General features: G+C 43.1%; 3 protein-coding genes and 1 long non-coding RNA gene across 5 annotated transcripts; all 4 read right to left on the bottom strand.

Moving 5' to 3' along the window:
• Positions 1-39,908: 39,908 nt before the first annotated feature.
• Positions 39,909-74,851, bottom strand: NSG2 (neuronal vesicle trafficking associated 2). The gene is made up of 5 exons (XM_072347957.1): positions 74,685-74,851; positions 74,126-74,276; positions 60,782-60,901; positions 43,399-43,509; positions 39,909-41,856 (listed from the first exon to the last, which is right to left on the bottom strand). Exons 2-5 carry the CDS (start codon positions 74,252-74,254, stop codon positions 41,665-41,667), a joined length of 552 nt encoding a protein of 183 aa, XP_072204058.1. The 5' UTR covers positions 74,255-74,276; positions 74,685-74,851; the 3' UTR covers positions 39,909-41,664.
• A 6,843-nt stretch (positions 74,852-81,694) lies between these two features.
• Positions 81,695-93,089, bottom strand: C13H5orf47 (chromosome 13 C5orf47 homolog). Its single transcript, XM_072348577.1, has 6 exons — positions 93,018-93,089; positions 91,681-91,708; positions 85,726-85,811; positions 84,123-84,225; positions 82,953-83,002; positions 81,695-81,992 (listed from the first exon to the last, which is right to left on the bottom strand). Exons 1-6 carry the CDS (start codon positions 93,087-93,089, stop codon positions 81,942-81,944), a joined length of 390 nt encoding a protein of 129 aa, XP_072204678.1. The 3' UTR covers positions 81,695-81,941.
• Positions 93,090-94,804: 1,715 nt separating this feature from the next.
• Positions 94,805-130,133, bottom strand: CPEB4 (cytoplasmic polyadenylation element binding protein 4). Of its 2 annotated transcripts, XM_072348697.1 has the most exons (9): positions 128,675-130,133; positions 121,226-121,307; positions 109,144-109,167; positions 106,948-107,121; positions 104,642-104,731; positions 103,886-104,004; positions 102,918-103,032; positions 102,521-102,702; positions 94,805-99,292 (listed from the first exon to the last, which is right to left on the bottom strand). In XM_072348697.1, the coding sequence occupies exons 1-9, from the start codon at positions 129,794-129,796 to the stop codon at positions 99,065-99,067; spliced, it is 2,136 nt and encodes a 711-aa protein (XP_072204798.1). In that variant the 5' UTR covers positions 129,797-130,133; the 3' UTR covers positions 94,805-99,064. The 2 variants fall into 2 exon arrangements, with proteins under 2 accessions (XP_072204798.1, XP_072204799.1); XM_072348698.1 differs by lacking the exon at positions 109,144-109,167 and having other exon boundaries at positions 128,675-130,127.
• Positions 130,134-130,830: 697 nt separating this feature from the next.
• On the bottom strand, positions 130,831-131,206 carry LOC140258443 (uncharacterized). Its single transcript, XR_011905255.1, has 2 exons — positions 131,067-131,206; positions 130,831-130,986 (listed from the first exon to the last, which is right to left on the bottom strand). It is a non-coding gene; the product is annotated as an uncharacterized lncRNA (long non-coding RNA).
• Between the last annotated feature and the right edge of the window lie 12,973 nt (positions 131,207-144,179).

The following is a 144,179-nucleotide window of genomic DNA, read 5'->3' as shown; positions in this document are numbered from 1 at the left end:
GCAGTTTCTCTTGTGCTGCCGCTATTTCATAATGTAGCTCCCAACCAAGATGTCTTCTTGTCTGTGGGCATCTGCTTGTGCCCTTCCTCTATTCCTTGTATGCACCATCGCCTGTTTGTACATGTTTACAGAGTTCAGCATCCCTAACAAACACTTCTGCAGCCTGCTTTTACCCAATGAAAACATGACGTGATCAGGCAAGAGATTTAGCTGAGCTCCGTACTAAACTAAACACCGTTTTATAGCTCTGTTTGAAACATTATAAAGCAACTAGCAAGAACCTCAGAAAAGCAGTGACAACATGTAGATGCTGCCGGATAAACCTTGCCCTTGTTTGCTGTGTTCTCTCCCTTCCCCCATGGATTTCACAAATCACTCCAGTGCGTGCTGCTATTATTAGGTAGAATTCTCTCTGATTCTTCAGAAGGCAGTTTCCCTTCTTTCTGTGAAAAAAGAGGGAATGTGATAGGAACCAAATTATGAGTGCTCTCAAAAAAACCTCCACCCTCCTGGATTAGCTGATTTGCACTTAGCCCCTTCCCTGGAAAACAACTGAAAAAATACACTTGAGCTGTAACCATTATTATCAATTGCTCTTCATGGTAACAACAAATGATCATTCTTTAAAAAGCATGAAAACAGAATTAACTCTTTCCTCAGCCATGCTCTTCCTGGGGTGGCACAGTCAGCTGCTGTCACAGTTATAGATTGACAGACTTTGGGTTGTTTTGTTGCAATACCCTGAACTGAGCTGAGCATGTGGTTTTCAGCAGTGACCGATAATTTGGAGTCCCTCAGCTCCTGCTGGGTAGCTTGGCAAGTCCAGGATTTGGAAGAAGGTTGCTTGGTTACAATCAGGACTTTTATGGATACTTCAGAAATAGATGCCAATTCCTGGCAAGACCTTTGGCTTTAAAGTGAAATGACCCATTAAAGTTTGGACATAGAAGTGTCTTTCTGGCATTAATAAAGCCCTGTCCTGGATTCACCCTGTCTCACATTCTGTAAGCACTGTGGAGGTTGCATCAGGAGCATGGTCACATCAGGCTTTGTGTAGGACCAGAAGTTCAGCACCTCTCCACCATGCATCCAGGACTGCTGTCACCTCCTCTGCATCCCATCAGCTTGAGTTCTGTCCTGATCTGCAATGCTTACTCTTATATTTGTGCTGTTCCTCTTCTCCAGAAGGTCCCAGACTCTCTGTTGTTGAGATCTGATTCATTATCCATGCCTGAAAGGAAACCTAGCATCCAGAAAATGGTGAAACAACTCTGAGAGGAAATAGTTCAAAGAAAAACAGAGAAACAAACAAAACAAAATAAAACAAAATAAACCAACAAAAACCAAACCAAGAAGGCCAAGCTGACAAGAGTATTATCTTCCATGATTATGAGCATCTTTCATGTCCCCAAGGATGGAGCCTTGGCAAGTGCTCGTTGCCCTCCTGGGATGCTGATGCCATTGTAGGACAAGGAAAACAAGTGAGGATGGAGGGAAGAGTAAGAGGTGGGGGACCACCAGCCCCCAGTATCTGACACTCCTTTCTGTAGGCAGCAAGAAAAATTGAATCGTGAGCCTTAAATCATGACCTAGGATGCTGTGGTTTAATTTATGGCTTTGTACTGTCGCTTTGTGTTATAAGACAGCCACAGATTTAGCTGGCTGGTAGGGGGGGCTGTAGCCCCTTTTTTGGGACTTCCTAATGCGGTGTTCAGCTTTCTAATTCATCCCCTTCACTGTTGTGGCTCCAAGCAGCTGCATAACCATGTGAGGGGTTCTTCAGCCTTGTTAACCCAGAGTTACCCACACCAGAATTTCTTTAGACACCAAGACAAATACATGGGATCAGAAGTTCATATTCCTTCCATTCTAAAAGATCTCACAGCCTTTGACAACAGGGAAAAAATCTACCAGGGCCATTTGTACAGAGAAGGCAACTGAGCCCAGAGGAACCAAGTGCTTCACCTTCATCCCCAGCCAAGCTGGGACGGTAGCAAGCTGGGAACAAAGCCCTGACCCCCACAGCCTCTGGGCCAACCCTCCTGTGATGGCAGTGTGTCTTTGGCAGCCATCCTCGTGCCGTGTGCTGGCATGGAGCATCGCCCTTGGCAGTACACAGGGGTGAGGTGATTGAGGGGAGGAAATGCAGCAGCACAAGGAAAGAATGCAACGATCAATAAGCACATGATTTTTAATCAGTTCAATATGTGTCCAGTGTCTGTAGGAAATCTGTTTGCAATCATTTCTTATTAAAGACAAATGACAAACTGTTTTCCAGGCATAAACCCATGCCTTTCTTCTCTAGAATGCCAAGACAATTATTTGTGGCATTACTTTTTTCCCTTGCTTTCTTTCCCTTTTCACAAATGCTTCTCCCACACACATGGAAACTCTGCATTTCTAACACATTTACAGTGGCAGGAGTTAATAAATAGAGTGTTATGCTGTTAAATAACAACAGGCTCAAACGTGGGGCGGAGAGGACAGCCTCCCCACTGCTCAGCAATGCTTTGATTCAAACCAAAGGAAAGAAGAAAAGTCAGGGAAATGTGCAGTTTCAAAGCAGGCATCTCTCTTGCTATCTTTCCCACTTCTTCTGAGAATTAAGGCAGAGTGCACTGTGCATCCCCAGAGCTTCCCAGGCCATGCACATGGTGTAATGGGAGGAGCATAGAGCACTGAAGTGGATGTTTAGCACCAAAAGATGAGCAAGAGAAGGAGGAAAATGGGCATTTTGTTTGCTCAAGGGATTGCTCTGACTCTGGCTTGAAATACTTCTCAGAGGTCAGCATTACACTTGCTTGTCCCATTGGTAAATGCATAGGCTAGTTCAGAGTCAGTAGGTCCTGTAGGAGACAGTGTTGCTTATGGAGACCTTTAAATGCTCTGCTTTGTGACTTCAGCTTCTATTTGTGGCTCCTGAAAAGGTCCTTACATTCCTCCTGTTCCCTATCTCTATTCAAGGCAAAGCTGTATGTAAATCTGCAAATCCAGAAAGTCAGATGCCAAAAAAGGGTCAGATGGCCCCCCTCAATCCTAAAAAGCTATTGCACACTCAGGCAAAGGGCAGATTCTGGCAGTTCCACTTGGAAGAGACAAAGACTTCACTAAAGCTGCTGTTAGAAGAATTCAAATAGCTAAAAGCAAATCTCTACCAGCCTATCCCAAATGCTCATCATGCTTGTTGGCTCTAACCTGAGGTGCACTGGCCACTATACGATTGTACAGCACGAGAACTTTGCCCAGGAATGAGCACTTGTTTGCTCAATTCCTATTCTTCAACTCAGGGGACCCTCCTGGCAGGTGCCTAAGAGGTTATGTATTGTTGAGGCTGAATAGAGTCATCAGGACCTGGCCTTAAAGAAACAATAAGGTAATCACAGCTAGCTTTGCAGAGTCAGTCTGATACTGAAATGAAGCATGATTGCATGAGTGCATTGGTTGCTAATATACAGATGGTAGCAAATGTACAGAAGGAATAAGCAGAGGAAAACTCACCAGTGGTGATGTCTTGGCTGAAGAAGCTGGGGCAGTCCTCACTGGTGAGCGATCTTAGTGGGAGTCAGCCCTTAAGAGAGGTCTCAGAGGGGATGGAGTCGAGCTCCACCCCTTCCGGGAGCACAGCTACATCACTCTCACCTGTGCTCCCACAGCTGACCCCACACTTGCCTCAGCTGATTAATCAGAGGTTCAGGCTGTGATTACCAATCTCCCATACACATGAGTAATTGAGAAACAGGTATACAGACTTTTGATAAGGTAGCATTTTTCTCTTATTTTAAGTACGGAGGGGACACATCATCTCAAATTATATTTACATCCTAAAATTGTGCATACATAGTTACACCAGAGTCATGACCGACTCATTCAATCTCCAGTGATTTCTTTGTAGTCCTAATTTTTCTGGTGTTGGTAATTGTAGCATTTTTAGGGACTGCAACCTGCACATGGATCTCTAAGAGACAAAAGGTTTGGGAAGAGCAAAGGGCACAGGACCAGTGAAAACCCACATCCCAAATAACCAGGAGCAATATGCATCAGAAACCTGGCCAAAAGAGAAACTGAGCGTACTGCCAGGGCTTGCTGCAGGATGCTCCTGCTGATGTCTCAGACCTCTGAGAGCAGGCAGCAGCCATTTCTTGCCTGTCTCTTTGCTACTCCTGATACATCCACACCAACCCACGCAGGGCAAGGAGTGTAAATCAGAAAAGAGAACGGTGCAACAGCTCTGTATCTGCAGGGTTAGTGCCTTTTCTTTAAGCAGCACTACACACGAGGGCTGAGATTAAAGACAGAGTAAACTGCAGCACTCACATCCTGCCTGCTTCTTTCCTTTAGATGTTCATATAGAGAGAGGGAGAGTGTGGACACAGGGAGACAGAAGCTTTTAACCTGTAATATCCTGATAGTGAGAATTGTCAACACAGCTCAGAAACAAAGGTTCCAAAATGTTACGCTTGACAACACCGTTATGAGCTACGAAAACAACTCTGAAATGGTGGGACATGAATAATCAAGTGAAATGAAGCAGATGGAGGGAGGTACCGACACACGGTTAAACATATATATGAGGATCTGTATCTCCCATGCAGTTAGGCAAGTAACTCTTAAAGAAACCAAATGGAATCATTCAAATGAATACCTTGGAAGAGCCAAATCTGTATCAATACAAAGAGCCAAAGTGAGATTTGGCATGAATTCCTCACCCTGTTACAGACAATAAGGTCTGCATCCCTCCAGGAGCCATAGTTTCATTCATCCTTCTTCTGCATATCTTGGTACTTTCTGGGCATGATAGGCTTTTCCAGAATTGATTGGCATTGACCATCTGGGCCAGATTTTCAAAGGAATTTTGTCTCCTTTGAGACAGGGAGCAGATTGCATGTCACAGTGCTCCTGGAGGGTATTGAGATGGTTTGAAAATCTGGCCACAAGTGACACAAGAGAAGCAGCTGGTTGCTGATCACTTACAAATGTGATTCTAAGCCTTTGTAAAAAATCCCATACCGGGCATTTGAGGCTGCATGCAGTCAGCTCCATCTTTTGATGTGGGGTCTTCAGCAAACGTCACAACTGAGAAATATCTTTGCTGTGTTAAGTTATTGACATCAGTGCTTTCCTCTCTGTCTGTCAGTCCTGCCAGCAGCCTATTCTCTGATTGCAGTCTAAGGGTCTTCCTGTACAATCACTTTCTTCTTTCAATTCTCACCTTCATTCCAGTGCAAATAATAGTGCTAACTGCAAGAAAGGCCTTTGAACTAAATGATTACATCCAGTTATAAGTCAGGGACCTGTGGGTATCTTAGATAAAAGTCTAATCCCAGATAAAGCAGGTTGTGTATTTCCACAAATTACTGCTTTATGAAGAAGAGGGAAAATTTACATTCAGAGAGAAATGAGGGGAAGGTTATTGTGGGAGTGAAGGGAGGAGGGGAGGGAGAAAGGAAGGCAAGCTCTGCACAGAACGGGCCAGCTATTTTTCCTCTTTTATTTCAAAAATCCCTGCCAATATGCTAGCTGTGCCATCTGGCATCCATGATAAATTTGACTGTGTGTAATTGCAAGCTGCAGAGAATTTTAGAGAGGCTGGAAATTTCTCTTTCTAGGTTCTTATGTGGCCATTATCACTGTAATCATTGAATACAGGAAAGTAAAATTCTCTTTTTTAATACTCTCCTGGAATGAAAAGCTCTTTAGTCACTTAACTGTCTTTTTCACTTCGGTTTGTTTCATTTGAACAGTAAAGCAAAGTTGATGTTGGTACCCACCCCATCCTCCATGAATATTTCATGTAATTTTAAAACTGTAATTTTAGAGAGACAGAGAACATAAAATTAATCTATTTCTAAACAAATTCCCACCACAGATTTGTAGATGAGGAGAAGAGTTTAAAACTTTTAATTTGCATTTCAGCTTTTCTCCATTTCTTCTGCCTCCGTGTTTTCCTTTCACATTTCATTTTGAGAGATGAACCTCCGTCAGTCATTTCCACTTCCATTTCCAACTATTTAAGCATTCTGCTTCTCATGTATTACTTTCACATTTCTGGAGTATGAGACTTCAGTAAAGCTGAACCAGAGAAGAAGCCTTCAAAGGAAGCCTTGCCAAGCTCTTTTCTGTATGTATCCATCTGGTTGTCTGATATTTTTTCCTTTCTAGCATTTACATTTACCGAGAGAAAAGGTAAAGACTTTATTCATCATTAGGTCAAGTGGGGGATAAGGAACCATCTAGGGATTCCTGTGCCCTAGATAAGACCTGGTTCCCAGATGGCTCTTGCACTCTGTGCAGCTGCAGATGTTCTCATTTGGATGTGACTGCTATGGGAACACATACCAGCTCTGCGTGCTTACAGCATGCCACATTCGGGTCATGGCTCTCCCTATCCCAATGCACCTCTGCACTGGAATTAAGTGGGCAGCAGCAAACTTATTAGTTCAGCACCACCTGCCAGTCTGCGCTGAGCCAGAAATTGATGGCTGAACAGGTGCTGAATGCCTTCCAGGTCGTGTGAATGATGGGACAGGGCATCAGAGGGGCTGTGGCATCCCACAGCACTCAGAATAACCAGGGAGTGCTTGTTGATGAGCAAAGAGAGAACTCTGCTGCATTCTGCCAACCTCTTTCCCTTTGCAGTTCCCCCCTCTTACAGAATCACAGGGAGGTGAGGGTGCTGTGGTGTCACACAGCCCATGGGCTCCTGAACAAAACCAGCTGTGATCTGAAGCTTGTGAGTGCATTTGCTTGTGCTCAGCTGCATGGATTTCCTACTGATTCCTACTGATCTCGGCACAGTGTAGGAACATTGGCATGGACTAGAGAAGCTGGAAAAGGGAAAACATAGCGTAAACATCCAGAGACATCCCCATAAGTGAAATGAAGTTCCCGTTGTGCAGAAGGTGCATGTAGAGTGCCTGAAGTAACAGCAGGGAGAGAACAAGCAGGCATACGTAGTGCAGATAACAAGATCTATTTGTGGGGGGAGCAACAGGTCTTCAGCCTTCTACTGACTCCTGTGCCAGAAATGTTAGTGCACCAGCAGATCATAACTGAGCTCTCACCTCTGCCTGCCAAGTGTTCATCTGGTTGCTCATCAGCTTATTTCAGTGAAGGGAGCCGAGCTACTTTAAATAGTAGATTGCTGCTAGCTTAATTAGTTTTGATCGAAGGTCATTAAGAAGTGACCAGAGCAGAAGCTCAGCTGTCACCACAGGGTGCTGAGGACAGGTGGCAGACGGTAGGGATGCATTCCTTCCCATCCTCACAGATGGTTCCAGAAGATGACCTGTGTCCACAGCACCGGTCTCAACTCCTCAGAGAGGAGAGGAATTTACCCAAACCATTCCCTTAATATCTTAATAGATCAACTGTTCTCTGCCTTCACAGCAAACGTCTTGCTATAAAAATAATTTGTTTGGTGGCAAAAGAAAAACCTGAGCAGGAGGGAAGGGTGTATTTTCCAGGGATTCAAGGGCTGTGCTGTGAGCAGTGGGGAGAAGGTGAACAAACAAGGAAGCTGAACCGGGTTTGTCAGACAGGGCATCAGCACCAAGCAGCCCAGAGCAAGCAGCTTTGCTCATGCAAATGCCAGTTTTGACCCTGATGCTGGTGCTGCAACTGGCTGTGGGTAATAGTACAGCTGGGTGCTGCAAAAGCAGCTGCCACTTTCAGCTGTGCACACCAGCACCTTTCACAGTTGTGCAATAATTGTGCAGCGCTTACCACAGACTGGTGTGGGAGGTCTGCAGCCTTAATTCCTCCCCTGCTAAGGCCACTAGATGCAGGCAATGCAGGAAGCACCCAGATCCATCTGTGTGGGCACACTCTGAGTGTGAGCATAGCCCTGCTCTTGGAGTGCCACAGCAAGCCCTTACCCTTGGGGAGCACAGCCAGAAAGCATCACGCAGCCTCGGTGGGGAAAGTTGGTATGGAGTTCAAACAATGTCACTGTCTCCTCACTGATAAAGGAGACACAGAAGTCAGGACTGGTTTAACAACCTCCTTTCTCAGAAGTTCCCAGCCATCAAATTTCAAGGGTTGTTCCTTTGATCTTGAAGGAACTAGAAAAGATGGTTGTGGGTTTTTTTTTGTTTTTTTTTTTTTTTTCCTTTTTTTCTTTCCCTTTTCTTTTTTAATTCCAGGAGCACACCCTGGCACAGTATCTAACCCGGCATAGCTCAAAAGGCGTCTGCTACTCTGAATTGTTTTTGTTTCTAGCTGGTCTCTAATTATTTGTGTCTTGCAGAAAAGGGAAGTGAAGGGGAGGATGGGAATGTTGTCGGTTTGAGCATCTCGCTAAGTGAAAATGAGAAACCTTAGAGAGGGAAAAAGGAATTGGTACAGTCTGTAATTGTTTTTGTTCTTCAACTGCTCAGGAAATAAATTGCTATAGAAAAAAAAGAAAAAGAAATAGAAAGGGTCTTTGAACACCAAAGCAGACAAAGAGCCAATAAGGGCGCTGCCTTTCCCTGAAACACAACCCCTTTTTCTCAGCCCACTTTCACTCCTTCTCATTAGTTCAGATAACTCTCCTAGCGCTAATTCATTAGGTTCTTCCAGGATTATTTCCCTTCAAACAGCTGCTAAGGAAATAGAAATAATCTCCTTGTGGCTGATTGAGCCCGTGATTGCGAGCGCCAGGAATACGTCTGCTGTGGAGCACGGGCAGTGCTGGGGCTCAGCCCAGGGCGGCTGCTTGATGTGCAGGGGAACAGAGGGAGCGAGGGTGGGAGACCTGATTTGGACTGAGTTCTATGAATTGCATTCATTCCATCTATAATTGGCAGCCAGGGCTGAAGGAGGAATCCATCTCTGAAAGCAAAAGAGAATCTCTTCTCATGACTGCAAATTGGGTTTTCATGGGGTGAAGTTTAAGTAGATCCTAAACCATGCGGGGTTTTTTTTTCCCCCTCTTTTTTCCACCCTTTCACCATCATTTCACAGCTGCAATAACTCTGAGTATCATTTTTCTGCCTGAGTAATGGCTATTTTCCAGCCCCCCTGTGTCTCTCTGGGAGGCTTTGGTCCCAGGCAGGCAGCAGATGTGCAGTCAGAGTGAGGGTAATGTTCTCCATCCACCTTGAAACTGAGCACCTCAGTTAATGCAAATATTGAGGGAGAAAGGTTAAAGAATCACAGAATCATAGAATCAGTTGATTTGGAAAAGATCACTGAAGGCCATCTGGTCCAACCCCCTGCAATGAACAGGGACACCCACAGCTCCATCAGTGCTCAGAGCCCCTCCAGCCCTGACAGCAGGTGTCTGCACGGAGGGTGCACCATCACCTATCTGGGCAGCCTGTACAAGTGATCCTTTGACAGTGCACAGTGACACTTTTTAAGCCTTTTTCCTTCTTCTTCCAAAGGCCTGAAAGCAGAATCTAGAAGCCTATCCTGTAACCCAGGATGCTGCATTCAGCAGCATTCATTTCTGCCCTTGGTCTGAGCAGAAATCACTTTTCTGCATCCGTTTTTTCACTTTCTTACCCATTTTCTTGCCTTCTTTTTGATGAGATCATTTGAATCCAAGCAACATGTAAAGACCTTGTGTCTGCGTGAATGCCAAGAGCCACACTTGCCAGCCCTTCACAGGTTTTCTGAGGCATCAGTGCATTTTGAAAAGCCTTTTCCATCTCTTTCCTGGCATTTATGGAATACAAGACAAATTATCAAGGACTCAAAATAGCACAAAAGTTGTCATTCGATATTCATTAGTCAGCCAGATATTTCATTATGGTCCCGCATATCTTCTACCTGCTTAAGCAGAACCACACACATTCATATTCACAAGCTTTTTTTCAGACATGCAGCAAAGAATCCGACGACCAGAGGATCCCAGCACTTGAATATCTTTTTCTGTTCTGCCTGTTTGTCCATCCATCCCCCATTTCCCCCCAAAAAGCTAAAAATAGCCCACCATGTGAGCTGCAATCTGACGCGAGGTTACCAGCAGCAATAGGGATTTGCAGAAGGCAGCCGGGTAGCCTAGCAACAGAGTGCAGCTATTTGAGGCTGGTCCAGGCAGAACGCAGCACAGGACCTGGTTTTCTTTGCTGTGGGGGCAGTAGTAGGATGCGGGCAAGTTGTGCCCAAAGAACAAGGATGTACCGAAGGCTGTGGGTACATTTATACCACCATCCTGTGACTGTTCTCCTGGATGGGGCTTGCAACTTATTGGCATGAATATAGAGGTGCTGACATCCCACTCGCATCAGTGGGGTGGAAAGCAAGACCTGAAATTTATTAGGACTGGGGGAGGGGAAGTTACACCTGAAGAAAAATGCCTCTGTTGTCAGAATATCCTATAATGGTCCCCTATATACTCTGTGTTAACGGGAACGTTTGTCTCTAATCACATCCTACGTGCACACAGAGCCAAGATTCACATGATAACTGGAGGGAATCTTGTGCAATTTATGGGCTCAACCTGCATCCTCATAGCCCACGGGGCTTTTGCTGGAAGCTTCAGCGGTGCTTCATCAAACTCTCATGTCGCATCCTGACAGGGCTGCCCTTTCAAACTGACTGCATGGCAGGGATTCAATGTCCCTTAAATAACATCTGGCCCTTCTTTATAAATGCTCGGTTCTTCAAGCCTGAAGCAGCAATAGCATCGCCCACCCCTCAATGTAACACTGGGTGACAGCAGGTGAGAGCTGAGTCGTTCCTCATGGGCTCATGGGTCACCTTGATTCAGGTCCTTAATCTCAGCTTTGGGAAGGAGGAACAATGATATTTACCATCCTTGGTGTGGCGTTCTGCAAGCTAGGCATGAAAAACACCTGTAAAAAATGCAAAGCGTGGCTGTAATTTATTTAACAGCTTTTCTACCCCAGCCCTCAGCCTCTTCATTAAAAGGATTGACAAAGGTGCTGAATGCAGAAGATGACCTGGGGGTTCCCTGAAACAAGACTTGGAGGAGGAAGCAAAGAGGGCTCAGCTGGAAGAGAGCTCTGGCACACCAGCTAAGGGATGAAAGCAGAGGGGACACCTTCATCCCCAGGTATAACTGCATGTGGAAGGGTGCTGGCAGGAAGGAAAACATACCAGAGCAGCTCTTGTGACTGCAAGGCACAACGCAGAGCAAGGCACGGCTCTGGGAGCAAGGCAGGGACGTGGCCACAATGACAGTGTGAGTGTGTGACGTGGCACAGGGTTTTGAATCGGGGACAGCATCCCTTTCCTGGGCACATTGGGCAATTTGTCACTTTCACTGTCAATTGAAATAGCCTGCTGAGAAGAAGGCTTGGCTGTCAGGATCAATAAGTGGTCATCTTCCCTTTCCATGCTTACTGTGACCAGTTTGCATTCATCTAAATGCAAATCTATTACCAGTCCAAGGTCTCAAATGAAACGGGAATGAGAAGCCCACAAACAACATACACGGGACTGATTCCCTGATGCCAACACTTTTAGTAACACCCCCATCAGCCAATGCACTTTGGTGCTGAATCCTGGTGAACAGCCTGAGACATCTGGTAAATGATTTCTGCAATCCTCAGCAGGGACTCCCTGCATTCATCTGTAAAGAGGGGCATTTCATTTCCATCATCCCAGGATAATTGATCTCGGAGAGGTTTCTCTTCTTGTTCTCTAGATGTATTTGCAGTCAGCTCTCGTCCGTATCTCAAAACGCTCTTCAGCCCAGAGAGGACAATTTGTAAAAGGTTTATACATCTATGAGTTTTGTGAGTGGCATCAGCCACAAAATCTTTCAGTGCAGGCTGCTGTGTTACTGTAAGCATTAAGTTGCACCTGGAGAGATTCCTTTTCTCCACTTTGCTGATCGTACCCAAGACCACGCTCTCACGGACATGGCATCCCCCAGCTGAGCAGCACAGCCTCTGAGTAGCATTTGCCCTTCCATTCCCTGCAAGATCTCAGCGCCCATCTTTACTTCTCTCTTCTTTCCTTCCCTCCCAACTCCTCTCTCTGCTGCCATTGAATAAAGCTGACACAGTTCTCCCTGCATATGGCCGTCCTGCGCCCTTCTCTTGAGAGCAGCTGTGACTTTTGGAAGAAGCAAGTTCACCTCTTCTGACCTGTGGAGAGGCTTTGGATATTTCATAAGAGCCCAAAAAGCACTGAAGCAGACCGTTCTGCAGTCTGTTTCACCCTGATTTAACATCAGATCTCAGGTTTGAAATGTCATCAAGTTAAGCATATAATGATAAAGCTAGGTCCCACAGCAGCGGATCACTTAAGCGTGTACTTTAAGCACGTGAATAACCTCCACTGAGTTGCAGTGGAAAGAAGTTCTTTGTCCCACTGGGGAGTTTGTAGCCTAAAATATTGGTGTGTAACCAAGAAAATGTATACATAGCCATCTCAAAGCTCTTACTGGGGAGATTACTCAAGTACGGATACAACTGCGGCAATGCTATGGGTACCTGGCTCCTGCCAGGGGGTCTAAGAGTTGTACAAAATACATGCATTTTACCTTTTATTTCCTAAGCTAAAACTAATGCTCTCATGCCCAAAGTGACTTCCCCAATGCATCCCTTGTACCTTCTGCTGTGGCAGATCCTGAAGGCTTAAATAAAACTGCTGCTTCATTCCCAGGGGATAGAGACTGATACGCAACTCAGTCGTTTGCCTTTTCCATATTTATTGCTTCAGTGCTCTGTCTGGCAAGGCTCTGCATGGCCAAGCTGCAGCTAAGAAGGATTTAGAGGCTTTCTACCTTATCCCCTACCCAAAAGGAGGACCAGAGTTGCCCGATGGATCTCATCCAGTACACGAAAAGGGGGAATTTCCTGATCCATTCAATACCAGTAGTGCCCCCTGGAGCTGGGAGAAACCCCCGTGGTTGCATCACCACGACCTCTTTCTCTGCTCTCAGAAGAGCTGCCCAGTATTTTAGTGCAGCATCCCCAAACCCCATGGAGGGCCCTGCTCTTGTCCTGAGCTCAACCCACACTAACAAGCGTAGTGTTAACCTGGGGGGCTTTGCATCCCCACAGCCAGCCTCCATCATGCCAGATTTGCTCTCCGGCTTTGTTTCCTAAGCCTTTGTTTAGCAGCACTGCTTCTGCCTCCTTTAGCCCCTCGCCTGAAAAAACTGCCTCCAAGCCCAGTGTTCGCTCAGTTCCCTGACGCACAGATTAGCCAACAGCTACATGTAAAGGCATCAGCTTTGCTTTTCTGGAAGGGATTAGTGTGCTTCCAGAAGAATATCAAATCCACAAGCTGGTCCTTTTGTTCTGCTCCACTTTGTACACATGTGTTTTTGTTGAGCCTTATAAAAAAAGAAATGAAAAAAAAATGGGGGGGGGGGGGGGGGGGGGGGAGGGAGGGGAAGAGGGACCGGGAGAGAGGGGGAGGAAAAGAGACAGATTGCTTTGCTATCTATTGCCTGGCGTTATCTCTCTTCAACTCTATCAGGGATGGAGAGGAGGCAGCAGCGTCAGCGCAGCAGTGGATGCTATGGATGGTGCAGCTCACCATTGTACAAGTCAGATGTTAATAATTAGCTAGCAGTTGAGTGTGCAGGGGGCAGGAGGGGGGAATTGAATTTACATGCATCACTACAGTGGCCTTTAAAAGTCTTAGTATGAAAAATGCATGGCTGCCCATGCATTATTTATTCAGCAATGAATAGAATTTCCCGAAGATCAGACTCGCAGGTCAAGGCTGACAAATTTGGCAGAATTAAGCATCGTGTCTATCAGCTCAATAGCAGATATGAAGGGGAACAGTGCTACAGCGTGTAAGGATGGCTGCTTTGTTGCATAAATCGGACTTAGAAGGACATGCAGGGTTTACCCCATCCAGCAGCGCCTTGCCAGCCTGTTTTCAGCAGAAGAGAGAGTTGTGTATTTCCATTCATCACGGATTCAGCTTGGTCCCACTCCCCCTTTCCACAATGAAAAGCTTTTGAACGCTAAGTATCTGTGGCAGAATCTCGTCTTTTTGATCCTCGAAGCACCATTTGTTTCAGGTTTTCCTGTCTTTATTCTGTCATCAGCAAGGCAGCTTGAATACAACCTTGAGGCTTTCAGCTGACAAATGCCCCCAGAATTCTCCCTCTCTCTTTTTGCCTTTCCAATTGTAATTCTTGTTTGAAAATAATTTTGTGCAGTCTCTAGCCTGGCTGCCTCCAGAATACCAATGAAGTACGTCTGAGACAGCAACTCTATTTTCGCTGGCTGGTCTGATCCAGTATCAGGCAGTATGCAGCCCCTACCAAATCTGTGCTTCCCGGACTGTACCCACAGGGAATCATCGCAGTGTACTGCAGGCTGAGCTGCTCAGCAAAACCAGCTTTGTCTGACAGCATGTCCCCACAGCAGGGAGCTGCTGGCCCTCACAGCACGGAGCGTGCAGGGCACCCAGCTCCGCAGCCCAGCCCAGCGCTATTAAAGGTCGTTAGCTAATGAACAGAGGAACTTCTGACCATCTGTGGGCTCTTGTTGTGGAGGGAGAAATTAGCAATGCTGGGAGTTCTCTCCCTGTCACAGCCAGAAAGCCATGCAGACGGACACGCATCAGGTTTCTTTGCACAGCTTAGCATAAAAAAAGAGCGTGTTTAACTTGCATGAGGGTCTCCTCACGCAGACATTTGTTAATAGAGACTTTGAGCTCTGCTGGGCATACCCTTGACATAGGGTGAGTAGCAGGTATTGAAGCTTAATAAATTCCAGCCCGTTGCTTAGTGGTGGGAGGAGTGGATCTGTAATCACATTGCTTTCCTTGCAGGTCTTCCAGCAGTTTTGGATGAGAAGAAATTCCCTTCTGGTGTGGCTGTTCCAGGAGTGGACAGGACAGGCGGACACTGGGCAGCCCAGCAGGACCTAGAGAGGCAAATGGCCGGGGGGGGGGGGGGGGGGGGGGGGCTGCTGCCTGCAGGTTGGATATCTGCCATGGGGATGGGGGATCTGGGAAAGGATACATCGCTCATCCACGTAGGCAGCAAACATCTTCTGTCCCACCACTGTGTCTCCCTCTTTGTGCGTAGGGTCTGTTTGAGCCCCAACTCTGCACTCAGAAAAGAAATGAAAACTGAGGTGTGAAACAGGCATAAACACTGCACACACTGTGGTGCTTATCAGCTTGGTTTCTCTATCAGGTCAGCAAGCTTCCCCATTGCTGCCCCCCTCGTAAATGCATAATACACATCCAACAAACAGAACATCTCAGGAGCAATCTATTCTGGAGCTTGCTTGGAAATTGCTGTTTGCTGTAACGGCACCCAAGGGAGCACTGCTCTCTAATATTTGTTTAAAGCAGACTGGTGAAAGTGAAGTAATGCCCTCAGACATCCGCTGGCTGCAGGCTGTTCCCCACAAGACTGGGCAAAATTGAATATCTGAGCAGAGCTGCAACAAAATGTTCTGCTCTGGAGGGAGGGGTCCAAATCCAATTGCAGCACAGAGGTAGAGGAGCGAAAGGCAAATCATCTCTACAGTTGGCATTTGATGCCTATAGCAATATTGCCTCCTGAAACACAAGCTGTCGCAGGGCTTGCATGGTCGTCTGGTTAGGGTGTCATTTTTTAAACAGCTATGTGATCTTATCATAAACTTGGAAGAAGGAGAAGGCAGCTGCGGTGGCAGGGGGTGACTTTGCCTCTTGCCAAAGCCAAGATGAGCAGAAGTATTTGGGAAGACTCGAGCTCTGAATGTCTTTAGGAAAGAATCCAATGGGACCAAGCCATCAAGGTGACAGCACTTGCCACTTGTGTAATGAAGCCAGAGGGAGAAGGAGGAGTACAATGCTGCCAGAGAATAGCTGGAGGCACCAAGTACCTGCCTGCCTCAATGCACACCACTGTGTTTTATCGCTGGGAAGATGGGAGGGCCATTACTGCAACACTCACACTCCAAAGAAGCATTATGGGAACCTGGGCAGATCCCACTGTCCCCTTCCCACCCACAGTTGTGCCCAGAAAACTATCACCCCCATGCCCTTGCCTTTCCCTGCCCAAGCAATGGTGCCTGGTCCTTCCACTATTGCACTCCCTAACGGCAGCAGCAAAACCTAGACCTGGAAATTACCCATGCAAGATGTGTGAATCCTGGCATTAATGTCTGCAACAAACTCGGAGATCTCAGCAGGGAAACTACTTTACAGTGAAATACTTAACAACACAGATCCCTACCACCTTGCAGGCAAGGCACCAAGTGACCCGCGAGGCTTTTTGTTCTTCCCCAGCCTCTTGGTTTCTCTGTACAAACTATGGTTCACTGGGTACAAGATCATCTGCAGTTCACTTGTAAGGAATATCTTCGTGCTATTTCCAGGCAGGAAGGAGGGCTGATAATAGAGTGTAATGTTGGCTCTTTTGTTGCTTGAGTCATATTTATCATTAATTCAGCTACCCTGCACAGATGCGAAGAGAGAACTAAAGTGACGGTCCTTAAAAATATATCGTTTGAAATAATTCCAGGCATTGTTATTCCTATTGCACGCTGTCGTGTTCATCGTTATCAGAATGGCTGTGTGAAATTGCCATGGATGTACAAGGCTATTTTCATAATTCACTCTTGACACGCATTCTGGGCTGCTGCTTTTACAGTGGACTTCTGCTTCTTGCCTTTAACCATTTGAGTTGTATATTGCTTTCTCTGTATTCTCATTGCAACAAGCAATCATCGCAGAACAGGTATATATCTCTCCTGAATGCGATAGTCGTTCGTACTGTGAGCTCATGAATTCTCATCATGCCTCGATTTATCCTCATGGATTGGAGCCCTTTGAGAGACAACCAGTCCTGCACCCGAAGCTTGCTGTGTTCTTTCAGAGCTATGCTTCATTTGGTTATTTGTGATCACAAAATACTGAAATCAACCTTTTTTGAAAGATTTCTTACAGCGCCTCGTGATTCCTGAAGTAACTTCCATATGAAGACAGTCAAATGTACATTACCAACGTAGCACTCCTGGAAATGTATAAATATTATGATTCCCTCTTTATAGGTAAGGAATTTGAGTAATGAAAAGGAAAGGCAACATAATTAAGGTTGTGCTGAAATAGTGCTGGATAGAATAGGATAGCATGAAATCAAATATAGCTCTGACCTCCTAAATCTCACTTCATTCATTTAACATTTAAATGGTGCGTCCTTATCCAGGGGGCTGTATATTGATGTACTACCACTGGGGCATTTCTCTGTGGTCTATGAGGATCAAAAGGGCTGTGAGCCCTCATGTAGAGCTTGGTTGGGATTCTATGTCTTGGCTACAGGCTCCATGAATGGAAAGACAGAAATGAGTTTTCTTTGTTTGAAAGCGTACTTCCTAACGCTAGAAAACTTTGTCGTACTAAAAGAGTTTCTTTCATCCATTTAATGAAGTGGGCATGCTGTGTCTCTGCTGCCCTGGAGACCTCTGGCAATGGAAACGTGGAGCTACCTGTGCAGATGGCTTTTTGAACTCCGCAGAGCTGAGACCTTGTTTATGTCCCTGGAACCAGAGTGAATTAGTGGACTTAAATTTCAAAGCTACTCCTTTTGTGTCCACCTCTCAGTAACCTTTAATTATGCCTTCATGCTCACTCTTGCAGGCTCTGTAATTGACCACAAATTTAGTTGCACGGCCCAAATCAAAGGCAAAGGCACATAACTGTATTAAGGTCAATTATCTTGTGCTACAGTTCTCCTGCAAAGTGAGCTGCTTCTGGTAAACCCTATTATTAAACAGGCGACTATTCAATGCTGAAGTTGCTTCGGTTGTGCCTTTTCCTCAAAGCAGCACTAACAGGTCATCAGCGTCACACAGAATTGCAGCATGGAGGCAAACAACAAGGCAATGAAATGTCTTTGCATGCCTCTGATCAAGGATTGAAATTCATTAAAAAGGAACAGTTGATGGTGGACTGTGATTTGGTCTGTTTTACATCCTGCTCTTCTGGAGAGTCTAACATCTGAACCTATCAAAGTCTTACTGTATTAATTAAGTCATCTAATACCCTCTTGAATTAGTAGGCATTTAACAAATGAAAACGAAGCTTTCAGAGTTCAGTTTGTCTAATGCCAGTCTGAACATCAGTGGCAAAGGACCATAAAGCCCAAAGAGGGGAAAAGCCTCTGAGAACACTGGATCACTTCCCTCTTAAAGCAGGATTATTCTTAAAGAATAACATGCTGTACTAAGTGCAGTAGAGGCTTTAAAATCCCATTTTAAAAGAAATTAAGACTGTTAGCATGATTTTGGTATGGTGTTAACTGGGAAATCAATCTACACCTTTGTTTTCCCATCCCTGGAGATGCCCAAGACAAGATGGAAAGCCTGAGCTGGTGGAGGGTAACCCTGCAGGAGTTGGAACTGGATGGACTTTAAGGTCACTTCCAACCTAAACCGTTCCATGATTCTTTGAATAAAGGACACCTTGTTATGAGCTGAAGGTCTATGAATAATCCATTAACTGAAATCTGCAGAGGATTTGGTAGGAAAGCTATTGTTGTGTTTCCTTTACACTTGCTGGAATTCAATTTCATTTTGTATTCTTCTTTGACGTTAAAATATTGATGTTTACATCACCACTACACCTAGATGCCGAAAACTCATCATGGGAAGACAGTCAAATGCAGCTAACATGAAAATCAGGGGAAAAATAAGTTCTCTTCTGGGAGATTTATGGCTCCCAGCAGTTTTGCTGTGTGAGGTGGCTTGTACTGCTTCAAAAAGGATTTTATTATTATTATTACTATTTTTTAAAACAGCTCAGGGTCAAAAGCAGTTTAGGACTTTAAACCCTGACTAAAATAGCTTGGCTCTTTCTTTTTAATTTCCTTGTAGCCAGTGGCCAGGATAGTCCTTGAATCTACAGTGTCCTCACCATTAAAAGTAAATAGATAAATTCATCTCATTTCTAATTGAATCTTCGTTAAATTGCTGAAAGATGAATTCAGTGTTTTTTTCAGTTAGAATAAAGAACCCTCTTACATCAAATATTCTCCCCATGTAGGTACTCACAAATGGTGATTAAATTGTATCTTAATGTTCTCTTCAATAAGTTTAATTGAACACCATAGTATTGCTTGAATCTCCTCACAAGGACCACCTCTTGGAGACTGATTTTCCAACAAATCCTAAAGCCACAGGAACTGATGAAGTGCCCCTTTCTCTCTCTCTCTCTCTCTCCTCTTTTTCTTCTCCCTCTATTAAATAAAACCAAAACAAACAAAGGCAAAGAATCAGTCTCCCTCCTTCTTAGGTGAAGCTCATTTCCAAGGCAGATTGATGAGATGACAAATGAAAATGTTAGAAGTCCTCTATGGCGCTCCTGGCTCTGAGTTCAAAATGAATTTGTATAATACAAAATATTGAATGAATTCTTAGATACGTGGATGAGAGATACACTCCAAGATATGATAGAAGAGCTGTTAAATGGTTCCTGGTTATCTTTTGCTACTTTCACAGGACAGAAATGCTTTTTGCTCTTTATGATCCTCACCTGGCCATACTGCAAGCAGGATTGCCATTCCCCAGTGATTGCAGGGGCCAGGAGTGGAGCTGGAAGGCTCAAAACCTTTTGTATCAAATTAAATCAATAACTGTGCTTGTGAGACAAAATTTAGAGCCCTGTTAGGGAGCACGTGGCAGGGAGGGTTTGGGTCTGCTGTCAGCTACAGTAGGTGCTGAGAGTGTGGGGCAGCAGGGCACCTGGTGACTCTCCAACATATATAGATCCAAGTATGAGAAGGTGCTTTCTTCCTCTTTCCTGCTGCAAGATCTTCACAAAACTCTTTCCTTTTCTGTTGTCATTGTAAGCAACACCAAGCCATCAAAAAGCAGATTCCAGCTCTGGCAGTCCCAGGTTAAATGCACATGATCTGTTGTGCTATTCCTCACGGCACAGCAGGAGAGCTCTTATGCCCAAGACAGTTAACAAAGCTCAGCATACTACAGCTTCCAAGATAATCTAAAGCTTGTTAGAAATTTTGCAGACACCTTGCAAACAGAAGCTCTGACCAGCAGCCTGCTAACCTGTTCCAATCCCACATCATGCTGCTAATAAATCTCGCAGGAATCAAGAGCTACAGGAAAGTCTCCAGAGCAGCTGGAGGGCCAGGAGCTTATCATGCATGAGTACAGCTGGTGCATGCAACCTCCTCTCCTGCCAAGAAGCTTTCCCAGTTTTTCTTCAGAAGCTTTAATTTTAAGAACTCCAATCTGAGTCCATTGCACTGCAAGGGATGCTCAGTCAGCAAACTGGGGGTGTCCCCACACTCTTGCCTTGCACAGTCCGTGGCAATACTGTGAAACACAGTGTAGTTATCACGTGAGAAACACAGAAAATGAGCATTGGTGAGTTAAGGCCTGGGTATCAGCTTTGCCATTCCTGCCTTTGTATGTCATCCTGGCGAAGTGTCAAAAGCTGCAGCGTTAATGTATAAGCAGAGTTGCACCCTCACTGTTCACATGTATGTCTGATCTGAACACATTCTGCTGAAAATCTGCTTCTCTGCGAGTCTGTGCACATACATCCTCCTGCTTTAACCACGGGTAGGATCTGAAATAGTATCTGTATGACAGTTCTGAACAGATGGAAAACATGAGTGTCAATGTCTCAATTATTAAGCTTCTGTGTCTTCCCAGCACTTGCTGCCATGCTCTGAAGATCTAAGTATGCGCAGTAAGCCTCTTGCCTACGCTTCCAGGTGCTGGGGTTTCAGTTCTTAGCAGTGCTTTGCAGAGCTAAGAGCAGCTGAGCTGAGTTGTAGTGTTGTTTTCACTTTTCTCTCTTAACTTCTTCCCAAACTTCAGACACAAAGGCATCCCCAAACAAATGTCTCTTGCTCATCCACCACTGTTTTTATGTACTGCCAGAGGGCACGCTGTGGGCCACTGCCAGAATAAAACATTAATTGCATGGAGATACTTTCAGTACCGAAGCTTCAATGATGAAAAAAAAAAACAACCAACAAAAAGAACAGTTGGTTGTGGAATTGTAACCTTCAGGTCTTGCATCCATACAACCACATGCAGCTCTAGGGGCATGCACACACAGAATGGAGAACACAGTCCTGTAACCTGGTTGTATCTGATACCCTAATGCTAAGGAGTTGTGTGTATTCCCGCTGTTTTCAAGTCTGTGGAGCTCCACCATTCTTGGCACACGTGTATTACAATTAGAAAGATTAGTACAATGGAAAGGCAATAGAAGAATATAACAGAAGGAACTAATGTGGATAGAATGGTATTATAAAGGAAATGTACTCACCTACCTCCAGAGATCCAGGCTTGCAGAAAAGACTCCAAAAGGGAAGGATCTCCAACCAGAGATGCTTCCCCAGTGGCAGTCAGCCCTTAAATGAGGTCTAAGAGAGGTATAGCCAGGCTGCAGCCCTTCCAGTCACATGGATGAACTGCCCTCACCTGTGCTCCCAGGGCTGACCTGGTCCTTTCCCCAGGTGCTCAATCAGTGCTTCAGGCTGTGACTCAACAGTTACCATAGAACATCCATGACAACCCAGTTGATGGCAGTGAAACTCTTCCTGACTTTTAAGTTAGGCTTGTATTTAACTGGGGGGGTACACTGGGAAAACATCCATAAGCATTAAAAAATACAAAGATGTGTTGCTCCGAATGGCTGAGGAATGTTTAGAATAATTTTCAGGAACATATGGTCTCTGCACACTGGTTCCTTTTCTTCTCGCTAATATGTTTCTGGTTGCCCATTCATCTTATAATTAACAAACCCAGTGGGATCAATCATTGTTTCCAGCAGCTTAGTGTATAACTGGCCTGGAACCATAGCACAGTACAACATATATCAGCTAGTTCTCATACTCTGGCAGCCAAAAAAAATATCTCTTCAATGTAAAGTTGTTCCCAGCACTTTGGTGTGCTGTAACCTCTGAGCTGCCCACGCTGTGCCTCACAGGGCTGCTGGACCTGGTTTGTTTGTGACATTCAGCCTGTGCTATGGGGATATTGATTATTTATGCCCCAGCTGCCTTGCAAAAGAGAAAAGCAGCATTCCCAGGAATGCAGCTGAAGCAGGTCCAGCTCATGATTGGTTCACACAGTGATTCTCCTTCAGGAAATGAGTATTTGAATCTGTTGTTCTTGAGGGAAGTGCTTAATCACAAGCTTAATCCTAAGCAAGCTTGCATGGGTGGGTGGGTTTTTGGACCAAGGAGACAAGCAGGTGGGAGGAATGAAAACAAAGTAAAAGAGCCCAATAGGAAAGAAAAGAAAGCAAAGGTGAAACTGAAATAACACATACACAAGAAAGACAGAGCTGTAATAAGTACCAGGAGAAATAAAGGAACAAAAATTAGATGCTAAACTGGGAGGTGGAGAGGGCGAATTCAGAAGTTGCTTATGGAAAATATGAGTGGCACAGACCAAAAAATAGGAGCCCAGCTTTCCAAAAGGTTTGGAAATGAAAAGCAAAACCCCTATACACCTTTCTTAAAAATGAGTTAATATTCCAGAGATAAAAAAATTAGTTGTATTCTACAGCCTGCTTTTTGTTTTCCTGATAGACAACTGGAAATGTTTGTTGTTATTATTGTTATTATGAAGAGGAGCTGTTCTGGGGGCAGGCTCAACAAACCAGATCTGTTATTTTCCTTTCCCCTTCCTGCTCTCTTGCAAGATGACCACATGTTGTGAGAGTTCCAGCCCCATCCTTTGCACCATGACATGGTGCCAGCTGGGTATTTGCAGCAGCAGCAGTGAGGTGAGGATGCTCGGTGCTTCTCAGTGCTGCATTCAGAGGGAGCCAAGCAGCCTCTCTTCTACTCCTGTCTGTGCAGCCCTTGCCCAGCAGACTCAAGATGGATGTTAGAAATGCAGACTGAGAGCTGGAAAGCTGCTGTGTTCTGGGCTAGAGCTGCCAAGTGTACATCACATGTGCTAAATTAAAGATAGTCATGGAATTCTTACACTGTGTGTTAAAATACATTTCTATGGTAGCATGTTCTATGGGGAGGTGGAAGGTGCATGGGTGGTTCGTTCAGGGCTGTACCAAAGAAGCAGAGAGAGAAGAGTTGCTTTTGTCCCTGCTGACTGCAGGGAGTGCAGGAGGGAGTGAGACATTCATCCTGGATAACAAAGTGCCTTATTACAGTCTGAAATGTATTCTGTTCCATCAGACACCTTGCTGTTCAGTGATGTAGGTGAAGTGCTCAGCTTTGAGACTCAAATCCTCACCCCTCAAGTGCACCTGCTATTGATGCTGATTTGTAAGCCGTGATGCCAGGAGGAGTCACTGAACTTAGGAGGAGGGTAAACTCAAATCCTTCACCATTCCCTGCCCTGCTGGGTCTTCTTAGTACATCTGGGCCTCCTAGACTGGCCTTGCACTGGGGTTTCTCTCCTTGGGTGAACATAAAACTCAAAAGGTGGCCATGGAATAAAGAGCTGTCTTCCAAAAGATCTTTCCAGAGCAGATCTCACTCTCCCATCTCATAGTACCAGCCAAGTCAAACTCCCACACAGCCTCTTTGCCCCAGGGAAGGAACACAGAAGGACAAAAGAAAGCACTCCTCTAAACCTTTTCAGTTCATAGCCAAGAATTTAATTACGAGCCGTTTTTGCATTTAGTACATACCTTGCTCCCTCCGGGGATTTCTGTTTTCTCATTGTTGAAATTAATTCCTATCAACTTGTTTGGATGGTTCAGCCTCTTGGCTGGCCCAGGTGCCTTATTGCTTCTGCCAAAATACTGTTCTAAAATTCACAGTTTCGTGGCAGTCTGCTCCTGATGATACTGTTGATTTTGTTCAGTGAACAACAGCAATCAGGACATAAGGACGTACTAACAGAGAAGTGTCAGTGCAAGCCACGTTTTTCCTACAGGACCTGAGCTCTGAAGATTATGTTCTCCTTGCAAAATAGAAGGTCACGTCCGGGGACCTCTCCCTTCCAATTCTGTGGCTTTGGAGTCATCCTTTCACAGCTGCTAAGAAATAATATCTTGTGAGCATCTGCCAACAGCATGATTTGCTGGTCTCAGCTCAACAGGATGTATATGTAATGCCAGAGATCTCAGTAAAGATGTGCAGTAAGTCTTTGTCATGAAGGTAGATCTGAGAGATCTTCAGTGATATCTCATAGGCTGACATAGCTGGAATGGCACTGCCAGGGCCCATTTCTTGAGCCTTGTGACTGGGAGATTTTGTATCTTGGGGCACAGCTTTTAAGTAGCAAAGAAGACATAATGGCTTACAGACAGGAAGAACATACCATTCTATCTCAGGTTTCGGGGTTGGCTGTAATGTGGGTAAACAGTGGGATACAACAAAGCATGCTATCCATAGGCCAGGGACCGTGTGTGACCTTTGCGTTGTCACAGCAGCTTAGAGAAGAAGATACTCAGCTTGCTTCATAAGCACTGAAGTACCCTTCACAAGTGGTTAATGCATTCCACCAGCACATGAAAGAATAATTGGATAGCCTCTTTTTTAAGCTGTATGTAACCAACCATACCAAGTTTATCACTAAATGTCACAGTTTATCATAATCTAATCACCAGAGAGCAAGAAAAATGAGCATACTTGTCTCCATCAATAAACAAGCGATTATTCAGACAATAACTGGGTTTATTTTCTTTATTTCCATAATGTTTGAAGTCTTATGAAGATGCTCTGGAGAAAAGATTATTTACATTGGCATCCGGACAGTAGAATGGTAGGAGGTTTAGAAAAGCAATAGAGAGAGATGTTCAGCTAGGAATGATCCTAAAAGACTTAATGATTTTCATTCTGCAGAAGGAAATTGGGACAACAGATTATTTGTCAGATTAAAAATGCACTGCTTGTTCCATCTTGTAGCATGCAGACACGATGCACAATAGCGTCGAGCACTGGAAAGCCAATAATAATGAAAGAACCAGCATTTCTGCTTCGTTTTTTGTTTCTGAGTTCTCCTGCCAATTGGCCCTTCTTCCATGCCCCATTTTTGGAATCAGATGCTGACATGTTACCACTCCACTGACAACAGCAAAGACTGTTTTGATCAGCATCAGCAAGATAAAAAATAGAAACAAAATCTGGCCCCAAGTCTCCGCTGTGTTCTAACACGAAGAAAGTTACAGCTTGTCCCTAGGGGGATGACAAAGTGCATCTCTGATGGCTGAGCAAATCTAATGCCACATGACACCTGCGCACCCACGCATGCCGGGAGACAGGTGTGTGCTGTAGTATTTCATACAAACAGATGTCCTCGGAGAAGGCAGTGGGTTATCTGAGCCTCATATGAGAAAATAGAGATGTCAGGAAAGGTAAACAATTTCCTCCGTGATACATTTGCCCTTGCGGCTATTCCTCACGCCTCCAGACTTGAGAGTGAGCATCTGATGGCCGCTCTGCAGAGGCGCTGCTTCTAGGGCTGCGAGGAGGAGGTGACTGAGGGAGAGCTGGGAAATGTTTTTGTGGCAAAAAAAAAAAAGAAAGCAATCAATCGGCCTGAGTGAATGATAAGAGATAGGGACCTTTTTCTCTTCACTCAAGTAGGAAGATCAGTGTCAGCAGTCTGGGGGAGTTCTGCCCAGGCTCTGGCCATTGGAGCCCAGTGAGTGCCTGCAGCACAGACCTGGTTAGTGACATCCCTGCAGCGAGCTGAGAGCATCTCCCCTCCGTCTCCTTGGAAACATGGGGACATCCCAAGAGACAGGAATTTCTCTGTGAGAACCTCCCCCCAGGGATGCAATCAGGATGATAGGCCACAATCCTGGAGCAGGCACCCAGATCTTTGCTTATTCTCACTTGCCTTGACTTTCAAAGCTGCCACATCTCTTTATTTGTCAGTTGCCCAATCTGACTGAAGGGGAAGAGCCAAAATGCCTTTTCTCTGTCCCTGCTGTTTTATCATATTACACATGCATGAAGTACTTTGCAACAATAAATCTGGATCTTTTCAGTGCTGCTGTGATGTAAACAAGAAGTCAGCTCCACAAATTTCCTCCTTAGATTGCCAGTGGCCTACTGTGACCCTATGGCCAACCTGGTTTAACTGGAGGCACTGAGCAAGGGCTTGTGCTGGAAAATACTCAGGGACGTTAGTCCCTGTAGAAGGGTTAAATGTGAATTAAGGGAAATTGAACTCTATGGCTTGATGAGGATTGGCTGCTTTGCCTGCACAGTGGAGGACATCACCTCAGCTGCACAGAGCACCACAGCGTCACTACACTCCTGGATGTGGTTAGAAAAAAAAAGAAAGAAAAATCACCAATAGAAAAATCACTTGTAGGTTAATAAGCTTTTGGATGATAGCAGAAATGGTAGCTCAGAGCTGGTAAGTGAGAAACTAAACTCATTTATTTCTGTTCTCTCCCTTCTTATTTTAATGCACCACAGTTGGATTAGCCCTGGCAGAATTTACAGCCCTCTGGTCTATTGACTTCTCTGAGCCTTTAATGTCCCAAGTGGTCCTATGATCTGTTAATTACCTCATTGCACGCAAAGCTCTATAGGGCTATTTCTCTACAAGAACTATTCGTCAGGATCAAATTAGTTCTGGGGACCTCTCTCTGTGTGATGTGGAGTGTCCTCAGCTCCGCACAGGGAGCGTAAGGTCCTCTGCTTATAGCAGGAGGCACTCAGCCCTTTGCAGGATGAGACAGCGTGTGAAGTAAGTGATCAAAGTGGCGATTCGATAAATCCACGCTCTTGTCATTAACCATCCTGAAAGTTGCAGGGGAACGGTTTACATTTTTCATTTTGCAGTCCAAGCACCGTGATGAATTTTGATGTTCTTTCTCTTTGTAAGGACCATTTTGGTGTTTGGCTCTGAAGGGCAGAGCAGCCAAAGCCAGCTGAGCCGAGGTGGTAAGAGATCATCCTGCTTCTTTCTAACACTGAAGAATTATCACAAGCAAGAGGAGATTTTGAATGATTCTATTTTATTTTATTTATTTAATTTTTTTTTGTAATGGACAGTGGAATTCAAAAGTAATATTTGAAAAGGCATGGCAGCAAATATTTCCAGGAGATCTGAGTTTTCCTCTTTACACACTATGTTTCATCCCTGCCTAGCAGAAACACCAGTTGAGTACAGGCATTTGCTGTCCCATCCCCTGAACCCTGTAGCACAGTTTATGGCATTTTTCTGCTTCTGCAAATAGCAAAGACCCCACAGCTGAAGGCTTCAGCCCCAGGCTGCAGGTCCAGCATCTATCACTGCACAGCTTGAGCAGACAAACTGGAACACATCTTGCAAGAGAAACACCGTTCCAGGCAGATGAGTACAACCAGGCATTAGGAGATGTTGCTGTTTCATGAACTGGGCAATGTCTTGCAAGTGGGGAGACATTTTGCCATCTCTTGTTTCTGCATGACCCCAGGCCTGCCATCTCTCGTGGCTTTATGTCCCTTCCCCTTTGCTGAAGTGTGTCTGTTGAATGTAGCTGACCCTGTTTCTTGTCGTGGGCTGCCTTGCTGCATGAAGTAGCTGATGGAATGTTCTTATAGCTGCCACAGTGGCAGTGTCTTCTGGCTTCTCCTGATGGCTTTATAAAGCTCAGTGATTGAAGGGTCTCCATTAATGACATCACTGTTGCATTGCTTCAGCTCTCTCTTCTGTCTCATCTGTGTAGGGGATATTCATAAACTTTCTCCACCTGAGGACTGTTCCTTAGGAGAAGTTCTTGCTGTATCCTCCATCCTGAGCATCTTTCTTGCCATTCCCTTCCATAAAAGGGGCTCAGGGCTCTGTGCCCCATCTTCAGCTCCCCCAGCCCAGCTGGCAGCTGCAGCAGTCCCAGCTCCTCATCTGGATTAGGAATCTGCTTCAGCACTGGATTAGTGCACGTTCAGCTTAGGCACCAGGGTCAGGCTGCACTGTGTGGTTTAGCAGAGCATGAAAGAGGATGTCTTTTAAAAGCTGCTGTATTTAGGCCATGGAGGGGGGAAAAAAGGATAAGAAACAGGCATCAAATACAGCTATCATTTCTTTGTATGTCTTATTCTTCAGCAAGCCATCCCTGGCTCACATTTGGGCTGAACAGCTCATTTTGCCTGTTTTCACATTGTCCTCTTTTTGGGTGTGGGCTGGGGATGTTACAGAGAAGGAGTAGGGCTGGTTTTCTGCATCCCTAAGTGAGCAGCATTTTCAGCTGCGTGGCAGTGCTGAAATGTGCCCTTGATGAGTGGATCTTATTCATATGGTCCCTGGCAAGCAGCAGTCATTGCCAATCACAATAATTAGGCTAACTCAGTTTACAGAGAGATACCCAACAGATCAGCTTCTTAAAGCAGTGAAAATTGTCTCTTGCTGCCCACAGATGGGGAAATGCAATGCCCACGTCACTTCTTACTGCCTTCCCAAAGGCAGCTGGGTCAGACCAACCTGATCCAATAGGGCTGTTCCCTCTCTGTGTTGTCTCCTTGCCACAGAACACATCACTCCCGGTGCTATTACCATAGCAATGGGTTGAACAGGAGTTAAATTATGCCAGGAATAGAAATGGGTAGGATTTTTTCTTAACTTTCCTTGAGGGAAATAACCACTTCAGCAGTGTTCCTAATAGCAGCATTTGTGCAGAATTGAATATGAGATTCAGTGCTGCTACGTGCAAAGAGAGAGTATTTCCTTCCTAAAAATAAGGCCAGTTTTGCATTTCTTATGATAGTGAGTCTGGAATTATGGGGCTGATGTGATTTTTATGGATAAAACAGCAGACATTTTCCTTTTAATTTCTAAAATATATAGGAAGAGTATTGACATGAAGCAAATAGGGGCAGTCTGAGGTGTTGGTAAGATCTTCACCAAAGCAGTGGAAGACATGGGCAGTTAATGGAATATGAGGTGACACTGAGAGAATGCACTTGTATCATCACTTAGAACCTCCTCTAAGGGGAAAAAAGAACCCATAGAATATCCCAAGTTGGAAGGGACCCATAAGGATCACTGAGTCCAATAAAATTAAGTATTAAAAAAGAAGGGTGTTGGGGCACCAGTTAAACTCTGAAGTCCACCTTCACATTTAAAGCATAAACAGAGGGAGAAAGAGATATATAACATTCAAATGCGATTATAAACTGGACAGGGAAAACAGAAGGATGAAGAGGACATTAGCAACATAGTCATACAAGCATAGTCATGTCTGCGCTGATATGCAAAAGCAAAGATAAAAGGTAGGAAGATGTAATATGAATATGCAGCCATGCTGCAGGGTATATTGGTTGCATTACAGGAGGATGTACAAGGGGAGCCAGAGTGAGGTACGAAGCACAGTGTGACAGCAGCAGCAGGACTGAGTGCTGGACGCACTGCTGGTCTGAGATATCTGTTCCACCATAAGCCAGACAGAACGATAGGGGAATAAGATAAGAATGATGGAGTTTCCTGTTCACTGCAGAAGTCAGTGGCTGATGGTGACCATATTCTCGTTATTATGTCATGGCAGTGAAAGAAGGGAATGTCAGGACTAGAATCGCTGGAGCTTCTCATCTCCCAAGCATATTGTCACGCTGCACATTTATAGTGATTCCCTTTGCTCCTAGCCCAGCAATTAGATCTGCTTCAATATCTTGAAACTCCATACTCAGCAGTTTGTATTTTGCTGGCTGGTACAATTTACTACAGCCTTTTCACATTCAGCAGCCCACGCAGGTGTATGGAAGTTTGATTTGTAAACAAAAGCGCAGTGATGGTGCATCCTTTCCTTGGATTATAAATATCAGCCAAATGCTTTGGGGGTCAGAGCTTCCCACTGCACACTCTTTTTTGAGAGAGACTCTATTAAATGATGGATGTGCTTGTATAAAAATGGCAGGCTCTGGCTGCAAGCTGGGTTAATAAATAAGCATACTGTATACTTCAAAGAGTACATCAACCCTGCCTTACAGTTGCTGAAGGCCAGAGCTAGGACCACAGAGGTCTTGATTCTTTCCAGCAATGGGAATGCTTCCAGTGCTCCTGCAGCCATGCAGGATACCTGTTTGTTCCCCCATAGCAAAACTCAACAGGCTGCCAGGGGGATAGTATGGGAGATAACTGGGAGAGACACCAGTCCAAAGGCCTCCTGAGGTGATAAGCAGTGCAAATGGTTTCTAATACGCTGGGTATTAGTCTGTTTAACAGACAGGGGACATTAATACTAATGCGGTCTGTGCGGCAGAGCTGACTGGAACAAAGGCAACTACAACAGTCTTTCTCTGATTACTGAGCATCCTACCTGGGGTGGAAGTGCCAAATATCCCCATACCAGGAAAGAAAGAAATGATCAGATGGAAAAGAGAGTGAAACTGGTTGCCTAGAGAGGTTCTGGATGCCCTGGAGGTGTTCAAGGCCAGGCTGGATGGGGCTATGAGCAACCAGGTCTAGTGAGAAGTGTCCCTGCTTACAACAGAGGGGTTGGAACTGGATGATCTTAAGGGTCCCTTCCAACCCAAACCATTCTATGATTCTAAAGTCAGTTTGAAACTCCTTGTGGCCAGAGCAAGTGGACCAAATACAGAGGAAAACGTTGTGTGCCAGGCTCTGTCAGCACTCCTTTAACTACTCTGTATCTCTGGAGTTCCTGAGATGTAATCTTCAACTTTAATGCAATTAAGGTGAGATAAAAGTGTTTATTCCAGGTGCCTCGTGCTGATTTTTTGACAAAATGTAGGTGCCGAGAGTGAAAAGTAAAATACTTTAATGAATAGCTGAAATAGTTGCTCTTTATTTCAACATCTCAACATCTAAATTAAATCATCTCTTTTTCAGTATGCTTGGCTCCTGAGTAGGAAAATTGCTGAAAATGGACAAGACTATTAAAGAGAGTTATAGCTGGCATAAACAGACCATTGAGGAGAGAAATGGAAAAATAGATCTTATTGCAGCCCCGCAAAGCAACTGCCTGGGTTTACATCGTAATTTCCAAAACCTGCAGGTAACTGTGGGAATACAGACAGGTAGAAAAATCAGAGATGTGAGTTATTAAAAAGCAGGCATATGGACCCACCATTAATATGCTGTGGGCCCTCAGCATCTTTAGGATATATAGATAACTGTGAGTTCAGCTGGCCAGGTTTGAAGGCAGTGAAAGGATGAGACAAAAAGCTGTCTCGTTACAGTTTAGGAATGGCTGTGAGATAATTGCCTTCTTAAAGGAAATCATTTCACTGGTTATTGGTTCACCAGTAAAACTACCCTGTCTGAGCAGAGGAGATGCACACCAGCCCAGAGGCTCAAGGGATCCCACTCTGCCAAGCTGCTGCCAATGGGGCTTTGCCTTTCAATGTTAGAAAGGAAATTCCCTGGGAACTGTCAGCCTGAATTCAGATCAGGGAGCAGCCTGGAGCTGGCTGATGGATTGTGTAAGGCTGGGCACCAGAAATCCCAGGGCATCAGCATATCCCTCCTTCCTGCACCCACCCAATTCCCATTGTGGCAATTTGGAGGGGAGGTTACCCTGGGATACGTTTGATACCCTCAGCACACTCCATACTCCAGGGGATCTGACTGTTACACACTCTTATTTCTCCATCCAGCCAATTGTCAGCAGGTGCTTGCATTCATTCTGTGTTAGATATTATCAGGTCCTTTCTGTAGTACAGAGCCATTACACTGATAATTAATCCAGTAATGTCTTTACATCTGCTCTTATCTCAGAGGTGCAAGCAGTGAGCCATCAGCACACTTCTCCAGTCATCTCACAGCAGTGATGAAACTCCCTTAAACTTCAGTGACTGCTTCCAGCCACACGTCACAGTCAGGGTGAGATTACAGCCAGTATTTTACTTTTTAATTTGATTTATTATTTATTTTGGACAATGTAATCTACTCTTGGTTTTGAGGCTAATGGTGGCATTCCCAGTCCAAGTAGACTTGATCCTGGGCTGACAGATAAGTCAGAGAATCATAAAGGTCAGAAAAGACCTTTAGGATCATATAGTTCAATCACCATTTACCACTAATATTGCCCACATCCCTCTGTGCCACATCTCCACAGGGGTAGTGACTTCACCACCTCCCTGGGCAGCCCATTCCAGCACCTCACCACTCTTTTGGAGAAGAAATTCTTCTTAATATACAACCTGAACCTCCTCTTGTGCAACTTGAGGCCATTCCCTATCACTGTTATTGGGAGCAGAGACTGACCCCTACCTGACCAGAGCCTCCTTTCATGGCACTGTAGAGAGTGATAAGGTCTTCCCTGAGCCCCCTCTTCTCCAAAAGTGAGACATACTTCAGCTTTTTACTGAAAGCAGAGGGTGCAGGGGCTCCAGCCCTCACCAAACTAAAGCAATTGTAATGAGAGGACAGCATGAAAGTGATTTCTGCCAATGCCCATGAAGATGTACTGTACACAGAGAAAAAAAAATGGAGAGAAAACAAGCAGCACATCATGTCGAAGACAGAATCTAATGCTTTTCAGACAGCCCAAAGAAATAAAATAGAAATCTATTTTGTTTTACAGCCCAACCACACCAACTAACTTTCTCTCATCTTCCTGCCCAATTAGGTGATGCAAACCACATGGCCAAAGGCAGTCAGTTCACCAGCACAGCTCAGGTGCCCCTTCCTCACTCACAGATGGCACAGGTCACAGTGTGATCCCTGCCTCCCTGCCCAGCTGTGGCTTCCAGCTCTGCTGCCTGGCTCTGAACTCAGCAGTTTGCTACACATCTGTACAGAGGGAATGGTTTCTGCAGGCATAGACCATGAACAGCGGGCTGGGAGCAACCTACAGTCACAGCCAGTCCCAAGGATCCAGCTGGGCTGAGCACCTGGGCTGTGTCCCTGCACAGGGCTTTGTGGAATTGCTAGCATTGCACTTACCAATATGCAGAGCATGGAAAAGTGCAGCTCCACACCCCCCCACCTGCACTCTAGCCATTCTCCTTCTCTTTCTATCCCCCAAACTTCCCCCACTCTGCTGGATTTCTCTGACTGGTGTGAAATTTAAAGGGCTCCCTCAGGAACACTTACATTATCTGTGGTGCATAGAGGCAGATTTCAGTGCTCTCAGATGAGGTTGTAATTCAGATTCTTGGAACAGGCCACTTTCTATTACAGGGCTGTGAGTTCTGCTTGCATGGTGTGATTGCAGGGAGCCAGTGCTGGGATTTGAGGCTGAACTTGGTGCCTTTCTTTCAGGGACTTCAAAGGGAAGGAGGGGAAAATCTCTTCAATGAACCAGATGATGCGTGGCTGGGCCATGCTGCTCAGTGGTGATGCAGGAACGTGTGTGCGGCTCCACCTTTCCTTCCATATGGGTCCAGAATGCTGTGGGATTAGTGGCACTTTGCAGCCCCTGCAACACCAAAACTAGCAGCAAGGCTCTGCAAATCCTGTGTGCAGCACATCCCTGATAAAGACTTCTCTCACTGAGACTTGGACAGAAAGGCTTAAATAACCTGAGGAACAAGCAGGAAGTCAATAGGCACTGGAAGTACAGAGGAGCTGCCAAGTGCTCCTGACTTCCAACTGAGAGATGAAAAGCTGCCGGGAGCTTCTGATGTTGTTTGAAGGACTTTTCTCTGAGCACAGCTCAGGCACTGCTCCTGCCTGCTGCTGCTTTGTGGGGCAGTATGTGTGGCCTGGCTGTGCACTGGTGTTTGGCTGAACCCACCTGCAGCCCCCAGCCCCAGGACACCCCAACAGCACTGCCAGGACCCTGAGCTGTCCCCTGGGGCTGTCCCCATATCCTGGCTTTGCCCTCTGTGCTGCTGGCTGGAATCCATGCTGATACAGGGATGGAGCAGTCTGAAGGTAGATGCTTGTGGAAAACATCCCAATGGACACATGCACTATTCAGAAGAAGCCAGTTTGTAGGAAATGTACTACTTATTCTACCCTATGTTTATGCAAAAGGCTTAGGAAAAAAAAAAGGCATGTGATCTTACCTAATGGAGAGCCATGCTGTTTCTCTCTAGGTTACATGGTGCCTCCTAAAAACCCGTGACTCCTTAATGCCTTGTTGCTTCCCACAGGCACGCAGTGCCATAACACAAAGCCCACAACAATGCCTCCCAGTGCTTCAGTCCTCTGCATGTGGTTCACCAGCGTGAGCCCACCCTCCAGCCAAAGCCCAGCACACGTTACCTGACACACAGGGCTGCTGTGGGAACCATCCCCATCATCCTGCATTGCTCCATTCAGCACCTCTCTCTTTTTTACCAGCTGGAGTGAATATTTCCCACATGTTGATCTTTTGTATTTAAACCCCAGCTGTCTTCTAACTTCCTTCACACCTGAATCAAAGCAGTCTGTGGGCTCAATTACTTCAGTTCTTAATGCTTAAAACATCATCAGGCTGAAATCCCAAAGCAACTGGTGGGCATCTGTGTCTCATCCATTTATTTATTGTAATAAATGAGAACAAACTTTTGCAGAGAACTGGTCTGTGAGTTTCAACTGGGCAGAATATTAGCCAGTGTTGGTGGGCTGATAAGCAAGATCAGTCCTGGATACTCTTTGTTTTCTGAGTTCATCTCAGTCCGCTGCTTGCCCATGGACAGAACACCTGAACTCAGGTGCCCAGGGCTCACAGTGCCGGCAGAGCTTACTTTTTCCTTATGGCATTTAGTAGAGCTGCAAAATACTGATCTTGCTTTGGGCCTCCGGGTCTCCCTCCATGCTCTGACAATGCATAGATGCAAAGCAGTGTAAGTAATTTAGTAGAGCGTGACAGTATTTCAATAACACTAAATCTCCCTTGAATCAGAATTAGTTCTGGCAGGTGTATTATGGCCGCATGTATGTCCCTTAAGGTGGTATTAGTAGAGCAGCCAGGAGATGTTTGCTTGAAGATAGACTTACATTTTAGCAGAGTTTCATCTTCATTGTATGTGGAATTCTGTGGGGACTGCCTGTGTCTGCAGCTAGACAGACAGGCAGGTGTATGCAGGCAGTCTATACATGCACCTCTACAGGGATGCCAGCCCAGGTTTGCCCCCCTGAGCTCCCTTCAAACACAGCAGCTCAGCCTTCATCTCCCACCAGTCCCTGATGGTGCACTCACACCTCCCAGCCCTGCTGCATTTTTAATGTACCTCGTAATAACTTACTGCAGAAGCAACCAGTGATACCTACTAAATGTCAGCCGATGCAGGGACCTGGGTGTTTTATTTCCTTCTCCCTTCCTAATCTCCTGCCTTTTCTTGTGCTCCTTCTATCAGGCAGGTTATTAATGTGGGTCTGTGCAAAAAAGCAACAGCTTTTCCATCTGACACATACCAAAATATTACTGGAAATAAAAGGGCTGCAGAGGAGGCCAGGTGTCCCTTCTTTATAGATAGTCACTGCAGCACCTCACAGATTGAGCACAGCAGGAGAAAAGCAGCAAAGCCACTGCACTGAAGGAGAAGCAGAATAGCTATTCTGCCCTTCTTTGTATATTAAGTTGGAGGGGGTTAGAGTGACACAACTTACTTCTTTAAAACAAAACCTTCATAGTCAGCTTTTTAAAGCAAGGTCAAGGTACAGAAGTAAGCAGACAATGGGGTATGCTGTGAGCTGGGTGGCAGCTCAGCTGTGGAGCACGCACAGATTGCTATCATTTGAAGGTCCTGAAGACTTCAACATGTTAATTACTCATCTGAAGGTCTTGATGATGATGCCAATGGATCAAAATCATCAGCTGGCATTTGAAACACTGGCCCTGCTTAAATGTGCAGAGCAGCATTGCTCTGTGTCTTTGCTTGAGTTCTGCTTTTGTTCTAGGAGCACAGAAACAGTCGTGGCTCCTCTACCACTGTAAGGTCTGCAGAGCAAATCTCCTGAAGTCTGTGTGTACTCATATGGAAAAGTATACGGTATATGTATGGAAATGTTTTTCTAGCAGAAAACTTGTGAAAAAGAAAAAACAGCTGAAAAAAACCCAAAAGGTTTTCTCGCTGTTTATGTATTTTCACTCCTATTTCTGTTGTTTCATGACTCTCCTCACTTTTCTTTCCACATCCCCAAGACGACTCCAACAATTCCTTTTCTTCTTTGTGACGAGGGGAGGTTTGTTTTTATTCCTAGTGAGCTTTTGGCCATAATTCACAGAGTAATTCTGTTTGCTGCTATTAAAATAGCCACATCTTCCCAGTGGATTAAGCTGTCTTGCTCACCAGACTAGCCAGTCCGGACCACTGCCAAATGCTATATTTACATTTCCAAACTGGAATCTGTTTCTAATACATTTTTATAGGGAGTTTTGACCTCTTATATTTATTGTTAATGAGCTTTCATCTCTATAATAGGCTTTCATCCCAAAGGATACTGAAGAGTAATTGTAATAACCTGGCATACAAAATATACACAGAAATCAATTTACCCACCATTGATATGTAGCCACAACTGGAGGGGCTGAAAGCAAGCAACTGCTCAGCAGAAACCTGTGTTCATTTTAATGGCTGGGAGAGCTAATTACCTGCTCTGGCTGTTGGCCAGCTGATCAGGGTTCATCCATAGGCCTGCAAAGCAGCTCACCGAGAAGGTTTCAGTGACTGTGAGAACTGAGGAGTTTGGGTTTTTGGGTTATCTGTGCACTCATCCAGCAAAGGAAAGTGTTGTTAGTGAAGACCCCAGCACCAGTACAAGCGTAGACTTGATGCCACCAGAGCTTCCAAGCAGCATCTGGAAACTGCTGGCATCATTGCTGAGCATGGCGCCTTTTGCTACAGCAGGCAATGCATCCCACGAGTTTGTACCATGCTGTGCACAGCTGCACTTGGTGCAGTGCAAGTAGAGATGATCAGTGACTGTGTCCTGGAGCAGCCCATTACATCAGAGCAGAGCAGGGCAGCAGCCATGACAATGAACTGAGTAACCTGCTGCTAAGAGGCTTTTCCACTTCCTCTTTCTCTGCTTTTAGCAGCCATAGTCTGCCTACTGCAGGACAAAAGCCTCTTCAGGACTGATCCTGCTCAGCCCTGATGAGTGGGTTCAAGCATAATGCCGCTGCATTTGTCGCCTTCCTGTACTTCAGCTTATCGTAGATTATTATCCATGATGGAGCAACCTCGAATCCATTGAATGACATTTCAGCCATACACACTAACCCCTCCTCCCCCCCAGGTAAAGTAATATTCTTAATCATAAGGATTTTTATGTTTTTTGCCCCTGAAAGAGCACCAGCCCTGCTGAGAAGGGGGTCTGAGACACCCCTGAAAGTCACTGTGTGCTCCCAGTGGGATCCCAGCAACGCCCCAATACTTCATAGCATTTAAGTAAAAAATCATTGAGGCAAAAGATACAGCAGGAAAGAGCTTCCATTCCCCCATCCTTGCTCTGTAAGTCATCCTCTTGGCCTATTTTACAGGAACTGGAAATCTATTAGAGCAATAGCTTAATCCGGTTTGACTGTAATAATTAGGGTGCTTTAAAAAGACCCTGACTAATCGTATAAAAAGTGATTGTAGACAGTTCAGTGCATGACCCTTACACTTATCACTTGAGGTATTATTGTAAACCAGAAACAGCTGGCAAACACGGAGGAGGATAAAGGGGGAAAAAATGCTCATGGGAAGGGACACAGACTGCTCATTTCCCAGTCTCATAGCAAGGCACTGCCAGCACTTCGGGCTGTCTGTCAATGCAGATCCAGAGCATGAGATCCCCTCCATGCCCATCAGTTGACATTTGTTTATTCAGAAAGGGTCATCACCAGCCAGCAGGGTCCTGCATCAGCCCCTCTCTTTCTGACATTGCTTTTCCAGGCAGTCCAAGGGGACTGGCATTAGTGGTGCACTGATTCCCCTTGAGTTTGTTGCAGTCAACAGATATTCATAGCAACAATGGGCAGCTTTTCCAAAACAAGGCAATCTGTATTAGTCAAGCAGGATATAGTGCTTTGGGGTCATTAGGTCAGAATAGAAAAGCCGTACTTACTTCCATCCTGGTAGCAGCCCCTTTTTCTCTTGCTCTCAATCTTTCTCAGGCTCAGGCAGTCACAATTTCTTCCTCCTGCTCCTGAGCCTCAGCTGAGGGCAGCTGAGTTCCCATCATGGCATCCCCAGCCCTTTAGCGATTCCTTATCTTTTCCACGTGTTCTGCCAGTAACACCATGGGATGACTGCCTGCTTAGGATGCCCTTGTCCCTCCAAGTGAGCTCATTCATCTGCTGATACTTTTCATTCATCCCTTCCTAAAACTTCAGATAGGATAAATAGTCCCAGAACCCACCCCTTATCTTGGAGGTGAAATCAATTCTTCCAATCCTGGTGACTCAAATACAAATTTTGGCAGAGAATTCAACATTTATCCATCACAAAAAGGAGTCTCCCATGTGCCAGAACCAGCCACCATCAGGAAACAACTATAGAGAAGACTCCATAGGATGTTTTGAGAAGCTGAGCCCACTGCAGCTATCTAGTATAATGGAGAGGATTGCCCAAGGGGACTCCTGGCACAGACAGGGTCAGTCACAGATGAAGAAGCAGGAGATGATTTGCTCAGCACACACACGTTGGAGGAACACAGGGAAGGCTCGCTTTAGTCAGCTCCATGAAGAGCTGAGATGGAACTCCTGCCCAGGCCATAAACTGCAAAAACACGACTCTGCAGAGCCAGTCAGGAGCTGCAGACTTTGCAGACAGATAAGAGGCACAATGAGATTGCACTGTCACAAATACGCTACTATAATCACCGCTGAAAACATACGATCAACATTGAAGAAGGCTTTTAAAGACTGAAATTAGATATGCTACAACTTTAATATAACCTCTCCCTGTTTGTTACCGAGTTTAAAATATACTGTTGTTATTGGAAGCTCTGCAGCAGCTTGTACAAGCACCATAATAACAACATTTGCAGTAATGGAACTTTCAGCTGGGGTTGGGTTGTTTGCTTTCTTTTGCTCTCCCATGAGTCTTCCCTGGGTCTTTTTTTTCCCCTCCACTCTGCTCCATATAGATTTTGATCTTTCCTTTATTAAATAGAAATAGCTATCCCCACTGACTCACTTATCTAATAATAACTAGACCCTTTCAATTCAAATGAGTTATTAAAGTAAATATATGGTTCGGGTATTACTGGGAGAGTGGCAATAGAAATACCATGGTCAAATTATCCTGTGACTCAATTCTGCAAAGAGCGCTGGAGCCATTTAATACATTTCACAAGTACTCAGTAGTGACCTCTAACACCAGAGTGGTTTCTCTCCTACTGTAGCTCAATTTCACAACTCTGAATATACGTATTTATTTATTTATTTCCTTAAGGAAAGGTTTTTATAAGTCGTATTTCAGCCTTTGGGAATGAGCCAATTTAATGCCACAGTATCATTCCATTTCAAAGACTTGAAGGATCTGAGGAAACGCAATCTGCTTTCTGAACAATGCGAGATGAATAAGTTGCCGTTTCATTAGAAGCCAGGCTTTGGAGTTTACATTCTGAGCTCAACTTTTCCAAAGTTCAGCAGCAGCTCATGGCTTGTCAGCAGTATTTCCCTGCTGCGTTCCTTTTGCAGCAGCTCTCCTTCGTAAGCCTGCAGTAGGACAGGACACTTGTCCCAGGAGCAGATGCCAAAGGACACGTTGCTGCCAGCCAAACTTTCTAGCAGTCATTGGCCTTAAAACAGCAGGGGAAAGGAAGTCCCTCTGTAAAGTCGAGAATCACCAATCAAAAGCATTAGTCCTAATTTTCATCTGTTTTATCACCGTCTTTGAGAGGATGCTGGAGAACAGACTGATGTTGCTCCAAGCCTCGATTCAGTCCCAGATCCATCCTGACTCTGAGGATGTCAGAACCCATCTGGGTCTTTTCTCGGAGTCACAGGATAGGTCTGAGATGTGCCCTGCTCCACAAGGACCTGTGGAAAATTGATTTTGTAACAGCTGTATTTCTCTTCCACCACCTCTGCTGCACTGCAGCAAGTGCTGACATCCTGATAAGAATAGCACATAACAGCACGTGATGGTGCAGGCTAAAGAGAGGTATTTTTGCCTGGTTTCCGTATCAAAACACTGGGGAAAAGCAAAATAGGACTCTAATAGAGTAATGGGTTCAACCTCATTCTGCAGGTCCAGACATGCAGCCACCACCATCCCCACCACCACCATGTCACCAAAGAAACCTTCCCAAGCCACAGAGACACTCGGTCACATCTAACTTTATTTTAATCCCGTCAGAAAAGTTCAAGAATTACACCAAAAAATACTTCAGTCTCTGCTACCTACTGACAAAAAATACACCACAAAATTATAAACTGTTCAGTGGTTTGCTGGAGTTTGGATTTTTGGTGGAGGGTTTGTACATTTTGAGTGAGAAATGAATTTACAGATGGAAGGAGAAGGGAGGATAGGAAATCAGACAATGGCATTTGGCACTACATTTTTTAGCTACACTATACAGTTATTTATCATGATGCCTGTTAGGACTGAGGAGTTCTGCCCTCATTTACACCCTCTAGTGTCTATGTATGCGAAATGGAGGACAAAACTGCCCAATGCAGGGGAAGAAGGGGTCAATTCCTAATTTCCATCCCAGTCTAGCCACAAATCTGAAAAAAGCAGCCTTAGTCCAACATAAACCTTGCCCTTCGTGTGCAATCTGCTCCTGCTGCTCAGCATCTCCTGCTGAGTAACTCCTGCATCTCCTCACAGTAACGGGCCAAGTGGTGGCTCTGAATAGCAGAATCCCTTTTAAAAAAGTCCCACCCCCCTGTTCTAACTGCCATTTGTGAGGAGAAGATGTTTTACACCAGCTGGTATTGGCCTAAACTTGGGGTCTGGTCTGGGTATGCAAGCAGAGATCCAATGGGACCCTTCTACTCTGAGAGTATGCTATGGGCAACCCCTCCATGACTGCCTAGAGTGACATTAAAGACTTCAGTATTGGGAGCTGGAGGAGGGAACCTGGAGCATCTTTTTTCATGAGTGAGGGGAAAATTAATAGTTAGAGGCTTAGGAGTATTTTATACTATCACCACTCTTGGGAGACTCCTCATGTTATAATGGCATTTCTAGGTCTCCTTGTGACCCTCAGGACAGAGGCCCCAAAGGACGAAACCTCATATAACTTTAACTAAAGGTTGCTCAGGAAATCTATGCCAGAAGTAGATAAAGCCCTGATCCTCCGACTACCACCAGCCCTGCACTCACAACTACACTCCTCCTCCTTTCATTACAGCAGTTTTCATCCTGCTCCACATCCACACACCAGCCAGGACTTCAGAGCCCAGCTGAGATTCCCAGAGCAGTGAGGGCTCTTTAGGAATGCCTGGATCTTCCTGCATTTGCATAAGCCTCAGTTCAGGTGTGTGTGCATGTGCTTTCACACCTGTGTATGTTTTAGGGCGGAGGGGATACTTGTATGTATCAACAAATGCACACTGATACTGGGTTCAGTTTCATACCAGTTATTCCCTCCTTTGTCAAGTTAAACAACACTGTAATGTCCTCCTGACAGCTTCTCTCTACCCTGTCTCTTAAAAAGGGTTTCAGCTATTCTTCAACTGCACGTTCAGTCTGAGTCACAGCTTTCCAGCAACGGTAACGTTTTGCAGGATTCCCTTTGTTGCTTTTCTCCTCTCTGGCTGTTTTATCTAATTTGCTTTTTTTGTTTTTTAATTTCTTTTTTCTAACAAATAGTTAAGCAATGATTTAAAAATATTTTTACATCGTAAGGTACAGTCAACATCAAACATGCCTTTGTACAAGAGCTCGACTCGGTTACAAATCAACGAGAACAATGCACAAAAAGAAATATCCATTAAGATGACTCCCACACTCGGGTCTTATTTATTCCCATCGTGCTGCTAGCACAGCACCCACTCTCAATTAGAGCAATGCAGTATAGACACGGTGTTGTCCCCCCACCCTCCCAATTTGCCCATCACCACTCGTTAATTTTAATGACCTTCTGTTTTGGCAGCCTTGGCTTCATGGTTTACTGACCCCGAGGACAGCCAGGGTGATACAGCCCGGGAGCTGGTCTGCTTGGCCATGCTGTAGTGGCTGATGACGGTGTAGAACCTGCCCCGGGAGTTGGAATCCTGTGCAGAGTAGTAGGCATCCAGGGAGGCCGGGATGCACCGCTTATGCTGGAAAGGAGGAGAAAGCATGAGAAGTAAAGAAGGGTCCCACCAGCCTAAGGCTCTTCTTTTAAAAATCTTGTTAGGTGCTTGTATAGATGAAGTTTGAGTCATATGCTGCAGCGAGAGCATCTGCTGCACAACCCCTACGTGGCCCTCCAGCAGCCATGTGGGAATGCACAAAGTTTAGACTAGGCAGCAGCCTTCCAAGCCTGTTGCTACTAGCAACCCTGACTGCAGGCAGATTTCATTGCTGGGTTGGAAATGGGGGCTGTAAAATGAAGATTTGAGGGGTTCAGTGTGTTACTGGCACATACAAGGATCAAGCTCCCTGGCAGGAGTCCTACTAGAGCACATGGGGCACCTGATGGAGTGAGAGTTCAGGATTAATCCTCAGACAGAGGAGAAAACAGACAGAGGCAGAGTAAGCTGCAGATGCGTGGCTCTGTTGCTATGTCTTGTCCCTGACCTGTAGGACAACCACCTTGGAAGGATGGTAGGAAGCATGGCCCAACTGCCTGGCCCTTGTCAGAGTTTCTTGGCTGTGCAGATACTGCCAGTGTGTCTCCTCTACACTACTGTGGGCACTGGGTGCTAAGAACTGCACAGATAAATCAGTTCACTTTGCAACAGCTGTAAAAGAGCAATGAAACGGTAAAAAATATCAGACAGGTGGGCATTCACAAAGTAGCACCAGCAACACAAAGGTCCCCAGGTATGATTATTATTAAATGATAAGACAATCAGCTCCCACATCAATGGGATTAGCAGAAATCGGAGTTCAAAGCCTTTAATCTTTTCAGAAGTTCAGCTTTGGATCCAATTCTGAAATTCACATCTGAGTCCTAACTTCTTTTGTATACAACCTAAGCGAATAATTCACAATGGCTACTGTACAAATAAGCTTACTCTGTTTTCCAGCTCACAGACCATTCTCAGTGTGGTCAAGCCTCCTGTGTGTTTATGAGTTCATTTGTAGCACAGAGTGAGCGAACTATTTTGCAAGTATTATTATTATTATTTAATCTCAATAGAGCAAGCAAGTAGTTCTCTGTGAGTATTTGATGTAAAACTGCAGGGCAGAAGGTTTTCAGCAACTAAGGTTGCATGCTTTTGTTCTCGAGAGATGCTCAAAAGCACAATAAATGAACACAAAGGGCAAATCTGGATTTCTTCCAGAAAGGACACATGTGCCAGCACACTGGGAGCTCGCCTTGCATTAAAACATATGCTAGTAAACCTTGGTCTCTTCAGTGTGTGGGAATCAAACATGGGATATTCCAGCTGCAAAAAATCCATTCACAAATAGGAGGGATTGTTCCTGAACATCTGTCTGTAGTGTTCACCAAAGTTAATCCCAACAATTACAGTGTAACAGTAGCTGATGGAAGCAGATGCAACCCCACATTTCCCATAACACTTTTCCCATTTCAACACATTCTTGCCAAATGTTCTGTTTGGCCTGGTCAAAAATGCAGACCAGACTGTAACCATGTAGTCATTTAGAGTCTATCATTATCTCAGGCAATTCATCCATCTGAAGTTTCTTACCTTATAAACAAATCCATCTGGGCAACTGTGGTCGTAAGTAAAGGCTTTGTATACCACAAGAAACACTATGCAGGCAAGGAATGCAAGAGCCAGACTTATGAGAATAGTGACCTACAAAAGAGGGATAATGTTACTCTACATATGTTAAAATGGCATATGAGCAACCTCATAATTAAATGACTTATAGTAACATCCATCCTAACAGACTGCAGTCCTCACTTCACTGTGCAATACTTAACAAAGCATGGTAATTGAATGAAGGCTAGATCCAATAGCCCTGAATCATCACATCATTTCTATCCCCCCCACACCCCTCAGAATTTCAGGAGTGCATATTCCTGTGTTCTGTTTCTTTGCTGTAGCTCCTTCTAGTCCTTCCAAGCTCCTATTGGATTACCCATTTAACAGTGAGTTTATTCTCCCCATTCAGATGCCTGGATTGAAGCCCTGACCCTTGGTCTTAGCTGAGCTAAAACCTGTGTCCTTCCTATAGGCTGAGCAAGAGTCTCAAATACACACTGTTCAGATACACTGTGGTTCAAGATGATAATCGTTCCATCAGGGTGTATGCATATGGGTGTATGTCTGAAACACATGGGACAATACCAACTGCCTTGCCCCCTTGCCTGAAGCTTTCCTGGTCCCAGCTGGTAGTTCAGCAAATGTTGTGCAAAAGCCTCCGGATTTCTACAACCTATATTACAGTAATTCATCCTTTGAGACTGCTGTCTCACACCAACCCAAATTGGCATGAAGAAAAAAATCATAATCCCTGGAGCTTCAGTGTTACCACACAAACTAGGGCTCATAATCAAATAAATGCACTTATTGAGGTGATTGGGGTGGGATCAGCAGTAATAGATCATCTAGAACTGTTGCATGCATGGCTGCACGCATAGGCAGGAAGCTGGAGCTGGGCACCACCAGGCAGGATTTGGCAGAGTATTTGCCTGCATGAGGAAGGTGCTGCAATTTCCTGTGCTCTGTGAGCCTATGGGAGCTTGAACTGAGGACAATCCTACAAGAGGTTGAGATCAGGCATGAGTTTGGCAAGAGGGTTGAGGATTAATGAGGCTTTTTCCTACTACCAGCCTCAATCCGCTTGCTCCTGGCTCCAACTTTCCCACCAGGAGCAGAGCTCAAGCCTCCAAACTTTCACTGCATCAAAACCGAACCACTAAGGGAACTGCAATGGCAGGAAGAGGCACGGACTGTGTGCTTACCCTGCAGGCATGTTCCCACCAAACCAGGCACGTGCTCATCCTTATAGACAAAAGAGACATCCAGAATATGCCCTCTCCCAAGTAAAAGGGCTGCATTTTCCTGTATTTTTGTATTGTTGCAGCTATTGTCACTTACTGTCCTAGCAAGAAAGAGCCCCAATTTTTGCGTTTCTATCTAATTATTCAGCTGCTGATCCACCCACCCTTCTGCTGTTACAGTTACATCACAACTATTTTTATGTTCTTTTATAGGTGTCCAAGGCAATTCAATAGTTTGTACAGGCAGAAGTTGTTCCTTAACTATGTGTAGCAGACTGGTCGTAGTGCAGAGGGGAAAATCAGAGTTAATTCCCACTGTGACCAAGCTTGTAAAGAACAGCAGCTCATAAATAACACACTGGATGCATCACACAATTCATCAATATAATATAATTCATATATCAATAATGTAATATGTCAATACATGCATGCTAACTACTTAATATTGTCTCACACTGAATTTTGCTCCAGTTCCCCCCTTTAGTCACTGCAGTAGTTCTCATTCTGAGAACCTGTAAGATATGCAATCCCTGCACAGACTCAGAGGGACCACTCTCTTTGCTTTGCTGTGCAGAAGGGGACATCCCACACTCACCCATCCTGCAGAGGGTTGCAATGCTTGGTGAGATGCATTCCTAAGAACATGAGGCACTGGCACATTTTCTCATGGAAGCTAAAGCAGCCTTGGTGAACACTAGAAGATCCAGAGCTACAATTTTGGTGGCTCTTTTAAGGCAAAAAGTAAGAGTGAAGTTATGTCTACATGTACTAGGCCAAACCTGACCCATCACATCCTGTTAGAATCCCAGGGAAAAGAGAGGTATTGAGACTATATCTAGCAGGAGTGATTCGTAAATTTGTTGTTAAATCAGAGTATTTTAGAATAAAAGTGCAAAAAGGTACAATGATTGGGTAAGACTGGAGCTAATAGGCTTTTCTAGCAGTGAACAGTTCACTGAAACCCTGACTCTCCTTTTAGAATAACTGCTCATATTAACCTCCTCCTTAGGGCTTAATCTGCTGCAAATGGGTTAATTAAGCAAAAGACAGGTGCACAGGGAGAAGAACTTATTGCTGGGTCTCATCAGAGAACACGTGTAAAGTCCTAGTGTGCTGAAGAGATAGCTGGTAAAAGAGGAGAACAGCTGTGCTTCCACTCCAGCAAAGGACATTTGACTTTGAATGGACTTCCTGGAATATGTATGCCTACATTTCTCTACTCTTTCCAACAGAAGACCTGCAGAAAAGAACCCTCTCCAAGACCCTGATCTTGCAGGTCAATGTGAAAGAGCATGTCTCCCCATAGAAAAAGTGCCCATCAATTCTTTCTCATCTAAAAGAAGAGCATTGTAGACCCGGTAACTCCTCTCATAACACTGTAAGTAGTAATGCACATATGAAAGCAGCAAAGCAAGACATAACATCTTGGTCTACCAAAGCCAGTGTTTAGAGGCCAGTCTTGGCAACAGGCTCAGTAACTAAGAAATGCTCAGTTTTCCAGCTTGGTTGGTCTACTATAATTACAACATACAATGAACAAAGAAATCTTGCTTTGGTTAATCTGGAGGAACAAACTTGGGATCAGGTTAAAGGAAGACCCACTCCAAATCAAATCCTTCAGGGATCCTTCAGAGCTGATTGCAGCTAAAGAAGAAGCTGTGAAAGGGAAACATTCCCTGAACTGTGGGATGACTCTCCCATCCAGAACAGCTCCATGTCTGCCTTCCCCAAGAGCTGTTGCCAAAGTTGTTTTGAAGGCTTCTGACTCTAAGCTAGATAAAACGGCCAAGTTCTTCTTTTGGCCTTCAAAACCAGAAAGAACTGAGCTGTCTGGAGTTAGAATGAATGTCTCTTCTTTTTCTAAATCCCCTGTGCTCACACAGCCTGCGGAAATGACCATTAGTAATGTGATTTGACTGGTTCCTTTCCTCTTGTCTGCCCACTGAGCCCCTAAAATAATAAATTCCCATCTGCTCTGTCGCTCTGCTCCAGCAAAGTGCTGACACCCAATTCATTACCTCCCAGGAGCAGGTCCCTTCCGCTGAGCTTTCTTCTCCCTCCTGGGTGTAATTGAGCCTATTTTCACCTCCCTCCTGCCATTTCATGCACTTGCAAAATTACAGCGTGACACGATATTACACACGATGATGCATAGTGTAAAATTGTTCTGGGATGAAATGTCATGTACGATGTTAAAGCCCAGAGGAAAAGAGATATTTTGCCAAGTCAGAGCTAAGATCCACCTCTATTCCAGAAAATACAAAGCTTAATTAGCATTCAAACACCAAACAATCATAGAGCTGCAATATCTAATAAACCTCCACTTTTTTTTTTTTTACTTTTTTTTAATGATTAACATGAACCGCGGTGGTCTCTGAGCAATATAAACACTCACAGAGGGGAAATAAAATTTAGTGAGCAGATAAAACCTAGAAGTGCTACAGGCATGAATCTGTCATGTGTGACTGCTTGAGTGGGTAGCTGGAGGTGGATACTTGCCCACTCTTTCCCCAAAGTCATATACAGCTCCCAAAGCTTCCCCTAAGAGGGGAGTGTGTCTGCTGGAACAGAGCAGAGATAACATCAAGACCACGCCAAAAATCTCCCCATCCACCATAATACATGGAAAAAGATTTGATCTAAGCCCCCTGACATCACTGGAAGACGTTAAGCTCCCAGCAACACAAGCGTATTGGGTCAGTTCCTCCCCCTCTTTCCCATAGAAGTACACATTGTGTCTTCACAACAGCACAGACAAAAATAACACATATTCTCATTAAGCAAGATGAGGTGCCACTAAGTTTTTTCATATCATTCATCCAGGTAACCTTCCTGCTGGTCTCATTTTGCAAAGACAACGTGTGCACCCATTGCTCCCCAGGGCAGTCAGCAACACCTAGGAGCAGTAAGTCACTCCAAAACTCAAGCCTTAAGGCTCTGACTTGCATATGAGGATTTGAATGCAGTGTTGATGACCTGCTGAGCTACAGAGCCTTGGGCTGTTCCTGCCTGTGGCACAGATCAGGGACTTATTCTGGTGCCTCAGAGTCCTATGAAACCTAAATTCTCTGGAAGTACCTGAGGAAAACACATAAGGAAGCTGAGAAAGACAGATCCCGAGCTAAGGCTGATGGGAACACAACCACATAGAGCTTCTGAAGGAAGCTTCACCGAGATTCTGAAGGAACATTTTTCAGGCAGTGCAGGTGGGGGAAGGGTCTGTCAGCAGATGGCAGCTCCCTCAAATTTATGCACTGTTTGAACTGAGTTGACAAATATTTTTTTTTCCCAGCGGGGATTGGATGCAGACTGCTCTCCATTAGTATTCAGCATCAGCATCCAACCTGTGCTGGTTGAGTTGAGGGGTTTGCAGGTTTGCTTTCTATTTTCCACTTAAACAACATATTACTTAGATTACCAGCTGGAGAAATATAACTTATAGTCATGGTTTAACCATTAAATAAATAATTGGGTAGAGAGAAAACAGAACATAAGCACTCAACTGCAAGCCATCTCACCATGAACGTGATGTCTTACAACACTGTCAAGCAATACCTACTGGAAAAAGGACTTCTTTTTCCCTAACTCAAATAACAGCTGTTCTATGAAATTCATCATAATTAATCTAACAAACTTGCTCTGTACAATATGGCCAGCAGAGATCTCAGTAAAATTCTTGAAAGATTAGACATTCATATGGAGATCCTCCATGTAGCTTAAAGTAGGGCTTAGTAAAACTAAAGGGGCAGCTCCCTCTGTCCCCGCTGAGCTCTTGTATTTAATAAATTGAATGAGTCCTTCAGATTCAGACTACAAATGTTTAAATCTGCTCTAGCTTCCTACAGGACACATAAAGACCCGGAATGAGGCAAAGTTTGATGCAAGCAAAATTGGCAGAAATTCTGTCAAGATCATTTTTGCAGAGGAGCTACATAAGAGCTATGCTTGGATAGGCAACAGGGTTCTTTCCATGCTTTATGCTAATGCCATTCGACCTGGAAACCTATCATCCCATTGACAACCTTGTTAACAATCTACAACAAAAAGACAAAATCATCAGTCAATGTGCCACTAGGCCAGTCCCAAAGATCTTGCTACTCAGGAGAAATTTTTCAGCTGTAAAGGACATCGCCCTCTTGTATCACACACTCGTGATCTTGTTAAAAGAATTTATGCTTGACAGTGAAAAATTTAGGAGAGCAATTTATTCCCCTTCATTCCATAACTTCTTCCAACTGATAATTAGATGTAAGATTGACAACATTAAATCTTGACATGAAAGCTACAGTAAAAGTGAAAGACTCTGTAGCAGCTCCCAGCTCCAGATCCAGCTGTCTATCCTGGCTGCCTCCCACCTGCATGTCAAGAGGAAATCCAAATGTGAATCACTCCAACTTTTACATCATGTAAGAAAACCCAGAAACGAGCAGAGAGGGACCTACTGCATGACCCACATGGAATGACCAGGGAGACAAGGACTCTGGAGTACATCCTAAAAGGAGCTATTCTACTGTTCAGACAGCCAAAGAAGCAAAGAAGCAGCACCCTGTTATACAAAATGATTTGCTCCACCAATAAAATTCACCTGGCTGCACTTCTTCAAAAATGGCATTTCTGTCCTGATTTATAACAACCGTTTTCTAACACGTTGCTGGATTTGCTGATTGTTTGAGAACAACAGCCTCTGAAATTTTGAAAGGCTAACAAATAAAGTGGCAAAATAGTCTTCATATTTGCCTGGTACTGTTCAAGATGATGTAGGATTTGTCTTTCATTTTTACAGCCCAGCTTTATTCAAGATGGTGCCCAGATTCTTAAGTAGCCTCCAAGAGATGCTTTGTCAAGTGCATGAATCTTCAGAGTTCTGGGAAAATGCTTCTTGTGCTACGTGGCTTCTATATGTGTTTGGTTTTCTTTTCTTGTCTTTGAATTCGTGACCATAAAATAACTTGGCACCAGTTCTCCTAGGACTGCTGAACAACAGCCATGAGGATACTATAATCTTGGGGTGCAAAAAATCTCCCATCTGCTCAACTGTTTCATAGGTTTCTTTCAGCCCACACATCCCAACAGTCAGACTCCGAAGGACTTACAGGGTAGAGCCACCTCTCCAACAATCCTAAGCCTCAAATGTAGTCATTTGAAAAAGCACCAGCTACCTCCGAGCCAGGTTTCCTGTCTTTGCTACATTCCCTTTGGCTCTACCTATCACTGGATACACTACTCCACCACAACAGCAAACCTTTTACAGGCTCACAAATCTTTAAAATCAGCATCTATCTGCTGAGCTGACTAGATACCCACCAGCAATTCCTGAGCTCTGTGCCTCTTAATACTATGAGTGCAGCACAAGCGTGGAACAAGAACACTGTGTTTCTAAGCAATTTGTCAAATAATTAAATTATGTGTAGAATAACTAGCTGGCTCAATTATATTAGCCAGTCTCCATCATGTAATATAATTTCTAGTGGCTGTTTAGGCACTAGCAGCCTCAGATCTTTTAACTGCGCTTGATGCCAGCTGTGGTCTGCAGGATGTCTTTCCATGCCAAGTCAAGCCCCTTGAATGGAAAAATGATGGCTCAGTTTACAGCTGCTCCTTACGGAAGTTCTGAAATGCCATTTTCAACGAGGATGCTTTGATTGCTGATTAGTGAATTTCTACTTAAGTGTAGATAAAAAAGCTCTGTTTGTTTTGCTTTTCCTTTTCTGCCCTTTAGTGCCACTAAAAATGTTTCCTCCATTACTTTAATAAAAGTTCACTGGAAGACAAACCAAACAGGTTTTTTTGCTTGCTAACGAGCACTTTCCAGTATATGCTATGTTACATATGACACACAGATTCTCATCATTCAAACCATATTATGCATGTAGAAGTCTTGATGACCTCTTCAAGTGCTGCACTAGTGCAAACAGCCATATTTTCAGCTCTTCCTCTTAAAATGTACAGCACTTCTCCTTACAGTAGACTCCAAGAACATCCCTTATGCTCAGGATAGGCTGTGTGTATCAAGGTGATGTACTATTATTTTTAGGAACACCAAATAAATACATGGCCGTTTTGGAAAAGTGTTAAAAGGTCTTTTTCCCTTCCTCCTACAGGAATGATTCTTTCCTCTTTCAACTCCACAAGCCTCCTCTCCTTATTTCTGTCATTCTGCTGCCTTTAGAAGAACAGAGCAAAGAAGCAAAAACCTAAAAATAAACAAGCGGAATGACTCAGGAATACTGCTCGTAGTGGTGCTATTCTTCCCCAATCCACAGTCCCATTCATGAAATGGCACACACACTATTATCTCATACACATGCACATTAAAAACAAACAAACAAACAAAGAGCTGATCTGAGCAATCCTGGAAAAGACTTCCTTCCCTACCCCTAATTTGAAGTGTTTTTTCCATTAATGGGTTTTTATGATAGAAAAACATCTCCAAAGCTAACCCTTCCTCTTTGCATCATGCAAAGCCTAAGCTGTGACATTTCCTCTAGTCTCTGAGCAGAACATGATGGATGCCTTTTAAAATGCATTGACAGGAATACAAGAGAAATCAAGCCATCAGAAAAATGTCTCCTGGCCTACCCTTAGCCAAGACTTAACTTCCAAAGAGTTTTATGCACGCATAATCTTACCTCATTCCTTGCTTCCCTCAAACTGGATTTGGCACAGGGAAAGTGTTAGGAGCTCTAAGAATAGCTCCAGGGATTGGCACACGGCTGCAAACTTGAGAAAGGCCAGTTGTGTTCCTTCCTCCATCCCTGGCTTTCTGTGAGACCTGACACGCACTCAACAGAACCAGCCAAGCACTGACACTGTCCCATGGCCAAGGACTGGCCTGGCTCTAAGCAAAGCTGACATCTGTTTGCTTTATGAAATTATCTTCTTCTGCAGGATAAGTTTTGAAGCGAACCTTTCAGGCTCAAGTACTGACGTCCTAAGGCAGAAAATGGTATTCCTCCATGCCCTTTTTCCTCTCCAACCACTTTCCTACATTTTGATTTCGCATGTGGTGCTACTATTTCCACATCACAACAGAAGACTGGATTTTAAAATGTCCAGAATCATTTAAGCTCTTCATGTTTCAGGGAACAAGATAATTTTCCCCTACCACTCCACAGTCCTAAATGCTTCTTAGATAAAGTGAAACCAAAGGTCAGGTTTGCATATATTGAAACACATTCGTTCACTGCACCGTTGTGGTTAACATAAAATATACTGGGAGCTTGTTCCTTCAAGAAGGTTAACATATTCACATGCATTTCAGCTTCTGTGTCTACCATCACAGGTCAGGAAATAAAGCTAATAACATGGCAGCATTTGTGGTCCAGTACATCCACTTCTCTTTAAAAACTTATTCTGTGGGTGATATATAAAAGACAAAGTGAGGACTTGGAGAGCAAAGTGTTCCCTAGGTAACTTGTGAATTAAAAGCCTTTTCATTTTAAATTGGAAATATGAAGCTTTTTGCTGCAAATGACTTAGAAAAGCTATTCTTTTAAAAACAAACAACACAAATAAATAACCTTGCTGATTATGATGCCTTCAAAGGCATGAAGCCAGTTCCATTAGCTGGCCCAACAGGCTTAATACATCTTCAAGTGCTAACAAGAGAGAGCTCAGGTCTGTTTAGCATTCAGTCAGCAGCCTGTGCTGCTTTATAAATGGAGAGAATGAAACATTACATGAAAAAAAAAATATGAGTAAAGCATTTCACATCTCTGATTTTTGTTTTTATATTATAAGCATTCTGTGGTCTGGCTACAACACTCCAAATGCACTCTACAACTGTCAACAAACTGCCTTGGCATCAGCTAGCTGAAATCTCTTCCCTCTCCATTCCATTAGGCCCTTTTTGCTACAACAGCCGTACAGCATTAAGCATCTTTCATTCCACCTCAAACACTAACAAGAAAATTACTCAACAAATAGGCTTTACTGTGGGGCAGCAAAGACACCACAAGGTACCATGGCACTGGGTTGTGGAAGACAAAGATACAGTGTAAGAAATCATTCAAATTAAATAGAAACTGCAATTACATTTTCTAAGCAGAATGGGTATCTCCGTGCAATCCCTTATGAAAATCTTTTCCAAGCATTTTATTCCAAAGCAAAGGGTCAGTTGAGTTTCCTGCTCTATAGCTCCCTTTTTTTCTTCCAATATATCATGGTTTGGAAAATCCAGATTCAGCAGGTCTACTTCACAAACCTTTAGTCACGCGAATACTCTGTGACTTCCATTTTTAGACATTTTCTGCATTGCAATTAACTTCTTTCTTCCCTCCAAATATCAAGTAAAAAAAAAAAAATAATTAAAAAAACCCTGAAAAATTCTCTTCTGCTGATTACTCTGGCAGTGTTCACAGATGGCAAAAATAAAACATATTTGAGGTTGGGTTTTTTTTTTTGACTTCGCAAAACTGTGTGCTTTCTTCATTTTACTAGGCAGCACTCGAGCCAGTCGCAGATCATTCTAGCTAAATCAAAATGTATTGGTATTTTCTGTGCTATAGACATGGAAAATCTTTCTGGCTTTTCCTCAGACCTCATCTGTACCAGAAAGTTATGTATTACATAGAAATGCTCATAAAAACCTCAGGTTTTTACACAGACACGGCAGTGGGAAGCTTGCAGGGTTCATAGTGCAACACCTGAGAATGTGATTAGAAATATCTGTTTTCTGGCACAAATCCACACTAAGCTCACTGCTCTGAATTGTCACTGACGATCACAAATGTCCCCATCAATCTATTTCCATACAAGCTGTGAGACCAACTAGGACTGATATAACCTATTCTCTTCCCTTCCTATTATAGCCAGAGGAGGAGAACAACCACTGGGCTGATGCAGGAAGATGATGAGCAACATTTCTCATTTCTTTAAGAAGCACCACAAGTGGGATTCTGAATCCATGCAGGTGCTAGCTTACATCAGATCAAGACCAGGCCAGACTGGGCAGTGGATCTGTGAACAAGGAGAAATGGACAACCTCTGCATTGCAGTGAAAAACACTCAGCCTGAAGACAACTCAAAGCTCAGACACCACAGACAAGCCATGCTACAGAATCACTGAATCTTTAAGGTTGGAAAAGACCTCTGTGATCATCTAGCCCAACCATCCACCTACCACCACTTGCCCATTGAACCATGTCCTTAAGCACCACAGCAACACACTTCTTGAACACCTCCACCACCTCCCTGGGCAGCCTGTTCCAATACCCCACCACTTTTTCAGAGTTGTTTTTCCTGATATCCAACTTCTCACTGTCTGGTGAAGACTTAGGTGGAGGAGTAAGGGCTGCCTGACACCCCTTCCAGAAGAACACACCTGAAGCAGGGAATAAAGAACTGCCAATGCAGCCTCAGGTGGGGTGGAAGAGCACTTACATCCACCAGAAACTGAGATTTCCTGATGATTGTTGGGAACTTCCAAAGGGTTAAATAAGCCCCTGAGTCAGTCTCCTCATATAGACACCTGCTCAAGCCCCACTTTGAATACAAGATTAAATAGGAACCCACTGCAACATTCTCTGCTGGTGCAAGAAAACCCCAAATGCTATTGCCAGTGCTTATGTGCTCCTTTTTACACTGTCTACCACTTTTCCAGTTTTCCTCCAATTTGTCCCTTGTTCTCCAGGATCACACTGCCCACAGGAGTGCCGTGCAGCCTGGAAACAGCCACAGTAGCAATTATCACCAGAGTGAGAAAAATCTCTCTGTTTTAGAACATGTTCCCTCCCTTGAGCGCCACTCAGATTAGTCAGTGTAATGGGATCTTTCAGCAGCCACTCTGCATCTTCCAGATTACTGATGTGATGTGGCAGTCACCAAGGTAACACTGTTTTGTTAGCATTAAAAAGCAGTAAGGAAAATTGCCCATCTCACACTCAGATAAGCCATGAGTTGCTCCTGCCCTGTGGTAACTAAACAACTGAAGGAACCTCTAATTTTATTTAGCTGTTGAATGGACATGATTAAATAGCCCATGCCATTTTCCTGGGATTCATGCCTTTACAGGTCAGAGGAAGAACTATCAGCATAAATCAGCAACATACCAATGGAAGCAGAACTTACTATGGAAACATTTGCAGGAAAATGAGTTTAGGAAACTGCATTTGGAGTTAAGAAACAGGAATGCAACATTTAGTGAGGGTGCTGCAGAGCAAGGAAGACTTATCATCTATCCAGCTGCAATGATGATGTGTCCTTTAAAACCAAGGACAGGATGGACAAGTAGATAAATATATGCATACAGAGAAATGATGCATTTCTCAAAGCTATGCTCAAGGTGCAGTCATTTGGCAGTGTCTGTAGAGGTCACACAGCAATTCTCTGCACCACTCCATAAAGACACTATTGCTCACACCTCGGTGGATCTTACCCAAAGAGATAAAGCAATTCAGACCTGCTCCTGCTCATGAGTAAAACTCTACATCTTCCTCCACAAGCATCCAAGCCCAGAACCTGCCTTTCCCTCTGAATTTCAGTGCTTGTCACATGAGGAACCTCCCACTACAAGGTCAAACTGAACTCACTGGGATTCAATAGATTACATTCTGGTGGTGCAAGCAGGGAAAGCACCTTCCACTCCAACAAAGCTGTTACCAACATGAAATCAAGCCCTGGCTCTAGCCCAGAAAATCTTTCTTAATTAAGTGTTTCAGATACCGGCTTCTTTTTGATAAAGAACAAATATTGCATCACAGTCAGCTCTGCAGGGTGCGGCTGGAGACAAACACATTCTGTTCTACAACGTTCGCATTAGGTCAGAGGAAAATAATTGTTTCAGTATGAGTATTTCAATAACAGAAACATTTGAATGGGTTCCACTATATTTGAAGGACTCGATGTAAACTCTGTTGAATCATTACATCCACTGGATATTGCATGTGTTAGAACTGCTTCAGGGTGGAGAGAGGGGAAAAGATTGATCTGGAGATAAGAAATAGACTGACATTGCATACTCAGCAGGAGCAGATTACACAGCCAGTGACTTCAAAAATGAATCTTCCCAACTTGTAGCAAGAAGAGTGAAGCTCCCAGTATTCTTCAGTGAAGCAGTGATCAATGCTTTCAGCTGATTGTTCCAAGCAGATAAATTGCTTCTTAAATATTTCAGTTTCTCCCCCATACACCCACTCCCAACTTATTCTGTTGAAGACAGCACACGGTTTAATTATTCCATCTCTGAGAGATTGATAAGCTCAGCTTTCTTAACAAAATGTTCCAAGAAAAGGAAAGAACTGTGGAAGATTCAAGAAATCAGACAACTACAGTAGGTAACTATCACCTAGATGGTGGTCAATGAAGCACTGTCTCTCTGAAAGAGCTGTAATAGCTCTGTGGCATTTGGTGATAACAGAGGTCAAACTGGTTGCACATAACATTCTTGTGTAATAAGAAGTGAAACTTGCACAAACAAGAAGCTGACAAGCAGTTATGTGCAACAGTCCAGTTCTCTGTGTTGTAAATTCTAAGCCTATGCTGAAAGGCTGCTCGAGCCCAGCCCCTGGTGCTATTAGGACATAGACAAATTCAGGTCCAGGGCTAGCACATGTCTACCAACACTCCTGATTTCTGACTAAAAAATCCATCAGCAATTCTTCTCCAGCTTGTTTCCTCACAAGCAGGTGCTGATGTCTTGAACCCAAGCACGAGTTCAGTGACAGCCAAGAAAGTGGGTAGAAATCCGCTCTTCACCCCATAAGTCCATCTGGCTTCTGTAAAATCTGGGCTGCTTTGAAGAGAAACAGAGTGACTGGAAAACTCATCCTCCAGAAGTAATATGATTTTTGGTTCAATTGATAATTTGCTCAAAAAACCAAAGGAGATTTTGTTCTCATTTTGACACTGATATAAATTAGGGCAGAAACTCACTCGATTCGTGTAACTTGCATGAGATATTCATTCTTGAAATCTATAACATGCAATATAATTGGCAAAAAGAAGCAGTGAGATCTACCTCAAATGCACTTAGATGTACTGTTCTGCAAAGGAACATGACAGTCATCACATTTGCAGACCCTTCCTTGACCATTTCAGTGTCACTACTGATGGCAAAGCATGGCAACGTGCAATACCTTGAAAAAATGCAATGTGGAAGGCAAAACACCAGGTACTATTGCCTTCAGATAGAGAAACCTTGGTATATATCACTACTGCACAGTAAGATACTACTCCACAGTGAGCAGTTCAAAAACCCTCAGAGTGATGCACTCCAAAAGCCTGAAGGAGGCAAGGCCTACAAATCACTGCCATTCTGCTTATAAGAAAGTGTTGCCATTGCTTCCCTGTGGAGGAGTAAAACAATTAAAGAAATTTATTTTATATATAGATGGCTCGATCATAATGCTCTTTTACATCACTTTCTTGCGACCCATCTACGCACAACTACTTAAACACTTGTTATAAAGTAGGTATGGGGTGACTCATCCAGCTGAAGAATAAGCATAATTGGTCAGACTTCCAGGACACTGTGTGCTGAGCTATAGAGAATCATAATCTCATCTATTAGAAGATGTGACAAGTTGCAGAAGCTATCTAAAATTCCTGGAAGAGGTAGTGTGAAATAAGAGCTGTTGCCTAGGGACAATCTCTACAATAATTAAAGAGCTCAGATCTGTCCTGTTCTGGATGGATGAAAAATATGCATGCATAAGCTTAGATTCTGGCTTTGGCTCGCTCACGCTAGAAAGTTGCCTAATAATTTATTAGGCTCTTCAATAAAAGATAGCCAAAAGACAGAATAAAGGGCATCTGCAGATTTGACTGCCGTGTCCATAAGGTCCCATGCTTTCCCCAGAGATTCTCCTCTTCTTTGTAATGCAGCTATGACTCAGAAAAAGAAAAAAACAGGACTTTGGGAAGCATCCTTCTTCTCTAAGAATGTTCCCATATCTAGCAATCAGAAGAGCAGAAAGAAAAGTACTTCCCAGCTTGAAAGAACAGTATAAACTGCTCCACAGAGATACAAGCCAGTAAGGGAGCACAGTCATAAACATGGCATTATTCCACAAAGACTCATTAACGATAGGGACTCACTTTGCCATGTTTCTGTTTGAACTGATGATAATTTTACCTTTTGGGTGTAAAATAAAACACATCTCTCTTTGCACTCTGCTAGTTGCTAAAGTAGAGTAATAGCAAGCAGAAGATGACGTCTTGGCTATTTCTTCACACTGTCATACCATCCTGCCTGTTCCCCCATGTACAGGTACGAGGTGCAGAGACACATATTACTCCTCATACACAGAGTAGTAAGACAGCAGAATCAAAATGGTTCCTTGCGAAAAGGCTTGAATTTAAGCATTATGGTGAACTCACACACTAGTTGTACACTGTACGCTGGAAGAGCATGCAGTCCAATGCATGTTATTGGATATAGATCTCACATATTTGGAGTGCACTCAGCCAGTAGTGAGGCTCAAGAATAGGTTAATATTTTAATTCTAATCAGTGAATTAGCAAGAATGTGTGGATATTTCCAACACGTCTATTGGAAAGCTATACAAAGCAACCAGCCAGCAACAGAAAACATGGTGATCTCATTATATTATCTTTTTTTTTTTAAGCTTTTAAAACTGTAGCCAAACTGAGATAATAAAAGTTAAGTATTTACTATGATTTCCTCCTACAAGAAACAAATGTAATATGATTTCATCAGTACCAGGTAATAGGCTTGCTTATAACCAGAGGGCAGTATTTTTAATAACTTCACTAAAAATATAAACTGTTATAAAAATGCGGTGCAATAAAAAAAGAAAGTACAAAAGGTAATGAAATATTACCTATTATCTCAGCTCATTTTTGTCAGAAAATAATACTACAAACTTAATATGATACATGGAAGCCTTATGAAAAGCAGGCAGGGAGAGGCTTATAGTCTTATCCAGCATTAGACGAGAGGCTGACTGATTAATAAGTTGACATTGAACAGCAGTGAATGGAAATCATATGGATTTTAGGGAAAGGAAATAGCTTAAAAATGAAACTGTCATGTTGCCAGGCTGCATAGGAAGAGCCACAACTCCCACAGCCATCCCCACTGTGCAGCAAAGGGCAGCTTAAACCTTCACGTTGGTGCCACTACTGTGCATGCTCCCGGAGCCTCCTACTTCCCTGTGCTTGCTGCTGCATCAGTCCTTGTGCACACAGGGGCAAAAGCAATGGCCAAACAGCACAGAAAATAAGAAGGGAAAAGGAAAAGGTAATCCAAAGGAATCTGAATGCAACAGCAAGTCGAGGGCTTGAAGAAAAGGAAAAACAACTTATGGAAGGAGCTGATGAAAAGAAGTATATCCTTTTTTAGTTGATGAGCTACACTTCTACATTCTGGGCCTTCAGAGTGCATTATGTATAGGGATGAGATGAGATACTCTTGATTGCTTTTTTAACCAGCAGAGCTAGAACTTTTGATGTCACTAAACCTTGGTCTTACATCCACACTAACATTGTTCAGGGCTGCAGGATTAAGTTCTAAATACCCCATGACGCACCACCCCTTCCAATATCAACAATAATGCCATTTATTGAGGGTCAGAACCCAACCCTTCTCAAAGACTCCACATTTTACTGTTGTTTCTCAGGCACATTGTGTCTGGTTCTGATTTGTACGTTGTTCATGATGGAAAATGCCTGTTGTGGTATCCAAGACTGGGGATCTCAGCATAGCTAATTTGCTGTGTGCTTTACCAATGGTAACAATGAACTTGGCTATGCATGCAGCAAGATCAGCAAAGAATGTAGTCAAAATCAATAGCATGTAAATCCTTTGTAATTTAGATCAAAATATGGGATCTCCACTGAAAAAAATAAAATAAAATAGAAAAAGGAAGCCATACACAATTATTCACAGACTCCTTAGAAATAGATCATAGTTTTAAATGCCGTGGATGAAAGCTACAGAATTCTCCTCATGAAATAAATTAGTGGATTTCTGGAGAGAATAGAAACAGTTCCATTCTGTGGTGCTTCAGAAAGAGTAGCTGAAATTTCTTCCTTTCAATCAGCTCAATAAGCCTTATCCCTCGTTACAGAAAGGAAAAATGATAACAATTCTTCCCAGATCACATTACAATTTTGAAAGTAATACTGTCTTCTGAATTACTAGAAAATAATTACAATAAACTTCTCTACTCCTAGCAAGATTAAGAACAACTAAGGCAAATAGAAGCTACTTCAGTCAATTATTCAGTTACTTGGGAGAATTCCTGGTAATTGTTGAGGATCATGTTCTGTTCTATAAATGTATAAGCCCCATCTCAGTTTTTCAAGAACTATTAATTAGGCAGTGCCAAGTCGCTACAGTTTCTTACTTAAATCATTAATATTTCCTCTGGCTTTGGAACTGTGAAATCAGATCTTGCTCTTTTTTTTCCCCCAACTTATATGCTCTGCGCTTTAGTAAAAGCATCATATCTTTTCAATGAAAAGGCAGCAAATACGAGCTGCTACATGCTTGGAGTCTAATTTTAGGAGGAACTGAGCCGTTCTAATTTGCTTCAGTCAACAGGAACTGAAGGCACTCAATAATTCATGAGTTTCTTTCCATGTTTCAGTAGAGCCTGTTGAAAATTTCTCAAGGAAACTCTTTTCCTCAGAAAATTCTAATTCCTGCGAACCAGAACTGCTTACAGAACAAGATATGCTTGGATAGTTTCTAATAGCTCTTCTTTTATCCAGTTCGAGTTTTCATCTATAATGAAATAAATGCTAATAAAAAAAAAAAAACATATTTGAAATATTAACGGGGTTCCTTTACTACGAAACAAAAGGATGACAAACCATTTCAATCCACTGACGCTTCTTTTTTTCTTAGACAGAAATGTTTGAGAAGGAAAAGATTCAAGTCTATTTGGTTTGTCTTTTTTTACTTTCATTTTGTGCTGGAAAACATTTTCATCGCTCTTCCTGAGAGAAGGAAACCATTGCCTATATGCATCATTATAAAGGCATTTTCAAGCCAGTCCTAAGAAAAAAACAGCTTCATATTCACGCAGATAAACCTCTCTTTGACACAAGTGATGACAGGAGCATTAAATTTGTTGTGTCTTTACTGTCACTTTGATTCAGCATTTTGAGAACTCATGGCATTCAGATCAGGAGGCAGCAGGATAATCATTTCTTACCTTTAGTCTTTCTGTTACACCATCAGTGAAACTGACTGTGAATTCAGCAATTTTGGGCACTCTGAGTTTTCCTTTGTTCTTCTGGTCAGGCTGATACTCTGTTCTTGTTTTCACAATTACCTGGAAAATATATCAACACTTTTAAGGTTGCTGCACACAGCATGCACTTTTTTTTGTTGTTGTTATCTAAGCCATTGCTTTTCTACCCCAACCTTCCCCCAGACCTACAAAAGGATCTCATAACCATCAATTAATACAGGCTCATAACTCCCTCAGGAACTAAAAGACAGATAAACATACAAGCAGATGACAGAGACTTCGGATGGTGCATCTTAAAGTAGCTGAGAGCAAAACACTTAACACCCACTATGGTTTAGGGTCAGGCATATAATTTTTATACCATATTCAATGGGCAGAAGATGTAAAACAACAAACAGCTCAAACAAAAGAAGACTCGCTCGTACTAATAGCCCCAGCCTAACAAGTTCCACCAAACCCAAGTTAAAGTTAGGCTGTTTGTCCTCTCATTTATTCATGCTCGATATTATCAACATTAATCTCATTCTATCACCTTGGGTTTTCCCCAGGAGATCTCAGTGCCATTTGCTGACTAATCCAGTTCCTGCTAATCTTATAAAACCAAGGTGGCTTACGCCAGTGGAGCCATCTGCAAGTGGCTTTTAAAAGGGTATAGCCAAATTACCAAAACTGCATTTTCAATCTACGTTGAATCTATTTGTAACCCAGAACAATCCTAAATATTTTGGGCAAAACACATCCCACCACTGTCACCGTGACAACCACAAACACAGAAAATATAACACCTAATGCTAACTGCATTAATAATATTAATCAATAGTTCTTCTGATATATTAGTGTGAGCATACCCATCCCATTATACATGCCTAAAAGACTACTCAACCATGAGCCTATGCAGGTAAACAACATTGTGAGAGAATGCCAGCGCTGATGTGTAGTCTTAATCTGGCTAGGAAATGCTGGAGGAAGCAAAACGTCCATCCTCAGCACTGGGCAAGGGTTTGAGCTCATCCCTGCAGAAGTGGGGTTGTGGCTGTGAGCAACTACAAGTAATGGTGGATGCACAGCATTCCATCATCCAGGGTCCACAAGGTACATAACAGTTTGGAGTGAGTTCCAAAGGCTCGGAGAGACTGAGTACATTAAAGCTCCACATGACAGGGCCAACACTTCCACGTTTTGGCCTCCCATTCTAAATTGCAGAGCAACACAAGTGTCAGCCTTGCCAAGGTGAAAATAAAACACTAAAGGAGCTCACAGGGGAGAAGCAAGGTGGGTCCTAAAGCTCGGCATTAGAAATAAAGTCTGGAAGGTTTGCAGGGAAAGATTTTAAGGCAATGTATGAGCTTGAGTTACCAGCTAATGAAGATCTCTTATGCAAGTGAAGACAGCAAAGTGTGGTTTGGACCACAGAAAACCCCAGGTATTTAATTCTCTAGCACTTAATGCCACATGGAAATCAGAGTGAGAGAAAATCAGCATGGAGTCATAAGCCAATTTTCTGGATTCAAATGCAAATCATTAAAGACTAATGAATATTTACATCCTTCAGTAAATCCATAACAGTTATTGCAGCGGTATTTGCAACATTAAGTCTTTAAAAGAACAGAGAATAATAAAAAAAAAAAAAACAAAAAAAAAACCACACAAATAAATTTATATATATATAAAATATACCTATTTTAGCATTTTGGATCTCAGGACTTCTAATGACACAACATACATGCTGGGATATAACATATGAGCATATGAGGATAAGTTTGATTCAGCATATTTGGGATGAACCCTAACTGCACCATGACCCTACTACTGAACTGACTCCTGCTGTGCTCCGAGATGCAGCCTGACACACTTTGGACCAAACCAAACAACACTCCCTCTCCAGACAGGACAAGCTTGTCCAGGTTAGCTCTGAATTAACAATAAGCAATAACCTCATTCTCTTGCTCAAAAGAAGGCAGGTGCACTCAATAATGAATACAGCTGGGCCCTAGCTTCCAGTCAAGGAAAGGCCTTTTGTAACCCAGTACAGTAAATTAAAGTCAGCCATCAACACCTGCCAACCAGGGCTCAGAAATTGCACTCATTCTGCTTTTAAACCTACCAACCTCAATACCAAATTGTCACCAATTCATGCTTCCTGCTTGATAAATAATGCTGTTGCCAATAAGATCTTTAAATAGGGCTTTCCTACAAGCTCTAACATTAGGTCTTAAAGGAGGTCTGTGACACCAGCAGAAAAAGAAAAAAGACATTAAAAGCCTGACACGTTTTTATGTATAGTTGACATTTTCTTCCACTCTTTGTCATTACATTCAACAAATATCTTGTAAGCAGGCAAGTATGAAATATGCTATCTACATACATGCATGAGACTGAAAATAAACCCACTCAACCCTGCATAAGGCATCAGGTTCAAGTCCGGTAGCAATGTCTATCAGGTCTGGGAATAAGTAAATCAGATCAGCTCCCAGGCAGATCAGAAGCTGCTTGAAACCCAATGTGCTGATTGTGCCAGCAGTGAGATTCATGAGTATAGAACCACAGACATCATCGGTCAGTGTTTTGCAGGGACATTTGCAGAGGTATCAAAAGGCTTTAGGAGAGGACCGAAGAAATACCTTTGCTAAATGCCTTTTGGCACTACAAAAGCTAAATAGCTGCTCTGCAAGAAATATCTTTGTCAGACACCTGGTGGAATTACTCAGCAGAAGAAAGGGCAGTCAGTCAGGTCTCCTCTTAAAAGAGAGCACAGAACTAAAATGAGAAAGGAAAAACAGAAAAGTGAAGACCTGCAGCGTGGGGGTAACGCTCAATATTGTGGCAGTAAGGATAAAAATGCAATTTTGCTGAGGGCTCTGGGTGCACATTGAGAAGAAAAGAGCTACGTCTTGTTCAGTCACCTACAGTCTAAATAAATAAAGCAGAGCACAGATCCCACTTCTGCAGCAATGCGCACCCCCTCCATCCAACAAGCTGCCATCAGGAAGCCCACGCAAAGGCTTCTGGAAATTGAGTTGCGTTCATCAAATGCTTGTGCCTGAGGCCCTAGTGAGAGCACCCCAGGCAGGACTGCTCCAGCAGCACCTGGGAATAGGAGTGAGCACTGTCAGGTGGTGACACACAGAAAGAATAATGAGTCTCATACTGAAATATGTCCTATGGTGTTTTCTTGTGCGATTGCTGCTATTTTGGTTGTTCGTTCTGTTTTCACTTTCTGGTTTTCTGATTCAGGTTGTTAGAGTGGGATGGGATTTCTGCCTCCCCCCCCCCTGTTTCCCTTCCATCACTTCTTTTTCATCTTTTCTTTCATCACAGAGAAAATAAATAAATAAAAAATCCCTGGCAGCGAAGTCTTCCAGAAATTCTAACCAAATTGCTGTTGGATGTACAGTAATAAAATCCCCACTGACTCCACAGCCACAGCAATGATCAGAGCTCGTTTATCACCGGCTGCCCCAGAGCAGTTCCATCAGAGACCAGGATCCTACTGTTTCACTGCAAACAAGGCACATTCATCTCACTCCAAGACATGTTTCTTGGGAGAGGGATGAACGTTTATTACAAACCACAGCAAACAACAATCCTGATTCTCAGTTCTTGTTCATTCTTTCCTGACTTTGGTAGAGTTGCTCTTGACTGAGGAAAGGGGATATAAACTGGGGTCCTGTGTAGGTTACAAATCATAGCAAACTGAAGTGGGAGAAATACCCATCACTTCTTTCCTTTCTCTGCTATGCTATTACAGTGGAAATGTGCTGCAGTAAGGGAGTAAGTACCAGAGCTGGCAGCAGGGCTTGGTTGTGCTCCAGCCTCGTGAGAACAGACAACAAAAGCAAACAATCAAATCAGTGTTTAATTGGACAAGAAGTCACTTGAATACTCTCAAAATAGACAATTAGTGCCTTTGCCACCCCTAGCGCAGCAACACCATCCAGCCCATCTTCTGCACTTGGCTCCCTGAGTTCTCACCTCCTCCTGCACACTCCCTAAATCTTAACTCATGCTCCTTGTGATTAAAAATTAGGCTGTTCTGGGTCACCATCCATAACTGTGTGAGCTTCCTGTGGCAGAGAACTGTTACTCTTATTTGCATTCATCACACAGAACAACTCGCACATCCACATGGATATTAATTTAATATCCACATGGATATTAAAAAGCAAGAACTGTCCCACCGATCAGTCTTATGGACTGAGACTTTGATTGCCAGACGAATATCCTTAGAACAGTTTTGGATACCCATCAGCTTTCCTGTTTCTTCATCTAAGCTCCGATCCAGCATATTCTCATGCCTCACTTTGTATTGAGCTCATCCGTGAAGCAGAGCAGCCATCCTGCCAGCTCACCCCAGCCCAGCCTTTAAATCCTGCATTATGGATGGAGTCTGGATAAACATCATCTCAGAACATCTCCCTGCAAATTAGGCTGCTGTTACATCCCATTCTCAAAGTCTTCACACTGCTTCACAGAGAACTTCCACTTTGAAGACACAGCGCGCCATGGCAGATAAAATAAGGAGGACACAAACAAATTACCTGGGACTTTCTTCATTTTGTACCCGAGATCAAACTGTTCTTTGAAAGTTGCTTCCTAGAGAAGCTGACAGAGGAGATTACGAGAACACAAGAGAAAAGGGCATCCACAGAGCAGCAAAAAGACACATCTAATTACAAGAATCCACACGCCTAATCCTGGCAGCTTCCTCCAAAGCTAAGTTTATCTAACATTTGAACTCATTAAATTCTAATTCAGCGAAGCTTTTAAGCTTGCACGTAGTCTTATTAACATCGGCAGGATTAGTCAGATATTTAAAGTTAAGTGCGCATTTAAGTGCTTTGGCCAGATCAGAGCTTAAATCTGCTCTGACCACCTCCCCACAGCCAACTGTAACTATGAGGCATGGGGTTCCTGTGGCATTCTTCTGCAAGACCACTCCAAGTGCTTCCCACAGCAGCATGGGCTCAGTATCTGCAGGGGCAGCTGAGGGGAAAGCTTAGTAATGTGCTGAGTCACACCAGCAACCCATGGCTGCTGCTGACAGCACTCAGGTTTTCATTAACTGGGCCACAGTAGCTCCGTATGAATGTAACGTTCATGGGATTAAGTGTAGGTAAGTGACAGGGCTGGATGAGGAGGAAGCCAAATGCTCTACAGAAAATGGCAGTTCTCTGCAGAACTGCTCTCCTCAGTCATTCTAGGATAGCAGATGCAATTTCCCTATGTCTGGAAAGGTACTGACTTCTTATTTGCTTTCTTGAATCTTCTGCCTCTTCATTCCAATCCCTCAAACGCCCAGTAGCAGCCTACACAGAACGAGCTGTGCAAGTTACAAAAAGCCAAACACAACAGGACAAGCCACATCGATCATGCTGGCCCACACAAGCAAGATTTTTCCAGTGAGGCTGTTTGCTAAAACACTTATTGAGTACCAAACGTAAATACGGTTACTATCCTCGGCTTAACACTACTGACACCAGTGGAGTTATCAAGAAACCTTTCCTTCTTTGTAATGAATGCAGGACCAGACACTTTCTCTGCAGTGCAGCTTTGGAAAATTATAGGTGTGCTGAGGCGAGAAACAGCAGATCAGAGGCTGTGTACACCAGCAGGATACCCAACGTGGACAACCTTGAGACAGCAAACAGTGGGAGAGTCTGGGAAATCTAGACGTTCAGGATGCTGAAAGGAAAAGAAGGGCAGCTTCTCACCAAATGGACTATATTAAAAGCATTTGCTTTCAGGGGGAAAGGAGCAGCCCAGACGTGAAATGTGACAAATGGAAAAACGTCACACTGAGCGTGGAAACTTAAAGGTTTTCCTGCAGTGGGATGAAGTAAGTGTTTCAGAAAATGAACTGATATGAATTCGGAGTCTTGTCTCGCACTGGCTAAATGTAACATCATTTATTGCCACTTTATATTTGCGTTTGAGCTCAATGGTTTTCCCTGAAGAAATGAGTAATAATATTTAACATAACTGGCATTGTGAAAACTTTCAATTATTCATTTGGAAAAGGACATGCAGCCTTGCTGTAATTCCCACTTCACTGCCACGGTGCATGTAATATATTGTGGTTCAGGTGCTGCAAAGTGCAGACCATAAAAATTTAAAATACTACTTCCCAGGATTATTAATAATGAAGAGTCTCTCACTCAGAGTGGCTTTCAGATTGACAGAAGAAATAAACAAAATGCGCTTCTCCTACCAAGGAGAAAGGTTTCAACCAGGTTCAAAGCCTCCCTTTGTAGTCACACAAAATGGTTGTAACGTGCCCATCAGTTTCCTCATGGTTTAGTCATGCTCACTTTTAAATGACCATAAGGCTCTCAGTTTGCAAAGACATGCCCGTCCTCATAAAAAGAGAGAATAAAATCTCGTGCCAATGACATGGTGGTTTTCTTTGCTGTCATTACCCAACTGAGCATCACTATCTGAGAAGGACCTTCGACTGAGTCCCAGCTGCAGCGTGTTGTCCAGGTTACTGATGATAGCAAAATGGTGATCCCCCCAGTCTTGGCACTAAATCTGCTGTCACTGTGTCTGTTTCTATGTGTATGTGCTACGTGCCAAAGGATGGCTAAAATACACCACCTGCTCCCACGCAAAGATCTCCAGTGACCTACAAACTCTAATCCTCACACACAGCCAGTCTCAAAGGGCAAATGAGCTGTGCACACTGCCAACAGCAGCTGGAGTTAAAATACTTCGTAGTAAAAGAGAGTAAGAAAAGAGATGGGGGAAAAAAAAAACAACACGTTTTGGGGCTTAAAACAATCTCTCTCTTTAAAGGCTTAGGATGAAACATTCATGGAGCAGAGCAGCTCCGTATCTACCAGTGCATTGCCTGTATGTCCTGCTGACACTTGCACGTGTAGGTGCTAGAAATATAGGGCACGTTGGTCTGGATGGATCAGTGATCTGAGTCTACCTGGCAATCAACTATTGCTGATTCCCAGGTTTATAGCCAAGCAGCCTTTAAGAACTTTCCCAAATAACAGCAGCTGTGTCCCACCCCAGGGGACAGGCAGCAGTGCTTCCAAAGCTACAGGATGACATATCTCAGCAGGCAGACTTCCCAAAGATTAATGATAAAATTGGTGCGTTGGATGGACGTAATGGTGGTCCCCATGACACCCTACACACTGAATGCACAAAATGCCTGAAATACCAACCAGCAAAAGGGGAAGAAAAAAAAAAAGAAAAGGAAATAAAAAGGAAAAAGGGGGGAAAAAAGGATGTCCAAGGATCAAATCAGTGGCCTCCATAGTCAATAAAGAAAGCCACATTCTGCAGGAAAAGGCTGCTTTTTGCATTTCTCTATAGCAACTCACCTAATGAGTGTTGTGCTAGAAATGATCTTCACAGAGGTTGGTAGAGGAAAAAAAAAAGTGTTCTCTTGAATCAGTTCCAGGAGGATATTCCAGGCGTAAGGAACATCACAAAAGGACAAAGACAGCAAATGTAATCAGCCCTGGCATCACCAACGAAAGGCAGCACAGAATGCAGAGGCTGCACTGGGAGTTGAAAGCAGCTGAGAGGGGAAAAGCATAGCTCATAAGCACAAAGGCAATTGGAAATTATTCAGTTCAGTCTTCCTACAAATCCCCAGGTTACTACAACCAGCAGGAACCCATAGGAGGCTGCGAAGGGGTGACAAAAATTGATTTCTATAGGTTCAGATGAGGAAGGGTACAGCAAAGCAGACAAAAGAATCAATTGCTCAGCAGCAGTGACAATAAAATTGTTCAGGGTAAATTAGCAGAGCTCCATTGATTTCGTTTAAACAACACAGATCTGCACCAGTCAAGAATCCTTTCCAGTCTTCCTCATGAACCAGTAAGCAACGGGCACGTGGGGTTCAACCCACAGCCATGCTGAAATAACTTACACCTCCAGCAATGGCATTTCACCTCAGAACAAAGAATGGATTGCAACAGGCTCAACCAAACACCCGTACCCCAACACATTTTTCCTGTGTCCGTTTCTGCTGCTTCTGCATAACGCAGCTCTAAGAAACGCTGTGTAGATATAACCGAGTTTGAGAGAGGCGACGGAGCCCACATAAACAGGCATGAGCTGGCCTTATCCTGCCTAATTTAGACACCAACAGCAGTGCAGTTAAGGAGAGACATTTCTGCACAAGCTACACAAATCCAGAGACTTTCCATCCTCCAGAGCTGCAGCAGCATCACGTTATCTGTATGCAAGCAAGGTAGCTGCATGCTACCCAGTGTCTGCGCAGGCTGTGAGCATGCTGAGATTGCAGCACAGTGCTGCCCAGAGTAGACACAGAGACCAGAGGTGCTTGGTCTGTTCAAGAACAGCAGCCCAACAGCAGAGAAGAAGAGCACGAAGCACCAAGAAGGGCTGTCCAAGCTGAGCAGATGAAATCAGAAAGGTTACCCCAGAAACACAGCACTGCCAGCGCTGAGCGTTGCTGCAAATATTTATTATGGCTTAATGAGCAGAGGCGGTGTTTACATCCAAACACACATTTAGAGGACAAATGGATTTGCACAGTGCAGAAGGGAGACAAATGTCAGTAGGGAGGAAGGCTCAGGGTTGATATTTGTGGAGATTAGGCATCATTTCCCAGGTGCAGGAAGGGAAGAATGAGGCAGGACAGCCTGCCCATTCCTTCAGGTTTGCAATAAAAGAAATAACTTTGTTTTTTCTCTCCACACTTTCTTTTCCTTTGTTCCCTTCTCCTCCCTTTTATCTTCCTTCTTTCAGCTGCCAACATCTCTAACCCTGCCCCATCATTTCTTTTACCATTTGCTCCTTCCCACTGAACTCTAAAGCTCTCCAGCAGAGCAAGCAGGAACGAAACACCCAAAGCCCCCCAACCAGCAGCAGGGAGGGCTGAGTTCTACCCATACAAGGTGCAGCAGCACCCAAAACCAGCCCCACTGCTGCTCTGGCTGCTCTGAGAGCTCTGCAGAGGACAGGCAGACATCAGGGCTTCAGGACGGAGCTGCATGTATTCCCTAGGGCACAGGAGCACTCATTCAGCATACTATTAATTATGCCTGCTCAGCTGGCCAGGACAAAACATTGTTTTCTGTTAAACCAATAGGGGACAGAGGCAGCAAGCTCAAGGGACCCTCCTGATTTTCAGGAATTCTTGATTACACCATACAAAAGCACAGCATGAGCCACGGCCACAGAGGATAACTGAAGGACCGTGGGGTGGGAAGCACATTTGAGGAGAGCAGTTCTATCAATTTTGTTTCTTTCTTGGGCCGATGGCAGGAATTTGTCACCAGAGAAATGATTTCTCAAGCCTCCAGATGCATTCAGAATCAAGAACAATGGACCACACGATAAGCCTTCTGCAGCCTTCCCCACAAAAGACACTCCGGATGTTTTCTTCAGCCCTGACAACAGCTTTCATAAACTTTGCTATTATGTAAAATTCGGATTTTTACTGCCAGAACAGAGGCGTTTCCTGCAGGATTACACTGAAGCCGCTGTGACCAGGAGGTCCCGGGTTGTTGGTCTCATGTAAGATTTCAGTGAAGCATAGTGGGCTGTGAATAGCCGCAGATCGGTTTGCATGATCACTGTAGGGACGCATCACAATTACAGCCAAAGCATTTTGCATACGCCTAGGAAAACAAGTGAAACAGCTCCCCTCTGCCCTCCGCTCCTAAAAGAAAAAGACCTCTTTGTTTTGCTTTTTTGAATACAAAAGAAATTACATTCGGAAACACAAAAAGCCAGGTCAAAGGCTTGACACCAGCTATTATTCCAGCAAAAACGATTCAAGAGCATCTGTTCCTGCCTCCTGCAAACGCTCACCAGCAAGAGAAGGGAGGAGCAAGGGAAAAGCTTGGTGATAGTCAATAAATATAAATGCATAGCAGGCTTAGCACCCTAGGGGGAAAATTACAGTCCTGGGTACATTTTTCCCCTTGCAGCCATACAGCTGCAATCAGAATTTTGATGCTGCAGGAGGAAGAACATGAGCCTTTGCAGGAGACATCCACTCTTGGTGCATCAACACCAACAGCATCAAGGTGGGAGTCAGAGGGAGCTGCCAAGCTCATAGCACATCAGAACACAAACTTGTTAGGGAACCATCCCCAAAAGGACAGCCAGTTAAGTTTATGCAGAGCTTCAAGTATTTCTCCCCTACACCACGTGATTTCTTCTAATCAAGAATTGTCTGACAAGAGATGGGCTTCAGGAATTACACCACATGAGCAAGATGAGCAAGTCTCACCTTGATGGCCTTTCTCTGTATCCTTACTCTGAAAGCAGAAACAGACACAGAAAATCACTTTGGAAGAGGTCAAGCTATGGTGAAACACCTACAGAGGCCAACAGCGGTTAGAAAAATATTCGCAAAACAAGGGAAAAAAAATCAGATATCTAAAGCCCATAAGAATGATTTTCAGTCTGTAGACACCATGGGCTCTGTGGGTTGCTTTGACACAGGTTTTGCTTTGACATGCATGCATGTGTCTAAGACTCAGCTGCAAAAAATGCAGGGGTCTGTGTATCAACAGCGCTTGAAAATCTTTGCCACTCACCATACACACACCAAACAAAGGCATTATTGCACACAGCAATGTCAGCTGGACTGCCCAGTGCAGACCCAGTGTATCTTGGATCAGAGCCTTCCTCACTCTACATTTACTAGACTCCAGCTAGAGCAAACACACAGACCCAAGCTGCTGCCAAACCTCCTTGTTCTGGTTTTCATGCTCCCTGGATTGCAAATCAAAACAGGTTAGATCTGGGTTGAGAGCTTGCAGCATCATAAATGATGATATCCCCTAATGGCCAAGATAAGCCCAGAAAAGGGAATGCAAAGCAGGTGTTTGGGTTCCCCCCCCCCCCCTAGATTTCGACTACAGGAAAACGTCAGGGGGAACAGCCCTCTGTTGCAGTGGCACAGAAGATGTGGTTCCTTGTAGGGAGCTTGGAGGCCAGGAGCATTGCCTCCTGGTGGATAAAAGCGAGCAGCAATAGATTTGCATTTAGGAAAATGACAGCAAAGCCCTTCTGAGTTCATGCACAGAGACCCCAACACCAAACCGCTTTTACCTCCAGTGATTTCTGCAGCACCCCATGCAAGAGGCACAGAAAGCACCCTGGCTCATGTTCCCACTCTCACAAGTTAAAAATCAACTGCTGGCAGGTTTGGCAAATACACAGAAAAACGTCACATTGATTCTGCCTTGTGTTGGTTTTTTCTTTCCTTTTTTTTAAAAAAAAACTTGCCTCTTGACCACAGGGCAAGTCCAAACAAAAATTCATTCTGAAAGACCTGAAATCCATGTTTACTCTACCTCAGGCTCACGTCTTACTGAATTCAGTAGCAGCTTTGCTTTTCCAAGTACAAAGCTGAAGTTTCCCCCCACCACTTAACCTTCAGCCAAGCTCTTCACCTGAGGCCCCACTCATTATGAGGTCTTTATGTGAACCCTTTGCCCCAGGGTGAACTCACCCTCACAGCATCTATTCTACAAAGTGCAAAGGAAACAGACAGTGAATTATTTTGCTTTTATCCCGAATAATCTCTCCTTTTGGTAACAGATCTTCAGTTGCTGTCAACTCTGGGTCTGCTGCACACAAGAGCTGAACCACAGCCTGTAGGAATCAATACCATTGACTCTAATGAGTTCTGAATCATGCTTAGCTCTCCTGGAGATACATCCCACACTCCCAGCAAAGAAAAATAAGGATGTCAGTAGATGCCTTGACAGTAATGTATGCTAATGAAGGTAATGTAACCTAACAACATGTGAATTATTGATGTAGGCATGTTTAAACAGGAAAATCAGCACGGAATCACACTGGACCAATACACTCCAATATCTGTTCACCAACAGGCGATCGGAATGCGATGGCCATGAGAGCACTCATTACCACTTTATTAGCTTGAAAGGATTTTTGTTAGGTTGTCCACATCTCACCTCATGCATGAGCCACTTATATTTCACATCATGCAATATTGTGTGTGACATCAATAAACCGTTTGCAGCAGCATGAGTTACTGCTACACATCTATACTTTCCCCTGAGCTTTCTAGACATTTGTCATAAACCATATTGCTTTGCCTAAGTTATTTTGCCTAATTGTTTTCACGAGAGTCATAGACAAAGACCAGTTTATCCTCTCATTCACAACAAGTCATGGGAGCATATCTCTCCTGAATGCAGTAAAATTTCTCCTAGTTGCCATGAGGCCCGTGGGGATTGAAGCTAACTCCTTTCTCTGGTTTGCCTCTGGTTCCCAGGATGTCAAGTCATTTGTCTCGGTTCCATCATAAAATAAACTAAGTTTGTCTATCGAGTCGGTTTTATCACATCATCATCCCGTTCTCCTAATGTATTTAGAGAAAGTTCATTGCGCGCTACAGTAAAAACAGGATGTATATTCAATAATAATCAGTGCTAATTTTACTATTATTCCATTATCCTATGAGATCTAATCATTCTGTCATGTACTTTCGAGTGAGTTGGCTCCATCTCTGCGGTATCTGGGAACTACACTGCAGAAAGGCTTTGTTTTTACAAGTACTGCTGGGGCATACAGATTTGTACGATCTCATCATGTCCTCACCAGGTTGTATTGATATGCACCAGCGCTGCGTCAATACAGACAAAAGACTTCCTAGCATACAGACTGCATCTAAGAAACCTCAGCCACCAAACCTCAGCCAATCACTGGGGCACCTTTTTTGGACGTTTTGCTGCTGCATTCAGCACTGAGAGTGTTGAGTGGGTAGGGGAGAAACTGTCCCCTGGCAAGTGGGACCAGTTGGGGAAACCAAATGTGGGATAGCTCTGTCACCACCCCACGCATGGGGGAATTCATGGGTAAAAAGCAGCATCACAGATGCCCAAAAGAGCTTTGCACAGCCATAGAGAAGAAAACAAACCTTGAGTGAGATAATTAAAATAGCTTCTTATTTTGAAAGGGTCATCACATTACACTCAGCGCAGGCAATTAATCTGACTGATAACAATTACACACTATAAACTGCTCCTCAATTTCTCCAGTGTTTATAAGGGAAACACACTCAGCATTTTCCAGGTGTACATATGAGGGAATATTTGGATATTTTCTGAGAGGGGAAGGATTTGGGGACAGCTGTGTGCTCATTTACCACTTCAAAGCAGATAAACATGGCATGAAAGACAATCTCTTATTTACTGCATAGACGCTATGCCACAGCCTTTCTCATCAGAGACCACTGATTGACGAGGGGCAGTAGAACCCATGGGCATTAAACCCAAGGGGATGTCCATGTATGTGGCCATGCAGGAGTGCTGTTGGGTTTTGCTTTACCTTTTCCGGAGCCGGGAACTGCAGGTGATTTACTTCCAAAGGTGTGATCAAAGGAACAGTCTGAAACCCATCTTCACTGGATGGTGGTTTGCTGTTCTTGTCGTTCAAATTACTCCCCAGCTTCACCATGCTTGGACCTTGATTTCCAGACCTAAAGCCATTGAGACCATCAATGTCACAGGGGGCAGTGGGAAGAGGATTTCCACCTTGCCCAGCTCGCTCTGCCTTGGCATATTGCTTTCCTAGCTTTGCAGGCACGCAGCAATGCCCCACCGAGGCTGACCTCACCCATGGATTTTAGAGCGCCTCGCACACAAACACATCCCTGTGCGACACGGCCGCTCCCAATACCCCTCCATTGCCAACACCAGCCCTCAGCAGCACCGACCACCCCGACTCCTGCCCCATCCGTAGCACCGAAGCCCCTCCCGCTGCCCACCCGCACCCAGGTACATTCTGCGCTCCCGCACCCTCCCTTATTTCTCTCAGCCCCAGGGGTCACACCCAGCGGGCTGCAGCCGCCCTCGCGCCCCTCCCTTCGCCCCCAGCCCCTACTTACTGCAAGCCACGCGGTCACTGGCGGCGGTTCGGCGCGGGGGCGGGGAGGTTCCTTTTAATTCTCGCTCGCCGCAACGAAATCACTGCGACCGGGAGGAGCGGGCGGCCGCCGCGTGCCGGCGGTGCTGAAGGGACAGCGCTGCGCGCGGCTGCGGCTCCGCAAGCGCGACTGAGGGCGGGCGCGGGCGGCTGCTCCCACCTCCCTCCTCCCGCCGCCGCCGCCCGCCGTGAGCGCGCCCCCGCGCGGCCTCGGGCACCCCCTGGCGTTCCCGTCGCGCACGGCCGCGCGCCCCGGCGCCCCCTGCAGGTACCAGCGGAACCCGGGGTGTCCTCACTCACTCATAAGGATTATTACGCCGTACCCATTTTATCAATAACTCATCACTGATACCAGAAATCAACCAATCGTTACTCAGCTGGGATGGGATCTGTGAAAATACGTCATGGCTTGAAAAAGTTCACTAAGATCATCTCATCCAGCCGCAGCCCATCCCCACCAATACTGCCTGCTGAACACAGCCTTCCGTGCCACGCACACATGGCTCTTGAACACCCCCAGGAGCAGTGACTTCACCACCTCATTAGAACCAACATGTTATGAATCCTGAAATCCCTTTGCTCGTGTTCCGTGCAGAGATGAATGTCGTGTTGGTCATTTGGTTCAGGATGTTCTTTAGGGCCTTCAAAACATGGAGGTTGTAAGAAAATCTAAAAGCACAAAAAAAAGGTGTTGACAGGAGCCCAGTCTTGTCCTAGACATTGTCAGCTCACCATATTCTACAGCAGCCCTTAAAGAGCTCTGCAGTGCACTGGAGTAGGCTCCTATCAAACCATCCCGTATCATTCATACACCCCATCAATCACACTGTAACCCTACAGAAATGACACGGTGGTTTTCTATCTTTATCTGGCAATTGCAAAGGGACACGAGAGTGCTTTGTTGAAAAGCAAAGCAATGCCTTTCATAGCTTGAAAACGCGTATCATGACGTGAAAGCCAAACTATTTTTATGCATGTCAACATCAGTAATGATTATTCTGCTGTCCAAATACCATCCTAGCAACAAGCAGATAGATCCTCTTACTTAAGAAAATGTCCTAAGCAACAACTTTCACAAACACAGTCACTTCGTATCTCCAGAATCATTGTGCAAACCCATGTGAAGTGTGGTTGCACCATGGAAAAGGAAGTTGCAAGGAAGACACCTTCTTGTTCAGCATGTCTCCTCCCACAGATACGGCGATGTGCTTGCAGAATTTAATGTGTTGCCTTCAGCTGGTTATACCTGAGTACTCTTCTGAGTAACAACGCTAAGCAGCAATGAGGCAAATCCCATCCCTTCTCGTGCCTTACTTCCACTGCTAAATACTTTCCATGTAGCTGCAGATCTGAAAACTAAATAGAACTAAATTCTGCTGGGGATACTCCATATAGCCCAGAGAACGCAGATCAATCTGCCAGCGCTCGAGCACTGGCAGTTAGAGCCACGTTATCACTAGGAGAATCCCAGCAGTGAGGACCTGCAATAAGCGAGCAGATGCAGCTTCCACCTTACGACTTTATGGAATAGGAGCACATTTCAGGCCATGTCTTTCAGTGGCACCAACAGAGGGAGGTGTGCAGGGAGAAACCGTATCGCTCAAAGCTGTCCCTTGCACAACATCCCCAACTGCCATTATTTCCTCCATTAGACTGAACCATCCCTGTAACTACTTCAGGTCCTACGCTCGATTTCAATTTGAAAATACCTCTTTGCCAAATTGCAGCTTCACAGGCAGACACAAACTACCAGCAGTAAGTAAGAGCAGGGTGCGTTATGGAAAAATACACGCCTTTAAAGTTGCCAGCAAGATCCTAAAAGAGAACATTCTCTACAGACAGCATGAAAGTAAACCCAAGTGAATATGACAAGTGAATTTGCTCTTATGGAGCGAACACAGAGTCTGACATTTCCACCCACACAGAGCAGATCAGCGATGGCAATGAGACAAAGCAGCAGTATGAGCAACACGAGGCTCCAAAGGAACAAACAACGCATGCCTTTTGTCAACAAAAATACATCCCTCTCTTGATTCTTTTCATAAGACTCCCGTGATGCATTATTTTCTATTTCCAGTTAAACAAATCAAAGTGGAATTACTGTTTTCATTACCAGTTTACGTGGAGGATTATTGTCTGTCTTTAAGAGGCAGAGTGTTTGCAGCAAGGTTCAAGTAGAACATCTCACTGTATTCAAGAATTCTGCAGCCTGTAAACAAAATGTCAGTCACTCCAAGTCTGAACATAGAAATCAACTGCTCTTCAATGATCGTGAACATCTCTTTCCATATTTGCTCCGTGATCTATGAAATTCTTATGCTCATTATCTCTCTTGATCAGATATATTTCCTTCACACTGTGCACTTCCTTTATGCTGTTCTCGTAAATTATTACAGCTAACTTTGTTTTTACCTGCTTTCAAACACTGAAAAAGCGGCGTTAGGCACTCAATAAAAGTATTTGAAAACAGATGGACAGGCTGGAATTACCGAGCGGAGAAACTGCAAAAGTTGAAGGCACACCACAAAGACAGTCTCAGGAAACCAGAGCAGTGGAAGCAGGGCAATGCTAGAACACCAGCCACCTCGGGCTCTTCCAATGAAAGATCAGCTTTGTCTCTCAGACATTCCCATTAACTCCTTTCAAAATGAGTCCAAAAGAGCACTAACAACCACTGAGAGAGCTTGGAGACAGCTCAAGGCAAACTCAGCCCTGATCTGAATCATCTGACTCAAGAAACCTGTGCAGTCACAAATTCACATCTGAGTTCTCCTCTAGACAACACTATGGTGTGATGGAAAGCAACATTAGAGCACATCAATGTGGAATCACACCATATCCTCAACTAAAATCCCAAGTAGACCTGATGAGGTTACAACAGGGCAAGTCTCAGCACCCAGCTGTGCTCTAAGCTGCTCCTCATTCCACATTCCTGTTGTTCTGCTCAGTCTGGGATGACAGATTCAAGTGAGGAGTTCATCTGCATTCTTTTCCTTGGGAGATCCTTCCCTGAGCATCACAGTTTTTTCCATCAGATCATGTGTCTGTGATACTGCCATTGAAAACAGAAGAGCTTCACATGAATGTTAGTTAAAATTCACTGTGGCCTTCATATGTTTAACATGGTAGATTCCTCTGCCACCTGCGTGTGCTGGAAATGCTGTTATACTACACTCATTGTAGTATGGTCTCATCAGTTTTGATGCAAATTCCTATCATCGCAGTTATATAAGTGCTTATGCAATGAAAATATACGTGATACACAAACCTGCCTGTGTCACTGAGTGTCATTTACGAGAGCTGTAAATCAAAGTTGTATCCTGTTTGGTTTTATATTTAAGGATCTACTGCACACATACATAAAACATCAATTCTGCACAAAATTTGTTTTAAGTCCCCTTCTCCCTCCCAAAAGAATAGAATTGAATTGTGCACTGAAGGCTGTATTCTTTAGTCAGAGGCCATGGAAAATTGTATTAGATGTTTTGAAGTTAAAACATTAACATCGACCAGGGCCCTAAAGACAAAGACGTTTACTGGTATAAATGTTCCATCAACACAAAGGTCACCTTATACTTTCCCAAAATCTGACCATGGTAGAAATTCCACATCCTGCTCTCAACTTTTCTCAAGAGTTAAAAATCTTTTTATGGAAGGAAACAGCAGTGAAATACGATTAGCCTTGGTGATGGCCAAGTTATAACCTCACAGGCCATAGGATTGCAGAATCACTGCTGTTAGGGCAGCAGAATCTGATTCATCTCAACACCAGAGCAGATGGGGCACGAGTAGAAGAGCTGCCTGGCAAGCCAAGCCCCCAGTTTGCAGAAAGAGTTTTATCTGAACTGGTGACTTTGTTCCAAATCAGGCAGGAAACAAACTCCTGTGAAAATGCCCACAAACTGGAAATTCCCAGAAAGGTCAGATCAGAAACATCAAAGCACTTCCAAAACACAGATCCCAAAGTTTCTGAGCCTTGGCTGTTCAGTGGCACTGCCTCTGACAGCAGCAGCTCAGCACAGTAGCACTGAGAACCCCCAAGCTCCCCCTGGCTCAGTGCAGCCCTATCACTGAGGTCAGTCCAGGGAAGCCTGCCAAAAGTCACAGCTCCTCATCAGGCCTGCCTCTGGCCTTCGAGCACTTCCAGGCATGGAAATCAAAGAGAAGATCAAACTCCCAGGATTTTCCAGTAGTTTGGAAGCAGTAGCCTAACAGCATGAGCTGGAGTTTCAAGCCTTGTAGCCTCGGTGTCTCTGGGCAGACATGAGAGGTTTCAGCTCCCAGGATGACAGACAAGATGTGCTCCAGGAGTCAGGGGACCTCAATCTGGAAAGAACTCACTAAGCTGAAAAACTTCCAGTCAAAACATTCCAGGCCCAGCAGATGTGCTATTTCCCATTAAACTTTGTTTTACCAGTAAATTTCTAACTGAAGACCTTACCCTCCATTGCTTAGTTTCCTACGGAGTCATCTGTATTTATGAAAACATGGTACAAAAACAATGGTTTTTCAGACCAGATCTGAGATCTTGAGACAAAGCCTGGCACTGGTGCTTACTGATAGAGGAATTCAGCAATGCCTCCAGCTACTCTGCCAGCCTCTGCTGTTCCCACTGACCTCTATATACAACGTACCTCCTCAGATCTCCTGGCAGCTGTTCACAGGGCTTAAAGAATTGTTCTTGAACTTTCCTACTAGGTTAGTTTTTGTTCTGTGTAGAAAGGTAAATTACATCCAGAGACAAAAAAAAAAGAAAGAAGGCTGCAGAACAAAGAAACATCATGACCTCTATACTCACACATCTGCTTCGGTTCACACTCCAAGTGAGATCTGTTATTAAAAACTTCAGGTAACTGAAGTATGTGTGCTGAAGAATGTGAAAGAACAACACTGCTACCCAGGATCCACAGCAGGATGGAACGACACTTGGTTTTGCTTCTGCGGTGGTGATTAAGGATGCAGAGAAGGGTCAGCTGCTTGATGAATCTCAAGTTCTTCCTATATAAACAACATATTTTTTTTCCATGCCATTTACTTAGATCACATCAGCATATTTTAACGCAACACAGCAGCTATTTTTTTCCTTTTTGGTAGTTTTTACCTAAGTGATCACATGAAGGAAAAGAAAGAATCCATCACAAGAGGGATCTGAGAAGATGGTGACACTGTACACATCAGCTGGACTGCTTCACACATCCTGAACTCAGTTCTTCTCCGGGTTGGTTTCTCAGTAGCGTAACTGCTCTGACTCAGAGGTCACAAAAGTACCTTAGAAAGCTGGTCACAGAAAGCTAAGAACGAGCTAGAAACCAAGCCTAGAAAAATTAGAACTCACACAGAGTTAGAAATAGAACCTAAACCAGCAGCTTTCTTTCTGTCCTGCTGCATTAGCTGATTTATCCCACAGCAATTTCAAACATAAGATCCCTTTCAAAGTACCTCCAATCAGAAGTTATTTTCTACTAGCAGACCCCGACCAATGAATTATATTGCCACCACCACAGGGGTTTTGGAAGGAGGTTTCTGGCCCCTGCCTGTGCTATCAACACACACCTCCTGGGCTGGGAAAGCACTGCTGCTCACCACCCTCCCCTCCAGACACAGGCTGTGTTCTTGAGTGAGCTGGAAGCAAGGTGAAGACAGAACAAGGGCATGCTGGAAAAGAGCTAAAATCAGTAAGTAAGAAGACAGGTGTTGACAAATATAAAGTCATACAGCCTGTTAATGCTGCATAGTCCATCTCCTCAAATCACCATCACACCAGGATGAAAAAGCTGCAGCACAGCAGAGGCACTAAAGCTTCATTTCCAGCACTACTTCCATCTGTGCAAGCAAGGGGACAAGCTGCAGCTTACAAGGAAAGAAACATCAGAGCAGCAACTCTACAGTTTACAGTCTGTGACTATAAAGTACTTCCTCATGCAAACAATTGCACTGACAGGGCTGGAAGATCGTATCTGCTATTAAATACATAAATAAGTTCACGCAACTCCAAACACGAATTCTGAAAATACCAAAGAACTGTGACATTTTTCCTCTGCCAGAAAAATGATCACGTCTTGATTGAATACTTCGCTTTCTCACTTCCTTTTTCAAGCTGAAATGTCAGCTATTCCAAGTCAAATCGGAATATTGCTCAACCACAAATCAGAACTAAAAAGAAACCTTGATGCCAGAACTGCCGTCAGGAGGACACATGCCATTTACATGTTTGCAGTTGTGCTGTTAAGTAAACGGAGATAAAACCCTTCCAAATGCTTTGCTGCTCAATGACGCAAACACTGGCATGTTATTAAAGCTCAACACTCCGACATTCCAGTCACAGAATCATAGGGGTTGGAAGGGACATCCAAAGGGACATCAACTAGTCCAACCCCCCTGCCAAGGCAGGTTGTTATGCCTGCAAACAGTAAGATGTTATGCAATGAGAAAACCACCCTTCTATTGAAGCCAGCAGTTTCTAATCGTGACAGGTGAATGTTTTATCTATGAAGTTTGTATACACATTCGTATACACACTATTTTTACGCTGTCTTTGTGTTCCATTCACACAACTTGCTGGTTTAAAAGGTTATAACAGCCAAGAGTCCAAGTGTAAAAGCCCCAAACAGAAGAAAACGATACTGCGTTAATGAAGTAGATAAAAATGCCTTCTGGATATGATGATATCATTATGGCCATCACAATGAACAGCGAGGCAGAAAACATTCACCTGGTTTTAAATTCAAAAAGATTCAGAAAAAAAAAAATTCATTTAAATTCAAAAGATTTGCCGAGATTCACGTCTAAATGGATGAATGAGCAGAAAGGTAATTGTGTGCTATTTTAATGTAACAAAACCAAAATTGCTCAAACAAAAGTGTTTCTATGTACCGCGTGGGGTTCTGCTTTACTGAATTTATGTTTATGACTCTGACAGGCTACAAAAAAAACCACAATAAAATAGACATCAACACTAAATGTGCACCTTTATTCTTTTACAAGCAAACTGTCACAATGCTCACTAAAAAGCTTTCAAAAACTAATAACTAAGTGAAATATTAGACTTAATGACTTCAAATATCTTGCAACAAGCTATTTAAGCCACTCTAAAAACAAACCTATTGAACAGCAGAAACATATATGCCAAACAAAGAGCAGAGAAATGGTGTTCATCCAAATCATTTGTAGTCTTCTCACTAACTTTAGTAAGATCTAGATAAAAACAATTTTGCTAGTTTTATATTTCCTTTTGGTCTGAATCTTCCTTTATTTTCTTGCTACATTTCTCCTAGAGAAAAAGAGATGGCAAAAGTGAAGCGGTACATTCACTTAAACAGGAAAAAGAAAGTTAGATGTGAAGTGGGACAAACAGACTCTGTTCGGATCCTCAGCGCATGTATAGGCATCCCAGAGAGATACCACTTGACTACAAGCAGGAGATTGCTCTAAGGGGCCAGCTAGAGCTCATGAGACCCTTCCACAGCACCTAGATGTAAGGACGGCCTTACACAAGTGTTTCTCCTTCCTCAAGCTGTTGTGCCCACTCTTCTCACTCAGCTTCTCCCTGTAACAGACCTACATGTATTTCTTTTGATAGTGTTCTCAGCGGCAACGACCAGCACTGCTCACTGGATCACAGAAAAATAATCATAGCCATAGAGTTAAACATGAAATCACACAAGCATGTAAACCCAGACATTAAACAGCTCCTAAATGCTGCACCTTTCTGTCCTCTGCAGACAGCACATGTCCCCTCCAGTATTTGCTGAGGGCAGACATAAAATGCGCGCATGCATTTGAATGTTGACACCATATGGACATTGACCTGAGTTTTTAAACACACCGTGATTAATCTTTCGGGGTTAAAGGAGATAAACTGTATGATGAAGTATTTCCTCACCCCAGTAAGAAAGCCATAAATAAGCTGCAGAGGAGAAGCAGCGAACAGCCCTAGTAGCAGACTTGGTCTAGAGCAGATGAGAACAGTCATTAACACAACATGCACGAAGAACTGATGGGCAGGAACACGGACTGTACCTTCATAATGGAAAGGCCACTTCCCTGTGCTGGGAATGCACACAACCCTTCCTGCTGAGCACATACTGCTCCAAATCTTAAAAAGCAAATGAGGCTTAATACTGAAGCGTAAGGTTGGCACTTATTAATGACATTAAACAATATCAGTGCATCTTTTTTTGACTATTTTGCTTATTATTTAACCTTGCTTGGCAATTGACTCCATACATACCCTGTCCATGGGGAGTGCCTTCTTCTGTGAACTTTGGTTCACATCATTGCCTGTGGGATAATATCAGTTATCACATCAGTATTTTCACTAACTTAATACATAACCTTGCAGCATTCCAGAAGCTGAATAGGCAGCATTAATAGTTTCATAGATTGTTTCTCTCGAAGTAATTTATTAATAGGGGCAATAAAATAAAACAGCATTAATTTTCTAAATCTATTAATCTACACACACACACAAAATGCAAATTTATTCAGATTTATCGATCCCTATCTAAAAGTCTGCCAGAATTATTTCCTTTGCTTCTCATTCTATGAAGCATTCAGGCTTATGTCCTTGATTTGGTGAAGGGTAAAATCTACTAATTAGAAAGAAGGTGTTAGAATTGATGGTTTCCAGCTAAATAGAGCTCAATAGTAGATTCTCAATTAAAGCTCCAGAGTGTTGAGGTGGTAAATCCAAAGAGGAGATTTTGTTTTAGCAGCATTCTTGGTTTTGGTGGTTTTTTAAAATAATAATTTGAAATTTTGGAGGCAATCACATATTAAAGATTTATACTCCTTTTTCCCTGTTCTCCTTTTACCTAAAAGCAAGCAAATACAAACCCTAGAAGACTTATTCTTCATTACCGAAGTCCCAAGCCTTTTGTTAGTAATGGAATAACTGCATTCAGGGCACAGTGCGAGGACAGCTTTGATAGTTACATTAAATTGTATTGCAGTTACCTTCGGGGAGCTGCAATTTGTTTATTGCCAGTATGAAACCAACTACTATTCTCCACCTTACCAGTGTGAAGAAAGAAATCATCATTCATCCAAGTGCTGCCTTAGATCAGTCTGAGAGCAGTAGTTTAATTATATACTTAATGTGTTCAGAAAAAACGCGTGGATGTTTTGTGTTCATATTTTTAACCTTACAGACTGTAGAAAACACTCCTCCCATCCTTCTTATAAAGTCATATGCTTTTTCATAAGCCCTTCAATTAAACACAAGTCTATCAAATGTGGCTAGAGGCATTTAAAGGTTGTTGGGTTCCGTATCTGTGAGCTGTAAAGCATTTTATCCAAAATAAACAGCTTAATGAACTTCAACCTGGACATCTCAAGTCAAAGACTTGCATCGATAGCTTGTATTCTCTAGTACAACAAATATTATGAGTTCGTTACTTACCTTCTCCATTGAACTGACTGAAAGTCAACAGCCGATGTCTGAACTTTTCATTTTCTTCGAGCATTTTTGAAATTACTTTCCAGACTTTAAGCCAGACTTTGGACTGAAAGATGAAAACGAATTTTCTCAATGAAGCATATAAAGAAGTTTGTGCAAAAACATCTCTCGTGTTGCAGAACCTTGAATTCCTCAGCATGAGCATGAAGGCTGTTTATCAGTTAAGGGTTTGGGAGGGGGGGAAGGCAGGAGGTGACATCAAAGGGGAGAATTGGAAGAAGGATATTTCAATGGAATATACGGGAAGAGTCACCTCAATTTAAAAGTCAGCAAACTTTGAATTACTCTGTGCTTTTCCACATGAGAAATCATGCTACTTCCTTGCCTAGCATTCTTTCTTATCCAGGACTTGTAAACTGCCCTTGTAGATAAGAGCTTATGAAAACCTGTGCAGAGACATTAAAATCTCTTCAAAGTCATTCAAAATGGGAGAAAAATTAGAATAACACAAAATCGCTCATTTTTTTCTGAGCGAGAACTTTCCTGTATAATTCCACACCAGTGTAATTCAGTTCCCATGCTTAAATTCCAGCATAGCAATGGCCTGGCCTATTTCATATCAAGTTGGTATTAATCTGTTTCATAGACGCTGATGACTTTTATTTTAGAGACATAAAACTACATCGATAGAGGGTTTATTTCAAGCATGCATTAAAAATACTAATTCAGAACTGTTGACAAAGGCATTCAGACAAAGAGGCAGACTAACTAATATAAATGGATGTTAACATGCTAACGTTATGACTTTTGCTGGACCCCATCCGTGAAACTAGTTTAAATCTAGAGATAATTCCTTGCTCATGGACATTTATTGCTAAAACGTAATGCATTTTCCTCGTTCTTTTTGAAGACTATTTAATGTACTAGAAGAGTGATATTACAGCATGTTATTAGCTGTTCCTCTGAAGTCCATAATATTTTTCTGGTTTTCAATCAAGTATCTGTAACATTGCTATATTATAGTCGAGCTGATTACTTGCACCTAACACATTACAAAATCTCATCATGAGTTGCTCTTTTAATAAATGTGCCTCTGTAAATTTCAAGCATTTGTTGAACTACTGAACAGGAACAGAAGCGCGTTTATGAAACAGAGAGTAATTTCGCATCTCTGTTGCTGCCATGTTTATTCCCATTGTTCTTGCCTTCATTTCTTTCTCACCCGTGGAATTTCTTTGCTTAAAACAAAAAAGGGAAGAGGATGTGCAGAAGTTTTTACCTGCCACATTTCACCAACCGAGGTGTGCAGTGCCCTGGCCCCAATCCAGCAATGCATTTCTGTACATGCTTTAAGTCAGCAGAACACTCTCAATCCTCAAGGTAAGCACACACACTTAAGTGCTTTATTGAATGAGAGCCAGAATTTTAAAGCCCCCAGAGAGGGAAAATAATCCCACTTTTCTTTTCAGTAACTGAGGCTTTCAATAACAGACTACGAGTTCAATCTTCTAATCTCCTTTATGTACTCACATAGACTTATACAGAACAAGCAGGAAGCTATTATCTCCCATGCAAAGGCAGCTAATTCAGCTCCCACATTTCATACCTTCTTCTTTCGTTTAATTACTTTTTCAACGTTTCTTGAAGGGAAGGGAAAGTCAAAGGCATCAGCCTTTTCCTCTCGAGGGTCACCTAGGAAGAGAGTTCAGAAAGTGCTTACAATAAATCCCCGAGGAGCTGCTGGGCAAGCAGTGCAGCTGAGTGAAAGTGTGAGCCACGTGGTGATGCTGAACACATGTGGGCATGTTCCCTCCTGCAGCAGGGCTGCAGGCAAACCAGCATCCTACAGGCCACTATGACCCGGGTGCCTGTTGTGGGAGCAGGGCTTCCAGTTCCCAGCAGGCTGCCTCTGAGCCACCAGCTGGCATCACTTAGAAATCAATCCAGCAGAACCGGTGCTATTAATTACAGACTAAAGTAGCATTTCCCTTTGTCATCTTTAGAAAAAAAAATAGCTTTTAAGAGGAAGAAAAGATACAAAAAAGAAAATATCTGAAGATCAAGTTAGTAACACTCAGAACCACCATACCTTTATCACTCAGCATTTCATAGGATCATAGAATGTCTTGGGTTGGAAGGGACCCCAAGGATTATCAAATTCCAACCCTCTGCCACAGGCAGGACCACCAACCTCCAGATCTGGTACAAAACCAGGCTGCTCAGGGCCCCATCCAACCTGATCTTGAACACCTCCAGGGACAGAGCATCCACAAAGAGTAAGACAATCCAGATTGTGGCTTTCCGGACTATAACAAGACACTGAATCTTGATGTCAATTTAAATCTAGTCTGATGCTTTCTATTCTTTTCCAACTCCCAATCCCAGCTTCTCCTCCAGAAGCCGGGTCACGCTCTCTGTTTTCACTCCGATTCATCTTATGCAGCAGAGCTATGTTTCATAACAGATTGCAGCCAGCGGGAAACTACTCAATCTCTTTTTCTGCACTTTAACTAAATAAAAGGCACCCACACCCATGCCCATCCCAACTTTGCTTGGTCCCAGCCACACAGGAAGAAAATTAAGAAACATCTTCAAGCAGTTGCAGTGTGGAAGGAGCGAGAAGCACAGCAGCACTCTGCTTAGACAGAAATTGCTTGAGGAGAGGCAGAAAGAGCCCAGAAATAAAGTATATAACACAGCAGCTCTGTGGATATCACTTAGGAGTTGGACTTTATGATTTCTATGGGTCCCTTCCAGCACATTACAAAAGCTTTGGTTCACCTTCTAGCATACACGGTCTGACTGGGCTACCATGTGGCAACGGCCTGCCCCAGAGGAGGACATGGCGGAGACCTGAGCACAGCCCACACTTCCCTGAGCCATTGGGGTTCCCCAGGTTCAACAGCACATACCACAGCGCAGGCTGACGTGCTTCACCCCACCGCAGCCCCCTGCGGCCTGCACTCCATCGACAGCAGTTGTCAGCCCAGGGTCAGCCTCATCCCTCAGCATCTGGGCGGCCCTCCGCCCCCTGGTCCTGTTGGTGAGACTCTGATGGGAAAGCAGGCTCCCAGCCCCTTCTCTTTCAGCCTGCTGACAACCCTTGCCATAGCGGATGATGGTTCCACAACGGTGGGAGCCGAAGCTGTGGACATAAACATGCTGCACGTGCAGCTTCGCCTTGCCACGGCCTGGCTCCATGCTGGCGGGCAGCCTGCAGTGCTGTGAGGTGCTGAGCAGCTGGCAGGAATGCAAAGCACCCTCCTGCCCTGTCCTATTGGCTGCCACTGCCCCAGGGTAGCATTCTGGCTTGGCAATAAGAAACAGAAAGGATGAGCAGTCTGAGCAGGAAGGAATAACGGAGGACAGTGCAAAGCAGGCCTTTGTACCATCCAGTCACACCAACACAAAATGGTTGCCCACAGAATTCCAGCAGTTCAGAAAGCATCTTTGGTTTAATGATCCCGCTCCAAGCTGGGTATAACCCAGTTCCCTGCCTCAAAAACCATCCCCCTGAGATAGTAATTTACTAAGTTGTCTTTGGCCACCATTATAGAATCACAGAGTGGGTTGGATGGGACCCTGAAGACCATCTAGCACCAACCCCTACACCATGGCAGGGGTAGATCCCACTTGATCAGCTCACTCAAAGGCCCATCTGACCTGGCCTTAAGCACCTCTAGAGATGGAAAACCCACAGCTTCTGTGAGCAGCCTGTGCCAGTGCCTCAGACCCTCACAGTAAACGATTTCTTCGTTGTCTAATCTTAACCTACCCTCTAACTTTAGTTAAGGTTTAGCATGATGTGTGCAGCCTGAAGCCATACCCCAAACTAACAGCCAACCTGTCAGTGGATGGGTGAGTTCCCAGCCACCTGGTGAGCATATAGGAAACATTAAATACATGTTGTCATTTCATCCTTCAAGCAGCAGCTTGAAATGGACACAGGCACCGTATGACATTATCACAGTCAGGAGCCCTTCCCCCCAAACAGTCTTTCCATGGGAAGATTGCCACTGCTGCACTGGGGCTAGGAGGTGACAAGCAGGTTTCTGAACCCACTTAAAAGCATACACCCTACTGATGTTTGCTTAGGTATTGACACACCTCTCCATATTATTTCTGGCCATCAGAGGAGGGTGAGAGCCCTCAGGGCTGCTGCCCCTCGCCCCCTTGGCAAGGCAGGATGCTGTGCAGAAGGATCCCACCAGATGGCAGCGTTACCTACTGAACTGGAGACTCCAGCCCTGCAGGAACCTGCAGTGGTACGGGGAGCCAAGGGGCGGAGGAAAACACTCGATGAGAAGCATCCCAGGATTTTCAGCTATTTTATACACTGTCAGAAAACGGCAGTTTGTGTACGCAGTTGAAAAAAGAGGGAAATAACTTCCAGAGGCACAGCCTGACCGTTCGCCAGGGTATTTTTTTCCTCTTCATTTCCCAGAGATAAAGAAAGGGGCATCTTTAGCAGTCTCTAAAGCATAAAGAACAGAAAGGAGGTTGTAGATATCTAACATAACCAACAAGCCAGTCACCTCAAAAAGATAAAATACAATCCATCAGGGATTGCCTCTCTCTGTTTCAAAGGTCTGAGCTGACATTCTGGCTTAGTGAGTTAACCAGTGCATCTAATTTGAGGGAATTAAGCACAGAATGAGGTAACCAATTAAAAACTGGTCCTGCAGAGCAAACTTCATGTTTGTTAATCACAGAGCCTGGGTAAGAAAGCACATCTCTTGCTGAAGTACACAGGTCTTGTTCCACATCCCCCCCCTCAAGCACAGAAATACAAACCTAAGCAGGACCCATTTCAGTACACGCTCTCATTACACTTTGCATGCACACTTGCTGCTGTATGTTCCTGAACAGGAGCTCACCTTGCCAGCTGGCAGGCTGCTCCCTTCCTATGGCCCTTTCACAGGGCATCAGAGCTGCCAAATCAGTGGTTCATTCATCTGTATTTGTGGCGTATTCTCTCACCCTATTAATACAAATGCACATTCCTCGTGTAACACATTTTGCCTACTTTCCACAGCAGTGCATTGCCAGGACTTCAATGTCAAAAGCAAATTCAGCTGAGACCCCATTTAGAAACTACCTCTGCTGACAAAAATCAATGCCTCCCTAAAACCTCTGAGAAATCTGCAGAACTGGGTAAATTCAGCTATTTTCACTGTTCTGCACCACCCCACCCCCCCTTTCCACCTTTCCCAGTGTGAGCAGGCCAGCAATCAGACCCTGCTTTGCTACTCCTTGCTGTGAACAAACTGCTCAGCTTTTCACCACGTCTTCAACCACGTAGGTAAAAATAGAGCAGGCAGCAGCTCTCAGCCTGCACCTCGTCACACTGCTTGTTTTGTATTCAAATGTCAGCTTCTCCAGCTCAGAACTTGCATTGTTTCCTGAATTCTATTGTTTCGGTTTTACTTCGGCCAAGCATGCATCATCTCCTGCTGACCTCAAATACCAGTTTAAAATTAGATAGGTTTGGTGGTAGCACGCCTTTCCATTTATACCAGGAAGGAAGGAAGGAGCCAACAGGGCATTGTTGCATGTGCTTCTAGTGATGCATCTCATGTCATCACCCTGCAAAAACAAACCTTGCTGTTGTTTGAGAACTGTTCTTCTATGAGGACTCTTCGCAGTGGGCTACAAGGAATTATTCAACACAATTCTAGTAAGGCGGGTGGTTGCTTATTAAATATTACATTAACCCGATCAAATTGTGAATTCATCTGAAATATGAATTTTAACCTTGTTAACAGAGAGTTTCATGTGAAAAATACGCTAATTCTGAGAACAGCTCCAGTCAAACCTTGTTAATTCTATCCTTGACAGCAGCACAAACAATAACAGTATCTCTGTCATCCTCATAGAAGACTTGATAGGAGTTGCTGGAGTGAGGTATTCCATCAGAACGAGGTGACTGTACAGAACACTCACTGGACAGCATTTATTAGTATAACTGGGAATCATCATCAAAACAAATCTTGCCTCTCCAGGTAAATGCAAGCAATGTGTTATGCCTGCAGTTTTTGCTTACCTGTATAATTTGCAACAGATCTCACAGTTAATTGTGGAAGCGACAAAGCAGCACAGCAGAGATGTAAAATGGCCAGCTGCCATTTCAACACACCTGCACTTCATATTAATGAAGCCGCATGTCTCAGATTGCCTTACAAACCATACGCGTGGGAATCACTTCATCCACACCACTCATAAGGAGAGGCTCATTTCCCCATTTATTCATGCTGCAGATAAAAATATTTAGCAGACTATAAACTAAGTTTGTTACATAAAAGCCTGAGTCTCCCCTTGAGAGATTTTCAAGTCACTGAGAAGATCCACAGGCCTTATAAATAAAAGCCAAGTCAACAAGACGAGAGCCTTCGGTTTGGAAGAATTTTGTGTTAAGGTACTTGAATAAAGATTCCCGATCTGAAACAAAAGCATAGGGGGACCCAAAAAGGGGGAGGGGGTAAATCACTGCTGAGAATACTGGCTCAGTACCGCATATGAAAAGCAAAAAGCAATAAATCATCCTCCAAATTTAGAAGCGACCAAGGTCTTCCAAGTCTACTTGTCCCGGCACAGAAACTAGTGCTTTCTTAGCTTTGGAAATCCAACACAATATCAGCCCAAAGCATGCCTGCTTAACCACCAGTGCACCTGCCTGCACACAAGACAGCCTTATCTACCTGTAGTATAAATATCACTGAACACCCCCTTTAGCAGAGGGTCCATTCTGTAACAGTAGTTGGGCCTTTAGCAGAACTGTTCCAGTTCACTCACTTCCTATTCCCAGAGACACAAGGATGCTGCCAGGAAAGGAACAGAGCAAGGCTTCTGTCTGTGGGCACTGCCAGCTCTGCACAGAAAACCGAAGCAGTCGCTGCTTTGTTCTGCCATCAAATCCCTCCAAAGACACCCCTCTGTATAAGCAACCCCTGAGCAAATTTCCTTGCTATCGACTGAAGAACTGAGTTGATTGTGGCAGTGTGTACTGAGCAGCATCTGCCTGTGAACAGCTGGCTCAGTACAGCAGAGCTGGAGGCTACTGCCTGCTGCTTACAGCGATAATGTTCCTCCAATACCTAAAAATCACATTTAACTCACTGAAAGAAAATTGAGAAACACTTGGCAGGAACGTACTCCATACACAAATTAGTACTGGGCACATGCTTAAAGTGACAAGGATTGTCATGAGAAATGACACTTTGCTAAACTGACAACTTTATGCTTTCACATGCACAGCAAGGCATCAGCGATCACTAAGCAAACTGGTCCTGGCTAATGAGTCAATAGAAGTGAGAGATGGTGATTTTGGCATGAAAAGCACCAGAACTAATGGAAAACCAAAAAGTGTTCTCACGGTGTTGTGCCCAGAGGATTTAATTGCAGCCTTTGTCATTCACCAAAATTAACTTTGAGGAAGAAAAATACAATCAGGAACAATTGTTATCTCTTTTCCATATTTTATAGAGTAATGCAGGGTGGCAACTGAGAACGAGCCCAAACGCAGCAACTATGAATGCAGAAATAAAGGGAAAGAGCTGCTTACCTTTGGAAGGCCTCAGGCAGGCAAGGATCTCCAGCAAGAGATACCCTCACCTTCACTGCCAACCCTTAAATGAGGTCTGGGAAGGGGTGGATCCTGGCTCCAGCCCTTCTGGTCACTCAGCTGCATTTTGTGCACCTGAGCTCCCCTGGGTTGGCCCTGCCTCCCACCAGGTGCTCCATCACTCAGGCTGTGACTCAGCATTTCCACTACATATAGATACCAGGAGAACTGAGAACTTTTCACCAGCAAGCTCTGGGAGGGACCCTGAACAGCATAGTACCATGGCTTCTCAAGAGCCCTGAGAGAGTTTCCTTTAGTAATAAACACATTCAAATGAATAAACACGATTAAAAAACTTCTGACAAGCCATACAAAAAGTCAGCAAATTAAGAGTTTGGGTGTCATGAAAGTAGGCAATACCTGATAGCACTGTTGAAAGCACCAAGTTTTAGAATGACCTTCTCTCCATCTTAGGGAGTTCAGTAACACCTTTGGAGCACTGATTCAGCCTCTTCACACCCCTTCAATTTCTATGACTGGGAAGACAGCTGCAAGTATATTCTTATCCCAGAGGCTGTTTTTCATACTGGCAGACTGAATCAGCTTATTTTACACAGAGGAAGAGATGTCAGTGTTTTTTTCCTCATCTATCCTTTCTAAGGCTATTACTTGTCTTAGATTTCCTGTAGGCTAGCAATGTGCATTTTGGACTGCGGCTGAGCGGGCTTTCATTGCACTGAATAAACAGCAGCTGGAGAAGCAGGACAGACAGTAGAAACTGTCCGACAACAACTTGACAGCCGGGAGACTCTCTTTAAAACATACCTTAGCCTTCAGCTCTGTCCTAGATGGGTTTTATCCATCTCCACCCCAACTGAGTTCCTCCACTGATGCGGAATGTAGCAGTTCATTTAGCGAAAGCAGCGCCCTAGAGAAAGCTGGTGGCTGGCTGTGCTCAACGAGCAGTTTGTGCTGAAAGAAAGTATTTGAGATTCATGTACTGTGGAAATGCTGAAATTCTACCCTACAGGCAAACCTCCACCTTCTGGAGTCAGCTTGGAGCATTTATTTATAAGTTCGGGACAAACTGAAATCCAAAAGAGATTTGATATATTATCTTTCCTAGAATGTACTTCTCAGCAATTCAAAATCAGCCGAGGCCATTGCTAAAAAGGTGATCATTTTCAGTATGGAACACCCCAGACTTCTGGTATTTCACCTTATTAAGGTGATTTTTATTTTAAGACACTAATAAATTAAATCTCATTACATAGGCAAATATTCACAAAGTATTCTGCAGTCTCCAGAGGGGAAAAGCTCTTAATTAATTTACACACCAACCCGAATTTATCTTGATAAGCACTGGTGAACTCGAATGAGTGTGGGAGTGTCTTGTCTGTGGAAGGCATCGCTCGTTCTACCAGCGTGGCTCAGGAGACTTAAAAAGCCCATATTGGAGGACCAAATTTCAACTCCATCCTGCTTGTTAGAAACCATTACCAGATAAAGCACTGATAAGCACACGCTTTCTAGAAGACCACTCCGCACTTGAAAGCGCAGTCAAGAGCTCATCATCACACTGGGAGAGGCCAACCTGTAACTATTTCCTAGTAATAGGAATACAGAGAATGGAGAGATACTTCCCTTACCAGCCAATACTCTGTCCGATGCAAAATGCAGCAACATGGAGCTCAGCATTTGCCAGGCAGACCTCCCATCCCATCTCCAGCCTCCAAAGTTTACCAGCATTTTGTGATCATTTTTTAAACAGCCGTTTCAAGGGACTGAAAGTACCTCATGGAGTCACCAGCCATTTTTTTTTCCCTTGTTAAAAAGGCATTAGCTTCTAAGTTTGCATCACCCGAAGCCACCGGGAATGCAAGTGATTAGCACCTTGCAGAACTAATCCCATTACAGCTCGATTCTGCATTTTCTGCAGTGCCCATGGAAATAATTACACTCAACATCTATAAAACATTTACAACACAAGAGATTAGCAGCCCAGATGCCAACAAAAAAGCACTGGTCAGCACAATGCTACTTGTATCAAAGTTTAGAAAACAAACAAAAATGAATGGTGGAACTCCTATTCACTAAGGACAGCCTCTGAAGGCCAGATACAGTAGGTGGCAACTCTTCACAGGGCTCCTTAGATATTTCAGGATCAGGTATTTGAAATCGATGCTGACACTAACAAGCTCATAGTATCATAGTATCATAGTATCGTGCGAGTTGGAAGGGACCTTAGAGATCATCGAGTCCAACTCCCGGGTTTCGAGCTCATCTAAGAACGTTCTTTAAAATTCCAGACTTATTCCTTCTGGGAATATCAGATCACGACTGCGAGGCAAGTGAAAAGCAATCCTCGTCTGTCTGCGCCATGCTCGGACAGATCCTTGCCTGGTTATCTCTTTGTCCCAGCTACATGGTGGTTTCTGACTTATGCCATGCATTGCATGTGCCTCAGTTGTATTCTTCTCATTAAACACGTCACCTGCCCAGTTAGCTTGATTTCTCAGCTGCATAGCGTTTATCCTCTTTGTCCCTGTGAATTAATAGCAGAGAGCAGAAAGAAATGATCCAATTCCTGGTTAGGTTGATACTCTTATGGCTGTGAAAAAAAAGAAGAATAGAAATGGCAGCGCTGAAGCTGCTGAAAGGTTTTTCCAGAGATGCATAAGATTTCACAACAAGCACCAAATCCACAACACTTAAGTAGTTCGCATTCAACATTCCCTAAAGACAACATCTGCACCTAAGCAGTAAGAACGGTTCTTCTTACAGCCTGATTCAACGAGCAGCAGTTCTGCAGCCCTCCAGACATCACCCCTCCCATTTCTGCTGCGCCGCACATTTATCTTGCGGTGCTTTAACGCTGTGTTCTGAGCACTCAGCATCTCTCCGGTGGTTACAGCCTCTCTCACACGCCCTCTATAAAACCACGCTCAGTGTTCTGACCAGAACAGGACTGCAGAACACGGCCTTGTGTACTTCACACATCATACAGTCAGACACACGCTCACTCCATCAGAATCACCTCCGTAGCCCCTAGGAGCTGCAGTCACAAAGGAACAGCGATTGGCTGGAAGCTTAAAGAGACAAAAAGAGGTTAAGGGGAAGCATTGAGTTAAAAGTTTTATTCATTCAACATCTCACATTACAAATATTTAAAAATTATATGCATACTGGTATAAATAGTCATTTGCAAACTATTTAATAACATTAATTTTCACTAGCACTTCAACAAATGAACTCTTTAAAAAAAAAGTAACTTGTGTTATATAACTTAGAGTAGAACATACAAAAATATGAACTTAAACGTGAAAATGACTTTAATAAAAAATGAATTACCCTTATTTAAAATGCTATAATAAATACTACAACCTCCCCATACACAGTAAAAACTATATGGAAATTCAGCCAAGTAGTACAATTAACTGACATACTTAAATAACTTTTCCTTCTGATAATATGAGCAATACATCGGGGGGGGTGGGGGGGAAAAACATATTAGGGATTAGTAAAAACTAGACACCCACTTGCTAAAAGTTTCACTTCCAAAAAATATAACAAAAAAAATCTGATGAAAATTATAAAAACTAATTATACTTTAAGATTTAAAAATATAAAAAATAAAACAGTTGAATACAATATTGTCCCAATTCTTACAACGCTATCACAGTAGCTTTAAAATAATAAAATAAAGCAAATGACCAAAAACCTTTTATTCCATTTTTTTTTTCTTTTAAAAATAATCTCAAATTTACATTAGTAGAAAGATCGATTTCTGATTCTTTTTCTTTAGAAACGCCAGCAAGAAAGAGGATTCACTACAACAGTAGAAAATGACATTTTTAAATGTCTGCAATTAAAAACAAAGAATTACACTGCAAAGATCTTCCAGAAGTCTGAAATAGGTATTGCACATAACTTGAAGTTAACTTGCCACAATTCATCACATTCAAGTTTTAAATCACCTTTTTAACAGAAGGTTTCAACTCCTCTAAAAACAAAAGGGGTGAATTATCAAGTCTTTCCAACAGCATCCTTAGAAAACGCTAAATTCATTCACTGCAAGTTTTAGATTTGCATTCTGCAGAGGTCTGTGTATGGAGAAGTATATACTATACCAAAAAAGCACGGGGCAGTGGGGTTCCTTTACATACAAAATAATCAGAAACACTTTATTTTACATTGCAAAAATAACCATGTAATTACTCTGTAACTACACTGTAAATACATGGCCGGTGCCATGCTAGTGTGATTAAAACTACATGCTCATCAACCCCTTTGCAAATCGAAGTGATACCCTTAGACCGGTAAACCGATTACATGTCAATTATGTTTGGAGCTACACGGTAACCCCAACTACAAATCCCATGTAATCAGAAGGACACGTCGTCGCCATTGAAGTACAGAGTAATGTCTATAATTGTTTATGCCCTGTAAATCGAAGTGTAACCAAATAATCTGTAAACACGCTTGTCACACAATCACAAGTGAATATTAGTAGAGTAACAACTTCTTACATTAGTCATGCATACTAACATTACACACCTGCCACCTAGCAGGCTCTCTTTTATTCTTTAAATATAATTTAAAAGAGTAGACACATTTCTGCATCAAACACCTAACATCGATTTTTAATTAATATTAAAAATGGCTAAACATTCACCAAAAACGTCTGCATTTGTGTATCATCTTTAAAAACTCAGTAAGAAGCGGTAGACAATTTCGATGTTTCTTTGCTTTTAAATCCTACGCTATATCGATGCATTTAAATTTCAGGGTCTAAAGACAGTGTCGTTTGTCACTTTCATGCTTTTTCTTCCTTAATTCTCAACTTTACATAGACTATTTCTTAAATTATATGTACACCAAATACCTGGTGCTGGGCTAAGATGTTTAAGCAACATGCTTTCTTTTCTCTGCAGATTCTAAAATAGCATTGCCAGTGCACAACATCCATAATTCAAAATGTATGCAGAGCACTGAAATGTATAAAAAGCAGAATATAAGAAAATAAAATTTATTAAAATTATTTATATTAAAAAATGAAGTATATGAAGATCTCTCAGTAATAAAAGTACAAAAAGCTACTCTTTGCAATATGAAAAATTGAGGTATTGCATAAAGAGATATCCCGTCAGTGAAAAGTGTGCCTAAAAATGCTCACTGTTGGAAAAACAAGATATACAAAAGTAGTGCATAACAAATATACATTATGTGCATGACAAAATAAGTTAGCTACAAAAACACTGTACCGAAATTCAGCAGGTCATGTACAAAGGGAAAATTATTATTCAAAGCTAGTTCTCAAACAGTGTTATTTCTCGTAATGGTAACCCATCTCACCTGTTTACTGGGTAGGATCGGCACAATAGCACACCCCAAGCCACCTACAAGCATTAAAAAAATTAAAGGAACATTCCAACTCTAATTATGTACTTCAGAGAAAAAAAAGTCCCTGACAATCTACACAAGAGCACTCTGCATTTGCATTACTGTTGTCAATATTTTCAGGGATTTCATTAAAAGCAGCTCCCTTTCTATACTTGACTAATAGACAGCAAATGTCTCCATTTTGACCTTTGGAACTCGAGAAGGTATAGTTCATTAAAGCCTGTATTGAAAATAAAAACTGCTTCTCATAAAGATAATCTGGGCTGAGGGTTGGGACGAGGGGGCCGGCAAACGCTTTCAGCGCAGCAGATGTTTTCCAAGCAGTGCTGAGGCAAGTCTTTGGTCTGAGAGGATCTAAGATGGTACCACGCCAGTCGGGCGGTTTAGAAGATTGCCCCTGGACCTGTTTGGTTGCACACTGCTAAAGAGTAGTTTCACAAGTTGGCCGGGGCGTTAGTTGAAAAGCAAGAAAATAAAAATACTTTTCAGAACTACTCCTTCATTCAGCTATTTCAAACTAAACCCCTGCACCCACTCTTTGTCATTCCATTAACGTGTACTGTGTTAATGCTTCTCAAGGTAGAACTTGTTTATTACAAAGCAGGCATTAACTTCATAACGCTGGCACTTCATATGCCTGCGCTTCTCTATTTCTCCATATTAGGTTCTGAAGAAGAGGAATTTTAGCTGGGATTCTTTCTACAAGAAGAGTAAGAAAGGCATATGCATGCTTGCACCGTTTCATGCACAAAACAGTGCAAAACAAGACCTGGAAACTATGGAGGTTCATGCCTTCTGTTACAACTAAGTTAGAGAGTATTTAAAACTAACTTTACATCCATGACGGGAAACCAGTAAGCAGCTGATTTTACTTTGTGTGACACACTGGAATATCAAAACTTCAGTAAAAATCAGTGATATCCTTGAGGTATCTTAAGGTTTTCTAGTTTTTCATGTCAAAATGGAGAGCAAAGGCTGGCCCCTGATGAACGTTAGTATATTAGGATATAGAGTTATATATAGCCATCAAAAATAAAATCTATATATTTATCCTTCAGGAGAGGAAATGCCAGTTAACTAGTTGTCATTACTCTAGCTTTGGTTGGACTTCCAGGGCTGTAACCAGACAATTGAATTCTCTTCAACATATAGTAAAAAAAAAAAGTGCACTCCCCCCTCAGTAGTAACTTTACTCAACTTTTACATTCAGGAATTCTTAAAATGTAGTCATTTTGATGAAAATATAGTAAGCTCTGCCTATCTCATTACTGATTTGGACGTGGGTGGTAGTCAGAGGCAAGGTCAGATATATACCGAGCAAAAATTTCAGCCTCAAAACCCTTAAAGGATTAAAGAAAGAAAGAAGGAAAGAAAGAAAGAACTATCATTGTTAAAATGCTGCTTCAACTTTACTCATGCATTTTTTTTGTTGCTTTAAACATGCTCTTTCCTCTTGATAGGTAAATGCTAACTTCATCTGTTGCTGGAAAAATCCAAAGTCAAAACAAAACGAGAGGCAAAAAACAGGCTTCCCTGGGGAAAAGTGTCAGAACAGACTGATAGTGTTATTGTTACACGGTTATTTTAATAAAAGTATTCTTATGTTCTTTATTAACAATAATTTAATTAAAAAACCAAAATACTCTATTGTTTCAGTTCTCTTTTCTTAATATTTTTCTCTCCTCTAAGAAAATGTTGCATGAAATTAAGTGTTCTCTCCCTAGTAAAGACAGGAGAATGCAACTCACTTGCAACATGTTATCAATACGAAAAGGAGTTCCCAATACAGTTTTCAATGACAAGATTCTACAAAATACCCATATTATAGGTCATTCTTTCATTATACTATTGTTAAATTACAGACTACTACAAAAGGACATGCTATCTTGAATAAGAGAAAGGGCAGGGTGGGTAGGGACAATCAGGATAACAGAAGAGTGCACTTAATTTGAGGCCTGCATACGAGTGCTGCAGCGAGCATTTAGTTCCAGCGGAATGAAATATGCCTTGGGCGATCTCCTCCCTCCTTCACCAGGGGCTTGTGGAATTCCCTGCCAGCACGTGAATGGATAGCAGCCCAGCAATATTCACAGTAATACTGCAGACAGGTAACATTAGCACAGAAAAATGGAGCAAATTTTCCACCGCAACGGGCCCCCTGACATTCATCACAAAGCTGATCATCCAAGACATATGGCTTAACTTCCACCTGTATGCAGAAAATGAGAAGAAAGTTTACAATTTTAATTACAACGTAGATGAAGACAATTCCACAACATACGCTATGTGCGTTCTAGCAGGGAACAACACATACAAGGTTTTAATGCCAAAACTCAAAGGCACTTAATGTGAGAACAATTCTGCTCCCACAGCCTTCCTCGATCCTTCAAAAACCTCCAGAACCTCAAAAACCTCCGTCATTTGTTTGCAGAAAGGAACAATCAACACGTTGTTGCAGAACCGATACGCGCAGATTCACGTCAGAATGCTGGAGAATTCTGGGGATTTATTTTTAAGTACTGTGATGCACCATTAAGCTCCTATCCGTTCAGGTAGGAATGTAAACTGTTTACACAACACTGCCTGCAGATTAAACTGAGGTTGCAAATTTCAATGTCTGAATCCCCAGCTTTAAAGAAAAAGAAGCAATCATTATCTTCAATAAACAGCACAGCCCTGTTCTCTTTTCCTGTGGCTTTGCTCATTCAGCAGAAAGAGACCCACCTACTCTTGCTGGTATCAAATACGAAGCTTAAAATGGGACTGATGACCATCTACTCAGTTGGCATGAAGGGCCAGATGAGCAGCAGACAAGAAAGAAGAGACATTTCTTTAAGTTCTTAACTGATAATGACTCACAGGAACTTACCAGCTGGTGCTACGAGGATACCTCTACGCTGCAACATCTGCAGGCTACTAGCTTTTCATCTAGGCATTTGCATACCAAAAACAAACCCCTGCCCACAGTGCAGAATGCTGACTGTGTGACAGGAAGGAGAGGCTCGCTGCTCTCAGTATACAAGCTGGCTGGAGTACAGCTAGTTTAGACATGTCTACGTGTTCAAATTGCACTGCCATCCCCTACAGGCTGGGTTTCACCTCATAACCAAGAATCACCCCTGCTCCCACTCCTTCACTCCCTAGGATTATGAAAGGTCCATGCGCACATCAGCAGCACGACAACAAAAGACCTTAAAGAAGCATACAGACAAGTTCCTGTCCTGATTGTGTTTGCGAGCCTTCTCTGAAGCTTGTGCCATCAGGCGTTTTCACAAACATTTCCAAATATCCAAACTGCAAGTGGCATCTCTACATTGTTTTGCATCAGCTTAGGGATGGCTCCTTCTACAACGCACAGATCTCAGCTGTATGCCAGCTGATTCACAAGTTCCTAGAGTGTTAAACTCACCCAATCCTAATATGCCCCAGAGAAGGCACTGCAATAGGTTCGTGTCATTTGTGCGTACAGACTACTTGGGAGACAATACAGCAGCCTTTTCCCCCCTTCTTTTTCTCCTCTCCCACTACTATTGTTTCCCCAGCATTCCTCCAGACCAGCTCAGAAGAATGGATTCATAAAAGAGTAGCAGAAGACTGAAGAGAGCGAGACTTCACTTTCTCCCTTTGTCATCGAGTTTGCTAAGCAGTTTGAGGTTGGGTACTCAGCCATGAGGTAAGAGAAGAAAACACAGCTATGTTGTGCTGACCTTAACGTGGCAGCTCTGCAGCTTTACTGTGCTTGAACATACGTGTTCAGAGGCTGGCTTAGGCTGCAACCTAAAGGCCATACTACAGCACAGGTAATTATACCTCTGCTTGCTTTAGCCTGTTACTGCACTACTAGTTGCTAGTACTGGTTGCTGTGCAAGTTTATAAACCACAGGTATGAGTCAGAGTCCTCAGCACATTTATCCAGTGTGTGCTATACTGCACAGGACCAACACGGCCTGCATTTCTTACCCATGCTGGCACAAGAAATAGCTTATAGTACAGCAACTTCACCAGACACACTTAGGGTGGCAGCACACAGAAGCAGCTCGGTGACAGTAGGCACTGCAGGCCGCTGAGCATTTACTTTGCACTACCTCTCTGAAAGGCACATCTGTTAGCAGCACCTACTTGCCTAATTTTACAGGAAATCCCTTCTTGTTATTACTATCATTCTTATTAGTACAGGAAAACTTAATTAGGGAAAAAAATAAATTATAAATAGCAAGTAATTAGTAAAAAGTATTAGTTCCATGGTTGCCCTTTTGTATGTTTTATGCAACCAACACTCATAACGAATCCTCTGAGCATTATCTCCCCATGGTTTTTCTGAACACACAAAATGGGGAAATACAGAGGAGGAGAGAAGGAAGGGGAAACAGATTGCAAAATACTTGCCAGAGTTCACAATTACTTAAATTTCTAGTCCCGACAGCTTCAATGGACCTATTCACCCAAATGTCTGCTTATGCAAGCAGAAGTTGCACAAGGGCAGCCCAAATTATTTGTTCAAAGCCATACAGCCAACTTATTTCAGAGCCAAGATCAGAACAAAGACATTCCATCTCACAGGCCCTGAGACAAACAGTTGTTCTACCCCAGCTTTATAGCCAAGGGAAAAGTGAAATGATAATCAGCTCATCAGCCAAGTTTGGGGGTTTTCTTCTGTAGTAATAATAAAATTGAAATAGTGACAGTCATGTAAGGAAAATTCAGAGACAAAGCAACAGTGAGAACAACAGATATAGGGATCTCAGTTTCTCAAAACTGAGGCTCAAAGATCATTGCAATGCACTAAGTCACATCTTATATAGATGAGAGGGCAGATTACAGATCTTTTCAACATATTCCTTTAGTTTATGTTAGCAAATTAAGCAACAAATTATTACAGATTATCACGGAAACAATTAACTGGGCAGCTTTTACATGAGATGTGCGGGACGACTGGGAGGCTTTAATGCCTGTCGAAGAGTTCACAGTGCATTACTGTGATGTTCTTCAGAAATACTCAGCATACAATGCATTACAGCAGAGCTACATTCTGCCTATTCTCTACAAAAATGCAGAGCAGGAGTAAAAACTGCTCCACCCTTAGCAGACACCCTCCTTCCTGACATTATACAAACACTACAAGTGCAAATCCTTGCAGTGGGAGTATATGACGAGTGTAATATTCTTATAAAAGGGCAAAGCAGCTGACATGCTTCCCATTATGCTAAGCAATTTGAGAAAGTCAGCTTCACAGTTGCCTCCCACGTTCCAGAAGCAATAGCTTTGCACCACTCCATCATTTTTATTCTGTGCTATATCTTAGTGGCACAATCTAGCCTTAAATATACAATGCATCTGATATAACATTTACAGTCTTCACAATGACGTGCATTTACATGGAAAGCCATTTCTAGAGAAGGCACTGAAAAAAAAAATAGAATACGCTTGAAGACCTTACCCGTTTATCTATCTCTCCATGCTGCAGCTGAACAAAGCGAGCGCTGATAGCAGCTATGTAACTCTGTTGATTAGAAAATGCAACCCGCCCAGCTCCTTTCGGGTACTTCAGCTCAGGGTCTGTGTCAATTCCAGCATAGCACACCCCTCCATAGAGTCGATCCATTATCATAGCAAGTTCCACTAAACCAGAAAGGAAAATGAAACAGTGTGGACTTGGTTATTTTTTCTCCCCCTCTAAAAGCATCCAGTGTGATAGTTGATTTGTATTCATGTGCCCCACTGCAAGTGTCAGGAACACTTCATTGTTTATTTGCTGAAATAACTTCTCTCCCCCCTTGCTCCCCAAATCAGACTGCATATTCAACATGCCCAGTGCTGCGGAACACGCAGTGTACCTGCTCGTAAAGGCCGAGGAACACCACCAACAAAAATGGTTTTTCGTGGGTCAAGAGGCTGTGAACCATCCATAACAAAATCACTATCACTAAGGTTCCAAGGCCGGATCTGAACCTATGGACAAAAAGCCTTTTTTTTTTAACCATTCACAATTCAAAGTATATCAGTAATATAACTTAAAACAGTACTCTACAAAGTAGGAAGCCTCTTAAACTACACTATTTTTTTTTTAACTCCCTATTCAGCAATCATTTCCCAAAATGAAACGTTAATAAACTCCACTTGATTGTACCAAATTTCTTCACTTCCTTGTACCCACATTTCTGGGAAAAAAAACTCGCCCCTTACTTACGCATTTACTTTAATCATGACCAAACGGTGCTGTATGAACCACACTACTGCACACATATCTATACTATTCCTGTTGGTCTAGGCAAGCGTAAGCACTAGACCAGCGTTATCTCAATGGAACAGGCTCAAATGCATGTGTTTACTTACTAAGACAAACTAGCAGCTTTATATTTACCTACTGCTGGCCAAATTTGAAGTGCAAGAACATGACAGAAGTCTCCCAGATTTGCATCAGTCACAAAATCATTTGTATTAATAATGTGCAGTTTTGTGCCATATTATGCTTTTTATTTGTCTCTGTCAGAACAGGTTGCATGCAACACTACAGGTAATCTTAGAATTTGATTCCACAAGAAGCATAAAATACCTGCCTGAAAATATATTTCTTACACCGAAGGTGAAATCCAGCAAACCTTTTTCTAACAAAGCTGTGAGTTGTAACTAGACTTCAACATTTCCTGATAGCTACTTTACAAACATGTTATTCATCTTCTTGAAAACTTAACTTGACAATCTGGGGAAATTTAAACATTACATTCTGAAGGTGGGAGAAACAAAAGGCAAAGAGTACAATTTCTGGTTATTATACAGTGCCGGTCCTGAAAAAGCTACCTACCGGTTTGTCTTTGATAGTGGGGCTGGAAACACAAAGATAGAGCTTTCCATCTTCTTCAATACATGCATCAATCAGTGCCTGCACAGAGCTTTCATCTTGGAACAGCAAAAATGCGTATCCTACCAAAAGGGAAAACCAGCACATAATTTCTTTCCTCTGTTCACCTCATAGTACAGTAACTTAACCCAAAGTTATGCCTGGCACCGTGTCATCGTGCTACTATATGATAAAGGACAAACTCTGAGATGCCCTCACACATTCCCACAACTTCCTGCAAGCCTGCTGACGGTCGTGAAGGAAAGAAGGGAGGGAGATTGCTGATCAACACATTCTCTCCCCATTTCCTTTGAAAAGGAAAAGCCAGTAGTAAGAACTGAACAAAAGCCACAGCTGTGGAGGCACGCTTCCCAGCATGGCTGTTAATATAAGGTGCTAGTACTCTCTGGCATCTGTGAACACTATTTAGCTGCTTTACAGAAAACCAGCCTTGATTATTATTACAAAAGCAAGTAAAGCAGAACAAGGAACAACAGGAGAAAAAAAAGGAAAAGGAAATGCAGTAAAAACAGGAAGTTAAGGAATAATTATTTTAGTACAGAATAATTGCAAAGCTCATTCTAAAATCAGTTTATAACCCAAGGATTCATCATTCTTCCCCCTACACTTCGGTCATCACCACAGAAAATCTCTTTTGAAGTTGAGTCTTATCAGGAAAAAATGAATTCTAGAACAATGATACCATCATCAGATACTTACCCTTAGGAGGAAAATAAGATTTGCTTTCTGCCTTGTGTGGCCAGTCTACAATCAAAGGTCCAAAACGACGAAAGCTAGCAGTGATCTCATCTACACAGAGAGGAAAAAGGCATGAACTGAAATTAAAATCAATTGATTGCAAGACAATTGAAAAACACAGACTTCATTTAGCTTCATTATATAAACAAACATTCCATAACCCTAATGGTTTACCAAATTATAGCAGCACTTACTAGCTGATGGAGCATCTTCAGGACAAGTCAGAACATATGTTACAAAACAAGACAGTTCAAAGATCTAACTTATATTTTTACTGTTGATTTCAAACCCACTAACTGACAGAAACTGAGTCTATACAGCTACCATAACACAGCTTCAACTATTCTGCCACAAAGAGTTTAAAGGCAACTTGCTGATTCGCTGGTGAGCAACCAGCCCTGTCAGAATGGAGAAAAAATGAGCAGACTATCATAGGAGTCAGTCACACCTGTTCATACTGCACATCAATGCCACATCAGCAAATACTATCTGAGCGTGACCTCCAACTAATACAGAGCAAGCTTTCACAACAGTGTTATGCAATATTATAAGAGAGGTGGCAAACAACATTTAACTATAGCAAGAAGCAGCTCTTGCATCCATTTCAAATTTGCCTTCCACCTAAAACTGCTGGTAAAAACGTGCATATTCTAGTCCTGTAGGAGTCTTCTAGTTAAAATTCTTGTTGAAAGTGATTGTTCCACAAAAGACGTTTGAAGCATCACCAGTTAAAGTTCTCTGAACAAGAACTTTTCATTAGAAAAAGGAAACAAAAAGAACAAACTTCCCGTTGCTGGAGTGCCATCTAAATTGGCACAACTCTCAGCTGAATTCTGCTTAAGGTGTTACAGACCCTTCAACAGCAGCTCAGTGTTGGGGTTAGAAAAGGTGCTACTGGTTCTGTTCCTTTCAGCCTGTTTATACGTGCTGATGACATTGCTAATGAAATAGCAGCTCACAAGCCATCGTACTGACAGATGCTTTGTACCCAACAGGTCATCAGAAACGTACCCAGGAAAAGAAGCATGTCAAGGTTACGTGGTGACTAAGATATTAACCAAAGAAAACATTACTTATTACATCTCTGTTCCTACAGCAGATCTTCATTTAGAACAGTATTAAGGCAAATTTCATTTTAAATTACATTACCTAAAACGCGTCCTAGAATTACAGCCAGAAAAAGTTCAGAGTCAGGTGTGAGACACTTTAAATCACATCGTCCTCATTCTAATTCACACTCGTGCATTTAGCAAGAGGAGTGCTGACATCAAGCAACTCCGACACATTCAAGCTACCCTCCCAGCATGCATTTAGCAAAGGGTTTGTGCCCCGATAACTCGGGATCACACACACTGAACTGTTTGTCTCACCTGCTTTTATATCAACAAAGGTGACAAAGAAACAACAACAAAAATACAACAAAAAAACTGTAATAAGATTTTCCTCTCGTAAACATCATGTTAGATTTAACCTTTTAAGTGCTGAAGGAATAAGCCATGGTAAATAGGATAAATGCAGCTTTGTAGCAGGCTGTCATACTGCAGTAATACAAACTGCAGAGCATTACAAGCTCTTTCCCTGACAAAAAAGTAGGGATTAAAAATAATTCCACGATTGGAAAACAATAAAAATTCCATGATTGGAAAACATAAAAGCAACTTTGCAGATTTACAGATGTAGTTCATGTAACCATCCCTACATCATGCTCTATGCACACAAAAAACCCAGAACTTTCTGATGAAAGAAAGCTTCACCACAATTGTGGTTCTCATACTCATGTTAGAAGCTACCATAAGTTGGGATCATGGCTAAAAATCACCTCTAAGAAACCATATGTAAACCTCCACATATGAATTAAGTTACATACACCTTACTAATCTACTAGAAACCCTTTTCCTCCTACTAGCTTCTGGTGCATACAAAATGACTGCAAAGTACTGTGACTTTCAACAGGGGATATTTACTTGTTTACTGTTGTACCACCACCCCCTTTTTTGTATCTTTTTATACTGTAAATGTCAGTTACACGTGTGATAACGTTTCGTTCTTCAGTTGCAAAACAATGTCATAGCCAAAACTAGTCTGAATTATCTCACATTTGCTGCAGAGTAAAAGTGGCAATATACAAAGCCCTATTTACACATCAAAGCTCTTCTGTAGAGTCAGAAAAAACATCCTTTCAGTCAATTAACAGACAAAAGTTTTCACACCACTTTTCTGCCATTAAGCCAAAAGGAGCTTTTCTGGGTAAGACTTTTGGGACGTACCTTCATCGATATCTGGGGGCAGCCCACCAACAAAGACCTTCCGGGAATACCGCTCCACTCGCTCCCCGTTCTGATGGGAGAAGCAGTGAGGTGAGCCCAACCCACTGTGCAGAGTCTGATCACCACGTCCATCATCCAAGAACCCATCTTCCATTGGAAACAGCGAAGACTGACCTGAAGAGGGGGTTAAAAGAAAAAGAAGGAAAAAACATGCTAACAGAACAAAGCACAAACTGTTTTAAGAGGTACTAATGCATATTAATGCTTTTGTGTTGGCAGTAGAACTGTTTGCAGCCTTCCCTTTTAATAAGCAATTCTGTTCTTGATTTTATACGACTCTCAAAGTTTTCATTATCGTTCAGTAACTCAAATGCATTATTTCAGAGCAAAGGTCATAATCTCCCTCATAAAGGCACCTTAACTAACAGAAATTCAAAACAAAATGGTGCTTCAAGTGGATGCTCAGACTACTGTCCATAAATGTCACGTTTCTAATTAAAATCCTTTTAAAAGAACTTTCCAATGAAAAAGAATACAAGCCCCACTTTCCCCCCCATCCCCACCTCTCTTTAGGGTGTTTCCCAATAGCAGACACTGAAAACATTTCGCTTCCCAGTGAACAGCTTCTTACAAGGAAGAGAGAACATTTCACAGCGCAGATGGCAAGAGAAAAAGAATTCTGCACCTGGATACGTTACACGTCTAGAACTCCAGAGAGCAAAACAAATCACAAGCCGCCCACTTGCAAATAACAAAAATATCCTGATCAATGTGGGAAGCCCCACTCTCACTGACCGCAAATGAAGACTGAAAACTCGGCAATACTGAGACATCCTCAGAAGGAAGTTCACTTGGATGTTAGAGAAGAATTTTGCTCATGAAATCACCCTAAGAGAAAATGTAAGCGTGCTTCCCCTCCCTGCCCAATATTCTTTCTTCTCTGATAATCCTTTTATCATAGATTTCTCTTTAATAACATTCATTACTTTTTAAATAAGATTATCTGGATGCAACTGTATAATGTAATAAACGGAGCACACAAACTGATCTCATCCCTGAGTTCTTCCTTTGGTTGCAGTATTCAATAGCTAGAAAACAAACTGATTTCTATTCACTTCAAGAGTGCGTTAGGAATAAATACACATAGGGAAAGTAACCAATTAATGAGGTGTCCCGCAAGTTTTGGGATGTATTTCCTTTAGCCTGAGCTACCATATAATGTGTCTGCCTTTCCAGAGTCCGTTACAATCCACCACAGCAGTGCATTGCTACAGTTAATCTATGCTGCTCTGCTTCCTTCCTCTGAAAAGAAATTACTGTCATTTACTTCATTTTAAAAAAGGAAACAACATCTTGAACAGCAGATTTAGCAGATCCAATATCCTGGCTATTCCTATGCAGAAATCAAACAGTTCACAGGTTGAAAGCAAAAGTAAAATAAAATAAACAGTCCACAGAATTTATACGAATAAAAAAATGGAAGGCTTGGCCAGCTCCCTTTATTTGAAACTTCAGGGATCTTTTTACTTCTTTGACTAAAATAGCTGTCTCTATATAATAAGACCTACTCCTGTAACTAGGTAAACTTGGCTCTGTACTATGATAAAACTATCATAATATATACTTAAATTACGCTTTGTTTTTCCTAATGAACTGATGCAGATGTGCCTTTCACTTGTTTCATCTCTGAAGGCCCCAGTCCTGCAGGCATTGTTGGAGGGGAGCGATTCTCTGTACCTTAACATATCTTTTTAGGTCCATTAGCATTACCACTGCTGTGAGATAACTCAATACACATGCTTGCAGCATCTGGTTCCCTAACCTAAGAGGCCAGGACAAATACTCACTACAGTCTCTGCTGCGTCAAGAAAACCATCAGCACCCAAAGAACCAAAAGAAGCTTCTCCAGCATTAGCATTCATAACATACACACAAACAGCAACACAGCTCTACGGTATAACATATCATACAGATGTCCACTGAAAGGACGGTGATAATCTCAGCCCCAGTAGCACTATTGTGGAGTACCACCTAATTCAGTTAGAATGTTTTCTTACGGCATGCAGACTAGGGAAACTTATGTGAAACTGATGTTTTATACTCAGATATTTTGGAGTTTGCCCACTAGTAACAACTTAATGTTTTTCTCCCATGAGACATTGTCAACATTAAAAAATTAAATAGGAATACTGTTACCTCGCCTTCTCCCATATGTCCTTGCTGCATGTTAAATGAGAAAGAAAACAGCCTTTCAAACATTGTTATAAGGACCAAAAGACCTTGATTTATTGCCTTTATACTAACTCAGTGATTCTCCAGCCTCTTCATATTCCAGGTCATTTAAATTGGCGTTCGTGAGCTGTCCTCCCCTCCCACCCACAACACCACACCTTCCTCGCACCATCTCTTATTGACAAAACGTGTTGCTTTGAAGCTGACAAGGTATATGCGTAGTCAAAGAGACTTTCTGAAAGCAATGTAACGTCTGAAGTTGCAGATTTCTTGTAGCATCTACACCTTGCTCCCCTGCTGGACGTGCACCTGTACATAAACCCATCTTTCCTCATGCAGCAGGTGCCCTGCGCTCAGCCCACCATGCTCCATGCTCTCCTGTTGCCAACATCAAGCACTGCCACTGATCATCATCAGACCTGCAGGATCAGCCCTGCCACATCAGAACTGCGGGACCAGCTCTAACACGAGGATGGTGGAGGACAATAGTGCTCATTTCTGTTTCCAAACTCATTTGCTACAAGCACTCCGTGCGACTCACAAAATCCTCGGTTGAAATTATTACTGGCAAACAACTGGCTGAAAAACTGAAATTCAAGGAGAAAATGTCTGGGCGGATAATCTGGCTTTCTGACCTCCCGCAGTTTGTGCACAACAGTACAGAATCTCCCACACTGACTTTGTACTTCACTGTAATAATTCAACAGCTTCCTGCTGCTTCCTACTTTTCATTTCCCAAAACAAATCAATTCTACCAGCAATAAGTACTGCACTTTTCGGTGCCAGCTTCCAGAACCTGTTCAGCACAGTTACACTTTGTCATCACATTTGCACATTCTTTCTGTTTCAGTCTCATTAAAATCTGTACCTGAAAGAAGGCCAACTGTTTGTAAGGCCCAAGTTCTGCTGGCAAGTACTGCGAGAAACTCGGAGCACATCACACACTTTATTTTGCTTCCTCATTCAAAACTGAGGCTGACAATTAGTTTAAGTATTTAAATATCTGCAAACCACAATAAAACATGAATGGTTTCCACTTTCCAAATAAAGAGAGAAAACATATCAGTCCAATTTCCTTCACAATTACTTGGCACCTGTAAGATCATTTATGTCTCCGATGCTTTGCTGATACATTCACAATTAACACCGAGATTAAAAAACAAAGCATTTGTCTTCAGAGCGCAGCACATCACCTCACATTCACACATCCTGGCTTTAGGGAAGAGCCCGGAGGCTTTATGTATCTTGCTTATGCACAGGATCCAAGAGGCTCACATAGCCCTCAAAGTGAAAAGGTTTGGGAAACTTGGCTTTCAGGGGAAAGCAACCAGCAACCTTCCAACGTTCTGACAGAGATCAGAAGCGTGTGCACGTTTCAGAAACGCCGAGCACTTTCAAAACAGGCCCTGCCTATAAAGCCATAAAAATCCTGCCCGTGGTTCCTGAATCAGAACCAAACCGCACAAACTCCTTTGCTTGGAACACCCACCCTTGGCAGCACTGCTCTCAGCACAGACTCAGCTCCCACTGAGGATCTGTGCACACAATTCAGGTCAGTGCAGCCCTTCCTCGCTGCTTTGCCACCTGTGTCACTCCCAACAATAAGACCTTTTCTCCTTTCTTGGCATGGAAAGCAGCAAAAAACAAAAAAGCTCAGCCACCAGCTATAAAGCATTTTCAGTGCCAAATACCACCGAAGGAGGTTTGAGAATCAAATACCGAGATAGATTTTTTTACCCTCATTTAACTTATTTTGTGCATTCGCTTCCTCTAACCCACAAAATACCAGCACTTGACATTTCAAAACGTTTCTCAAGAGCCACTTGTAAATTACCCCAGTGCTGTACAGATACAAACTTTCTCCGCTCATTGAATTCAGAGCTCATCACATGCCATTAATTTCACACAATGTAAAACAACCCTGAAACAAAAGAATGCTCTCTTGGCAGGCCAGGAAGGCAGCTAGCTGCCATCTACCAGCCCTGATTCTGGCTTTCATAATTTCATATTAAGAGAAATCTTATCCTAGCTGAACTGCAGCGCAGCTGAAGCGCCTGCTGCCTCCCACTCTGCAGACTGGTAGCACTTGCAGCTGTATTTTGTGCCATTGAGTGCAGGGGATTTTCACAAAAAGGTCAGCATTCATACTTAGTACTGATGTAAATGCTCCAGAATGAACAGACTAACTGAATGCTCAGAGTTGAATGATGGCTGTATCTTCATTCTCACCTCTTTGCTATAGCCCAGGTTGATGTAATACCTGTACAGTTCTGGACTTAACTCTTCTCTGGTCCACAAGCTGCTCAAGGCAGGGATTGTGTTCTTTACATCAGCACAGACGCCAATCTAACAACACACCAGAGTCTCTTGTTCTCATGTTAGGCACTGACTATGATGTATGCAACATTTACAATTCTACTTTCTTTTTTAATTATGGAAAAATAACTGAAGTAGAATCTGACTTCATTTCAGAAGCATAAACTTCTACGCCAAAGCAGACTGCCCGCATAATAACATCTTACAGTTTGGTCAGAGACAACTTTCTAACAACTTTATAAACACTGGGGGGGGGGGGGTCAGCAAGGAGAGAAGCTGAGAAACACTGCGGTGAGAACTAATTATTAAACACACAAATGGGGTTTGTGTGAGAGCTTCCCCTCTCATTATTCCTCTCATTATTCCTTTCCTGAGGATGCTCTCAGGTAATCTACTGGGCTAACACAGTGCCATGCAGACTGAACCTCTAAGGATGATCTTTTACACACTGCAAAAATCACTTAACTCCTCCTGAAAGCCGACAAACCAAATCCAGCCTCACTCCTCACAAAAAATACAGAAGCTTCAAAGCTAACTTGGAATTTTCCTTTGCCATCAAACAGAATAACGCAGAGCCATCTTTTCCAAATCAGACCTGCTTTAAATCCTAAACAGAGCTACAATTTTGTCTAGAAGGCACTCACGTTTTTGTTATAATTCCCACTATGTTATGCTGGGTTATAGTAAATCAATCTAAATGGAACCCATAAATACCACTGATACTTGAATATTTCTTCCTTCCCCTTCGGGAATCCCCATAGGGTCAGAGATTAAAAAACAAAATGAAAACAAGAGCAGAAAAGCAAATCACGAAGCACAGCCCCCTGCTGCAGAATGGATGCTTGTTTGAATTGTGTGTGTATTTCAGAGAAACAGCCACCCCATGGCTGGTGGCACTGAGCTTTGCCTTATGTTAATGCACGACTTCTAAGGAATATACGAGTTATAAAAATATCCAGTCTTTTCCCTCTGTGCATCTCCCAGTTTATGAGATGGAACAACTCACAGCATTTCTTTTCCAGACACGTATGCTACTGCTATACTCCAAAAATAAAGAGGTGAAGGCAGAGTTTGCAGCTGGGAGAAGGAAAAGTATTCAACAACTTTGTTGATAAAAGAACAAAACAAGTTCTCAGCTACAAAACAGACACTAAGGATGGACTTTCCGATAGGAGGAAAGAGAAAAGGATGCCATGTGCTAAAAATCAGTAGGTAGAATTTATTTACTAAGTGACAGAATAAGATATTATTAACCCACAACAGCTTACAACTGATTTTATTGAAACATGTAGAAAAGATGCAAAAAACTTCACAAACCTTCCCTTTGTCGTTCTGGTTCACATGCACTGTTCCTGGATCCCTTACACAGAGCACACCCTCAAGAGAGGCAGAAGAGCAGGCTGAGCTCTGCCCGTGCTTTAATGAATAACCTGAAATGCGACTCCTGCATGTGACTCAAAGCTCAGCTTACACTGGCATACACCAACATGCTGCAAGATTTAAAACCAGAGTTCCTTAAGTACAATAATAGGTTCAAAGCAACTTATTTTTGTCTGTGGAAGGAATGATCACAAGGCAGCCTGGAATGCAACATGACAGCTTTGTTCCTTTTTTAAGCATCCTCTTGCTTCAGTCCCAAACAATACGGGAAGAGACACACATGTACTCAAGTCTCTGCAACAAAACATTTCCCCATTCTTCATATTTACAGTAACTGAAAAAAAGACACTAATTTTTCCAGTAATTTATTTGAAAAACAAATAGAGAACTGCACTACAGCCCCACTCCAACTAACAAGAGAAACAGATACTGCATTTTCAATGAATCAGCACATTATTTCCTCTGCCTAGATACAGCGTAGCAACACTACAACAACGTTAAATCACACGTGAACAACCAAGACATTATTAAGAATGCTTCCATGAACTTGTCTCCACCTCCCTAACTCTTTGTGCACTAGTGACAGTATTTGTATATGACATTGCTACAAAACAGTGGAAAACTATTTATTATAAATAGAGCTATGTGCATTTACCTATCACAAGTGTCCCCACCCTCCTCTCTTCTCACATTAATGTGACTGCCAAGCTAGGATTCCTGTTATCAGGATTTCTCACCAAGTAAAACTTAACACAGCTCTGTGTACCTCTATATCTACATACCTACAGGCATCAAAGACATGCAAAGGACTGCTCTATTCAACTCAAAAAACAACTGTTTTATTTACTGAAAACAAAACCCAAAACACCAAGCATGACAGCGAACCCACCTGCATTGCAGTGAATGACAAATCAAGCCAAGAGTAAGGAAGAACCTACTTCAGGATGTATTTTCAGACTCCTCTAATCAAAAGTTCTTCTTACTATGTCTCATGTTTAAGTACAAAAGAAAACAGGTAAAGAATACACAGCTTTATACTCCCAAGAAGTCTATTAAAAAATGCTGAAATGACTGGAAAAGAATTATCTATTTATTTATTTTTAAGATAAAGCACCTGATAGGAGACATAGGATATATATCCAGCCTAAAAGAATTGAGTAATTTGTTCTGAATTTTAAACACAAATGAAAAAAGGAAAATTTTAAGAGCCTTTAATATCTCTTCAGAAAGCAGAATCTAGACACACAAGTTAAGCATGGACCGTGCTGTATCATTACTTCTGCTCCCAACAAATTAAACAGCATTCCAAACTTAGTTTTCTTCTTCAATCCTCCAATGAAAAGCATTTCTGAATGATTAAGAACCACAACCAGAGATCTCAAATGTGAGAAACGCCACAGTTGTTTGCATGTACACTCATTAATTTGTTCCTCCTAGGCCATCACACTCCACTATCACAGCCAGTGAGTAAGCTGAAGCCTCCCGTGCTGCAGAGCCTTGAAATTAAAAGCATTCAAGAATCAGCTCCCTTATTTTCATACCCAGGCTTTCAAGACAAACCAATCCAAATTGGATTTGTTGCAGCTATGCAGAACTCCAGCTGGAAAACCACTATTAGAAATCTGATACGGTCCAACAGAATTGATACATTAGTTGTCAACATGAAGGAAGAGCATTAGGGAAAGGTTTACTGCTTTGCAAGTAAAACCAGGTCCCAAGAAAACTGCAAGTCTTTAACAGATAATCCAATTAAACTCCTGTATTCTGATCTCCTTCTATGACTGCAAAGATACTTTCAGAATAGCCTGTCCCAAAGGACAGCTGGCTTAGCAGTGTCACTTGACTGTCTCCACCAGAAGAGTTCTAGTAACAAACCACAGGAAGGTAACGCAGTGCTGTTACACAAACTCCTGTCCCCATTTATTCCAAGGTCTCATCTGTTGTTTTCTTTTTTCAAATCTCCTCCTCCTTTCCATTAAATCTCCCTTCTCATCTTCCTGCTCAGGTTTAAGAAAAGCACATCAGCCCTTTCATTCTGCCCCTTTCCTGCAATTCTATCCTGATAAACATGGAAGAGAGCATGCATAATGTAGCCAATAAAGGATTCAAGGAACAAATGAATCAACATCAAGGAAAAAAGGCAAACAAAGTGAGCAAAAAGATGAAGGAGGGTCATTTCCATCAGCCTGGGAGGAGAGGCAGGGAGAGCTCTGTCTTTTAAAGCCATGAACAGAAACTACCCATGGAACACAGCTCCAAATTAAAGGCTTCTTTGAAGATGAATCTGGAAAGACCAGAGATTATCAAAGCAAGGATTCAGAAAAGAAAAGGGAAAAAAAAACACAACAAAAAACATGTGGTGCACAATAACACTGAAAACAAAGCAAAAGACTAAAAACACTTAAAATAATAAGAATAATAATAAAGAATTAATCTAAAAAAAAAAAAAAAAAAAAAAAAAAAAAAAAAAAAAAAAAAGAACCAAAAAAATGTTAAACAGAAACCAAGAAAAGTTTAGAAAAGATCTTAACCAGATTAGAAGGCTGTGGGGATGGTATTCAGCACAACTTTGTTGGCTTTAACACCTGTCAAGATCAAGCCACTGGTTTCGGCTCTAAATGTTGTAGCAGCATTGTTGTTGCACTGCAGTATTTTAAACATCAGGAACTGCCTTGTCACTTGCAGCATGTAAATTGTTAGAAAATATCTTCTGTAAGGAGTATGAGATGTATTTTATTGTATTTTATTTAATTTTCCATGCAGGCTCTGGAGATGGGAACACACGATGAGGGGCCGATGTTTCAAGACCAGAGAAAATAAAAACACAGACCTCATACCCTAATGAATTTAACAGGAATCTTCACATTGATTTCAAAGCTGGACCAAGATCAGAAAACCCTGGGATATTTGTACTGCTCTGTGATGGCAGGGGAAGGAATTTCCTGGCCTCAAAGGGTTGTTACATTAATACCCTCTTGCTCTTTGCTTGATGGCAGCACACGTTGAGGTGTTATTCCTGCTTAGCTGAGTACCTTCACCCAAACTCCTGCAGAGATATAAATATGTCATTCTTTGACATCTGCATCATCAAATCCTGTACTTCTATAGCAATGCAAAGGTTATCAGAGGCAAACATATCTTCAAGTATTCCCCAAACTCTCTGAGCAATGCCATCACCAAAAGGCTACTTCAAACACTTAAAGGTGTCAGTAAATCCGGAGGAATTAATTTAATGTAAACAGTAATTCAGCTCTTCCAACAGCTATTTCCTGTAACTGAAAACTAGCAACATTTCTATATATTTCCTAATAATCTGGGACAATTGCTAAAAATGTTTATAATATAACACCTGAAATATTGCACCCCTGCCCTGGTATTTTTGTAGTACTTGTGGTACAATGAAGATTTATAGCTAACAATAAAGAAAGCAGCAAGAGCAGTTGGACTTGATGATCCTTATGGGTCTCTTCCAACTGAGCTCAGTGGTTAATGGCAGAGCTGAGAATTCCCACTGCCAGGGGGGTTTCCACTGTTTGTAGGTGAGAACTTTGGTACGCTCTGAATAGCTCAGCAAAGTGTATCAACCAACGCGTGAGAGGAGCTGAGGGAAAAGCAACAGATTAAAAAGTTAAAATATTGAACGCTGCCCCAAAATTATGAACATCAGGTATATTTGCAAATAAAGCGTGCCCTTATGCACTTATAGCGATTCTGTTCTATGCCAGCTGAGGACTGTGGCAAGAACAGCAATGAGAGCTGCTGATGGCAAACAACCACATGAACTGTTTCCCCACCACAGCTCTGTCAGCACAGGGTGTGGGTTATTGCTATTAGACCCAGTTCAGCAGTACCTTGAGAAGACATCACAATTGGTTTTACTCTTCATTAATGTGCACCTCAGTCTGAAAGTCCTATCAGCTTTTCCTGGTTACAGGAAGGCAAAACTCAGGAAGATCCCATGCAAAAAATAATATCCGTGTCCTAAAAACCATTACAGCAAACACTGCTGGTGCCAGAAGCAGCAGAGAGGAAGTTTTTACACAATTTATGGTAAGTTGGGTGCATCAGTGTTGCAAGTGAGCGATCCTTAGATAAAGATAGCTGATGGCACACTGTGCTGATGCTGCTCCTGCGGTCGGAGGGGAAACCCCCACATCTCCCCTGGACAGGACACTCACAGAGGCCATGAGGACACCTGCAGCATCAGGCTGCAGATGTACACATCTGCCAGAGGCCTCTGACATTCAGGGCTCAAAAAAGAGAATGGTTTGGGCTGGAAGGCACCTTAACATCATCTAGTTCTAGACAGCACTGGATTGTGTAACCGCACACAACAAGAAGAGGGAAGAGTTTCATCTCAGGCACCAAGTTAAAGCTTTACTCACTGCTGTGAAAACATGAAGATGTTTAAAAAAAATACCCACAATCTATTATTTCAGATTTTAAACTAGCTCAGTTTGTCTATGCAAACATAAAGGACCACTTGCCTACAAAGGATCACACCCTTTGTTATTGAGCCCTTAGCAAAAAACTGGGCCAGATTCTCACTATTTTTCTGGCTCACACAGGAAAGGAAATGGCCCATTTTACTCAATATGAATGTGTTGCATAATCCATACAGCTAGAAAAGAAACAACACTCCAAAAATGCTGTCAAAACAATTTCCCTCCCTTTGATCCAAGAACACTTTTTAAGGTTCACTGTGGAATCCCCACCTACTTTCTTTCCAGCTGAAATAGTATTTCAGAGCACTATTAAGGGGAGGGGAATGACTACTTTAAATATACAATTGAGCATATATCAGTTCAGCCAGAAAAACCCCAAATGGTGCCAGTTCTCATCATTCTGGCAACTCCAAAACGCAGAGCTGCTGTCTGACTCGCTCTGCCGGTGTCTGTATGTAGACTCTGACATTGCCCTACCTCTGAAACAATCCTTTATGTGCATATTTATGCTTGTTTGGTTGTTTTTTTATCATGCACATTCATACAGATAATGAGCTATTCGCACCCCAATTTTAGAGAGCTTTGCAGTGCCATAAACAGACATGCTGGTCTGCTTCAATTTCACCCTGCACAAATTGCAGACAAAAAGCCTTACACCCTGAGCTGAACCATAGGGTATTTCAGAAATAAAGCAGTCTGCTCCTATAAAGTATTTAAAGACATTTCAGTGTCACTTAACAAGGAAATATTTAGTCAACCTACTACTATTACAGTAATGCTCAAATTGCCATCTGGAAGAGCCAGATTCAAAAATGAGGCTCCGGATCCCAGGCTCAGCACACGAAGGCCGAATGCACAGCAAAGAAGATGCAATTAGTCTCCGGGGAAAGGCTTCTGCAGTTTGTCATTGGCTGTGCAGAATGCAGCACACTCACTTGCGTGGATAAAAATAACATACTGAAATGGCAGCTGCTCCGCAAAGGAAGAGGATTCACGCAGGGGTAAAAATATACATCAGAACGAGGAAAAGAAATGGTAGAAAGGCCTGTCAGAAGTGCCAAATGGTAAGGTTGAATATAGTAATAAGTGGTAGTTAAGATTCACCTTTGAACCTCAAGGGGGAAACACTACTTTGTATTGTGAGACAACACAGTAACATGACTGTAAGGCTCCTAACCAAACTGAAAGCATGGCAAATCACCTCAGCCAAGAAGTACTATCCTACTGTCTTATCCATAATCTCCTTGTGAAAGTATATCTTTTTCTCTCTCTGGAACTCCTCTACAATATATGAGGGTGGCCTTAGTGCTATGTACTAAACTCGCATTAAGTCAACATTACAGCCTCTCGAGGACTTGGAAGATAGCAGGGAGACCTATTAGATCATCTGAATTATTTCCATGCCATTCTGAGATTGCTCTCTGCAGCATGTGTTGTTAGTGTCTTGTCCAGGCTATTTTTAAAGTCTCAAACCCAAAAGCTTTTCCCTTTTGAGAGTATCCAACCTCAGTTTAAAAGCAATGCATGCACAAAATAGCTCGTTTAAAGTACAGAATGAAAATCTTCCTATGGAACTGATAATCTAACCGCAGGTATTCAAAATGGAGGGTGAGATTTGGAACTGACAACCACAATCCATGACATTTTAGGAATTTCAGATCCAAAATTCTTAAGGATTCCTTTTCATCAGCTTAAATAAAGGCAAGAAAAACAGGAGGGAACCTGTGTTAAAACAATCTTATACCAACAGACATCAATGGAAAAATAAACAACCAAGTGAACCCTTCTTCAGAGTTGAAATGCACTTCGCACTGGCAAGCTGCAATTTTTCTCAGCTCTATCACTTCGTTGAGCTAAAGATATTTTCTTCTCCTTAGAAATCCCACCCTGCTTACAGGGGATCACTACAGCATTACCACACTATAGGAAATGCTAGTTTGAATGAAGATCCATTTCTAAGTATGTTACAACAAATACATTTCTGTATCAGGTCTGCTACACCAGACAAGCTGCCACTAAGTTCAGTATTCTGCATGTTTGACTATATAACATAACACCTGACCTGTGGAAATCCTTGAAAAAATAAGAAGAGACTTCACAGCAACCAAATGTTTCTCATGGGAATCCTTGAACTTTTCTTCTTCATTCTGAGGCTGCTTTTTCATTATACTTTACACTTACTAACTATGAAACATAAAAATGCATACAGAGCTCAGGAAGTAACATTCAGAACACAATGAGATTGATACCACCATGCTCTGATCAGCACGTTGCAATGCCTACAAAACTCAACACAAAACAAAGATGACTCTGCAAAGGAGATTAACAATTTCAAGCAGTAATTAATGTGTATCAGAACTACCTGTGTTCTTCACTGACACACTTATTCCATCATTCCTAAACATGGAAAGCACTCAAAAAAACGCTGGAAAATTACAGTTGCGAATAATCCTTTCACAGCAATCGAGCAAAATATCACACTTCTGTACAGAACCACCCTTGCCTCGCTGCTGAATATAAATACATACCAAGCTGACTTCATTAATCAAATTTTTAAGAGAAATTTTTATTTGCCTCCAGCGATGTCACTTTGAGTTGTTGTGTTGCCAGACCTGAGCAGCTAAAAATTGGGTTGGGCCTGCCTAGAAGATGAAGATAAGGTCTCCTATTCTTGGTTCAGGACACAATGCTGAGGCATATGATGCTGCCATTTAACAGACAGCATACTAAACAAACAAAAGCTGTTACCATCTGTAATCAAAAGCTTGCTCCCACCATATAAGGTGGGAATTTCTTTTTATTTTCTGTGAATCCATTTGTTATTAGTTTCTATCCACGCCAAGCATTTCAATAGGAAAGTGTATTTCTTGGTGCTTCTCATCATGCTGGCACAGATTTGGGGATGTGTGAGCTGTATTTCAGGCTATGGAGAATGCAGGAACCAACCAAGCTATTGCCAGTTAATCAAACACTGGTCGTCTGAGAAAGAATCGCCACTAGAACAAGTCATATTTCATTAACACCACAAGCCTTGATATCTAAAAAAATTTACTTTTAGAAACCACAAGTCTAGTTTTGTTTCTTAGTGGTCTCATGACTGGTTACAAAACCGAATTCTTGGATAATGAGCATAAATAAGAGATTGCCTACTTTCACTTACATGATTAACCCTCAAACTGACACAGATTACTCACTGTACAGAATGAGAAACTACACTTCTGAATCCATCCCATAAGCAGTTTCTAATCAGGCTTCAATCAAGTGTGTAGACAATGCTTTGAGTACTTTGTCAGTCATAATGTCAAGGAAAGATTACATTTGCCAAAAAATAAAACCAGAAAAATAGTTAAGTCCAAACTGCAAGGCAGACCCCCTTCCTTTTCCCAATGGCAAAAAGAATTCTGCAATTAAGGTGGCAAAAATAAAGAGAGAAATAGAAAGGTAAAGAGATTTTTTTAAATAAGAAGTCAGAAATACTCTGCTCTCCCAATGACATACCTAGAGCTCATTCTTCCCCAGGACTGAGAGCTATGACATCAAGCAGGAAAATACTATAGAGCTGATAGCTATGTTTCACCAATCTGCTTCAGATTTGTAAGCTGATCGTTTTTACAGGCTGCGCACATCGTATCTATTAAAAACGACACTGGCAATTTACACAAAAGATTGGTTCGTGTTTGTGTTTCGCGTTGTTTTATGCAAAGACAAAACACACTCCAGCATCAATGTGCTGCAGTAGCCTCATGAAGGGATAGCTGAAACAGCAGGCCTACCTGAGCTGACCTACATGCACCAGGGTGAACAACAGAACTTTACTTTTCCTAACCAAAACTGCAGTTTCTTATCCTAAGCAAGCACATCTTCCCAATTATTTACTGCAGAAAATGGGCTCCTTCTAAATTTACCTTTCAGGGAATCATTTTCGGCTCTCATTATGTCAATCAGCGAATTCTCCAGTGAATGCATGTCAAAAGTCCTTGTGCGATCCTGCAAGCAAATACAAAGACAGTTTAGGCAACATAGTGTTAAAAGAAGAAGAAAAAGCCACCTGTAACATGAAAACCATTTTATTCTACAGCACATGCTTATACACCACTAAGGTCAGTCTAATACAGAAAACAATGTACTGGAATATGAATACAGGGAATATGAATCTGGCATATGCTTATAATTACCAATCATTTGTTTAAGAGCTCCAATATTTACTTTGTGTTCCTCACTATAAACTGTGTCAAAAATAGTTTGAGTTCACAGTCAGGAAGCAAAGATCAGCAACCAGGAGACAGAATAGCAAAGAGAAGCCATAAAATAGGTATTGCAGCCTGAACTAAAGAAAATCTGAATTCATAGAATGACACACAAAAATCCACTCACCTAAATTACTACCCTGATAAACAGCCTAAATCCACACATTACAAAGCATTTCACACAGGTAGAGCTGAAGCAGTCTGGTTTGCTAGGCGACAACACAGATACTCCACAGACTTCCCCAGCTAAAACAGCAAATGCCACATCTTGCAAATCTGATGCTATACTAACATTAAGACAACACTAAATATCCCAGCACTGCATTATTTTCATTTTCAAATTTGGGATAACCGAATTTTTACAGTATGACAAAAGGTCACCAATGGAAGCAAACAATCTCCTCCCCAAGTTATTCACCTCTCCATTCTACACACAAATCAACCTCACATTTAATTTTTCTGAGTCTAATAACTCTATCATGAGTTCTAAAGGTTTTATTTCATCCATGTTTTAAGGGATCATCCCTGATCAGAGATCAATCGTGGAAGGTATCTGTTCAAATAAGAAGGTAATTCAAGGCGCATTGGATCTGATCTGCTTCTCTACAACTACTGCTATTACTGCAGTGAAAATATATTGTCTCTCCCTGACTCCAGCTGCAAAGCTGAAATTTCTCCAGCGCAAACAGGTCCAAATTTGATCACGCCTAAATGAGTGAATTCAAAAGGGAACTGCACTTCTGGTGCAGGACAGAATGCCACAACGTCCCCTACTTCCAGTAATGAAGTGCTAAAGTAGTTATCAACAGCGCTGTGAGAGCCATTCTTTCTGTCAGACAACAATCAATCATCTTGGACTTAAAAACACTTAATACTTGTTAAGAGCAGGAACCCATTAGCTCTTAGAGTCCTGATCCATTTCCAAGTAAGTTATGTTCCAACTGCTAAATAAAATTCTGTTTTCCAACAAGATTTTCTTCATCTTTCATATCCTCAGAACAGCCGATTACTGATGCTGAACTGGTGAAGTATTTCCACTCGATTGCACTGCATTTCAAATAGCATTACAGAGATCAGAGTTAGGAACCATTTGTTGTATTAGTCTAGCCCCAAATCAATTTTGCTATGAAAAGCATAGCACTGCCCTCTCTCTCTCCACAGTATTTATTTCCTTGCTCATCAGTGTACCTTAGAGGAAAAATTGCATGCATTTGGATTCTTCAGTTTCACATTTCCAGCTGGTTTCTTCCTTTGGTAGTAATGTTTAGCTTGCTGGTTTAGTTCATACATTACCAGTTCCTATCTATTTCAAACTTCAGTTGCATTAAAATACCTTATGAGGATTGAGTAAAAGTCCTTGGGTCTGCATCCTGAACCCACCAGCATCCAGGGATGGGTACTGGAAGACAGTCTCTACATTTGATGAGGTGACAGCTAGCAGGTAGGGCTGGGAGCTCCCAGGACTATCAGCATTCAACAGCAGCAAACAACAGTTCTGAACTAAATCCAAGCCAATTATATCTACAGAAAAACCAAAAGGATCCTGCTTCTCCTACTGTCTAGAAAGCACTTATTAGTAATAATGAGCGCTCATACTAACAGTCTCATTGCTAAAGCACAGGAAGCAGAACCCAGCACTTCCAAGTCACAACTTCACTGTGGGATCACACAGGGCCAAGTACTTTGTGACTACAGCGGTTTCTCCATTACTTTACTCCTATTCCATTTTTATTTTTCCAAGCCCAAAGACATCTCATCCCAAAAAACAAACAAAACAAAACAGTGGTACCAAGCACGTACAAATGGACAGGATATGCTCCTACACAACAGAAATTAAATGTGAATATTTGATGCACAAGAAGTGCTTGGCACTCACAAATCCCATACCTAATCCCCCTTACAGATCAGAAAAACTTAACTCTAACTATACCAGTAAAGTGCAGACCCATTACAATTAATCTGTACCCACAGTACTCTGATCTCCCAAGCAATTCAGATTGAAGAAGATGAGAGTTTCCATTCAGCTCTTCCCAGGATGAGCCTGCCAAGTGCTAAGGCCCCTAAGTGTCCAACAGGTAAAGCACAGCAAGTTATGAGCTCCTGCTGATAGCCAAGGCTGCACCTAACTTTATAAAACACAATTCCTCTGAAGGCTGTGGAATCAATAACAGCGCAAAACCTGGCACTGAGTTAAGCAATTTATTAAAGGTGACTTAGCAGGATTTATGAAGTAGGCGCAGCCATAAAGCTGAGGCTTCACTTTACTTAAAGCTTTGTGAAAACAGAATACTTGCAAAAATTAGAAAACTTATGGCTACGTTTGCAACCCTCGTTATAGCACAGGAAGCTTAAAGCTTTCTGAAACCTCATGCCTATTTCCCACAATTAAAAAGCCTGATGTCTGAGGCAAAGTAAGATGCGTGGGGAGACGTAAATTGTAGGTACTCATACAGGTTCCACATTTCTCTATTAATTGCAAAGCAAATTTGGACTTGATTATAGTCCTGGATAAGCTTCTCCTCCCTCCCAGCACCCTGCAAATGCTGTATTCCAGCTCCCCATCCAGAAGGCAGTGAATTACAGGCTTTGAATAAACAGGTTTTTCCTGAAAGGATGTTGCTGTGTGCTGCTCTGCTCATCCTTTTCAGCTTCAGCAGGAAACCATAGGACAATGCTTAAGACATGTCGCCAAAGAGGAACGTTTTGAGGAGGGTGCACTTCTGGTTTTGTCAAACCCTTTTTTAAGCATTAAAAATCACAGAGCCTCATAAAAACTTCCAGTAACATGCCTGACTCTATGTTAGCCATATAGTTAGTTCTTTTTAATGTGCCTTCTATAAAGTATAATCCACAATATCTTGTGTTCTCAGCCTTTGTGCTGGGCTGCTAAGTACGCAATTCATTTTCAAAGCAAAACGCTTAATAAGAGTACTCCTTTTAATCCTTGGAAAATACAAACAGAATTCAAATAGCTCCTATCAAAAGCTCCTTTAAAAAGAAACCCCGAGGTCAAAAACACACAGGAGGGCCAAAGCCGAGGTATTAACGTCAGCAGTGAGTTTATAAAACAAGAACAGTGTTAACTTCCACAGTACTTAACTTGTGCATGTCGTACCACATTAGAGTGCCTCTAATTCCACAAACCAATAGCTGTGGGGAACAACACACAAAACACTAATTACCAGCCAGCTGATGGTCTCATTGAAAAATGGGGGAACTGACATTTCAAAATCCAACTTTGAGCATTTAGCCTATTTTAAAATGATAGATTGAAATCTCCTGGAATCATTGCTGCCGCTATGAGGGAGAACAAAATCCGACAAAGCTCTGCAAAAGCAGCAGCCTCGTTTTATGCAACCAGCCGTCGTGATTTATGGAAAGGCTCCTCAACTACAAAGAGCAAATATGAAAGAGGCATGGTAAAGAAATTTACTTGCAAAGTTCCTTCAAGAAGAAAGATTGGCAAATGTGTTCAAGAAGGTTTTTGTTGGTTTTTTGTTTTTTGTTTTTTTTAATTCCAAATTCCTGGGCATTTGCTTTAATGCACTTCTCGAATCAACCCATTTCTATGGGCAAACAAACCATGACGTATAGCTGAGAATTAAAACACAGTCTGTAATCACGTATGTGTTTTCTCAAACATTCCGTATCAGCCTGAAGGAAGAGAAAGTCCCTCTGGCACAGCCCCTCGGTGGATTTGGAAGGGGTTATGTACCTGGAAACCAGCCACCTCAGAAGAAAGGAAAAAACAGTTTTGAACAAGTGGATATGATGAAGTGCTCTCCAGCATGAAATTCTTTGAAACGAGCAGTTATTGTCAAGCTCGATTCCGGGAAGAAACACGAATGATTCTAAATTATTTTGCACAGTAAGTTGAATGCTATTGCTTAACTCGCCTTCAAAGAGCGATTTAAAAAACATCCCCGGCACATTGGAAGATGAGATCTGGAAACCTGGAAGCTCCTATCAAAGCAAGATTTATGCATTGCGTAACAGGCAGGATGTTCCACTCTCATGAGGAAGTGCAAGCACACAGCAAAAGGAAAGCCAAAACAATCCTGAGGGCGATGCTGCAGCAAAATGCAATAACTGAACGTTTAGTTTCTCAGTGCTGTGAGGAGGGAAAGAAAAGGAATAATTTTAAAAATCAGGACTTTTAAGATGCAACAGTCACAGGTTAAAGATACTTTCATGTATTAATTCCCAGGGAAGATTGCTGAGCCCAAAAACACGCAACTATTTTTTGTTATTCAGGAACCGTTTTTTTCATTTGGACACCATTTCCTTTTCAAACCAACACACAAAGAACAATGGCTTTTCTCTTTGCAAAAGATCTTTGAAGGGGGAAGGCTGCCCAGCGGTTAAAGCACAATATCAACACTTAATTTCATTAACACATTTGGTCGAAGTCTTCTGTGACCTCGCTTCGAGTTCCATCTCTGCAAGATGAGGTTCCTACAGATGTGTCACTTCAGAAGCATTATGAGACAAAATATCAAATAAAGAATACATACAACAAACAACACGGTGGTTTATAGGTAACTCTCAAATACCAAGCAAGCTACCACCAAACTGTAAGGTTAGCAAGCAGATCAACACAGATCAACACAGGATTTTCCTTCTATGTGCGCTGTTTGGAATGCCCATTTCATCTCAGAAGTCAGACGTTTTTCAAGTGAGCAGCAGTGCACATCAGTGGCTGATGGGGACATCATTATGCCTTGACTTCCTCTCCAAATTGGAAATTAGCACTTGCACTTGGCTACCCTAAGATTTGCATCTAAACATAGACCTCTGTGCCTCCCTGAGCTTCGGAGTAAAGACAACCTTTGGGTAGAAAAAAGAGATCCCCAACTATCTGCAATTGCTGGTTTACAGCTTGCTTTCTAAAGAAACTCATTTTCACTAGGCTGCAGCAACACTTGTTAATGATTTAAGCAGCAAAACATAAATATTGAATGAAAGGGATAGTTGTATCAAATTACCCCATTATGCTGCTGCAGCAAAGACAGCTTTCAATTATTTCCTAAATAGGAATCCAAGAAGATTCCAGTAACACAATAGCTTTGACCAGTACACGATTGCATCATTGAGGCTACTTTGCATCAATGTATATATGCATGAACACAAATATACAATAAGTAGAACTACTTATTCCTTATAGAAAACAGAAAGCACAAAGTGACCAAAGGAGCTGAAGATTCTGCACACACAAAAATAGAAATTATAAGAAGCATTTTGTCCAAGATGGCTTCAGAATTAATCAGCATCTTTCTGGGTCTGCAGTGATGAAGTCCTGCTCTGCTGCCCTGCCCTTTTCTTCACAGAAGCGATAGCGACAGACTGGAAAGCACTTCACTCCAACACTTCTCCTTTTCCTGGCATGAAGAAGCATCAGACTCGGTCTTTACATGTACAGCTTCATTTCTGCGTTCATGTAAACAGATACCAACAGGCCACACAAGAATTATTTCTTTACTATGATCAAAATAAGCGTGTCAGAGATTTTATGTTCGGAACACAACCCAAAAGTCAAGGCTGACTTTGTCACTTAGCTGAAATTTCCTTGATGTCAAACCAAGCACGTTTCTATTGGTGCACATACATTTGGGCCCTACACGCAGCAGCAAGGACATGCTTGATCTCATTCTGTCACTCTGTGCATCAGCTACGTGTCAGGGTAAAGAATGAATTAAACTGTGAGCCAAGTCGTGCTGCAGTGAGGCTGAAAAAAGACCGACTCCAGCTGTGTCCCTTTTTCTAATGGTTTCAGCGTATAAATTCAGTTTGCAGGACCCAGGTTTATGATATGAATTACAAATCCTGATATTAACATCAAATGCTACTATGCACTCTAAATTTAAATGGGCTCTACCTGATACTGAACCAGCCAGCCCTGCCGCAGAAAGAAAGGTCTCTAATGGAAAGTTATTGCCAGCAGCTGCTCGGTTGTCTGAAGGTTGCATAGGCTGGTCCTGCAAACCAAACAGAAACTGAACAGTTTACTAAGGAGAACTGAATGCTCCTACATCTGAATCCACAGTGTCATTATTGCACGTATTTATATTACTCAGGTGGTTTAGAACATGAGACACATTGTACCGCCCTTATCTGAAATCTTTCGAACTATTTTACAGTAGGTCACCCTGCTTCTTACACCACGTCTGACAGCACTGCAATCCTTTTGAATTTCTCACTTTTGCCCTCATTTGAAGGCCTTTAAAAGCAACCCACTCCATGTGAAAGAACTCATAGTCTTTGGAAGCCACTTGAAAGGACTTCACAAAAGGTGTACACACACACACAGCAAAAAATGAAAACAGAAACAACAAGCTTTGATGAGTGGTCAGATGAAGAGCTTTAAATTTTACTGCAGGCTAGACTCAACATTATACAGCTCATTTCAAACCCATAAAAAGTCAGCCTAGAAGGAGGGGCTGAAGTGTCACACAACCTGTCTGCTGTCACGATGAGACCATGTGAAAATATACGAGACCACCACCTGACAATCATCCAGATCTATTTTGGGTTATGAGTTAACGGCCTGCAACTCCAATTTGCTGCCATTGCTGAGGAAAGCAAAACGTGCTGATCATCATCATGTTAAAAGATTATTTCCCCAAAAATGCCACAAAAAAACTACACTGAACTACAAGCCCGTGAGATTCTCTAATGTAAAATGCAATCACTTCATCCTTTTCTCAGATGTAATGCGTTTTCAAATACTTCAGAAGGCCCCAGATCTCTCACACTTCATCAGGCAGCACTGTTTTCCTTACTCCTCTTAGTGGATATACGTGCTGCTTACAAGTAGATTTGTTCCTCGGTTACTTCTTAACGTTAAGAATTAAGCTGAAGGAAACTGGTTAATGGGAGATGTATGGTGGGAAATAGATATTTATATGATCACCACTGCTAAGAAAACAAACACCATGATTCACAGCCCAGCGTAATTCACACTGTGGCATTTCAAGTGAGCCGTGTGGCTTTTTTTAGCTGCAAACACAGAAGTAACACAATCGTAGTGTATTATTCAAACCCCCATTCCACCCTATTTTTTAACGCAGTCGTGTTATTTTCCTTACTGGTATAACAGAGCATACTCACCTGAAAAGGAAAAATATTGTCAGCTCTATTCAAGCTGTCTTCCATCCACGATTTCGGAGCAAAGGCTGAGCTGGGTCGAGCATATTTCTGCAACTGGATATGATTACTGGCAAAATTCTTCTTTAATGGCGAAATGGAGTTCAGGGGTGTTATCCCTCCGTTCAGTCCCCGGCGGTGGTCTCGACCTTGGGACCCACCCCACCCACCGTATCCACCGCCACCAGGGCTCCATGAAGACGGTGTAGGCGATGGACTTTGGTAGCTGCTCCATGGAGAAGGTGGCTTGTTTAGATTATTAGCCAAGTGAGGCAACTGATTAAAAGCAGCATTTCTATGCGTAAATGGTGGCGGGTGAGGACTTGCAGGAGACCTCCTCTGTTGTTGATGCTGATTGTGATGATGCTGAAAATGGGGGTGATGAGGGTGGTGTTGAGAGAGGGGTCCAATTTGGGGGGAAAAGCTACCCCCAAAGCCAGGGCTGACGTGATGTGGGAAATTCTGAAACAGCAGAGCACCATTGTTAGCTGAGGCAGCAGGGACCCCTCCCTGGTGAAAAAAACTTGCATCTTCATTGATTATTGTAGAAGAAGAAGGAGCTATTGCCGCAGACCAGTTACTAAAACCAGTCAGAGAAGATGCGGTGGATGTCAAGGGCTGTGTCGAAGTACCGAGCCCTGAAGCCTCTTGATAATCAAATCCTGTTAACACCGGCGATTCTATTCTGATTTTCTCCTTTCCATTGCCATTCTCCGAAGAATTATCGCCCTGGTTTTCTTCAGTTTTAGCTTTCTCGGGTTCAGAGAGCATGCCTGCTTCCTGACTTTGACTGGGGGAAAGTTGCTGTTTTTCTAGGGACTCTTGCTTTTCCTGTTGCTGAGCTTTAGATTTTTCTGACCCCAGAATCTCATCCTGAATATTATGGGCAGCTGGAGCAGGAAAGAGCCAAGCTGACCCAGCACTACTGCCATTGGCAGCTGTGTTATTATTTATAAAAGCAGCAGGGCTGGGGGTTGCATTTTGATGATGGTGTGGAGGCTGCAGATGCGGATGAAACCTGACTGGAAAAGCTGACTTATTCCCAGTGTTGTTTTGCACTAACACTCCAAACCCGTAATCCCCCATTTATTATACTTAGGGTTTGAATCTTCCCTGCAAGAACAAGTCGATGTTTAGTGTTTACCTCCTTCTCTTCTAAGGAGAGATTAGCAAGTAACCTGTTTTTAGCTAGATATTCCAGTTTCTCCCTCCACGCAAATTTATCTCAGATTTGGATCATAGATTTTTATTTTTTTTTATTAATTTTTTTTTTTTTTGCAAAAGATAGATCTCTTTAACTATTCAAATGCGTAAATCGGTGTCCGCTTCCTCCCTTCAGCCAGGAGAATGGGAAAAATAAATCTTTGGTTCACAAAATAAGAGGTTTCCTTTCTTTCCTAAAGGAAATGCACAGCAACGACAGAAAAAAAGCTTCTGGGAAATAAGGATAAAGAGATTCTAACTATCCTGTTTTCTTCCTCCTCAGCAGCCTTGACTTGCCCATAAATGAGTTAAGAGCAAAAAAAATATATACAATGACGTCTGGTCCCCCGACCCCTTGGCAGCAAAAAAATAGATTTAAATCTGGAATAATTTAATACATCTCTATAATCTAATATATATTTGTGTCCTGTTTCAAAAAGAGTCTTTGCTGTGGGTAAGAGAAGAAATTTACCTCAGGATTTCAGCATTCAGAGGAGTGAGGGGGTGGGGGGGTGAGTTGCAAAAGAGGCTTTTTACTGTGCTGCTGGGTTTAACCTATTCTGTGTAGAAATAATATACACTCTGTGTGTGTGAGTGTGTGTGTGTGTGTATATGTGTGTGCCGTTTAAAGGGGTAAGATCTTATCTCAGGAAATTAGTATTCTGTGTGTGCTGGGTGGGGAGTGAGTTGAGAAGGAGAAGGGTGGATTATCGATGCTGCTCCTTTTGGGCTGGGTTTCTGAGATCGCCAGACTCACTTCTTATTTGTGATCCGATATCTGCATGTCCTTCAGACGAGTCCTGGCTGCCCGGAGAGGATTTTCATCTCAGAAATCAGCATTCAGCGTTCGGGAAAGGGGAAGGGAGGGGACAGCGAGCTGCGCAGGAGGAAAGGGAAGGAGGTTTTCTCGCTCTCTGTGCTGCCGGAGGGTGTTCGCGGTGCCGGGTTCGCTCCTTCCACCCAGATCCGTGGGCTCCCTCCGGGCCGGGTCTTCTCCTCGCGGCCGGTGCTGCGCTCCCAGGCCCGGTATTGGGTGCCCCGCGGTGTCCCCCGCCCCGTGAGAGTCCGTCAGTCTGTCGGGGAAGGCGGGAGGGTTGTTGGGGTTTTTTTTTGTTGATTTTTTTTTTTGCTGTTGTTGTTGTTATTTTTTTACCTCAGGAAAGGAGCAGCCTCCGGCAGGGAGGGGAAGGTGCAGGCGGCGGGGGGCCGGGCTCCTCTCTCCCCCATGGAAGGTGTTTAACCGGTTCTCCCAAATCGCCCGGAGATGACGGGACGGGGGCTCGGCCGCTGGGCGCCGCGCAATGAGGGGCCCCGCAGACTAACCGGTGCGCGGGGTCCGGCGGCGGCGGTTCCTCGGCGCAGTCCTTCCCGTGCCGCGCGTCTTCTCGGCTCCAGGCGGGCTGCCTTCCCCCTCATGTAAAGCGGCCGGGCGGGAGGTGGGGGACGCTGCCTCCGGGCGGCGGCGGAGGGAGGGAGGCTCCGCGGGAGACAGAGCCGGGAGAGGGGGCAGGGCTGCGCGGCACCGGGAGAACCTGCGGTAGCCGGCGAGCCCGGCCGCGACGAGTCCTCCGCGCGGAGCCTCCGCCGCCTCGTTTCGCCTCTATTTTTTCCTTCTTTTTTTTCCCCCTTTCTCCTTCTTTTCCCCTCCCACCCCCCCCCAAGCGGCCGCAGTTTCCTGCCTCGGTGCCGCAGCCGGTGCCTCCCTCCTCCTCCCCGCCCGGCCGTTGCCGAGCCCCGTCTCCTCAGGACCGAGCCGCCGCACGAAATGACAACCAGCTGGAGGAGGCAGCGCGGCACTTCCGGTTCGGCGCCGGGCGCGCCCATGCCCCACCCCCGGGCCCGGCTCCCCGGGCACAAGCCACGCCCCCCCTCCTCCCACCGCCATTTTTTGTAAGGGCAAGCACCCCATCGCCGCTTCCCTGCCGGGGCGGCCACCTTTGTTTTGGGCACTCCCGCAGCTTGCTGGCCGTCATAGCCGAGGGCAAAAGGTCAGGCGGATGCCGGAGGGGCGACCATCTTGGAGCGCTGTTCCCTCCCCGGGCGGCCATCTTTGTGCAGGGCAGGGTTTCCTCCCTGGTTCAGGGCCCTGACAGGCCGGGCACCCCGTTCTGAAACCCACTGTCGGCATTGAGTCCTGTGATATCAAATCTAACGTTTAAGAATGAAATAACATCTGAAACGCCGCTTTTTTTATAGCACCCGAGGGCTGAGGATCTCAAGAAGGGAACCTTGCCATCCCTACTCTGGCCTGTTCACATCGGTTGGAAGATCATTAAGTCCAACCCTTTACATGACCTGCAGAGTCCCATCACTAAAGCCCATCACTTTCCCAAGCGCCTTGTTCCAATGCTTGACCACCTCACTCAGGAAGAAACTGTCCCCGAAATCCAGCCTAAACCTGACACAGCTGGGAACCATTCCATCGCGTCCCAATTTCTGCCACCTGAGAAAAGAGACCGACACCACCGCAGCCTCCTCTCAGGCTGTTATAGACAACAATAAGGCCTCCTCCCCTGCAGCTTGGCCGTGGGGTATCTAACAGCTTTCACCACAGAGGCCCTTCCAGCTGAATTATACTTGGAGTACCTTTAGTCATTAATACTCACACTAATCACTAACAGCACCTGATGGCCTCATTTCTGGAAGCAATGCAAGTCTTTTGGTGATCTTACAGCAGAGGATTCCCTGCCATTATGGCAGATGATTGCCAGTGGCACCGGCATCCCAGAGCCCTTGGAAAACTCTTCAATGGGAGACTACATTGCAATTGGGAACATACAGCTCTGTGCTGAGGATTTGGTTTCCTTGCCTGCTTTTATTCTGATATTAACGCATCACCTGATAAGTGCTCTGTTATGATTGAGGTCACAGAAAAACGTTTTGACTCAAAAAAAAAAAAAAAAATGAGATCTGTGGTTTGCTTGGATCTAATACAGTGCCTTTCAAATAGTCAGCGTTACTCACTAAATAAAACACAACAAAGGGTACCTGATTTGGCAGAGGGTTATTAGAGTAGTATGGTTAGGTTGTGGTTGGACTCAATAATCTTTAAGGTCTTTTCCAACCTGAATGATCCTATGATTGATTCTAATATTTTCAGAGCAAAGCAGAACTTTGTTAGCTGGACCATGCGGACTTGGGAAGACCGTATGACCATAAGAAGGGTAATTATTAACAATACTTTAATCACTTGAAAGATACGCTAAACCTGAAATAAGAATAAAGGAATCCCCAAGAAGAAAGCTGTCCCTGGCAGAGTGCAGGAGCAGATGTGTGAAACCCCAGCGCTAGCAAATCAGGGCCCTATTGAGCTGAGAAGTGAATTGAGTTGCAGAGCTCAGAAGGAACTCCTTATGGAAAATGCCTTGACAGCAAAACTCTCTCTTTTTTTTTTAATCAAAGGACTGTCAGCTCTCACACATCTGCTGATTGCAGCTGTCATGGTGTCATCCGGAAAGAAAGGTGAACCCTCCATGACTCAACACACGAGCTTGGTGTTAACACTGTGCACTGCTGACTGCGGAAACATGAGGCTGATGCACCTATTTAACACTGGTGGTGGGGAAGCTGAGAATTCTAGTCTGACTGCTTTAAAAAGAAGGAAAAAAAGGAGCAGAAAGAGGATAAGAATTGTTTTTCTATGAATGGAATTATCAACTGGATCTTATGTGTGAAATGCTGCAGTGAAGCTTGATGTTGTCTTGAATGTCAAAAGCTCAATCAAGATGTCCAGATCTCCAGCCCTATATTAATAAGTATTGGTGTGTCTCGTCCATGCCAAACTCTATGGCATATGAACACAATTTAGTAAATAAAACCCAAAGTCAAAATTAACACTCTACGTGAGAATAAGGTCTTTAGAAGGAACGCACTGGGCTGTACTAAGCTTCAGAGGGATCCTTTATGGGATTATTTGTCACTCAGGTGTTCCTCCACCTTACATTACGTCTAATGAATCTCATAAGACGCAGTGCTTCTCCGTGTTCAGTGGCAATAAAGGCAACCAACAGACTCAAAAAGCTGCATCAACATTTCATCCTCAACAATTGCTCCAGGAAGGCTGAGTTAAAATCTCCAGCTGAGCTGTCAGTGGCAAATATTAGCCTATACATGGAGAAAATTTTAATTTCAGGGCAATTTTCAAAGACTGCAGAAATGGTTCTCTTGGCCTCAGAGAAACTCCAACTATTGGCTTTTGTGCTGACGCAGCAGCAATTGCTGTTTGCTGGATCGTATCTCAGCTTGGTCACTGCAATATCAAAGTATGATTTTATAAAGCCAGTAAACCATTTAACTCTTGTGTAAAACACATTATACATGCTAATGGCTTCATTTGGCTAAGCCGGCTTTGTCATTTTTCTGCAACTGGATGAAGGTGCTATATATACTGATATACTCTCATACATTAAGCAGGCCCTTAATGGCATACACTGCCTTGGAGTCTTTAGTCTTTATGAAAAAAAATCCTTATCACTGCCCAGAGAACTATTTTGTGTGCGGTAATTATGTAATATTAATGAACAATATCACGAACAACTGTACTTTCCAGCCCTATTCTTTGTATGGAATGTACTTTAGAATGACCTGACACTGCAAAAATGCCTCTAGCTTCCACGGCTCATGTAAAATACAATAAATACATAAATAATTTAGGAGAGGAAATAGTGTTGTGACAGCAGTGGTGTTCTTAGTGCTATACTTCAGAATCTGGCAATGCGGCCTTTCATTTCTCACTTAAGAACACCGCCCCATCTGCACGCAAAGGGTTGCCCCAAGAAGGGCTGCTCTGCCACCAACACTGCTGGCCTGCAGGCATGGCCCCAGGCAAAGCCATGTGCCATTTCCCATATGTTTGGGAGCGGGTGAACCAGCCTCAAGCCAGCCAGCCTGCCTGCCCATGGCACTGGGATAGGATCTGCTGGTACAGCAGAGAGTTGGCTACCCAATGTCTGTGTTACTTTTCACTTCTAATATAAAACAACCGGCTCTTTAATTCCTGTTAATAAAAGAGGAGGAGTGCATCAGGGTTGTTGCAAGGGCCAATTAGTCAGGGCTTACAAAGTGCACTGGTGCTAAGTATAATTTTTACTGCAACTCGGTGACACCTTCATTTCTCAAAGTAAGATTTCATAGCCTATTCATTTACAAAGTGGGCTACTGCCTTTGGGTATTTGGGAAGGGCGAAAAGACAAATTGAAAAGCACCAAATCATTTAATTTCCAAGTGCACTAAGCACACACTTTCCAATTTTCTGACTAAAATGTACACGAGTTTTTCCAAAGAGGTTTGGATTCAGGGCACGGAAATAGTTTGTGGATTTTCGATTCCTGAGATACTTAACAATGCTATTCAGGGGGGAAAAAAACAACAACAACAGCATCTTCGTGTCCTAAAAATCACAGATTTATGTGCAAAGTGTTAATGATTGCAAGTGGCAGCTTAAAGATGAAAATAGCATTACAAAATACAGTTGTTAACTTAGCACGTTCAGGAGCAGAATTTTCCTCTGCTTTTGAAAAGCACGAGATATTGCAATTAAAACAATGTAAAGAGCCCAGTTCAGAGTGACAAAGGTGCAATGGGTGTGCTTCTTCCCCCGGAGTCACCATGCACCTCAATGCAGCACAGCAGGACCCAGCCCTGCCATTGCAGAGCTCTGTCTGCTGCATCGGGAGTCTCCAGGCTGCAGCTCTATTATTAAAAAGGAGAGCAGTGGTAATCTGCTCCATTTTAGGCAAATTAAGTGCAGCTCTTTGACTCCTGGCGCGTTCCCTGTACAGCTCCGAAATGAGCATAATTCCACAAAATCCATAACACTCTGTGTCTTAAGATTGCTCCTGTTATCCCTTCTCTCGCAGACGGAGTCCTCTTCTGAGGTACTTCACAGGGGAGGGACATATTCTGCATAAACCTAATGCTGATGCCTGTGTGCTGGGGAGATGAGTTAAGAAAAGGATTTCAGTCTCACCTTGGAGTTCTCTACCTAATGGGCCTCGTGTTGTACCCTAGTGGGCAGGGACAGAGGACACTGCATATTCAGCGTTCCCCACTTCTGCCTTGCAGGGGAAGGAGGGTGTGTTGCCACTGACAGTAGAGTGAACTCGTGCTTTCCAATTTTTCCCCATGTTAGGAAATAGGTCCTGTCTCATTACTGGTGACAGCACATATTGGTAGGTCATAGAGCAAAGGGAGAGCCTTGCGTAGAACAGCTGGGGCCCAGAGCCAGAAATCTCATTAAAGTAAGCTGCTGCTATTTCCAGCCTGTAATAGAGCTTTGGAGCTTGATTATATTCAGTGAAAGCAGGTCATTACAAACACGGTGCTTTTTGCATATTATCTAAATTGAAATAATAATATGTTCTCTCCTTTCATGTGCTATATTGATAAATCCCAACTTATGAATGAAACATGTCGATTAGTTAGTTAAAAATAATTAGTTCCATATTATGCCTACAAGTTTAAGGCTTGATTAGTGCAAACAAATAACTTTTCTTGATAGCAATTCATTTACAGATTATTCTTATAAATGGAGCACGCAGGCATAAAAATAATCTGCAGAAACAAATCGTGTTATTTGTTCTCTCGTTCCTTTGCAGTTTGTCTTGAGATAAAAACAGTTCTTGAAGAACTTCATGGACAGAATATCTGTAATCAGATTCCGATCTCAACAGCAGTTACCACAGTGCAGCTCTGGCATTATTTGATTGAGACAGCAGCATAGCAGATAAGAATATGACCCATAAGTGTTCTTTGATTCAATCTTTCTAGCCACGTAGTCCCAAAAGAACAGCACTTATTGCTTACAGTAACTGAGCATATTACTCTGTTTAGCTGCTCATTATTTAACTCATTTAAATAATCTGATATTCACATTTTCAGTTCTTTTGTGGAGAGAGTAAACACATGCGATTTCTATTTTCCCAAATATATCACCATTACAAAGGAAAATCCCTGGATGATGGAGGCTCAAATTTGGGCTGGTGCCCAAATACACACAGTGATGGACTGTAAGATCACTGACCAAGGGGGTCGTAACTTGAGCAAGAGATAACTGTGATGTCACTAACTCTCCCTGTTTAAACGAGGCCTTGGTTGGGTTGTGCTGTGGGGCAGCCAGCAGCAGTTCTCAGTGCCCATCCCACAGCATCACCGTTTCCCCATCCCTACCTGTCTCAGACAGCTGGGGCTCCATTGGGTGTGCTCACAGCAGTAGAGGTGAGTGGTGTGGGAACATGGCTCCCATGGAGGCCAATGGGGAGCAAGAGCCAGGAGGATTTGGTACTGAGAGATGGGGGCATTGCTGCAACCTACCTCTTGGTCAACGAGTGGCCATGGCCTCTCTTTCTCTCTCTTTTGCAGTTTGTAACACCATCTGCCCACTGTAGCACCAGTGAGGAGAACAGCTTCCCAGCCTCAGCTCTTCCCAGCCCACAGCACAGGACATCGAGAGGGTCTGCAGTAACGAGGGTAGGGGGTACTTGGAGGACAGTGCACAGTCATGGGCTTCCTTCTTACCTATGGGGTCAACCAGGCAGCCTTACTGCAGGGGCTGGCCAGTCTGTGGCTCAGGTGAACGTCTACCTTTCAGTCAGCTTCTGGGAGAAAAGAAAAATAAGTAAATGTAATTTTAAAGGAAAACAAAACCCCACAGGAACATCGTTTTCCTAGTCGTCAGTTCACTGAAGCCAGCAGGATTTAGCAACATCCATAAAGTTTAAGTGCAGTCCCAAAAACAAATGTTTTTCCCATAACTGTACAGGAGACATCCACTAAAGGAAGGTTATACATTGATAGGATTATGGTAAATATAGTAGAATAAAATCAGATAACAGCCTGGTGAAAATCCTTGACTGTTGATACTACTGTCTCTGCTGTTGTTCCCACCTACAGAACCTCCCTGGTGGCTCTGTGAGAATCCAGCCCTATTCTGGGAGTGCTTATAACTTCGAGCAGTCATCCACAGTGTGGGAGTTGACAGGGTACTCAGAGAATATCAGCCTGTGTATTTAGCTGCTGGAGCATGACAGTTCTGCATGAGGCAAAGAATACGCTTTTGTAAAGCATTTTTATAGGATGTTTTATAGAAAACTTGCAAAGATTGGAAAGACAACCAGCCACATGCTTCTTTCACCCTCTTTCCAGAGTGGCAGAATGGAGCTAACGTGGTTGTGGTGTGGATACTTGTCTGCTCGGACTTGGCACTGACATGTAGTCACCAGATAGTCAGTAGCTGGAAATGACTGATCACCAATGTTCTGTGAAAGACCTGGAGGGAGTTGCTGGTTAAAAACTCTTCAATCCTTCTCAGTCGTCTCAGAGGGCACTTGCAGTGGAATGGTAATGGGTTACAGGCTCAGAGTGCTTTTAAAGCACTCAATATCGAGTGAAAAAGGCATTATCCTGCCCTCCTTCCCACACTTCGAACCTGATTCTAAATGCTAATTAGGATTAATTTCACTGAAGTGAAGGGAGTTGTAGAGGCGTAAAATCCATGTAAAAGTGGAATCGGATCCATGAGCTGACTCCTGGCAAATTATTCCCTATTTGCTTTAGGAAATTAAAGCATTTCAGAGAGTCTGGATGATTTAAGAGCTACATTCTTGCTTCCTAGAAATTAGAATAGTACATCAGGTAATCAATACATGTATAAAATCGTCTGAAGTGCAAGCAGTGCAGAGATCAGCAGCAGCAAAACTGCAGCTGAAATCACTTTACGTGATATACTGTAAAAGCAACTTTATTTTTACCAACAACACTTGGAAACCATTGCAAAAGAAGAAAGAAATTGATTTAATGGGACAGCAAACAACATTTGTTTCATATACTCTTTTTATTTTTTGCCTCTCCCTTCACAAATAAAATTAAACAGATAATGATCCTGTTCAGTTAATCATTTGGGCTCCAGCCTCCCTTGAACTTTAAAGAAAACTGTGGAAAGATGCACCCACATTGAGCCTGTCTGTATTCAAAACAGCGCTGTATTCAAAGTACGTTGCCAGTAGTTTTTTCTCTTCCAATCCCAAGCACCAGTACCTGTGTATATTTCAATAGTCTGTAGTAGAAACTCCCCAGTTGCATGTAAAGTCTCTCTAGTGCCTTCCACAAGCTGAGCCCCTCTTAAAACCAGTGGAAGTGCTGGTTTTGCTCAGTACATGCCATAGGAGGGCTTTAGGAAAGAAATGGGTTATTCAGCAGGTGGGAGCCACTCAGCCTGTGCCCTCAGGTCTAGAAGAGCTTCTTGATAAGGGTTGGCTTCTGATGGAGGCTGGTGGCATGTGAGAAATTCAAGAAGGAAATATCCAGGACTTTGAAACTATAAGTGAACTGCATATAACTTTGTGACTTGTAATAGCTCACAAATCACTGCATCGGCTCCTGGGTTGCTGCTGGAATACTGTGAGGCTGCTAGAAAGAGGAACAAACGCCTCTGTGCTTCTCCTTCCCCTTGCACTACAGTAAGGAAAGGCTTGTGATGTTTGGCCAAAGAATGGGGAAACCTAGGAATGACTTTGGATAATACATGCTGGTGATCATGAGTCACTAGGTAATGCTAAAGACAGATCTACAGTCAGATGTGTCTTGGGGAACAGTGACTTTATTTGCCGTGTACCTTGTGCCTGACCTGAGTTTTGCTTCCTGTGTGCTCCTAATGGCATTAAAAGGAATAATTGTGAATGTAAATTGAGGGGTGCCCTTCAGTGCCAACCTTCGTTCTGAATGGGTTGGCGTTTTAGCTTGTCACATCTTTCTAGTCTCTAAACCTCTGCCTTTGTATTGTAATATGGCACGCTGTAAATATCTGTAATGGAATGGATTACATCATCTGACTTTGCTTTGCCAATCTCAATATTAAACTCTGCAGTAGTCAGGAGCCCTGCCCAAAGGACTATGACAAGCATTCAGCTCCATTTGTATTCCTATACAAAGGACAGAGTAAAGCCACATGGGTTCTGGCAGCTGGTACTACCTGTCAGATAAGAACGGCACACAGGAAAACAATGCCATAGCACTGAAGTTCCTTCTCAGCATTAAGAGCTGACAAGTACCTGATCCATTGCCTTCCTGAATTTGCTGTGGGTTAGTAATTTATTTATGCATTTTTAAACAAATAGTAACTCCCTATCCCCAGTACCCAAGCAACAGTAAAAAGCAGTGTCCTATTTCTGCTGACTCTCTGCTCTGCTCAGGGCTGCAACAGAGGAGAGGAATCTGGTGGAATTCAAACATACTCTCACTCCATCTCAGATGCACAAGTGGAACTGGTTAAAGTGCCTTTATGGTTCAGTATTTTCTTGAGGTTGCAATACACCTGGTCATCTGCACATTGACTATGCTGCTCTCGTGGTAATTCCAAGTTTGCCTGAATTTGTTTGGTGCCATCATTCCTGGGAGATCAGCCAACATTTGGTTCCAGTGAGTTTGACCACAGCTTTTATCCCAGCGTTAGACTTTTTCTCAGAGCTGCTTCTTTTTCAACGTGAATATTCTCAGAAGAGGTTGCTCAAAGATCTGTGTAGCAAGTGTGAAATAATGAGACCCAGTAGAACACAAGTTCTAAAGCGTGGGAGGCACGAATCAGCACTTCAACTCCCCAACATTAATGACTTGTCTATTTTTTGGAGGTTTTCAAGGTGAAGGCAGGCCAGCTACCCCACATGGGTCTTAAAGATTCTTTACCTGCAAAGGTAAAGTTGGCAAGAACTCCCTTTATCCGCATGCTGTTTTCTGACTGCTGCTAGTCACAGTGAGATGGCTTTGTTTCTCCAGTATTTACTGCACAGAAACTGCAAAGAACAGATTGAGATGCTCTGAGCAGCAAAACCACAAAAGATACAAATGCTCAAGAATTGCACTGCACGCTGTACAAATATGGAGCCAGATCCTGTGGTCCTGTGCCTTTATTTCAGCAAAGGAGCTGCCCTACTGTTTCTATTTAAAATTGGTTGCCATGGTGGTATCATCTGGGCTTCCACCCCAATGAAAATTGTTTGCATCCGTGACGCAGCAGTGCTGGCAACCCAATGTTTGCATGTACCTCTAACACAGGCCTAATTGTGAAAAGGGAACCTGACTGTTTACCTTTGCATGGCAGACAGGTTGCTCAAACACACGCTGTTAAAACCAAATGGAGGTGGAAAAGCAGTTAGTTTGACAGCTTCTTAGGCTCCAGAACTCTCAAGTAAAATGGAAGTGCCAAAATCAAGCTCCGCCACCAGACTGCCCTTCCCCAGGCACAGCACTGGTGCAAGGTATTGATTTTGCAGCACCGTGTGACATTTCCAGCAAGTTCGTGGTCTGATGTTTTCAGATGGATGGGGAGCCCTGTCTGACATTCAGATCTGCTGATATGAGAGTGTATCTATTCCACTAATGAGCCTCAATCATTAGCTTCCTTACTTCACAGGCAGATAGTGATCCCATTAGTGAGGTGAACTGCAGCCACCGCCAGAAGACTCAGAAAAATATAAAACATTAAAAAAAAAAACACAAAACAACCCTATCTCTGTAGGTATTTATTTTAGGTGGCAATTCAGCTTCTCATCCAAACTCACTGTGGGTTCTGGTTTATGAATGCCAGAGCCTCACAAAGCCCTCTAAAGCTTCAGCCTGCTTCCAGCTTGGATCTGGTGCTGTAGGGCCACGTTCCAAGTTGGTCCCACATCCCAAAGGGACATGTAGGCTTAAAGCTTGATCTCTAATGCAAGTTTTCCTGGCATACTGGATCTATCACAAGGAGCAGGTGGGGTTAATGCTCCTCCCTGTATAAGCTGTCAGCACTATTGTTCGAACAAAACAGTAGCAGCTTTATGAGCTAGAATAGTGCTTGTTAAATTGAATTAGATCTGGAGCATCAGTATCAGCCTCTTTCCTTTAACTTTATTGGGAAATCCTCATTTCCAGCCTATGTGATAAATAGGGGGAGGAGGAACCAAAGAGCAGCTCTGAACAAAGAACAAGGACTAAATGCTATCAGCAGAAAAGAAAGTCTGGCAGTGCCAACTCCATCGTGGCATGCAGGCTTTAGCAGAGCAGAATCAACCCAGGCTGCCGTGTCTACATCCCTTCCTAGTTTACAAATAAAAGAGCTGGGCCTTTACAGCCCAGTCTGTCTGCCTCTACAGCATGCGCATTGTGTTTCAGCTATGTGCCTGCAATGCTGATTCTGCTGAGCTGTAAGTGAAAGATCTGCTGAGTAAGAAATTATTAAAGGGAAGCAAGAACCTCATTGTCTTTTGGTGATGTCAGTGCAACCCTTATCAATAACTGAACGGCTTTTCCAGGAACCCAATCTAGAGAGACCAGGGTCCATGTAACCACATCTCTGCCTCACTCAGATGTTCCGGGAAAGGCTGCTTGCCACTTAGGCAATGCTGTTTCTTACTGCAGCCTCACAAGGCTATGAGTGAGACTGTGCTCCATCTGATACACCGCTGCCCACCCACACGCTGTCAGACTGAAAAGCATCACAGACTCGAAATAGGGACTGTTTTATAAGGCTCCAACCCATTTTCTGGAGCCTGGAGCCCAGTGAGTGTTGGGGGAGGCTGTGTTCTTTGCAGTACCTTGAAATTCCACTGCAGAGAGGAAGGCTGGGGAGCAGAGCTTCCCCCCACCAGTACTTTGAGGACTTGGGATGGGGATCAGTGGTCATCTCAGAGCACCTGAGAAAGGAATGCCTGAAAGCTCCCTGTTAAAATGCTGACCCCAGGGATGGCAGAAGCCAGGTGACTGCATCTGTATCACTCCTGCAGAAGAACTCTTGCTCTTAAGCTCTCCAAATCAGTATATCCCTCTTGCAATAAATACAAGAAAATACACGAGGGGAGAAGATCAGAGGTTACATGTGATTAGGCCTTTTATACACATATATATATTCTATGTGACACAAGCTGATAGCTGTGCTGTCCTAGCAACAGATTTTGTGGGACAGGATTTTATCCCTCACTCCCAGACCTTGTGGGTTACTCTGATGGCATAAAGGGGCTATAAATGGTTCCCTATGAGGCTTTGCTGCTTGGGTAGACTTTGGGTAAGGCACTGGTCCCTTCTCAAGGTCAGCCCAATCCTTATACTGGACAGAGAGAAGCACAGCAAATATCCTATCAGGCATTCTGGGCAGCTTCAGTTGACAGCAGCTCATAAGGAGCAACTAAATATAAAATCATCCTCAGGGCAGCTCTAGTTTAAACCAGGGCACGTCAGCCCTCAGAGAAGCACAGAATCTCCAGGATGCACATAAGATAGAGGAAGGATGAAAAGAATTTGAAGTGTGCAGCTGCAATGCTGAAAAACAAATGGGCGTGTGCCGTGTAAAGGGAGAGAAGCAAAAAATGCATCAGAAATGTGAAAAGTGTCTGAATTTCAAGCATCCTCCACCAGTTTTATTTACTCACTATATACTCACTAATACCTGCCCTTCTCACTTTGGTGTCCTCTCTGCCCTGGAGAACCTTTTGACTCGTTCTAACCCTTCTCTTCTACTCTGTTTCTTCTTGTGGGTTTCTACAGTATCCCACAAAATACCGGTGCCCTAAAAGCCACAAGCAACAAAAATAAACACAGTAGCTCAAATCTTTCAGCAACAGAACTGAGACTTCCTGCTGCAATCTAACTCCACATACTAGAACAGCAAAAGATACTCTCTGTGGTTTTCTCTTTTGTTCCTCGTTCTGTGGATGGTGGATCCAGACCTAATACTGTACTTCACACTGTTACCTGGATCTAATGTGTAAGTGTGCAAGAGAAGCAGATCTCCCAAATGCCTCCAACACACTGGATACATAATGAAGTCGTGTTCCTGATGGATAATGCTGAACTAGTTCAGTGATAGAAAAACTGGAGATGAACTTTGCTGCTCTGGCCTATATCTAACGGAGACAAAAAGATTCTATCTATATCTTTTGGGCCACACAATCTCATTCTAAGCCATATTGTGTTTCCAGGTTATATTACAGACAGCTGATTATGCTGACTTTTTGCATCTGAATAATTCCCCCACCTTTATCCGTGTATTCAGTTGCAGATCACAGTTAATTCAACAATCTCTGAAAATCAACAATTATCAGTTACTGCTGATGATAAATGAGGTACGGACTAGTATTTAATTATCCAGGCTGACAGGTTTACAAATACCTTTGCTGAGCTTCAGTATTACCACAGTTCTGTATAGTAAAGGCGAGTCCTCTCTTGCAATGCACTTGCACCATCCCCGAGCTTGATGTCCCAGGCTCATTGTGCTGAGTGTGAAAGTCTGACAACAACCTTT

This window comes from Excalfactoria chinensis, chromosome 13 (assembly GCF_039878825.1).
Source record: "Excalfactoria chinensis isolate bCotChi1 chromosome 13, bCotChi1.hap2, whole genome shotgun sequence".
Classification (NCBI taxonomy): Eukaryota; Metazoa; Chordata; class Aves; order Galliformes; family Phasianidae; genus Excalfactoria; species Excalfactoria chinensis.
This window is presented reverse-complemented; position numbering and strand designations above follow the sequence as displayed.

Coding starts and splice junctions, on each gene's coding strand:
- NSG2 (XM_072347957.1), bottom strand. CDS start 74,254: ATGGTGAAGCTGGGGAGTAATTTGAACGACAAGAACAGCAAACCACCA. Junction 60,902..74,125: donor AGTTCCCGGCTCCGGAAAAG/GTAAAGCAAAAC, acceptor TATATTTTCCAG/GTAATTGTGAAAACAAGAAC. Junction 41,857..43,398: donor CAGATGGATTTGTTTATAAG/GTAAGAAACTTC, acceptor CCTCCTTTCCAG/CATAAGCGGTGCATCCCGGC.
- C13H5orf47 (XM_072348577.1), bottom strand. CDS start 93,089: ATGCCTTCCACAGACAAGACACTCCCACACTCATTCGAGTTCACCAGT. Junction 84,226..85,725: donor TAATTAAACGAAAGAAGAAG/GTATGAAATGTG, acceptor TTCATCTTTCAG/TCCAAAGTCTGGCTTAAAGT. Junction 83,003..84,122: donor CAGTCAGTTCAATGGAGAAG/GTAAGTAACGAA, acceptor ATTATCCCACAG/GCAATGATGTGAACCAAAGT.
- CPEB4 (XM_072348697.1), bottom strand. CDS start 129,796: ATGGGGGATTACGGGTTTGGAGTGTTAGTGCAAAACAACACTGGGAAT. Junction 121,308..128,674: donor ACAATATTTTTCCTTTTCAG/GTGAGTATGCTC, acceptor ATTTGCTTGCAG/GATCGCACAAGGACTTTTGA. Junction 109,168..121,225: donor CGAAAATGATTCCCTGAAAG/GTAAATTTAGAA, acceptor TTTAACATGCAG/CAAGGACATATGGGAGAAGG.